At 43.3% G+C, this 114,005-nt stretch overlaps 2 protein-coding genes and 1 long non-coding RNA gene across 4 annotated transcripts; 1 reads left to right on the forward strand and 2 right to left on the reverse strand.

The window, feature by feature from the left end:
• Window positions 1–22,562: 22,562 nt before the first annotated feature.
• On the reverse strand, window positions 22,563–40,162 carry MTX3 (metaxin 3). 2 transcript variants are annotated; one of them, XM_006263709.4, is made up of 9 exons: window positions 40,052–40,162; window positions 39,879–39,948; window positions 37,710–37,786; window positions 36,061–36,153; window positions 33,734–33,916; window positions 33,545–33,621; window positions 26,771–26,928; window positions 25,316–25,404; window positions 22,563–24,437 (listed from the first exon to the last, which is right to left on the reverse strand). In XM_006263709.4, the coding sequence occupies exons 1-9, from the start codon at window positions 40,130–40,132 to the stop codon at window positions 24,324–24,326; spliced, it is 942 nt and encodes a 313-aa protein (XP_006263771.1). In that variant the 5' UTR covers window positions 40,133–40,162; the 3' UTR covers window positions 22,563–24,323. The 2 variants fall into 2 exon arrangements, with proteins under 2 accessions (XP_006263771.1, XP_006263772.1); XM_006263710.4 differs by lacking the exon at window positions 25,316–25,404 and having other exon boundaries at window positions 24,344–24,437.
• Window positions 40,163–47,990: 7,828 nt separating this feature from the next.
• On the forward strand, window positions 47,991–110,724 carry THBS4 (thrombospondin 4). The gene is made up of 22 exons (XM_014594425.3): window positions 47,991–48,113; window positions 57,334–57,537; window positions 66,488–66,735; window positions 68,104–68,209; window positions 74,809–74,891; window positions 75,690–75,741; window positions 77,959–78,131; window positions 81,310–81,447; window positions 85,262–85,339; window positions 89,962–90,114; window positions 91,812–91,916; window positions 92,964–93,071; window positions 94,160–94,319; window positions 95,503–95,621; window positions 96,039–96,091; window positions 97,666–97,859; window positions 101,928–102,106; window positions 103,309–103,357; window positions 103,468–103,664; window positions 104,344–104,516; window positions 106,913–107,052; window positions 110,490–110,724. The coding sequence occupies exons 1-22, from the start codon at window positions 48,029–48,031 to the stop codon at window positions 110,549–110,551; spliced, it is 2,859 nt and encodes a 952-aa protein (XP_014449911.2). The 5' UTR covers window positions 47,991–48,028; the 3' UTR covers window positions 110,552–110,724.
• LOC109281862 (uncharacterized) lies at window positions 66,284–68,932 on the reverse strand. Its single transcript, XR_002088652.2, has 3 exons — window positions 68,845–68,932; window positions 68,029–68,191; window positions 66,284–66,594 (listed from the first exon to the last, which is right to left on the reverse strand). It is a non-coding gene; the product is annotated as an uncharacterized LOC109281862 (long non-coding RNA).
• Window positions 110,725–114,005: the final 3,281 nt, after the last annotated feature.

The following is a 114,005-nucleotide window of genomic DNA, read 5'->3' on the forward strand; positions in this document are numbered from 1 at the left end:
TGGCTTAATACATGTGATGTTGCAGCAATGCTGCAACATTCTAATAATAAGAACATGGAGCAGATGTTTGTATAGGCCACCAAGTGTCTGACCTTTCAATCGGACTAACCATGCAACTCACCCTACTGAATCCCAAGATGGGGTCTGAGAGCCCATAGAACTGGGCCCTGCAATGAATGCTATCCATTATGGTTCCAGTTCAGTAAAGTTAAGCAGGTGTGGAAGTACTTCACTGATTTATGGTCTTGCTGGGCTGTCCCAGGAAAAGTAGGATTTGGAGTCAAAATGACAAAGGTCTTTAGTGGATAGTCTGAGGCCCAGTGGAACAGAGAGGGAATGCTCTGAGTTGTTGGTTGAGGCTTACTAAGATTTTGTCTTTCCACTACTGAGGAGCCAAATTTTCTCTTCTGTTTGTATCAGATATTAAAGAGAGAGAGGCAGGTTAGGAAGATTAAGAAAAGGCAAAGGTGAAAGTTGCTTTTCATATTAAATTAGAGGAATTTTGAAGAACTGAATTAAAACAGGTAACAAAATGTATTCCCAGCCTAGGCAGAGGGTTCTATGTCCTGGTTTTGAAATAATGTATTTTAGCTGACATTTCAAATGCTGACTGCAGATGAGATCTAGAGTAGGGATGTCCAGACGCTGCTGGGTACAAAGAGCTTTTGGTGGAGGAAGTAATAATATCTCTGCGTATATGAGATAATTTCAATTGTATTCTTTTCTTTTTCGTAACACAACCACATAACCTATAAAAACATATATATAAAGAACAGTACAACAAAAACACACTTTGGGAAAAAACACATTTTGGGAAACAAGCTGTGCTGATTTGAATTGTATTTTTGATCTTGTTGTATGCTGTTAGCAGGCTCACCATTAAAGGTGGATCTTGCTGTCTTTACAGGTGGCTGAGTCCCATTAGTGTCATGAGCATGCTGTGTATGTCCAGATGACACACATGGGCTTGAACTGAATGACCAGCTTTAGGACCACTTCTTAAGTTATGGCAATAGCAAATAAGTTATGGCAATAGCCATTCTTATACCAGATAAATCCATTAAAGTTGGCATAGTTTTATGTATTGAATGATGCCCCTTTAATTAAACATTTAAATCAGTTTGGTTCTCAATCTTTTTAGATGTGAGGCACCCCTTGATATATTTGAGCACCCCTCAAGAGACTTGAAGTACCCCTCAGAAAATGCCAGCTCCTGGCTTTCACTCATTTGTTTTTACTTCAGAAAAATAACAGAGTAATTCTTCTGCTGCAAAGAACCCAGAAAGACTGTAACAGATTAGAAAGTTTTTAACACTATGGATTCCTATTTGAAACCTCTGGGTGCATCCCCATGAACAGGAACGTGCGTTTCCCTGGAGACGAACAGCAGAGGCACAATATGTATCACTTCTGCTTATCCTCCGGGAATGCCTGCGCATGCGCACTTTGGCACACGGCACATTGCCCTGTGTGGGGTAGGGGAGGCTGGGGCCAGCACCTGGGCTGGCTTCAGCAGCCTTACCTGTGGTCCTAGGGGCCTCTGGGAGCCACAACTGTGGCAATCCAGAAGCAGAGAGCCTGGCCAGCAGCTGGAGCATGGCTCTGGCTGGCCAGGCTCCAGTTTCAGGTGGCATGCTGACACCACATGCGCCACCCCACTTTTTCTAGGGTGGGGTTTTTAGGATGGGATCTCATGGTGTCAAAACTTCCCTTACTGCACTGCAACTTAGCAGCATGAGGAACACCTGCACATGTAGTGTATGCAGTGTGCAGTGCCGCAGACAGGTCTACAGTGCCACATACCACATGTGCTCGCTCATCTGGACGTGCCTCTGAGTTTATCTTGTGAATCATATTTGAACACCTAACAACACTGTAACACTGTTGGAAGGAACTCAAGGCACCCCAATGTGTCATGGCACCCTGGTTAAGAATCGTTGAAATATTTGAGCAGTTCAAAATATCTTTAAAAAAGGACACTCTTAAATGCAGTGCTCTTTCAGTGAAAGGAAATGCATGAGCCCTTCCTCCAGAGTGTTCATTACCTAGGGGACCAGAGCTGCCCGAGGAGCTCTGTGGGAGGCTTACACTCAGTTTTCATTTTCTTTTGTTCTGCTTTGCAGCCATGCTTGCTGTATACAGGGTGTATCTACGTGAGAGCATAGTTTATTGCGAAGTAGCAAAGTTTACTGGATAGTAAGCTTGTGCATCTACATGTGTACTTACTTACTGCACAGTAAACCTTGCTAATCATGAGTAACTTTGCTACCTGCAAATGGAAGTAGCAAATTTACTTGTGATTACTAATTGCAGTACCGCTCATTTAGACTCCTGACCAGGAGCAAATCTGCTCCCAGGCAGTTGGTTACCAGGAGGCGGGAGATTGCTCTGTGCCCCTGGGAGCTGTGTGCTGCTAGGGAGGGCTCCACCATCAAAGCCTGGATAAGGTCTGTGTCCCCCTGCCCTGGCAGCAGGCAGCTCCAAGCCCTTCTTTCTGAGATTGTGATTGGCAACCTTGGAACCGGCGCTGGGAGATCCTTGTCTCCCAGCACCAGCTCCGTGGTTGTGGAGCCAGCACTGGGAGATGGTTAAGGACTGCAGAACTGGATCTCCCAGGGGATCATTAAGGACCGCAGATAAGGATCTCCCAGCTCCAGCCCAGTGACTGTGGAGCTGGTGCTGGGAGCTTCCTGCTGGTGGGGCTTGGGGAGTCTGTTCCACACACAGCTCTGTGATTGCAGAGCTAAGCAGGGAACAAGCTCTCCAGCCCCCACCCTGCAATTGCAGAGCTGGGGGTCGGAACTTGAGTTTGAAATGATAGCTTTGTCTCTGGCCCACACTTCCAAAAACTAGCTGGGCTCTATCCCCCTGCTTCATGTTTCCTGTAGCTTCTGAGGAGGAGAAACTCTGTTCTAGTTACTTGAGGTCCCTTATTTCTCCAGTTCATCTTTTTCCCTTTTCCTGTGTTCCAGCTGTTGGAATCTCCTTCCTCCTCAAAGCATTGTCTGTCTATTTTCAACAAAGCATATGACGATCAGTTTAGTTATGTGTACTTTATAATCTTGATTCCTTAGACATGATGGTGTAATGCTTGGCTTATTTTACACCTTCAAATAAGCTGTTGAACTGGCTGAATAATGCACCACATGTACCTTTGTGAAATTACAATTACCATTGCTTCAAAATACATCATGTATATTCTGATAGTGTATTTCTTTATTTATAGTATCCTTAAAAATCCAGACAGTCTCTCCATCCCTGCTGTGTATAATTTCAACATCCAATGATATCATTTAAAACCAAATCCCTAGCTTGCCCTTTCATCTGTGCACCATATTGCGCTGATTTTTCATCAAACACTGACAGTACATTCTGGGGAGAGCTTCCACGCAAGGCTCTCCTCAGTTTAGATTTCAGATCCTTGATCCCTGCTACAGATTGCTCCTGCAAACACCTGCCTGACATGAGACTTTAAATATTTTGTGAAGATATTTTTTAAGTATTTATTTTAACTGTGGTTGTATAAGAACACTGCTGATGCCAGGAAATTGGCAGAAAAAAATGGGTGAAGAGCATAAATGCACTGGACTGCATAAATTATGTCATCCCTGAGGAAAACTCAGAGGAAGTTCAGTGCCCAGAACTTCTCCCCTCAGAGCCCAGGGTCATCTTTGTACTAAGTTTGGAAAGGCTTTAACATGGTTGGGAAGCACATAGAAAAATCCTCCTGGTACCTGCACAATCAATCTGCGATTTTTAGTCAGCCCTCCCCCCATATTCATTCACTAACATTGCTCTGAACTAAGTGTAACCTGGGACAACATGCCAAGTCTGGGCATGTAAAGAAGCATGGGAGGTAGGATTGTTAAAGAATTGGTGCTAAAACACCTTATAAACACTGAAATGTGTGGTTGTTGGAGCATAATGCCTTCAGCAGCTTACCCAAAGCTTATTCAGCTTATCCAAATCCATGTCCCTTTTGATGTTCAGTCTACTCTACCACAACTTTCACGATGGTTCACCAGCTCCTTTCTCCCTTTATTTGACCCTCCTTCCTAAGGATTTCCAGTTCCCCACAAACTTCCTTCCCTCAGTAACAGGCTGTTGTTCCTCATGGATAGTCACTTTTTCTGCAAAAGAACTAGGTTGTTATTACATACATGAGGATAGTGCCTTTAGCCTCCTTTCCTACCACAAATCTTGCCCATAAATACAAGCCCTCCCAAGCAAGGTCCCAGTGTCCTAAAAACTGTAGACTGATAAAGATGCTGAGGCAGCAACTACTGTAGCATTTATCCATTTAGTCTACACACAGCCTATGCTGCTCCATACTGCAGCAGCCACCTTCTCAAAGCACTGCTATGATGGTCCACTGAAAAAACCCGTGGTGTTCTGGTAGCGCATTAAGTCACTGTGTGAACTATATATTCTATTACTGTTCCATCATAAGGAAAAGAACTTTAGCATCTGCCCCTTAAAAGAATGTGGTAACGGTGCAGTCCCAGAAATAATCTAAACCTGTCCATCATGAATGAGCTGCTTTTGTTTTCTGCCTTAATGCATTTTGCATGTGCATTACTGGGATCATAATTCAAATTTTAAAGATGTTGTAGCCATTAAAGGCAACTAAAGTGTGATCACCATTGTGGTTTCTGGTTGCACAGTTAGCAAAACATTCTGTATTTTCTGGATCCAGTTCACACCCTGGGGAAACACCAGAAACAGATGGTTTGCTATCTGAATTTTGCAAGCAACTCAAACAGGAATAGGCACCCTGTGTGCTGCAAATGTTTATAGAGGTTAAGCATGATCAAATCTGTCTACAGCATGATGAAGCACCCTAATTTAGTTAGTTTTGAACTCAGGGAAGAAGCCAAAGGCAGCATGGTTTTACAGGCACATCTCAGGTTGTATTACCTTTTCCAGGGAACAACTGTGAAGCTAGATGGGGGTTATGTACACCTTAACACTTCCCAATGCAATGCTCAAGATTATAACCATACAGCTGATATATAGAGATTAAAGAAAGTCCTTCATTCAGAAAAGGTTGATCTTTGCCTCAAACAGAGACCTACATTTTAATATCAGGATATTTAACAATATGAGTAACTGTTTGAACACCAAACTAATCCTTTGGTTTTAGTTACCTCTTAGATGGACAAGACTTCTGAGGTAGCATGTGTAGTTAGGTAAGTTTGCTTGAAATGCATATATCTATATTTTTAACATTAAACTTGGACACAATGGAAGGATTAATGGGGTTTGTATCTGTGCTGCAGTTATTTTGTGGCAGCAAAGGTAAAGAAAGACCTCAGTTTGCTTCTCTTGACCAAGAAAGGAACAATATTGTTCATCAGTTGAAGAGCTCTGCATCTGTCTCTTGAAAGAAACCTTGATGACTACTCTGATCAAAACTGGAATGCAAACTAACAACAATTCTTTGCACTGAAGGTATTTGCCTTCTAGAGAACATGTCAGATGCAATCAAGGGATAGAGAACAGCTGTTTCCATACAACTTGTATCAGTTCAATGTGATCTCTTTTTCTGGTTGCAGGTAAAAACCATAAGGGATGGTACACACTTCATAAGAACATAAGAATTGCCATTTACTGGGTTAGAACTTAGGTTCATTTTGCTCAGTATCCTGTGTCACATAATAGTTTCATAGTTTCATAGTAGGTAGGGTCGGAAGGGACCTAAGCAGATCATCAAGTCCGACCTCCTACCATGGCAGGAAAGAATGCTGGGGTCAAATGACCCCGGCTGGGTGATTGTCTAGCCTCCTTTTGAAGACCCCCAGGGTAGGAGCAAGCACCACTTCCCTTGGAAGTTGGTTCCAGCTCCTAGCCACCCTGACAGTGAAGTACTGCCTCCTGATGTCTAGCCTGAATCTACTCTCAGTCAACTTATGGCCGTTATTCCTTGTTACTCCTGGTAGTGCTTGGGGGAACAGGGACTCTCCCATTGCCTGCTGGTCCCCCTTGGCAAATTTATAGACGACTATCAGATCCCCTCTCAGCCTTCTTCTGTGGAGGCTGAACAGGTTCAGGTCCCTTAGCCTCTCCTCCCTGCTGCCCCCTGACCATGTGAGTGGCCCTCCTCTGGACCCTCTCAATGCTGGTCACATTGCACCTGAAGTGCAGCACCCAGAACTGGATGCAGTACTCCAACTGCGGCCTGACCAATGTCGCATAGAGGGGGAGGATCACCTCCTTGGACCTGCTTGTGATGCATCTGTGGATGCATAACAAGGTGCAGTTAGCCTTACTGACCGCTTCCCCTCATTGGTGGCCCATGTTCATCATGGAATCAATAGTGACTCCAAGATCCTTTTCTGCTTCTGCACTGACGAGAAGGAAGTTCCCCAGCGTGTAGGTATGCTGCTGGTTCTCCCTCCCTAGGTGCAGTACCTTGCACTTGTCAGTATTGAAACCCATTCTGTTCTTGGCTGCCCACCCCTGTAACCTGTCCAGATCTAGTTGTAGCCTGTCCCTCCCTTCTAGTATGCTCATTTCTCCCCACACCTTAGTGTCATCCACGAATTTGAACAAGGTGCTTTTCACCCCCTCATCCAAGTTACTGATGAAGATGTTGAACAGTGCAGGCCCAAGGACTGAGCCCTGGGGAACCTCACTGCCCATGTCCCTCCAGGTCGAAAATGACCCATTAACCACCACTCTCTGGGTGCGGTCCTCCAGCCAATTTGCGACCCATCTGACTGTGTAGGCATCGACACCACAGTCGCCTAATTTTTTAATGAGGATGTGGTGAGAGACAGGATGAGGATAAGGCAGAGAGTGGCTGCTGAAAGGGAAAGGGAATAGGTTACGACGAGTGTTTTTTTTTTCACTCCTCCTATCACTTGCAGCCTCTAGCATTTAAGGTCTAGGACATTCTGATTCAAAAGCTGTACCCCTAATTCCCACACTCAATAGCTGCTGATCCCCCTTGCTCCAAGACTTTGTCCAATCCCTTTTTGAATCCGGCTAAACTGACAGCATCCAAAACATCTGGTGGTAATTAGTTCCACACTTTAACAACATGCTAGGTGCATCTACATGTGCAGTTAGGGTGAAGAAATAAACTCCTGCACAATTTGCACCATGGTTTATTTCTCCTGGGTGCAGCATGTACATATGTGCCCAGGATAGGGTGACCACCTTTTTAAAATGTAAAGGCAGGACATGTGCCCGCTTACCCTTCCCCCTGCCCCCTTCCCCCCCCCCCCCCCAGCTGGAGGCACAGCTGGAGCAGAGCCAAGCGGAGTGGGGACAGATGTGGGCTGCCTGCTGTGGGCCCCAGGTTCCCTGCTCTGCTGCTTTTTCCCCAGGAGCCCAGCACCAGCTATGTGCCCCCTGGCTGCCCAGCAGCAGTGGGGGGCACAACTCCACACATCACTGCCACCCCCACTGCTGCTGGGTGGGCAGGGGGCATGTTGTCATGGTGGAATGGGGCTCCCAGGGAGCTTTAAGCCGCCACCCCACCCACAAATCTGGGGGGGCATGTGCCCTCCATACCACCCCAGGATTTATGTGCACACACTAGCAGGGAGCTGTCCCCCCGTACCCCCTGGATGAGCCACCTGTGACTCCATCCCACTCCACACCCCAGCCCCATGCACTGCTCTGGCTGGACAGCACCCCCAGCCCCATCCCACTGCCTCCCTCACTGTACGGGCCTTGATCCTCCCTCGCATAGACTTACCTGCAGGGAGCTGCTCTCCATGCTGCCCGACTGTATTCCCGGCCACGTGCATGTGTGCGGATGCACACATGCACATGGTGCCCCCTGCATCCTGCTCCTGGCAACCCCAAGCAGCCCCTTGCAGGCTGGAATACTGCCAACCTACAACGGGAAACGCACAATTTCCCTGCACAATGCTGTGAATCTGGGACAAATGCTGTCCTGGAATCATGCAACCTGGGCCTGGGGCTGGGACTTGAGGTTCCCATTCCAGGATTGTCCCACCCAATATGGGACTGCAGCATGCTGAGCTGGGGCAGAGCCACCTTGGCTGATAGAGACCCTGTCGGGGAGGTCAGCCCTAGGCTCCAGGTGGCAGAGGGGCTGGCTGGGGGATAAGGGTGCTATTGTGCAGGGCTAGCCAGCAGGGAACCCCTACACTGTGGCACCCTTGTGCCCCGATCACTGTCTACACATGCATTGCAGTGGCATAAATTACTCCACTATGGGACAGGACTATCCTACAGTGGAGTTAATTAATTCACTGCACTCTAATATGCACGTATGTGTAGACTTTAATGCTGTACTGAAGAGCTAATTAGTCAACTCCACAGTAAAGTGCACATGTAGATGCACCCACTGTGTAAAAAAAAAAAGATTTCTTGTATTTGTTTTAAACTTACTCCCTGCTAGTTTCATTTTGTGACCCCTCTCTTGTATTGAAAGAGACAGTTAATAATAAATCACTATTTACTTTCTCTTTGTAAAATATCTCCCCTCAACCATCTTTTTTCTAACTGAAGAGGCTTAGCCTCTTTAGTCTCTCCTCATATGGAAGGCCCTCCACAGCACTAATCATCCTCGTTGCCCTGCTCTGTGCCTTCTCTAGTTATTTTATATCCTTTTTGAGGTGTGGGGACCAGAACTAGGCACAGTGTTCAAGGTGTGGACATACAACAGATTTATAAAGGGGCACAATGATACTTTCAGTATTTTTTACAGTTCCCTGCTTAATAATCCTTAACATCTTTTTTTACTTTGTTGTGGCTGCTGAGCAATGAGCTGATGTTTTTAGTGAACTGTCCACAATGACTCCCAGACCTCTTTCCTGTATGGTAACTGCTAATGTAGAGCCCATCATAATACTTCCTCACAGATACAATCTCTTCCTGCCACCTTCCTAGTGATATATAACATATGAATGTAGCCCTGCTTTTTCAAAAGCGACTAGTGGTTTAGAGGGTGTAGGTTATAGCTGTGTTGGTCTAAGGACGTAGGCAGACAAGATTCTTTGGGTAAACTCAATATCTTTTATTAGACCATCTAAAGTAGTTTAAAGTGAATTGAGACACCTGGAAGGGTGCGACTTTCAGAAAGGGCCAAGAATCAACCTCAAGATCCTTCTCATGTTTCAAATTAGCCATCCAAAAATGGAATAATCAAAAAATGACTAATTAGTTTGAACAGGTAGTCTATATTGCATAAGTCTATAGGCAAATTACTGATCAGGACAGAGAAAGAGAATTCATATTAAATAAATGCGATGCCTAAGATTATCTGTGTTATGAACCACAGATCTGTGGTATGAACATTGCTATACAAATGAAGAGGCTTGGAGATGACAGGTAGAGCAGAATCTGTGCTGTAGACAGGTTATTCAACGCAACAGTGTTCCAACTCCTGAGAAAGCAGCAGTCTTGTTCAGTATCTGTTTAGAGGCCTTTTGGACAACACCTAGGTGGCACTAGAATGATGTGTGTTAGTGATTCAGCATTAAGACAGTCAGAAGGAGTGGGACAGCATGGAGCTAAATGGCACAGAGGCTAACAAGTAATATTTGCAGCCACAGTGACATCATGGGAAATGCTCCTGCTGCTGCCAGAACCCAGGGGGGACAACACCCCCTACAGCACCATAACCCAGTGCCACTGAATCCCATTGCCCTTGGCCCGTGGCAATGCTGAATTCAGCAGCACCTACCCTTGAGTTGGTATCAATTCCTGACCTTCTCCATCTTGTTGCTCAGACCTCCACCCCCTCCTTCATGAATGCCATATGCCCCCGGAGGCTGGCAGGCAGCGTCACTGTTGGTGGCAGGAGCATGGTGGCAGTAAGCAGGGAGCTCCTTCAGGTGGCCACAGCGCTATCGGTGGTGGTGGGGAAGTGGCGAGCACTGACTGGTGATCAGCGACCACCCGCAGACCCCGCTGACGGTGTTGGCAGCGAGGAAGGGGAGGTGGGGTGGTGAGCAGTGACTGCCCGCAGGTGCCGCTGGCGGTATCAGCAGCACCTTTTCACAGGGGGTGCGCCAAGCTCAGGGGGTGCACATGCACCCACATGTACCCCCTATGTGTTCCCAATGCCCTCCTTCCCCTCCTCCAGTGCTGCTTTGCCCTCACCTCGTCCCTGAGTGTGGCTCCAACTCCTTTTCCTTCCCCACCTGCTGCTCTGACTCCAGTTGCGCCCTCTTTAAGAACAGCCCAGGATTCATGCTCCAGTCACCCACAACTGGCTACATTACTGGCATGTCATGAAGCATTAATCCAAATGAACAATCCCATGGCAACACAGGTTGCCTCCCTGTCTCTGCAGCCTATGAAGGCGTTGATAGAAGAATATAAATGGTTTCTGGGTTCTAAGGTATCCAAGTTGTAGCTGTATAGGTCTAGAGGCAAAAGGAATCAGAACTCATGGTAGAAGTGATATCTTGTATTAGACCAACTAGATTTTTGCAAAAAAAAATTCTTTATTTGCAAGCTTTTGGGCACAAGCACCCTTCTTCAGGCATAGGAGAAAAAATTGTAAAAGTTGGAATCGTCTGTTTACCTCAAGTTGTTTGGAGGGAAGCAGGATGTAGAGTTATATTTCCTTCTGGTTATGATGTTCGAAATGAAATTTCCTTCTGGTTATGTTTTTCTTTAATGAAAGCTTCATAATTTTACAAGGACGAAGCAAGTTTTACCACCTGAGACCCTGCCCCTGCCTTTGTTTAAGGTAATTTGCATTATTACCGAGCCCAGAGATACCTCACTACATAAAAAAATCCTACCTAGAAAAGCATTTCATCTTTCTACCCTTCTGTGAAATATGAAACATCATATTTTTTACCACACCTTCAACTCCGCTATGAAATATGAACTTTCATTTCTACCTAGGAGAACTTTAACAGTCTTTACTCCTATGCCTGAAGAAGGGAGCTTGTGCCCAAAAGCTTGCAAATAAAGACATTTTTTTTGGAAAAACCTAGTTAGTCTAATAAAATATATCATCTCTACCACAAGTTCCGATTCCTTCCAGGTTCTACGGAGCTTATCTTGCTAATTCTGTTAAGTCAGGGGTGGCAAACGCACCCCATGCTGCAGGCCAGATCCATACAATAGGGGCAGATTTAGGTGGCAAACTCTGGAGGCAGCAGAGCCAGTGGCTACAGTGGCAGCAGCAGCAGTGGTGGGGCCAGTGGCTGCAGTGGGAGGACCCATAGTTGCAACAGTGGTGGCAGCAGGGCAAATGATTATAAGAGAAGGAGCCACAGAAAAAATGGCAGTGGGCCACGTGGCTGCAGGATGAGTGAGATTTGCTCACCCCTCTGCCACCAACAACCATGTCCAAGGGGCCCTGTAGCCCCAGATTCCATGGCAGGCTTTGCCCCCTGCTAGCCCTGTCCCCAAGTTCCCTGGTCCTCCAGGGGCCCCACGGGCTAGATGGAATGGCCCTGTGTACCAGATTCAGTCTGCAGACCATACATTTGACCCTGTGTTTAAGCCATTGCTATGGTTTTTGACTAGAGATTTTTCTCTCTTCTCTTGGCAATACAGCCCACACTGACACACTGATATTTTTGAGACCTATTTGATGACTAATGGTTTATTAGCTAGACTACTGTTAGTAATCTGGTATGTTATTGAATTTACAAGGCTCTCTCTATCATTCTTTACCTCTTCTTGCGCATCCTTATATAACTTAACTTCTCCTGAGCCACTGAAAATGTTATAATTTTCTTGCTAGAAACCCCACAAAATGTATCTAAAATAAGGCTTTTGTTTGGCAATGCAGGGGAAGGAAAACAGCATGAGAGAAGCCAGTTTGATTCCAAAATTTAAATGGGGTGAAATCCTTGCTGTTTTGAAGTCAAGGGAAGTTTTGCTATTGACTTCAATAAACGCAAGATTTCACCATACATTTATAATGTACAAAAAGCCTGAGTTAAAAGAACATTAAGCCTTAAAGTAACAGAAAACCAATCTCATGGAATCTGAGCAGTAAATGTAGAACTAGTGTTTAAAACACTCACTCCTGATATTTTAAGAGGCAGCATCTTGCTTCATGGAAAAGTGGAATCATTGATACTACATTTTACGTTCAAGGCTTACTAACAATTCTGAAACTAATTATTGAGACAAAATATGTTTGTGGTTGGAGCTGCCACAACACCCTTCTCCCTGGTGACTTAAAATTTTCCAATTACCTTACAGAAAAGAACACATCTTGGCCTGACTTGCTTAATTCTTTGGGAACCTGTAAAACATCAGCAATTACATATTATCTGCTTTGAGTAAATAATGAATTATGTAGAAAACCTGGAAGGGAGGAAAATAAAATCCATTTATACCCTGACATTACTAAAGCAGTATTCACAGCATAAATAGAATTAAGAGTGAGTTTATTTTTCTTGGAATGACAACTTCACTATTGTTTCCTGCAAAGCTGAAGACTGTGATGGGCAAAAAGAAATATGCTGCCTTAACATGAGGTGCTAAACACTTTAATGACAGAACAATTGAGAAATAAAAAATGGGGCCATGTCTTACTGGCAAAAAGGTAAGCAATAATTTTAATGTTTCTTTCATAAAGAAATAAATGATTCCTTGAATTTGTAATCTGATTTTTTTTGCTTCTTTGGATATTTTTTACTGTTAAACATTCTGCCACAACATCTTAGGTTATTTTTGCCTATGCAGTGCCTCTTTGGATGACTTATCTCAAACTTTTACTCTCCTTTTTTTTAATAACCTGAAGCTTGTTATCAGAATCTCTTTCATTTAATGAGGAAGCATTTAACAAAGTGAATTTGTAAAATGTATGTGCTCCTGGGTACCTTGACTGTATATCTCTGACTTACATGGGTGTGTTATGGGATTCTGCTAAGGGTAGGAACTCCACCTACTTTTGGCTCTGCCTACTCTGGAGATTACTGGTATTTTATGAAGCAAGCCAGGGGAGGCAACCAGGTTGGTCAGAGACCAGTGAGGAGATAGGAGCTCTGTAGAATTGGTGCTGGACGGTTCATAGTAGCAAGCCAGGGGCTGCATGGTGGCTGGTTGAAAGCTCCAGAGCAGTAGATCGGGGTAGCAAAGAAGAGAGGACCAGTGTAGAAAAGGTGAGGGGTTGTAAAATTAGGCACTGCAGAGTGGAGAACCTAAAATGCTGACCAGGACTGGTAGCAAAGCAATGAATGCTGAGGAACAGGAAAACCTAGCAGAGTGAAGCAGAGGACTGAAGAAGCAGATCTCTGCACATTGGCAGTGTTGCAAACCCAGAAGAGAGATCCTTGTGTTGGGAAGAAAGATATGAAGTTAGACCATGCAGTTGAGTGCCAGGCTGTAGCAAAGAGTGGCCTGATGTGGGTAAACTAGCCTGAGTCCTGGGCAAAAGCCTGGTACACATGGATGGGCTCAGGTCACTCATATCTTCTCCTGATCCTTAGCATCAGGAAGAGGCTGCCTATTCATGAGGTGATCTTTAGACGTATTTCAAGTAGAGACCAACTTCCTGCTCAGAGCCTGGTGAGATAGTCTAGTTGTAGAGCAGGGTTTATAAGAATAATAAAAGATTGTGTAGAATACATTATGGGAAACAGTGGGGATTATGTTGCTTCATGTTTATGGTCTACAAGATTTATGAGACACCACACTGAGTGAGTATGCTGTATGATCCTTGGGGGAATGACTGAAGGAACATTGCATTCCCTTCTGTGACCGCTTAAGAGTTTAGTATTAAATAGACACTGGACAACACACATCAACAGCATTGGGAGCAGCAGGCAGAATCCAAGACTCCCTCCTTCACAAAGGAGTGTCCTAGCTACTGAACTGTACTGTCAAGCTCCCACTTGCTTGCCTTCTTTCTGGTGGCATGATCCTCATATTCATTTCCACATAAAAGGTCAGCTTCAAAGAATGGAGTAGGGAGTGGTAGGAACACATTTGTCAGAAGTGGGAAATATGGGTAGAAACCCCCACGGGGTGAAGTGGGCTGTCCTATGCAAGTGCTCTATGTTCAGGCTCCTTGGCAAAATGTGGGCTTCTCCTCCTCTTTGCCTTGCTGTGATTCATGGTTTCATATAAGTGGGGACCTGAAGTCCTGAGATAAGTAACTAAGTGTGAAAGGGACACAGACTCCCGTACAGCTTATTGGCTGTGAGATCTCCATCACCACAACTGGCAGGGTCATGAATTCTAACCTAAGATTTCTGACTCTCCATTTAACAGGGAATTTTAAGCACGTTCCTTGGCGTTGTGGGTCCCCTGATCAAAGCCAGATGCCTAACTTTTAGGAATACAGTGCTCAGGCTCACTGCTCCCAAGTCCCTTTTTGGATCAGGCTCTACACATTTCTCTGATTCAGAGCTTTGGTGAGTTACAGTTTTCTCCTTCCATTCTTGTCTTGTTGCAGAGTGGTGCAACAGTGGTAATACAGTTTCTGTGCATACCAGAGAAGCAGCTGCAGTTCTCTGGGGGGTGAACTGGTTCCTCTGGATAGTTTATGGAGCACTTTAGTATTCTGTAAACTCACAGGCATCTTGTGAACCACACTTTCAAAAAGTATGGGTGCCCATGAGCCTGGCAGGCATAGAATTTAGCTCAGGGGTGGGCAAAATGCGGCCCGTGGGCTGGATCCGGCCTGCAGGGCCCCTAAAAAATTTAGAAAATTAATATTTAGCTGCCCCTAACTGCCTGTCATGCAGCCCTCAATGGTTTGCCAAAACTCAGTAAGCGGCCCTACGCCCAAAATAATTGCCCACCCCTGATTTAGCTCTGGAAAAAAATTTAATCCTATTCATGCTTTTCTAATTGTTTGACTAAATACAAGGAGGCACAAACACTTGGATTGTTTTGTCTGTTACAATTTACAGCTGTGTTAATTAGTAGGTATGAAAACACAATGAGAATAGAGTCAAAACCTAACTTCAAGCCATATACATAGTAGAAGTACAGATCTTTGACTTGGGTGCAAATGAAAAAAAAAAAAAAAGATTTTATTTTTAAATCATGTCCTAAGTTATTTTTACAGTTACTGAGGTTGTCTTTGTTTTTCATAAACTCTCTTTGCTATGGCCTGACAGGATAGAACTCAATGGAAGCAGTGTAAGTTTAGTTAATGTTTCAATAAAAATGTTTAAATCACCAATCCCACTTTTTTACGTTTTGGATGAAGAACAGCACGTGGGTAGAGAAATGGAGAAGCGCTTTCCTGCCGTTGCAGTGTGAGGACAGAAGAATGTAGACCATGCCCTTCATGCACCTTTAGCTGCAATTCTTTTCCTTAATTCTTGAAATGTTATATTCGAGGGACTATAGTGGTCCTGAAAGGAAATATAATGGCTAGACACTATGAGGGTCTAAAACCCTCAGAACAGATAGACTCCTATTGCCTTTGCTGTGAGCTTCCTGGTATGGTCTTGCTACTTGGCTCAGTCCATGCTTCAGGTACATCTAAGTACTTAAAAAGCATTTCAGACCCTACTCTAACTTAGTCCTTAGTTTCTTACTTATGATATCATTTGACAGTCAGGCACTTCAGACACTGCTAAATAAATGGTGATGGTGACAGTGGTAATGACAGTGGCTATGGTGTGGATAAAAGTCACTAAAATATAGAGTGACGGTACCTGGCAGGTACCTCACAGAACCTGAGAACACATTTCAGTCATCCATGAATGAGGTAGATCCTGATAAAGGTTGAAAAGGAAAAGAATCCTGAAGTCATAGTGGACTCCAAGATGAACATGAGTCGTCAATGTGATGAAATTATCAACAAGGCTAATCACACTTTATCATGCATTAGCAGATGCATGATGAACAGGTCCAGGTAGGTGATGCTTCCCCTCCATGCGGCATTGGTCAGGCTGCAGTTGGGGTACTGCATCCAGGTTTGGGCGCCACACTTCAAAAGGGATGTGGAGAATCTTGAGAGGGTTCTGAGGAGGGCCACTCATATGGTCAGAGGCCTGCAGGCAAAGCCCTGCAAGGAGAGACTGAGGGACCTAGATCTCTTCACCCTTCGCAAGAGAAGGCTGAGAGATGATCTTGTGGCTGCTTATAAATTCATCAGGGGAGGGCAGCAGGAAATAGGAGATGCTCTATTTACTAGGGCACACCCTGGAGTAACTAGGAATAACAGCCACAAATTGACAGAGAGCAGCTTTAGGTTGGACATTAGAAAGAACTTCTTCCCAGTAAGGGTTGCCAGAATCTGGAATGGGCTTCCAAGGGAGGTGGTGTTCTCCCCTACCCTGGGGCTCTTCAAGAGGAGACTGGACAAGCACCTAGCTGGGGTTGTCTGACCCCAACACTCTCTCCTGCCCAGGGCAGGGGTCGGACTTGATGACCCGAGGTCCTTTCTGACTCTAACATCTATGAATCTATAATCTTTTATTGACAAGTCAAGTCATCGTGTCTAGCAGAGCACAATTATGTAGCAAAAACAAACAGAACTGGAAGCTTCAGCAAAAAAACATGGAATAAGATTAGCTTATATACATCATCAGTACAGTTAGAAGATGCATCTTTAAAATAAATCCCTCTGTACCTATTTTTTCCAGAATGTATCCACTATGTCTGCATCTACATGAGACGCTGACTGTGCAATAGCCCATGATTACTGCTCAGAAGTGTCACATGACAGAAAATATGATGCAATGCTACTGTGCAGTAGCGTCGGGCTACTGTGCAGTCAGCATCATGAAAAAGCCATTTGGTGACACTACTACACAGTAACTCTGGTTACTGCACAGTCATTTTGTACTTGTTTATACAAGTACTAAACGATTGCACAGTAACAGTTGCACAGTCTGCATCTCAGGTAGATGTTGCTTGTGTACACCAAATTACCTAAATCTTTGCAGGAAGTATCTCAAACCAGACCCGAGAGATTCTGGTAAGTCTGCAAGTGAGAAACATGTTGTTATTAAGGTAGAAAAGACACAAAAATGTCTGATTAAAATCTCAGACAACAGTTGCATGTGACGTTGTCAGACAGACTAAAACAGTACGGAAGAATATGCAATTATCCACAAGATTCTGTAGCTAATTACCTAATGGAAATAGCATAATTTATATCTCCCGTTTAACATTTTAGAAGCTCTACACCCACTCCTCAGGCTTCAGTGAGTGCAGCTCACTTTATTTTATCCAAATGCTCTTTGGAAGAAGAGTGTTCTGTTTTTTGAGTTGTTAACACACCAGTCCCCTTGTGGCTAGATACTAATTTAATAATACTTTAACAGATGATGACATGCAATGAAATAATGCATTTGGTAAGGTCAACCCTTGATGAGGTCTGGCAAGACAAAAAACTGATGTAGTCCTGGCATTTATTATTTTTTTCTTCAAGTGTACATTGCAACGTGCAGTTCAGCTATGCTTTTAAAGCAATGCACTTCTTTAATGAAGAAAGTACATCTCAACATCAACTTTCACTTATGTCACATTATACCAGACACAAGCTGCCAATAGGATTCCAGAAATTTTGGATGTCAAGAAAATAAACGAGAATGTTGATGGCAGAAAATACAGCTTGATACAGGCTGGAGTTAGGAAGTTCAACAAAATCTATGCTACTGCTGTGGAGGAGGTAAAGAGATCTTCGTTAAACTCTGCCAGAGAAAACACCAAACTCACACTCTGCAGAGGTTTTCCAGATTGTAAATCACTTTGTAAACTCAGTCTTTGCATTAGCTCAACGCTAGAAGCTGGCTTCTCTTATTTCATGAAGTCCACCTACACATTAGCCTCATGAGTCACCCACAGTACAACATCCTCCTTCCAAGAACTTGGCCCATTCTCACAAGAGGTGATCATAGAAGCACTGGCAGCAACTGAGACAATACACAGGACTAACTCTTAACCTTGCTAAAACACCTGAGAGTCCTACTCAGGACTGTCAAACCTGCTTTAAGAAGTCTGTCACCCACCCTAAAACATAAAAAACTGAAAGTTTCAGCCTCTTCAAAAACTGCCATCCGGTATTCCCCTATCTTTTCTTAAGCATTTATTTTGTTTGTTAAAGATTCTCTACCACCTAAGTCACCAGTATCCTGGACTCCTCTTCCTTCCTGTTCATTGGGTGTGTCTACACATGTATTTACTGCAGCCTAGATTTATTGTGCATTAATCTACTCCACAGCAGGCACATCTACACATGAGGGCCTGCCCCATCCCTGAAGGTCTTTCTAAGCCCTGTGCCTCCATCACCCAATTGGGGCACGTGGCTGGTACCTGCCCCCACTGTGAGAATTCCCGGCCAGGCCTGGGCTGCGAAGGGAAGTCTGCATGTGCAGCCCGGAGCTGGCTGGAGACTGAAAACAGAAAAGCTTCAGAGAATTTCCCACCTTTTTAATAGTTTTCACTACCAAGGGATTGTGCTCTCAAACTATAGCCATTATCAAAAATGTCCTCAATGGCTTTGATAATTCCTCCCACAGTCCCTGTTTCTGAGCAATGGAATTCAATACCAGAAGAGTTTGTAATGGTTCATCTTCCTTCACCACGTTGAGCTATAAAGGCAAAACTGCCGAGATGCCTATTAGTTTGTACCTATTTCATCCATTCTAGGCAAGCAAGTCTCCTCCATTCTGGCAGGTAGGAGTAAAAGCTTTTAATTAACTCTTTGAAAACATCAAGACAATCAATCAATAGACATCCTATAAAAAAAACCTATAAAGCTTCTCATTAGCATCTGAATCTTGAATGCCATATATTTTTAACTAAGTTATTTATAAGCTGGAAGGGACAAGGTACCTTCAGCTCTGGAAAGTTCGAAGGAGCTCCACTCGATATGTAAAAATAGGGTAGGAGAAACCAAACACCTTTATTCAGAAATGCATGTCTGAACAAGAGACTTCAAAAGCAGGAAAGTAATGACCACTCTATATAAAAACATTAACAAGATAATAACAAAATGGTAGGTCAGTAGAGATTGGCAATGAATGGGATAGTTGATAGGGGCCACTTACAACACAGGAAAGAAAAATTATCTAGGCTCTAAGTAGAAAAAGTTAGTCCATAATTTAACTGAATATAACTAGCACTTTTATGATGTTACTCCATAATCAAGTCAGCTATAAGAGCTCACTAAAACAAGTGAGGTGTAATAAACAAACAGGACATTAACAAATTCAGTCAGGAAAACCAACTCAGAAGGGCACATGGTGAAACTAGACTGTCATCACTCTAGATTTGCTCTGGGTAAATCATTATTTTGCTGCGGCTCAACTTTCATTTATGGAGATGGAGATAATGATTACACTGGTCTCACACAGGTATTGTAGTGACCAGGTGATGTTTACATACACAGCTTGGGAAATGTCGAGCATTGTGCGTTACAGGGGTCATGGAGAGATGTACTGGCAGACTACTCAGCCACCCATGTCAAAGCGATTTGACAAATTCAAACTGAATGCTTCTAAGCCCCAGGCAATATATGCAGCATGAGCCATAAGCCACCAGGCCACACAGCTGATCCTTCCCTCCCCAGCACTGTACCACGCACCCATGTGAGCATCCCCATTTCCACTGCTGCACTTGGCACTGCCGCACCATACTCACCCGCAGCTCCCCAAGCTGATTACTGCACTGCCCCACCTGCTGGGGTGAAGGCAGGAAGTGGAAGCCAGAGCCCAGAGGCCACAACTGAGTTCCTTGCAAGCCACAAACAGCCCCTGGGCCACCAGTTGGACAGTCTTGGCTTAAACACAGCCTGTTTCTACTTAATGAGCATTCTTCATCTATGAGGCACCTGACTTCTCTGTAATCTTGGGCAATTTTGCCTTTTCTGAGACAATGAATATCCTCAGTAGCAATAGAGAAGAATTCCCAGATCCATACACACAACTGCAGGCTTATAAAATACTCAATATTGAGAACTAGAATTTTTTTTTAAAATGTGTCCATGGTTTTAATGGGAGAAAATGAGAAAAGAACACAAATAAAAAAGGGATCAGTTATGTTACAGAGAAATCTCATTGCAAACATTGTTTTTCCTGAGCTGTGTTTGAAGGCAATACTGTAGAGTGGCCAATGACACAAACAGCTGAAAAAAGGGCAAATTCCTGGTTTTGATGAGCCCAGAAGATGTGAAGCAGAAAAAAGTTGTGTGTCACCCACCACTATATTAGTCATTTAGTAACTCAACACTAAATGTTAGTATGGCTGGAATCAGGCTCTCTCAAAGACCAAACCTGTTCTATGCAGATTCCAGCCTTTGTGCTTAAAAATGTGATCCTCCACTGAAATCAGCACCTCTCAGTGCATCAAAGTGATGAGAAAATCCAGCATTTTACATGAGTTGTTTAACATCTTACAGGATTAGGCATTTATGCTGTAATTCAGGAAGATACTTAGCCACAGGCCTAACTTTAAGTACACAGTTAAAGTGCTTTGCAAATTGGGACCTAAATCAGTAAATTTTCAATGTCTATAACTAGGATATTGAGTGTTCAGTGCACTTGACCAGTGGTTCTCAACCTCCTTTGTACCAGGACCCATTTGTAACCATTGATGGCCAGTCCTGACCCAGTACCCCCTGCCCCCATCCCCAGCCCTCCAGTGTGTGGGGTAGAGGGAGCCCAAGCAGCCCCTTGCAGGCTGGAATTCTGCCAGCTGGCAAAAGAAAAGCCATAGTTTTCAATGTTTTTCTCCTTTAAAGGAGAATCCATTTTTAAAGTTTGTTCACAATCCTTTCTTGTGACCCACTTTTGGGTCGTGACCCACAGGCTGAGAAACCTTGCACTTAACAACTGTTACAAGAACTTAAAACAGCAAGTATTTGAACTACAGCAACAAGCTCTTCAGTGTTTACTAGAAGAACTTTTGAGTCTGCATTATGCATAAAAAATTGTACTATGCACGATTCCCACTGCAATGTCAAAAATAAAAATGAGTGAGGTACATAATGTAATAAGCCTGAAAGCTATTTTAATCAGAAATCAAATATACACTGATTTCCTCAATGCACTTCTAAGCCATTTTGGTGTAAAGCAAAACAATAATTAAAATGTACTATATCTCACTAAGTAGTTAATTCTTTGTGTCTCATTTTATTTCTTAAGGATTATACGAGTCCCTACAACTGGAACACAGAAAATGTACAAAATAGCTTTTAATGTTCTTAATTAAAAACTTGACGTCAATACAGAACTGTCTGCAGCTTAACAGGTCAGTCCACTGTTTTTCTCAGGCAGAATTTTTTCCCAATTCCTGAAAGCCACAAGTGGTTCCTCAAATTCTGCCCACCTTCAAAAGCAGTCATGTAAGCAGACAAGTAAAACAGTTATACCACTAAAAATGATTCTGGGAGAGGGAGCAATACAGATGTTCAGTCTATAACTATGCCCTCTGCTGTTCCTCACACCTTCTACAGGTAGCGGTGATCCCAGTCTGAGGAAAAGCATATGCTGCACCAGGGTTCCTGTTCCTGGGGACTAAGGCAATAGGGTAAAGCCTCCTGCCCACTTCCCACACCAGCGCTCCAGAGTAAAATGCAGGTAGAGTGCTTGCAGCTCCACTCCCTCCACTTGGCTCCCAGACACCAGAGGGAGCAGCAAGGCAAAGCTGGACTGTAAAGCGAGAAACAGGCAGGGAGCAGCTGGTCCGTTCCTCCCCTCCTCTACCAGAGGCAGGAATAGCTGCCTCCTCCAGACTGGTGTTGACCCTGGTCAGGGGTGATACGTAGGGGGTGCATATGCACCCCCTGCATGTGGCAGTGCACACCCTACAAAAAGGCAGCCAGTCTGCAATCCCTGCTGGTGCTGCCAATGCTGCCAGCGGCAGCTGTGGGTGGTTGCCGACCCTTGGTCAGCGCTCACCACCCCATCCCACCCCCCACCGAAGCTCCCCTGCTTACCGCTGCCGGGCTTCCACTGCTCCTGCTGCCGCCGTGCCCCCCACAGCTGCTGGGGGCATGAGTCATTCATGACCCTGGTTTCTGGAAGACACGGGAGTCATTCCCTGTGGTTCCAATTCTCCTGGTCCCCATAGGAAAGTGTGCAGATGTTCAGTCTCCTGTGCATGATTTCTGTCTGATTGTGGTCAGGTTGTTATCCTCGCAGAATAGCCATTTTTGCTCCAGGAGATAAAGCTGGAATGTCTGTACAGTTCTGGTTTCTACCAAGACAGCAGCAATCCTCCCAGGAGAAACTGAATATCTGTACATGACCCAAGTCTATTTTTAATATGTGTATTACATTGCTTAAGCTTTTGTTTGTGTAGTAGATTTTATAATTACATAGCCAGCAACTGACAGGAAAGGTCATTGATTAAAAACCTTTTAAATATTAAAATAATCACCACTGCTAAATGAAGGTTTAATAGGGTCCATTACCAATCTGGCCAAAGGTGTTCCAGAGTGTATACTTAATTGAAGTGGAGCTTGGACAACTTTATATATAAAAAGATTGTGGTAGAAAAGCTTATCTAAACAGACATCGAGATTTAAAATCAAAATATAATATAAAGGTGCTGAGCACATCCACCCATCTTGATCCTGTTTATACTGCTAACTGACTATACCACTGAGCAGAAATCTTTTACAGATCATATGTAAGCCCTTCCATAGGATACATTGGCTCAAAAACAAAAAATTTTCAGATCTGTATACGAAATGCTACTAAAAACTCCAAAGCCTTTAATTTCAAAGCAAGCATATAGCTTATCTTTTACAAAGAGAAATTTTCAAGGGCAAACATGCATATACACAGGGACAGTTAACAAAATCATTACATGTTTAACAGACAAGAACTTTGGAGAAGTCATGCAACATTATAAATCCTTTGTCAAGATACAGACAATAAAAGAGAGTCTGAAGCCAAATTTTTTACATCTGTAAGATTGTCAGTTTACTCCACTAAGTTATGAAATGTTTTCCAAATATTAAAACATTCTAGAAGTAGCATGAAACGTAGTTTATATCGCAGTGTCCATTGAAAACCCCCAGTTTTATTTATAAATATACGTTAAAGTTAAGATTATTACATTCTTTTAATCAATTCATAGACTAAAATTACAGTATATACACAATCTACATTCTTGTCTGTATAGTTTACCTACACATACAGAACATAGCAAGTAGTTAGAAGGCAAACTGTTGAAAGACTGCTTTCTTTTGATTTGGCAAATATGAAGTTGGAGTAGTAACCCTACATGCATATCCATCTGAATCCTATTTGTAAGGTTAGCACTTGACAAAAAGCAGCTGCCACTTTGACTGAGCACCTTTAAAATTCCTGATGACATCATTCATGAAGTATCTGCCAATATATCAAGATCTTAGAATCAAGTCTTTAGCAATAAAACTTGCCTGGGTCTTCAGAACAGGCAAAGCTGCTGCTAAGGGGAAATGTAATACCTGCATCTTCCTTTACCAAATAAATAAAGACTATATTCAGAATTATATTACAGTTTAAACTCTGACCTTTGGACTTTACTAAATACGGAATAGGACTAGACAAGCTTTTGTTTTGCACAAATAAACAGTGCTTCTAATAGCAAGATACCAATGACTGGGCTAGAAACAGATATAGCATAAAGTGGATTTGCCTGTGTGGATTTGCCTGTGCATACTTTTTTTTAACACAATAAGCACCACAATGCATTTCAGTCCAGCCCAGCAACATATCTGTTCATCTGCTCTTTTCTTTTTAAAAGACATTACCATTCTCTCCACTGTGTTTTGTAGCATGAAATATTCTCCTATGAGAAAGTTCAGATTTCAGTACCATGTCTGAGGTGAGGTGCTACAATCTTCAGGTAATCTTTTAACGGCCCCTATCACACACTTAAATATTTGTATCAAAGTGCAATGTGATTGCTTTAGAACCCACATACTCTTACAATATACAAGACATAGCTCTGCTTGTGAAAGCATGTTAAATATGAACATCCCTCACTCTTATTGCCTTTAATGCAGAGGAACTGAAATGTTTTCATACTCTTCCAAACTTTTCCCCAAGTTGTATAATAGATCCTTATATAGTCTGCAGAAAAATGCTGAAAGCACTGTAGAGTGACCTGACTGAGCAGTAACATAATCACAGCAAAACCAGAAAGCATAAAAATAAACTTGTAAATTGTATGTTCAGCATCATGAAATCTTAGCTTTTTTGGTCAACAAATGTGGTAACCTAAAAAGCAGAAATTAAGGCAATTTCATACAGTACATGGTTTAAGATATCATTCTAACCTCAACTTAAAGTATTGTCAAACTGGACTATTTCTTATAGCAATGCCAAGAGTATGGGTCAGTCTGTTCTGGTTTTAAACCCTACTTGCACCTCTTTCACTCCCTCAGACTATATAAAATATATAATATATATATTTTGACATTTGGATAACTTGAAGGCAAATGCATATTCATAGGCAATTAACTAGCAGGGTGACAAACGGGTCAACAAACTGCTTTCCTCCCCGGCTGCACTAAGCTTGAGTGTTGTCAGCTTCCGAGGGGGATGTTGAGGACTCTTACGAAGGTTATCATCCATCTGCAGGAAACAAAATGGAAGGTAAACCTGGCATATAGGAAAACACAGTTACCTGACAAGAGCATGTTTGTAGGGATCCAACTAAGGTGAGTGGTCCCGCCATGCTATTTTTGGTCTCTATCCTGGCCAGAAAAGGTTACTGGGTTCCTTTTTCATCCCTATATGCCTGCTTCTGGTGGAGGCAGGAGAAGGCCACATGGCAGATCAGAGGTCGAAGCATTATGCACGCAGATTTTATGATATGGCCATCCATAGACTACAACTAGTTGCACAAGGCTCTCAACAGCCATCAAACAGGAATGATTTCATCTGTAATACAAGTTGATTGGAACTGCAGATGTAGAAGTAAAACACTGCCCCCATCATTACCAATTCCTTGTCCAGGATGACTGCAGTTCCTAGGGATAAGGTTAAGCAAGTTTTTCCATAAAAAGACAGCTGATAAGATAAACCTTTGAAAGATGATACATTTTAAGACCAGAACTTGTTTTATGGGGGAACAATGCGCCTAGGAGATACAACCTGATCCCACACTGAGTCCTTCAACTCCTGCTGCAAAACAATACATATTCCTCCTACTCCTATATTGTGTGAGCTTTCAGTAAATGTAAAGACAGCATTTTCTTTACAAAATAGTCCTGCTTTGAATACAGCAAAACATTTATTCCATAAAGAACAAAAATGCATTACTGACTTCTTTCAAAGGATAACATGATGTTCCTCTATCTCTGTGTAAATTAACTACTTAGCAAAGAAACACTAGGAGCTTGCATTGTAAATTACTTATAGTAATTTATAGTAATTACTTAATATGCAAGAATACTGTGTGCACAAAGTCACAAGAATTACAGGAAAATGAAGAGTGAAGCAAAAATAACCTTTTCAATCAAGTTGGATTCCTTATTTACAAGCTGTGTGAGTTTCTGTAGATTTGCATCTACTGTATCCTGTCCAGCTGGAGAAAAGCCTGAAGAGTGAAGGTAGAGAGGTAAAAAATGAAAAGATATATTTTAGAAGAGCTTTAAAGTTTCTTGAAGAGATTTTTTTGGACAGAAAAGTCATGTACTTTTTCACCTCACCTCACTAAATAGAGTTAGAAATAAATCTTGTATCACAGAGGTTAAGGTAAACTGCTTCCAAACAGTAACCCCATGTTTTAAAAAAAACCTCACATACTCTCCTCTCATCACAGTGGCCACATCTCCCAAGTAAAAATCTCATCTTTACAAGCCATTTTGTTTGCATGGAAATTTAATAACAAAATTATAGTTGTAGGCAAGATCCAACTACCAAATATGTATTTTTCAAAGGTAACACTAATCCTCCTTCTCCTTTCCATCACCCACTCATTTTAGTAAGTTATTAGCAGTTCTATATAAAATTTCTAGAATAAGCAGAATTATTTCAGTGTAGTCTGGCAGATACAGGGTTATTAATATCAGTATCTCCTTTTCTATTCCCAAATGTATTCTATGCCTTCTATCTTTCTACAGCCTTACAAGGAAAGGAAGCAGAAGCACCATACACTCTCCACTACCAGGTAACAAAATGAAGAGAGGTACTATCATCGTAGCTTTTGGTGTCTATGTCAGTAGATCTGGTTCCTAACAGGCAATAGTGGTGTAAATGATACCTCTTATTCGGTCATCCACAGGTACTAAACGTGGGATGAGAGGATCTAGAAGCAGAAGTCTCTAGTGCTCTAGTTAGAGGACTAGGTCTACTGGGTGGGAAATAGTATTGGATTCAAACTTCTTACATGGCCTTTAAAGAGGGAATGAAGACCCATACTACAGTCTTAATATGGCTTACATATGTAAGATGTTTTCTGCAAAAGAAACAGAACTGTGATTGAGAAGGAAAAAAATTTTAAGACCTTTACTCAGTAGAGGTCCTTTATGGAGGAGACTCCCACTGAAACCAAGACCTGTTCAGTTCAAGGCCTAGAATTTTTCCCTATAACTCAAGTTCTTGTCTTAACTCAAAGGAAAGTTCTATTTAGGCTGAAAGAACAAAGGGAATCATGTTCAAATCTCATATACCAAATCAATAACATGTATATTATTTGGGAACAGAAACAGGACTGAGGAAAGATTCTAAAAGTGTTAAGCAGGCAGTGTTGTCACTGAATGGTCACTTTAACCTGTCATAAAATTTGGGAACAACTGTTTCCCCTCTCCAACTTCCTCTTAAAAAGCCACAGACCAAGGCTTTGAAGTCTTGTAACCGGAGAACCTTGTTCTGATTTAGCATCCAGGGGAAAACTTGGCATTCATCTGTCTAATATACTACTGATGCCAAAAAAGGGGATAGGAAACAGACATGGCACTTACCTGTGACACTTAGTCTAAAGTAGCCACTCAGGATATCATCACAGAAGCGACACAAGTTGTGAAGTTGTTTCAGGTGCTCCTGTAATTGGACTTTGGGGAAATGCACTTTATAAAGAGGTGCAAGGAAACCAAACACAAAGGCATCCAAGGTTGTAGGTCTAGAAGGAATGTGAAGAAGAAAAAAAAAAAAAGATTACGGTTATTCCACAAGCCACTTTCCACCCACACCAAGAAAAATAAAAACACATTTTGGCAGGTCTTCTGAGGTCACATTAATATGGCACAAGATGATGATTAGCTTCACTGCCTCCGGGACAGTGACACAACTAAAACCTAAAATGGTAATTTCAGAATTTAAAATCTGGCCAAACTTCTATGCATGGTGTGTAATCAAGATGCTTTACAAACTACTACTCATACTACTTTAAGAACAAACTGGTGTCCTATGCAGGGGAAGACAATGGTCACAGGTTATGAGGCACAGCATATCAAATACTATAATCTATAAATGGAAGGAGGCAGCAAATTATATACAAGAGACACTGCGCCTCAGCATGCATTTAGAAGACCCAGGGTCCCTACAGCTGCCCTTTCCTTTAGTCCAATTCCAAAATCCCTAGAGCTACTATGAAAAGAGCTCCTAGGTTAGCAACTAACTGTAGAGTCTACTTGCAGAGCAGACTTCCCATGGGTGTGATGCATATAGGGCCTTCATTCCCAAGTGCAAAAGGCCTTGGGATTTGGCTAAAATTGGAAGTTTGGCCTATACAGAAATGCTTCTGCTACAGTTGTAGTGGAATGATCTTGCTCAAGAAAAAATCATTACCAGCAAATGATATTTAAATAAATGGGGAAAACAGTGAAGGTTTCAGTGAAGTGGGGCTCACCAAAATGTGGTGGGACCCAACACATGACTGGGCAGTGAACATCAAGGGCTATAGGCTGTACAGGAGAGATAGGAAAGGGAGGAAAGGTGAGGGTGTGGCACTATGTCAAGGAGCAATACACATCCTCAATGAGTAGCACTGGGTCAGAGAACAGGCAGACCTAAGTGCTCTGGGTTAGAATACAAGGTCAGGGAGAAAGGGACTTAATAGTGAGGGTCTACTACAGACCACCCAACCAAGGAAAAGAGCTAGACCAGGAATTCTTAAGTCAGCTCATGGAGGCAGTCAGGTCAAAGGATGTGGTCATCATGGACAACCTAAACTTTCCAGACATCTGCTGGGAGGAGCAGTCAGCCAGGTCTGACCGCTCACGTAGGTTCCTAGCTGAGATACAGGACCTCCATCTAACCCAGGAGGTGCAGAGCCCCACCAGGGGAGATGCCTTGTTAGATCTGGTCTTGGCCACGGGCGATGACCTGGTGGGGTGACTGAGGGTGCTCGACCACCTGGGCGACAGCGATCACTGCCTGCTGGAATTCACCATCCAGCACAAGGTGGTGAAGGCCTGCAGCAAGGCAGCAGCCCTGGACTTCAGGAGGGCAGATTTCAATGAGGTAAGGAGATTAGTGAGGGAGGCATTGAGGTCCCGGGCGGGGGGGGTGGAATTGGGTGTCCAAGAATAGTGGTCGTTCCTTAAGGAGACAATCCTCCAAGCCCAAAGGGAGGTAATCCCTACACAGATCAAAGGGGGAAAGAGGGCGCAAAGGCCCCCATGGCTCACCAAAAGCATCTGGAAACGTCTCCAAGCTAAAAAGAAGGTGTACACCCATTGGAAGGGAGGGGCCAGAGAAGACTATCCTCTGTTGCTCAGGACTGTAGGGGGGTGGTCAGGAAGGCCAAGACAGAGATGGAACTGGGACTAGCTACCCAGATTAAGGACAACAAGAAGTCCTTTTCTAAATACATAGGAGGCAAAAAGATGGTACCAGGTAATGTGGGGCTTCTGCAGGACATGCTAGGAAATCTGGTCATCGCACCAGACAGCAAAGCTAACCTATTTAACAATTTCTTTGCCTCCATTTTTCTGAGTAGGGACCTGGTCATCCCCTACTGGGACCCCTGTAAGCCCTGTGGGAGGCACACCCAGGCCTTGGGTCAGTGAGGACCTAGTCAGGGAACTTCTGGAGGGACTGGACGTATTTAAAATCAGCAGGTCCTGGTGATCTCCACCCCAGAGTGCTGAGGGAATTAGCAGAGGTTATTGCAAGACCTCTGGCACGGCTTTACAAACACTCATGGTGCTCTGGCGAGGTGCTGGAGGACTGGAAAAGGGCCAATGTGATTCCCATTTTCAAAAAAGGGAGGAAGGAGGACCCAGAAAACTATAAGCCTGTTAGTCTTACCTCAGTCCTGGGGAAGCTTTTTGAGAAAATTATCCTGGCACATGTCCACAAGGGGCCAGCAGGGGAGACTATGCTTAGGGGCAACCAACATGGGTTCATAAGAGGCAGGTCCTTTCAGACCAACCTGCTTGCCTTCTATGACCAGGTCACCAAATCCCTGGATGCAGGTAGTGCAGTGTATATAGTCTTTCTGGACTTCAGGAAGGATTTCGACACTGTCTCTCACCCCATTCTCATTAAAAAACTATGAGACACGACCGCCACTGCTGGCCCGCTGAGCAAATCTTGCAAAGCCAGCGGATCATGGCACTCAAGGGAGCCCGCCCCAGCCCCAGCCCTGGTAAAATCTGTGGGCAAGGAAGGAGCCCCCCAGGGGGCGCTTGCCTGCCTGTACACAAATGCCAGGAGCTTGGGGAATAAGCAGGAGGAACTCATCCTCCTGCTCAGTGCAAACAATTACGATGTCATAGGGATCACGGAGACCTGGTGGGACTCCACCCATGACTGGACCACGGGGATAGATGGCTATACCCTGTACAGGAGGGATCGTGTAGACAAAAGGGGCGGTGGTGTAGCTCTCTATGTTAAGGAAAGCTACGCGTCCCTGCAAACCGATATTGGCCACCAGGGTGGACGGCTGGAGACCCTCTGGGTTAAAATCCGTGGGGAACGCGGCACAGGGGACACAATGGTGGGAGTCTATTACAGACCTCCCACCCAAAGTCCTGAGCTAGACCAGGAGTTTGCCCAGGAACTGGCTGAGGCAGCTTGCTCCAGGACCATGGTTGTCATGGGTGACTTCAATTACCCAGACATCTCGTGGGAGGATCGCTCAGCAAAATCTGAGCGGTCGCAGAGCTTCCTCTCGTGCGTGGATGACCTCTACCTGACTCAAGAAGTCTATGGGCCAACGAGAGGCAAAGCGCTGCTCGACCTGGTGCTGGCTACTGGGGAGGACCTAGTCGGCGACCTCGTGATCGATGGGAAGCTGGGTGACAGCGACCACGAGCTGATCACCTTCACCATCTGCCGAAAAGCTGGCAAGTCGGTCAGCAACACGCAAGTCCTTGACTTCAGGAAAGCCGACTTTGACAAGCTCAGGAGGCTTGTCAGTGAGGCCCTAAGGGACTGTGACCGCAGGGAGAGGGGAGTTCAAGAAGAGTGGTTGCTCCTCAAGGGAGCGATCCTCAATGCACAAACTAAGTCTATTCCATCTCGGAGGAAAGGCAGCAAGAGGGCACAGCAGCCCCCCTGGCTCTCCAGGGACCTAGCAGACCTCCTGAGGCTAAAAAGAAAGGCCTACAAAGGATGGAGGATGGGAGTCACCTCCAAGGAGGATTATTCTGCACTGGTCCGGTCCTGTAGGGAGCAGACCAGGAAAGCCAAGGCTGCAACTGAACTCCAGCTAGCTTTGAGCATCAAGGACAATAAAAAGTCCTTTTTCAGATATGTGGGGAGCCGGAGGAAAAGCAGGGGCAACGTTGGACCCCTGCTGAACCAGATGGGGCAACTGACAACTGACGCCCAGGAAAAAGCCAACCTATTAAATGGGTACTTTGCGTCGGTCTTTCATCAGCCCCATGGGACGCCCGTGCCTGCTACAGGGCCGGGAAGTCCGGGTGAGGGTGATCCCCTGCCCTCCATTAATGCTGACTTTGTGAAGGAACATCTTGAGAAGCTGGATACCTTCAAGTCAGCCGGCCCTGACAATCTTCACCCCAGGGTACTCAAGGAGCTGGCGAGCATCATAGCCCAGCCTCTAGCGCGGATCTTTGAAAACTCTTGGCGCTCTGGTGTAGTGCCCGAAGACTGGAAGAAGGCCAACGTGGTGCCTATCTTCAAGAAAGGGGGAAAGTGGATCCGGCTAACTATAGGCCCATCAGCCTGACTTCTATCCCGGGGAAGATCTTAGAAAAGTTTATTAAGGAGGCCATCCTTAATGGACTGGCCGACGCCAACATCTTAAGGGGTAGCCAGCACGGGTTTGTTGCGGGTAGGTCTTGCTTGACCAATCTCATTTCCTTCTACGACCAGGTGACCTATCACCTGGACAAGGGAGATGAGATTGATGTCATATATCTTGACTTCAAAAAAGCCTTCGATCTGGTGTCCCATGATCGTCTCTTGGAGAAACTGGCCAATTGTTGCCTTGGGTCCCCCACGATCCACTGGCTGGAAAATTGGCTCCGGGGTCGGACCCAGAGGGTAGTAATTGATGGAAGTCACTCATCGTGGTGTCCTGTGACCAGTGGGGTCCCCCAGGGCTCTGTCCTTGGACCCATACTGTTCAACATCTTCATTAACGATGTGGACACTGGAGTCAGAAGCGGACTGGCCAAGTTCGCCGATGACACCAAACTTTGGGGCAAAGCATCCACGCCAGAAGACAGGCGGGTGATCCAGGCTGACCTGGACAGGCTCAGCAAGTGGGCGGATGAAAATCTGATAGTGTTCAATGCCGATAAATGCAAGGTTCTCCACCTTGGGAAGAAAAACCCGCAGCATCCTTATAGGCTCGGCAGTGCTATGTTGGTTAGCACTATGGAAGAAAGAGACTTGGGGGTCATCATTGACCACAAGATGAACATGAGCCTGCAATGCGATGCTGCGGCTAGTAAAGCGACCAAAACACTGGCTTGCATCCATAGATGCTTCTCAAGCAAATCCCGGGACGTCATTCTCCCCCTGTACTCGGCCTTAGTGAGGCCGCAGCTGGAGTACTGCGTCCAGTTTTGGGCTCCACAATTCAAAAAGGATGTGGAGAAGCTTGAGAGAGTCCAGAGAAGAGCCACGCGCATGATCGGGGTCAGGGAAGCAGACCCTACGATGACAGGCTGAGAGCCCTGGGGCTCTTTAGCCTGGAAAAGCGCAGGCTCAGGGGTGATCTGATGGCCACCTACAAGTTTATCAGGGGTGACCACCAGTATCTGGGGGAACGTTTGTTCACCAGAGCGCCCCAAGGGATGACGAGGACAAATGGTCACAAACTACTACAAGATCGTTTCAGGCTGGACATAAGGAAGAATTTCTTTACTGTCCGAGCCCCCAAGGTCTGGAACAGCCTGCCGCCGGAGGTTGTTCAAGCGCCTTCATTGAACACCTTCAAGATGAAACTGGATGCTTATCTTGCTGGGATCCTATGACCCCAGCTGACGTCCTGCCCTTTGAGCGGGGGGCTGGACTCGATGATCTTCTGAGGTCCCTTCCAGCCCTAATGTCTATGAAATCTATGTCTATGAGACGGTGGTGTCAATGCCTACACAGTCAGATGGGTCACTAACTGGCTAGAGGGCCGCACCCAGAGCATGGTGGTGGACAGGTCTTATTCGACCTGGAGGGATATGGGCAGTGGGGTTCCTCAGGACTCAGTCCTCGGGCCCGCACTGTTCAACATCTTCATCAGTGATTTGGACAAAGTGGAAAAAATGCACCCTGTTCAAATTTGCAGATGACACTAAGACGTTGGGTGAAGTGGGCATGCTAGAAAGAAGGAATAGGTTGCAATCAGATCTGAACAGGCTACAGGGGTGGGTGGATGAGAACAGGATGGGTTTCAACACTGACAAGTGCAGGGTACCGCACCTGGGAGGAAGAACCAGCAGCATACCTACACATTGGGGAACTCCCTTCTCATCAGTGCAGAGGCAGAGAAGGATCTTGGAGTCATTATTGAGGCCAATATGAACATGGGCCGACAGTGTGGGGATGTGGTCAGGAAGGCCAACCATACCTTGTCATGCATCCACAGATGCATCTCAAGCAGGTCCAAAGAGGTGATCCTCCCCCTCTATGCGACACTGGTTAGGCCACAGTTGGAGTACTGCGTCCAGTTCTAGGCACCGCACTTCAGGGGGGATGTGGACAACATGGAGAGGGTCCAGAGGAGGGCCACTCGCAAAATCAGGGGACAGGAGGGCAGGCCCTACAAGGAGAGGCTAAGGGACCTGAACCTGTTCAGCCTCCACAAGAGAAGGTTGAGGGGGGGATCTAGTGGCCATTTACAAATTAGTCAGGGGGGACCAGCAGGCATTGGTAGAGTCTCTGTTCCCCAGAGCACTCCCAGGACTGACAAGAAATAATGGTGACAAGCTAGCAGAGGGTAGATTCAGGCTAGATATCAGGATGCACTACTTCACTATCAGGACAGCTAGGATCTGGAACCAACTTCCAAGAGAAGTGATGCTGGCTCCTACTCTGGGGGTCTTTAAAAGGAGGCTGGATGAATACCTAGCTGGGGACATTTGACCCCAGTGCTCTTTCCTGCCACGGCAGGGGGTTGGACTTGATCTGCTCAGGTCCCTTCTGACCCTACCTACTATGAAGTGGGTTATTTTCTCTGGTTCCTTTGATGCCTAAGTAGCATGTTAGTTCATAATGCATGCATTTTTCCTTGGACCTTTTCTCCAAAAATGAAGTTAAATGCTCCAACTGCAGAACAGCACATAACATTCTTGCAAGAGTTTAACCATAAGGTGTGCACTCACGTGTTTCCAAAGAAAAACTGAGACGTTCCCAATCTATTTGATAGGAGATTTAGACACTCCTTGGCATCTCTGTATATCTAATTAAATAAATAAATAAATTCAAGGGTAATAAAAGCATGTCAGCATCAGTTCCAAATCTCCTTGCTACTACTAATTTGCAAGCTGTGTTACTCACAAAGCAGAGCATACCTGTGCTTCTACGTCATTGAGACGGTACAGGGGAGGCTCACCCCTCATCAGCAGGATTCTGTTAAGTGCTTTCCTAGACATCTTTCCAGGTAGATACAAACGCAGGGGGAATGGAATCCTTGAAGCGTACCAGGGCTTGGTTACACTGCAGTAGTTTTCCGCCTCAACCCAGAATGTGTGCAACTGCATAGACAGTGTTAAAAGGAGTTTAAATGAGAACATTAAGTTTATGTTAATCTATAGGCTCTGCATATGGTCTCTGACACAAATGGCAATATTCATATTACAGCAAAAAGGATTCCTTAAGTTATAATCCCAAGCCTAAAACATTAAGATATGATATATAAAAAGAAAGCCTTTAATAAACCCAAGACTGATCCTGTAGATCCACACTTTTTATGGTAAAGTATCAGTCACATGGAAAGCGTATACAGCACACATTCTTTTAAGGAACTTAAATGATATCTATTTTTTCTTCATCACCATAAAGTGATAACTTTAAGATAGTATATTAGGGCTACCTACAGTGGGATAGAGATAACAGGGTAGCTGAAGGCAAAGCAGTTAAGTTAGAATCACTGACCAGTGGCTGGAATTGGTTTAGTATGTCTTTATTATAGTAGGTGAATTTTTTGTACAAACAGAAGCAAGTCATTCAACCCAGATATGGAGGTAGATATCCAGTTTTGGAATGTAGTATTTTTTTCTGTATTTTCAGTATGTGAGTGAAGGTTGTACCCTACGCTAGATATTGATGAGATACAGCTATACAGCAATAGCCTCTGTAATACAGACATCAAGGCTGCCTGCAGATTTTAAAAAACAAAACCAAACAAAAAACGGTGCTTTACTTTAAACTTGTGGTGCTCCTGTGCTAAGCCCAGTGCATGCCCAAAAGAGACAGTGCCTTAGATGGACTCAGCTCGCCCAACATTTGTCTAGATAAGGTAATTAAGTGAAGCTTTTATCTAAGAGCTGATCGATTCAACTTAAATCAAAGCACTAAAAAGTTTTACTGAAGTGGGTGATCTATATGGATGCTGCACAGCCAGGTTGAACTAACATGCTGCTGCTTCTAGTAAACAGTGTGGGGCTTTTTTGTTTTTTGGTTTGTTTATTGTTGGTTTTTTTGGGGGGTGGGGGTTAACATCTGCAAGCAGCCAAATAGAGTTAGATTTAATGTTCTTGAGAATATTAATTGTGAAGTTCTAGACACTTACATGTTTAGTAAATAAGGTATGCTCATGTTTAAATATAACTGATATGTATTTAGAGTCTAAAGTGTATTTTGAAGTAGTTGTTTCTGAACAACTAGATTAGATGTACCTTTCAAAAAAATCTAAACATTGAGAAAGAACAACTTGCTACGGATGGCTACTTTGCCATCTGGAAAAATATTTTACTACAACTATAATTTGTTACGTGGACAGCAAATGCTCTTTAACAGAGCATATGGCAATAACAGTACCTGAATTAAGCGCTCATGCTAGGATGTATAGCTTCCCTCAAATGTAAAAAAATTCTGCTAAAGGTCTTACAACCTCTACCAATGCCTCTTTACATAGCATACTTTTGGCAAAGGTTATCAACTGTGAGTTCTCTGTAGAAATTAAAAAACCTGTTATACAAAATTCCAAAATTGTGTACCTTACAACACAAAAACAGTCAGATACACCAAATGTACCAGGAATATTGAGTGAAACAGGTTTGAAATTCTAGGATAAACAGTTTTCATGGCATAGTTTATCAAAAAAAGTGCTTTAAAGAAAAAACAGGCATTGTTTAAGTTTAAAGAGTCTCTCAGAAATGTCTTGCTTTCCTAAAAGAAATTTTGGAATTAGTTTTGCCAAGATCAGGCCTACAAATTACCGCCACTCCAAAACTCTTTCCCCTCTGTGGTGGAAAATCTGTCTCTGTGCTACCTGCTCCCTTCCCCGTATACCATATGCCACACAGAAAGGCTGTCCCGGCCACTGGTAGCACGCGTGTCACAGGCTGTCCAGCCCATCCTATAACATTCAGTTTAGAGAAATGGCTACGCACCTAATATCTTCTCTATTATAAATATCCAGTAACTTATACCCTTATATTTAAAGTTTAAAATAACGTTATCCTCCTCTCCCCCAACTAAAGACACATTTTCTGCTAATGATTTCACAACCAGATATTTAAAAAAAAAAAAAAATTAAAAATCAGACATTAGCCAAATTTTTCAAAATTACTTAGCAAGTGTTGATGGCCAGGCCTCCTTGCAATATCACAAACTTGGCACCCCTTACTCTTCATTTTTGCAAAGTCTTGACCACTACACAAGGGGCGATGCTTACTATAGCAGGAAGCAGTTTTTCTTCAAGTAATGCAATGTATGCCAGTGTGTCAGCTCCTTGTTTTGCAGATAGTTCATAATCAGCATTGTATTTCTGTCAATTAAAACAAACATGAGAATACAGACCACATAAATCCAGGATCACGTGCAACTTTTCGAATAGAAAAGATTCACTATGATTCAGAACTGCTGCAAAGTTAAACAGGTAAAATAAGCAGGTATTTTAACAAAATAATTTTAAACCCTGAAGTGGAAGAACAGAAAAATGTAAACCATCTTCTTTCAACTCTCCATCCTGACTTATATCCCCACTACAACTCTTTTACCCAGTACACATTTTAGGCATCTCTCCAAGAAACAGATACTGTCCCTGAGCCCAAGATACTTTCTAATCAGCATCCGAATGACATAAATGCAATATGTTTTACTTAGGTCCCACTAGCTATTACACATCTCCTGCCAGGTACATGCCTTTGCTTCCTGTAATGTCATACACACAGGTTGTTTTTAAAATTGTTTTCAAAGTTAACATTTTAGAAGTGTAAAAGTTATACATGCACTTAAATTCTAAGCTCCGTGATGCCAAAAATCCAATTCCATTTAAGTGAATCGGCATTTAGATTTACAACCAAGGGAAAAAAAAGAAGAAATGCATGTGTGTGGATACTATAGTATACCACTCCTGGTTTCTCCAGCAAACACAGGAATCTTCTCAAAAAACATAAGGCTGAGCTATATGGATGATTTATGCACATAGAAATTTGCTGCTTTTACAAAAGTAACTTGCAAGCAAGTTACAATTGCAATTTTTTATTCTTTAAAATTTTTGAGAGGTGGGACATGCAATTTTTGTATTCTTTAGTGCATATAGACTTTAAACATATTAGAAATACTAGCTCTGATCTGCCCCAATTTTGGTGGAAAGTCACCTTAATATTTCAGAGCATAAGGGCTAATAATATCTCGCATAAGGATAGATAAAAGGACACGGTGTTATTCTCCAACAGGGTTCTTTGCTATTGAAACTAAATATATGTTTAAAATGTTGGGTTGTGTTTAGCACAGTGCTTAAAAATCCTTTACCATGCTCAATGGTAGCTCAGGAAGACTAGAGAGGTATATCACCATAGTATGAATTACAAAAAGTGGTCACAGGTACATACATGTTTAACAATAGAACAAAAAACTCTATAATATTTTCTAAAGCTTTGGCGGTTTCAAAGTAAAATCCTTTTTTTTTTGGAATAATCTAGTTATTAAAAGCTATCTAAATGTGATTAATAAAAACAGTAGCATTAGGAAAATGCTAGTCATTGAAATGCTTAATAGACAATTAAAACTAATTTGGTTGGCTTCCTCTATGAAGCTTTTTGTTAGTTTTATTTTTAAACCTTAAATAGGACTAACCTGAAACCCAAGTCCATTCTGCAACCATCATCCACATCTGAGTCACTTCTGAGCAGTTATTAAGAACTACTGCATGCACATAAGGATTTCAGAATTAAAGTTCCATGTTTTCAAAAAAACACATATAGGAATATTGACAGCTAAATTTAGGGACACCTGTAAATGCATTACAACATAGAGGGAAAATATCTCAGTTGAATTGAATTAAGCACAATGCATCTTTTTAGTATCTTAGAGACCTACCTGTTTTCTCAAGTAGTTTAATATTTTTGCAGGCTGAGCAATAACAGCATCTTCCGATATCAACACTGGTACATCTCCTAAAAGTGCGATTTACACAGTCAGAATTCACACACAAGAATTTTAATCTAATTGGAAATGGATTCTTTACAGGCCCAATCCTGCCAACTTTTACGCGAGTGCTCAACATTCAGGTAAGAACTAGTAAAATGGTGTGTATGCTTGTGTGCTTGCAGCAAAAGAAGCCCATCACAATTAGACTGAAATTAGTGGTATCTGTTGGTTGTTTGGCACTTTTGAAAAAAAAATCAGGCTGCTATCTGCATGCTTAATGCTAGATACCTATTTGAAAAACCTCAGCTTCTAGACCACCAACTTGTGCAACTTTGCTAACCTGATCTACCTCTTTCCTGCCATGTTCTGCCTTAAAGTAAAGCCAAAATCTCACTTCACTCAGGCTCCACAAAAAGATGCAAGGGTCTGACTATATAGATCAAAGTGCAAGATCAAGGTCAAAGACTAAACTGTGAAAAGAACCATCCTATACTGTAAATGTATATAGTACCTAGCACAATGAGGCCTAGCCTTAGTTGGTTGCTCAGTACTACTGCAATACAAATTAACAGCAACCCTGATCATTAAGTAGTACCAGCTGATTTTTTTTTTCAGTGTTTAAAAGAAGCTATAGAACTTACAGTAAATAGACCAAGATTGTTCCTGATGTACAAGGTTAAGCCAGAGATACACCAGGGATGAATTTGGCCCTAGGAATTTGAGGGAGCCTAGTTTTACAGAGATATAAGGAATGCATAAACTGATGGTATGGTAGCTGCAAGTGGTGAAGTTGTTTAACATGCAGTGATTCCATTTCAGAGAATATGCAGAGAGAATAACTTACTGACTGATAAAGCAGAAAAGTATTTAATAGGAGGGTTCAAAATACAAAACTTCTCCCTGAACATGTCTACATATGCATTAATGTGCTTTAGTTAATATGCATTAATTCCAGTATCGCCACTGTGAGGTACTAGGAAAATTCACATCAGCCTGGCTTAATGTACATTAACTAAAGTGCATGCTTTCTAAGTGATGCTTAATGCACATTAAATAAAAGCACTTTTTAGGCAATGCTTAAACGTGCATTAAAATAGGCTAATGCGCATTAAAGTGCACTTGTAGACGTGCCCCCCGTGATCTTATCTCAAACTTGCCTGTTCATTGCATTTTCTGGCACATCCCTCTTCTCATCTATCCTCATGTAAATTCATCACGGTTTTGCCCATTCACACTAATACAACTTATATCCCTTGATACTTTCACACAGAATTCTAAGCTCCAACCATAACTGTGTTCAATTTAAAGGAACAGTATCGATCTCATGTCTGCTTGAGAGTTCTCTAACTAGCACTTTTACCAAATGCCTCTAATCTTTTTGTGCTGGTGACTTTCAGACACCTTATTGCTGCCTGCCTGCAAGAACCATGTGCAAGCTAACTGAGCTGTAAAACAAAGCGCAGTCAGTTTCAGTGTGCTGATGACCATCAGTTCTGTCATCCTTCCCCAGCGATTCTTCAGGACATTTTGTTCATGTCATCTGGACAGCAAGTTACTTTCAAGACTCTCGGTTTCAAACTGGAAACTCATGTACATACAAGCCTAACACAGGATTTAGATAAGGGATTGAATGGGATGGTTTGGACAGGGCTGACGCTGCCACAGGCAGGAGGTTGGACTAGATGTGGGGCTGGAGGGGACTTTGAGAGGTCACTTCTCTACCCTTCTAACTTTGCAAGCGTGCAGCATCCCACTGACATTTACTGAATTGCTGACAGTTGAACCCCCGTGCAAAGGTGTGCTCAAAGAACCACCGTCCAGCAAAGTAACCAGGGGTGGGGATTCGTTGAGGAGCGGCTACTCCCTGGGGTCTGTGCACCTGTTGGGCACAACAGTAAGCGAGAGCTAGGCTGGGGCAGGCCATCTGTGAACAAGACAGGGCTAAACTGCCCTGGTTTATCTTACGGGGGGCGGGGTGTTAAAGCAGGCAGATGGGCAGTTACCAGGCCCAGTTTCTCCAACTCCCTGCCCTCTGCTACCTCGCTGCATTGTGCCCCCGTGTCCGTGGTCTAAGGGCGGGCGGCGCGTGCGGAAAGACCCCATCCCCCGCGGCGGTACCTTGCGGCGCGCTCCAGGAGTGGTCCACCGCGCTCACCCTCAGCGGCGCCCCCGAGAACCTGGCGTAGGCCTGCAAGGGAACCAGCCGCGGGGTCACCTCCCCTTCGTTCCCCCTCCCCTGCCCTCCCCTCCGCGCGTGGACCCGGGGGGCTGAGCCCCCGCCCCGCCGTCACCATGACGATCAAGGACTCGGTGTGCACGGACGGCAACCCCCAGCCTCCTCCCCAGCAGCTCAGCTCCATGGGCGCTGCCATTGCGCTGCCGCCACCTTCGCCCCCGGAAGTGCTCGCTGCGGCGCCACGCCCCTTCCGGCCTCCCCGGCTGCGGCGGCCACGTGCCGCCCTGCCGCCTCGCTGTACTCGGGCATCTCTCGTGCTGTTAGGCTGCAGCTCCTTGTCTGTCTGCCTGCCTGTCTGTCTGCCTCTCCCGGCCTCCGCCGCGGGCTGGGGAAGGGTGCGCAGCGTGAGCGCCCGCGGGTGCGGGTGCTCCCGGCTGGATGCCTGCTCCGCCCAGGGGCAGGGGCAGCGGGATCTCTGCTTAGGCAGCGCTGTGGGAGTGGGCTGGCTGCTGGCTCGCCAGCACGGCTCTCGCGCCCTCCATAGCACTATGGGCCTGTCTCCTTGGGGGTGGCCTTGCTGTCCCGTTCATCCACCTGTCCTTTCTTCTGCCGTTTTGCTCCTCAGGTTCCTGCTCCTCTCTCTCGCGCGTGCTCTTGCACAGGCATTGTGGCTGTAGCTAAAACGGGCCACTCAGGTTGGGGTGACAGTGACTCGGGGGACTGCTGACGGGTGTGGAAGTGATTGAGAGTGAAGTGCCGGATGCACTGTCGAGATGCTGAGGGAGACTAGATGTCATTCTTTGAATCCGAATACCTAATGTATGTTTAACTGTAATGATTGTAGGGTTAATTAAACTGTCTTTGGGCAATTCTTGCCTAGTTTGTTGTGTTTTTTAAATTTAATATATAAACTAGCAGACTTGTGTATCTGCTGATACAGTTGTATTTGACTTTACTTTGATCTTTACACAGACTAAAATAGCACTGGCCCCATCGCATGCCAGCAAATCTTCTAGCTTTGTTTTGTTTTACAGGATGATGCACTACACCATCAGCGCTCCCCTTTTTAAAATCCTAGATCCACCTGTAATCCCCACCCGCCCTCTCCCAGTACCCCATCCTGAAGAGCCAACATATCCATTATTGTTAAAGGAGTGACTTGGAACAAAGATGTGTTTAATTCATTGCAGGGCAGAAGACAAAATGGGTTGTAGAACAGGTTTTTGCCAGGATGCAGAGATATTTTGTGTCTCTACCTTTTACTGTGGCCTCTTTCACTCAGTCTCTTTACCTTTTAAGTCTGTCAACCAGTATATTGTGTATTGTTCTTTGTGTAGAATTTCAGTGAAGGAATTATTTGAAGTTCAGTGCACAGAAATCATATAAGTGATCATAAGAAGTTCATAAAAGTTCTCCTGGGTAGAAATGAAAGTTCATAAATATGAACTTTTATTTCTGTCCAAGAGAACTTTTAGAATCTTTTCTCTGATGCCTGATGAAGGGTGTTTGTGCCCGAAAGCTTGCCATTAAAGACATTTTTTTGCAAAAATCTTGTTGGTCTAATAAAAGATAGTACCTCTGTCCACAAGCCCTGATTGCTTTTTACTCTAGACCAATACAGCTACAACCTGGATATCTGTAAGAAGTTCTGCACATCTTTCCTCAGATAAAGTACATGATTTGAAAATAAAGGCTCTATCACATTTAGAACCTTGGTAGGTAATTGTTTCATTTATTTGCATGTAAATGAAACAAAAGCATGATTTAAAGTACTACACACTATATCAGTAATCCATTTATGTTTTAAGACAATACTGTATTTTTTGCTAATGAAGGACATTTGCTATAACATCTATTTAAAACAGGTCAACATAGTATTGAAATGTAAATGCTTTTTATTATTGTTTAAAAAAAAAAATGTTGGGAGCAGGATAAAATGATAGGTTCCACCAAAGATTGGTAATCTTTGTCCCTTGGAACGGATTCAACCCACAGAGCCACTGGATCCAGCCTATAGATGTGGGGCTTCAGCAGCAGGGGGAAGCAGCAGTGGTGGAATGGTTCTAATAGCTGCCTTCCTCTGACCCAAGCTGGGTCATTCTAGCCTGTGGTCTGAAGAGGTTGCTGAGCTCATCTGTCTTACACTATTTGGTCAAATATGTGGAAAGGAGGGAGAAGTGAACAAATGAGAAATCAAGTCTGGCATTGCTCCTGGATTAGAGAGGTTAGGTGTAAACATACTGGGAGAGGAGAGTGCATATGTAAAGAATTGTGAAAAATATTAGCAGCTTTGTATAAATTTATATTTAATGTATTGGAGAAAATGGGAGTCAACAGAGGAAAACAAATCAGAGGTGATGTATACGGTCTGAATGAATAGTAAGGTGGGTCTTTGCAGAATCAGTCTGCGTAGGTGAGGAGATAGCAGAGTGTCAGCAGAGGAGGTTGCAGTAAAGATGGGAAGTGATGGGCACAAGCTGGAAGATAATTTTTCTGTGGGAATAGGAAAAGCAGAGGGTTCTGCAAATTATTGGGAAAATGGTAAGTTGAGGTATAGATGTGTAAAGTTAATTGGTAGAATAGACATTATCACTGGTCCTAAATGGCAAAAGAAGATGGTGGTGTTACTGGTAACAAAGAAAAGAAAAAGAAGGGTGAGTTTGGGGGGAAAAAAAAACAGTTTGGTTTATACTAAAGGTAAATTAAGGATGAGATACCATTGAAGAGAATCAACAGTCTCAGTGTTGGACAGAAGGGAGGCAGGTCAGGAGTTGCGAGTAATCGATGTAAGAATGGCAGTTTAAACCATGTGAGTAGCTAAGATAATTTTAGACATTTTATAGCCGGAGTGCAGAGAGTAATGAAGGAAGATGGAGCTTGTAGGACTCCACCTTGGTGTGGGGAGAAGGATCTACTAAATGAGAGACCAAAGGAGCCATCAGCAAGGTAGGAGGTGAAACAATTGAAGATGGGAGTAGTGGAAGCCAAGGGAGGGCATGATCTTAAGATTTAGTTTTGAAAGCAGCTGAAAAGTCAGGAAGGCTTAGCAAAAAGTAGAGGTTCAGTCAAAGCCATAAGGGTGTATGGTACCTTCTGGGTCATTGGGTCCAACCTCCTGCATAAATGCAGGAATTTGTCAAAGGAATTTGACTTGGATTATCTTGATATGCTTCTCGGCCTCTTGAAGGCTCAGATCAACTTATTCAGCCACTGTGTTTCTGGTACTAGTCTGAAGACAGACATAAAATAGGTAGGGGCTATGGGGAATAAGCAACCTAATTTTCTGAGAAAATTGTGTTGTTTCCAGGCTGTACATGTCAGCATTCATGAACAGCTTGCACAAAGTATTTAGCATAAGGACCAATACAAATTTTAGGATCACTGAGCATCTTCAATATAAAATTACCACTTTAAACCAAAAATAAACATACTTCTCTAGGTTTACTCCAGAACTCTATGATAAGTTTTGAGAGATGATTTAGCAGCTGTTCTTGTATTCACTAACTGCTTTGTCTTTGTAGATTAAAAAAAGCTTGAAAAGTATATAGTGGCATGCTTTTTTAATTGTAAAATGCTGTTTGGGCTAAATAGAAATGTTTTGGGGAAATTTCCAACACAACTTATGTAAACACTTCATTTTGCGTTTATAATTTTAACTAAAATTAGTTACATTTTGAAATGAAATACGTTGACTTCAGAACTACAAATTTTGATACATTTGTGAAGAGAGATATCTAAAATTAAACTTTGAGACTTTTTTTATGCTAGATTTTTTTTTAAATTGCATTCCAATCTGTGACAAAAGGACATTCTGAAATGTCTTTGATTTCCATGGAATGGAAATTCGATTTTTTTATTTAAAAATTAAAACGAGTAATGATTTTTAGTTAGAATTAGATTGAAGTAATACACTTCAGTAATACTTAAGAGAACTGAAATACTTACTTGAACTGAAATATTACACCTTCAAATTTAAAAACGTTGAACTGAAGTTCAGTTTTCAACATTTTAAAATTTGCAAGTGTAATATTTTCATCTTTACCCAGAAAGGAAAAATGTCACATCATCCTTCCAACAAAAGACCTGTGTTGACACAACAACCAATGTTCTTGGTTTTTAAATTCTGTACAAATATGACAATAGGGCTGAAACTTAATTCTAAGGTCTGTTACTTTCAGATCTGCATGATTTTTGTTGGGGTTCTGCAAATAAAGTGAGAGCAGAATGTCATAGTTGAACCCTGCCCTACAGATCTGAGAGCAGAATTTTGTCCAAAATTATCAGGAATATGGGAAAGCCAAAGGAAATAGTTATCCCATATGTCTTGCAGAGCACTGTATAATTAACCACATTAATGAAGATAGCAAACTATTCCACACTAAGGGCTAAATTATTGTATTTACTTGAATCCAAGGTGAGGTTTTTTCTCCAATCAACGTGGGAGAAAAAAAGTCTCATCTTGCATTCAAGTACCCAGCCTGCCCCCACCTGTCTCTGGCCAGATGGCTTGTTTGGTGGGGGAGAGGAGGGTGTGTGGCCAGGGGGAAACCAGGGGCAGGCACAGGCACAGGGGGGAAAGGAGTAGGGGGCATATGGTGGTGGGGAAGGCAGCAAGAGGAAAGGCACAGGCACGGAGGAGGGGGTCTGGCTTCTCACCTCCTGCTGCTGCTTTCCCTGCTGCAGCATGGGGGGGGCGGAGGGGTGAATACCCTCCAATCATTAGATTCTATTAATGGAAAATTATAACTAATTTATACATTTCTCTTGTATAGAATCTAATTATGGGGGGGCATCTTAAATTTGAAGTAGTCTTGGATTTGAGTAAATGCAGTATGTTTCTACTTGCACAGGTGTGCTAGGAAAGAAGGGTTAAAGAATCCACCTTCCTCAATCATCCACACAGGGACCAGCTACAGTTTAGCTTCATGTCTATCTGTAGCTCTTAACATGATGCGTATCACCATAGTGTCCCTGGACTGGAGTGTGGTAGGGTCAAAGGCAACTGTAGTCTTAACTTCAGGGGCCCCATAGGGGCTGGTTCCGTGCATGTCTGTAAGTGAAGGCTAAAATGGCAGCACTGAAGGGCCGCATCTGTTAAACAGGTATAGTAAGGGTCACCCTTTACATTGCCCTATGGCCAAATTCATCCCTGTGTTCAAGTCAGTGCAGGAATCAGGGGCACCATTCCAGGTGGTATTCAAGATCTTTTTCCAGCTGGATGCTTGTGTGAAACTCCTATTAGTGCTAGTGGAAGCTAAACAAGGACATCAAGAAGGCATATATGTCTTGGTTTAAAAAGTAGGGTTTGCATCTGAATTTTTATGCAGGCAAAGCTTTGAAGCCTGTATTTTTGTTTCTATAAGTTCCCGGGATAGACCTATAATATAAGCAAACAGCTGTGCTTTAGAGCTGTATTTCACTCTCTTAGTTTTGCAAGTATGTTGAGTTCTGAAAATAACGACCCGTGGAACCTTTCACAAAAAAACAGTGTGTCTTTTGTTGCATGTTAAGAAAGCTGAATTAATCAGTTGGGGTTTTTCCACCCATTAACATGGAATTTGAACAAGATATTGACTTTTCTTTAAAGCAAAACCAACAGTTTTGACAATTTCTCTATATTCTGTATGTTTAGTATTTTGTTGGCTTACATACATTAGGAAAGACAAATATTTTAACAGTTGAGTTGAGATTCACACACACCCTGTATTAATGATTGCTCTTATGTGCCTGTGCGAAACTGCTCTATAAAATGAGTTATTGGATTTATGGAAGCTTTTAAAAAAATATGCCACTAACATTTCATAATTTCTACTCATGTTACGCCCCAGTCAGTTCAAGTGGAGCTGAAACTTCAGCGATATACAATAATAAAAAGACAGTAACCAATTTGCAATAGAAAACAAAAGCTCACAGGCCAGATAACCCCATCCAGATAGCAGATCAACAGTACTTTGTGAAAATCCTTTTAAGAAGTGCATGAGTCTAAAATCCTGTTTAGTCTTTAATGTATTTTAATAATAGTTCTGAATAGAAATGAAGCCTGAAAAACAACAATGACCTTTATGTGCACCATCTCAGTACAACTGAGCAGGGATTTAAATTCCTTTTTTTAAATGTATGTTGTGAACTTGCTCTGCACCCTGACATTTAATTATCTAGTGCTTTGTAGTTGCTAGGACCGGATTCAGTTTCAGGTCAGCATGTGCAATTCTTATTGCACGCATATAACATGAGAGCAGACTATGACGCTTAGAAATCCACTGCTATGTGCTACCTGGGAAGCAGGATTTGTGAGGAATAGTAAGATCATTTATTGGACCAACTTCATGATTGAAAGGTGCAAGCTTTGGGGCACCAAATGCCTTTCCACAAGTCTGCTCTCCTGCTCCCTTCTCTTTGCTGTCTGCAACACTAGTAAAAGACTACATGAAATACAGCTTGTTGCAATAAAGCCTCTTCTTAGTGCACATATCAAGGACCCAAAGCAAAACTGGAGCCCATCATGAAAAGATCATTTAAAAATGCTTTTGGCAAGAAAGGAACTTTTCATGAGCTGGCTCTTCCTGATCTGACAAACGGGAAATGGCTGCTGAAGGAGGCCAAAGAAGCTCTGTGGCAAGTAGGTTTGTTAGTTTAGATCAGGGAAATGATGCTATCTCTTGATTCCCTTTTGCGTTTCCTGTCACTTTTGGATACTTGCCTGGCTTTGGTGGTGTGTGCTTCTTATTCCCTCTGCTACACATTCAAAAATTACAGCTGGACAGAAACCAGCTATAGGCACCTGCTACAAGTAGGGTTGCCAGCTGGGTTTGAATCTAGTCCGGGAGATTTAGAGAATGCCAACGTGCCCGTAACGCACAATGCAAATGTGCCCATATACTTGTGTATGTCAGTTAAGGTGTGTAGACTTAACATCAGAAAGGCAAATGCACATTACTATTACATTTAAAAAACCCACTGCACCACAGTATAAAACAAATTCAACATTTAGTATTTATTTTAATGAATGCCCTATCATTTGTCTCCCAGGTGACTCTCAGCACTCTCCTGGAGATTTGTATCCAATTCCTGGAGATGCCAGGGTGATCCTGGAGGGTTGGCAACCCTAGCTACATGTTACATATGTCATGCAATTAACTGGTGACTTGTGCTATACAGACTGACCGCACATGCAAAGAAATTACACCACAATAATGACCATCCAGCTCTAAAAAGTGCCAGCCAGCTCTGAAGTTAGGGTTTGAATGTGTAACAACTGGAGAGCTGGCTCCTACCCACCTTTCATTTGAAGGTGTAGCAGGGTCTGTAGAAGTGTTGCACTAGTTTTAGAGCTGAGTGGTCATTTTTACTGGGTGGTGATTTCTTTGCGCGTGCAGCGGCTCTGCATTTATGGCATGGCTGCAGGCACCCCCATGGACAGGTGCAGGGGAGCAGGAGGGGACATAGGATCTCTGCCCCCAGCTCCTGGGCAAGTGCCTCAGCTCGGGAGCTGGAGCGAAGTATCCACTGCCGTTAGTGGATGCTTTTGAGTAAAGTGACGGTGGCTAGACTTAGTGGTGTCTATGTGAGTTGAATGTGAAGATGCTGTAACAACTGGGCCGCTCAAGAGAGGCTAGATGTTGCTCTTCCTCATAGCCGGATCACAGCAAAGCTTAGGCAAGGGCTGCGTGTTCAACAGGGAGCGCTTCAGTGTATGTGCAGGACCCTATGAACAGGCTCCATGCAACTTCGCAGTCTTCATGAATTTAAGTGCTTGACTTGGGGCTCCTGTCATGGAGGTTTTTAAGCTTTTTTTTGTTTTTGCCGAAGTCTCAGGTTAGGTGCTGGATGTGTGTGTCTAGATCTGGCCCTAAGTGCCTGGATTCCCCTTCAGGGAGCTAGTGATTTAAGAGTCAGACACTAAATAGTGTCCAACCTGGAAGCACGCATGTTCCCCGGGCTGCCCGCCTCAGCCTCCAGCGCAGAGTCCTGCTCCGCCCCCGGTCCCAGCCGCGGCGCGCGCCAGGTGGCCCGAGCCGCCCCGCCCCGCCCCGCCCCGCACAGCCGCCCGGCCGGCCCGGGGCGCGGAGCCGCAGTGCGCGCAGCTGGAGCCATGAGCCCGCGCGGAGCCGCCTGCCTGCTCCTGCAGCTGCTGCTCCAGCTGTGGCCCGGGCGGGGCGCGCAGCCGGGCCCCCAAGGTAAGCGCCGGGCGGCGGGGGGGCGCTCCGCCCCGAGCATAGCCAGCGAGCGGTGCCTTCCCCGGCTTCATTCACTGTCCGGGGCCGCCCCCCTCCGCCCCGGGTCTGACGGGGCTCTCCCCGCTTCACGCCCCAGCCCAGTAGGCTGGCGTGAGGACAGAAGATGAGCCCGAGGGCCTCCTTTCTTGTGCCCCGAGAGGAATGAAAAGGTGCCAGGTCCAAACGCAGACGAGGTTCTTTGTGTAAATCTGGGGTCTTTTCTGAGAAACCACGCTTTAGGTTCGCAAAGCCTCAAGGCAAAGCTGAGCTCAGTCTGTTAGAGCTGGTTGCCACTTGCACCGTAGATGGGGGACGACAAGCAGCTTTACGCAGGTGACTGCTTCGAGGGGTCCAGAAACTGGTCCCTCGTCTTCCTCGTACCAGGTTCGGAATGGCAAACTGTCACTGTTCCCCACCGCCTGTCCCTGCCCCACTGTTCCTGTCACTGCTGCTGGGAAACCGGGCTGGTTTAATTCCCTGTAACCTTCACACCTGTTGAATGTTGAGCATCTCCATTCCAACAGAATAACTGCAAGGAGCGCTCTCACTTAGTGGAGTTTCTCCTGGAAACCTAGGAAAGGGGCTGTTTTTAAATGGGGTGCAGGTGTCCTTTTTATGGCATTCCAGTGCTTCTGCTTTTGAGGCCAAAAGGTTGCTTTCTTTGGAAGTTAAGGTTTGAAGCTTTCAGAACAACGCTGGGCATTCAGCCACCCTTCCAGAATCGCCTGCACTCTCTAAAAAGCTCATCATATCACCTTGGCTTCTTTTTTATTCAGTGCATTTTTTTCAGTATTACTCAGGATGACATGCACTAGAGACAAAGAATATGGTGGTCGTATTCCATAGGCTTAAATAGTGTTTTGTATTATAAGTAGATGTTCGATGTCCGAGCGAGGAGATTTTGCCGCTTGTTGTATTTCCTACGTATACAGCTTTATATTAAAATCTGCCTCTCCACCTTAGATTGAACTTCATGAGCCTTTTAGGATGATTTAGTATTAATGTATACAATGTTTTCTTACTGGATCTTACGTTAGAGTTACAAAAACAGATTTCAGGTCCTACACCAAGACCTGTGTTTGTATTGGATTTTGATACTGAATGTTACCACAAAGGAAAAAGCCCTGAGAGTTCTTTTGGACAGCCCCAACAATTTTATTCTTGGCTTGGAGTCCAAGAAGAAAGTCAAACCAAATGGTCGAGCGTCTGAAGTTTGAATTATAAAGTAACATTGAAAAATATTATCATGTAATTCTGTAAAACATTGGTGTGTCCTTGTCTGGGGTACTGTTTGGTTCTGGTCACTACATCTCACAAGAGAAGAAATAAGAGAAGTTCAAGGGTGGATTATAAAAATTGTTGAAGGTGTGGAGAGATTTCCATATGAAGAATGATTGAAAAACAGGACTTGTTCAGTGTAGACAGGAGACAGTAGAAATACAGAAGGTATACCAAATGAAGACAAAATAGAAATTTCTTTATACGCACAAAATTCTAATATTATAAAGCCTAAGTCTGTCTGCCTGTAACGCTTTATTCATACTCTGATTGGCTGACAAAAACAGCCAATCGGAGTGTTCCACGCATGGGGGAGCACTGCCATAATGGGCAATTGGCTAGTATCCCTGATAAGTATTTTCAAATTTTTCAATAAATGTTTTAATTGTCTGATTAAGTAGAATAACTTCTTGGTTGGGATGAGATTCTTCAGTAATAACTACCAATTCCATTCTTGATATAAAGAGAAGCTAAGATTTACTTTCTCATCTTATAGAAGCAAGAGGATAGTCCATGAATCTAAAAAGTAACACATTTTAAAATGAATACCCAAAGTGCATTATAACATAATGCATATATGTCCAATAGAACCAATGTATTGTGCAAGATATTATTAGATCTTAGAATTTACTAGGACTCTGAAAAAGATTAGATGCTTAAATGGATGACGAGCACATCAAAAGTTACGTGAGGTACAGCACAAAATAACCAGCCGGATATAAACCTTCATGCTTCAGGGAGGAAGTTATCCTGTGACTGATGAGAGCTAGGCAGAAACTTCTATAGTCAGGGTATTTTGTAATTGTCCACTGCAGATTTTTGTGAACGGTCCTTTGAAGTATATGGAATTCGTCACTCAGAATTAGTTTGATCTGCAAAGCCAATTCCTTTTCCTTCTTTATTCACAGCACAACAGGTGTTTGAAAATGTGCAACTTACGTTAATTTGCTCCTGCAGCTTTTACTTCAAAGCATCATGGTGTACTCCCATTGCTCACAGGTCGGATGTTTTTTCTAGCAAACTTTGCTTTTCTTGTGTCCTCCCTGCTCCATCTACTCTAACAGTTTCCCTCAAGTGCTTCATTTTTCCAAATGTCCTTCTCTAAGAACTTCACATCCTGTTTTGTCACTCCAAAATGCAAAGCCAGTCTTGACATTTTTGGGCAGGCTTCCAAAATAATGTTTTGCCCCTCTCTAGATGTAACCATCCCTTCTCCAGCATTATCACACTACTCTGTACAGGTCTATCCTAAATCATTAAAAAGGGCACACTGCAAACTTTCTTAAACTCCATTTGAAAGAAAAAGGAAAAAAAACATATACATGTCTGGGGGTACTTGAGGTCCCTGTGTCCTGCTGAATTGAGACCAGCTGCTGGTTCCTTCCAGTTCCAGCAATCTGTTTGTTTTAAAATATGCCTTTGCAAGGAAGAGGGCTAAAAGATTGCTTTTCTAAAAATGAAAGCTGCAATGCTTTTACATTTCTTCTCATTTTAACTAATGCAGTGGTTCTCAACTTTTTTAGACTTAAGGCATCCCTGATTAAACTCAAGTCACCCCTTGGAAAATGCAAGCTGTTAGCTTGCACTCATTGTTTGACTATGGAAAAATAACAGAGGGGTCCTTTTGTTGCAAAGAATTCAGAAAGACCAGAAGGAGATTTGAATGTTTTCAACACTAGGGATTCCTATTTGAAATGTCTGGATTTATCTTGTGAGTTGTGTAGGTGTTAACATATCTAACAGCACCCTGTATCGCCCTTAAAAGGATCTCTAACACCCTGGTTCAGAATCACTGCTCTAATCAGACTATTAGTTTAATGAAGTCCCCAAACTGGAATCTGCTTATATACATCTGCTAAATAAGTAGAAAGACATACAGGAATATAGAAGTTGGTCCTAGCAAGCAGCTGTAGTTAGCAAATGTATGGCTCATACCAGGGATGGATTTGGTCACAGCGATGCATCCTCACTGATGGAGATGCATCAAAAATGGATTTGCATTGTACACCAAAGTGTTATATAAAAGAAAATGCAACAGTATTTTGTGATAGTTATTACATGCAAAAGTTTGCTCTATAAAGTAGCAATTTTCATTTCTGTCTGATTCCTTCAAATGTAGGGCAAAATGGAACCACAACTAATCTGACCCCTGCACTGAGGCAGGATCAAGTATGCCTCAATTTGGACTGTGTTTGCTTTCATTAGAGCAAATGTAAAAAAGTGCCTCCCATATTTTTTATTATGACTTTTTTTAGTGGCAGCTGTAGTTGTTCTTGGTTGTAGTTAATAGATCTAAACTGGTGGAGACAAGTCCTCTGGCCCATGTTCCATAGGCACAGAAATCTGGCAGTGGGGAACAGTGACAGTATTAATTGTTGCAGGTCTGGGAAGCCTGCAGCAATTAATGCTTGAACTGCCCCTGCTGCTAAACTTTTGGACCTGTGGGGAGCCCCAGGGTTGGCTGACGTGGCCCCACATGACCGGATCTGTCTTAAAGTGTGGCTCTGGACACCGAAGTGTGGTCCTGGATGATCCTACCTCAGGCCAGGGTTTAGACTAGATGACCTCTAGAGGTCCCTTTCAGCCCTAATTCTTTATGATTGTATGGCCAGGCTATTCTTTATGATTCTATAGCCTGCAATACTTGATCAGGTATGTGGCCATGGACCTGGTGAATGGGGCCAGTCCATAATTGGACCCATGGCACGCAGAGTTGGTTTGCAGGGTCAATCTGCCATATCTGTATGCCATATCTGCCCCTTGGACCAGTGACATCCTGCTCATCCAACAGGCATGTGGGAAAGTTTGAGCACTGCTGATCTAAACTGAAGTAATAGAATTTGGCCAGATGGACCTTGGATAGTGTCAGGGGGCCTTTACGAGGCTAGACAAACATCGGCCTGCCCACCTGTCTAGGGCAGCCTGCTGTGTCTCTCCTGCCATGACTTGTTGCATTAAGCTAGATGTTGAATGTGGGAGACTGCCCAGTAAGTGCCTCGATGCCTCGGGTGTTATACATGGCTCTGACCTTCCCTATACCATATCCCAAGTCTCGCAGATGGTATCCCATGTTGGTAACAGCTCCTGCCCATGGCTGAGCCAAATTCTGCCCCTTGCTGAGCATTCTGCCCTAATCCTGTGCCCTTCCCAAGGCCTCAAACACACTGCCCGCTTCTGGGCCTCATTTATACAGCCTCTCACTAGGCCACTCTCAACCTGCCCTACTCTGCACAGCCCTTCAGGTCCCCCTTGGGCCTTACTCTACATGGCCCTTCAGGCTTTCCTATGCACACTCTGGAGGGCCGCGTGTGAGCCGGCCAGGCTGCCCTCACACAGACCCTACTCTACCTGGCCACCGGCCTTATGCCTCTAACAGGACTGAACTCATCTACTAGCCCCTGTCTGGGCCAAACCCTTATGTTCAAAATCTTGTGGGGATTGGCCCGTGTGCAGCCCTTCAGGTCACCCCTGTATATCTACTCTGCACACCCTCGGTGCAGCCCTTCAGGCCACCTGTGCAGACCCTACTCTGTAGACCTTGCGCACAGCCCTTCAGGCTGCCACTATGCACCCTACTCTGTGTGGCCTCTGTTCATATTTCTGCCCCCTCGCTGGGGCCTCTGGGGTCTTGCACCCTATGGGGCTCAGATATCCAAAGATGTGCCTAGCCCTCGAAGTTACCCACCAGGTTGTGGGGACTGGGGCTATAAGGCACCCCATACTTGCCTTTCACTAGGGAGGCAACTGGTGTGGCATTTCCTGGGAACTACCCAGCCATGGGCAGACCCATCACAGATAGTCATCGGTTCTGTGCCCAGTTAGGTTCTGTTCCTTCTTTCCTAGCATATTACTTGCATTTTCTGATGTCAATAAATGTTTGAGAGGCAGATGGAATGTGTGCCTGGGCCCTTAAAAACTAGAATATTAGTCCAAGTTTCAATACATTTATAAGAAAATGTGGAGGAAACTTCCTCCTTTCCTAATTCTGCTGGGAATGGGATTTGCATTCAAATGGAATAAAGAAGAGAGACACTCCTCTAAAATGACTATCGTTTTGAGACTCACATGGGTCTTCAGTGTACCATGGACTGCCAGGGCATCCTTATTGCATGGGATTCTGGAAGAAGTTGTGTTGTTATCCCTGAATATAGCAAAAGATTTGTCCAACAGAATAGTTCAGGTTTGTTAACCAGAGACAAAATCACTTTGAAAAACCAAGCTGATCATCCAAGTTTATTTTGCTGAGGAAATCCCAGGAGTGTTATGGCAGACAATACCAAATGGAAGAAGCCCACCACTTCCTGATGTACAGAATGCAAGTTTTGTGGGATTAAGGAAGAGCATGCCACACAGTTGTTACCTCTCTCTTGCTTACCCCTATCTCCAACCCTAGGTTCCACCAATGTTTATTTTTGTGTTAGTGGGGTAAAGACTATAGCCCTCAGTTCAGGGTCTCAAAATCTGGCCCACAAAATCCTATCATGCAGCCCACAATGTTGCTCATGGGTCTTGGAGTGGACCCACACATGACATACAGTGCATGATGGATTAGTCCTGTATGCTGCATGTAGTGCACAGGGCAGGAGCAGGTGTGTGCCTTGTGGCATGTGCAGGACACTTGTGGCATGTGTGGGACACATCATGCATGCAGAGCACAGGGCTGGTCCAGGTCATGTGCTGCATGTGGTGCCTGAACCAGACTAATACCACATACAGGATCTGGCATGCAGAGCTGGTCTTTGGCCCCAGTCCAGCCCATGGACTCATCCCATGCCGTTCTTTTAGTTCCTGCAGCCTGATGAGTTTCACATCCCCTGCCTTATGTGGTAGAGCTCCAGGAAGGGCATATTGAATATATGGTACTGTGGCTAAATGTACAGAATTGCGAAAGGATTACCTAAGTTGGTTTCCTAAATAAATGCATCATTTTTTATGAAAAGCAGATAGGAAAGATGCAATTTAACATTTTAATTTTATTTGGTTTATTGTAGGGCTGTCAATTAATTGCAGTTAACGTGTGCAATTAATGCGTTAATTGGTTCTTGCGTACATTTTTTTTTAATCACAGTTAATTGCACACTTGGTTTTGAAACCCGTGCCTGGGCTCTGGGCCACCCAGCAGGGCAATGGTGGCAGCACAGAGGACCACAGGGCAGCCTGGGCGTGAGCTCTAGACGGCTGCAACAGGATGGGGTGTACACACAGACAGACGCACAAGAGCAGCTGCAGCCTGCACACTACGTGTAGAGCAGTTCCATGCCAGTAAGTCTGTGGAGAGGGAGGAGAGGGAAGGGGCATGGAGGAGCAGATCAAAACCCCACAGTGAAGGATGGAGTTGGGCAGGGGCAGGGCTGGGGTGAATGGGGCCCTAGGGCCGGGGCAAGTCATGATATGGAGCTGCAAGAGGCTCACCTAGGGGTGTGGGGGGAACAGCTTCCCACCACTGTATACACCCCTGGGGGAGGCATGGCAGGGCACTTGCCCCCTAGTTTGTGCATGGGGCTGAGGCAGGATGCCTGTTGCACATTGCACCCTTCTGCCTTTACCCAGGGACCTGCATGCTGGCTGCGCCGCACCATACATCCCCCTACCCACCCAGCAGCGGGAAGCAAAACATAGTGTACCCTGGCTCCTGGGGCAAAGACAGCAGGGTGCAGAGCCCCAGTCTGCAGAAGGCAGCCTGCCTCTGCTCTGCGCATGCCCCCTATGCACATGTCCCCTGTGCCTTCCCTGGGGGTGCGTTCAGCAGGAGGGAGCCACGCTGACCTGCGCCCCTGCATGAGCCTCCCATGGCTCCATCTCATGACTTTCCCCAGCCCCAGGGCTCCATTCACCCCTGTCCCAGTCCCTCAGTGTGGGAGGCCTTGATCTGACCCCCCAGTGCCCATTCCCTCCCCACCTGCCCCTCCCCTTCCACAGACTTACCTTCTGGGCTTTGTCTGTGGCTAAGGACAGACATAACAACTGGTTTAAACATGTAATAGAACAGATATTCAATGCACATAAACCAGTTTGAAAATGGTGGAAACTGGTTTGAAATGAACCTGGTTGAGTGTAATATATCAGACTTAACTGATTTGGGTCAAACCAGTTTATGCAATGTCTGTCCCAGATCTCTTCTTGGTTTAAGTTAAACCAGAGTCCCTCAGCATCCCAGATGCTTTGCAGCCCTGGGTGGGGCTCTCTGTTCCACAGCAGAGCTGGCCCTGGCCCTCTGCTCCCTGGCTGGAGCTGTGGCAGAGACTGCAAGTACTGCAGCATCTGCCTGGCTTCCCCCTGCTCTCCCCCACCCCCCACCAATTCCATGCTCAAGCAGGGATTCCTCTCTCCCAGAGGGGTCTGTAAGGCAGACAGGACAAAGGCCAATGGGACAATGTCCACTTAAGGCTTTTTGGAGCTAAAAGAAGAGCTTGAACTAATGAGAGAGGCTTTTGTTTTCTTGATGGGCTGATAAACACTATAAACTCCCTGCCATGTAAGTAAATGTTGTGTAACTTCCTGCTGGCTCCATCACTGGTCAGGAGTAGTGGGGGTGAGGGGGGAGGAACCCTTCCCTAATCAGAGCATCCCCCCACGCCCTCCTCAGCTCAGCAGTGTGGGAGGGAAGGGAGGGCTGATCTAGTATCCCCCGGCTTCTAGCCTGAGCCACTGTAGGCATGTGCCTGAATTTTCTCAGTCCAGAGGGGATGTCTATATGGTTACAAACTAGTTCAGGCTAGCCAGGTTAAACTAACCTGCAAAGACAGAATCAATTCACGCTCAGGCTTTTTGAATGCCTGTCCCTAGTCCTCGTGTGTGTCTGCGTCTGTTTGCCCCTCACTCCCAAGCCACAGTCCCACCCCCCACTCCTGACCCACAGTACCCCGCATGTGAGGACCCCCCTGCTCCTCAGGCTCCAAACCCCCCACACACACCCACAGCCCCCCATACCTTCACAAATTCTCCCACACACATGCCCCACACTCAGCCCCCAACCATACTAAGCTTTTCTCTGCATAATTTTGAGTTTTGAATTTTTAGCTGTGCAATTTAAAATCACAATTAATTGCAACTATTTTTTTAATTGTGCAACTAATCACAATCAAAATGTTTTAATAATTTGACATCCCTAGTTTATTGATGAGATTTCCAAGAGTTTGAGTGCCATAGTTTGTTTGGTTTATCAAGAGCCTTTCTTTTTCCATATATTTTTGATTTCTTAAAGAACACTAAATATTAACCAGTAAAGGAAAAGAACAATATTGTATTAACAGAAAAGCATGCCTTTGTTTGGATGCTTCAAGTTGTCTGAGCATTTGAAGATTTTAAAATGTTGAAAAAAGGACAGTCTGATATTTTTGCATTTATAAAGGAAAGTGGGAGACAGTTTGACATATTTAGAAGTGTATAACAGGAGAAAAGGCCTGAGCATTTTTAAGAGTTAAGAACATTCAAGCAGATTTCATTGTGCTACCCCTCTCAAGTTTCTTTTAGTCTGTTGTGCCTTGCTTTGATATTAGTACCCTAAAGAGAATGTGAATCCTATTTACACAACACGTTGCCATCATGCAGATGCCATCATCTTCTACTCTTCTGGAAAGCCAGGCAAGCTGTTTTTATTCATCTCCTCCGCACTTCAGTGGATACCAAAATTTATTCTTGAAGTGATGCTCTGAAATTTGAAGTTACATGCAAATTTTGACTTGAATCTTGAATTTGATTGGAACATGAGGTGCCTGCATTTACAAGAACAGGAGTGGGTGGAAAATGTGGGAAAGCTTTCTATTAAAGAAATTCACATGACAACATCCTTCCCCATTACGTGTCTGGAGAAATTTTAGATTACATACTCCTTGGGTCATTATTATACTATAATTTCACCTACAGTATACTTACTGACTTCCCCAATCCTTTTATTTTACAGTTTTTGATCTTCTTTCATATCCCAATCAGAGACTTGTAAGAAACTTTCTACAACAAGCACTTGCTGATCCTACGTTGAATGAAGTGTACCTGCTCTCAACATTCAAATTGCAACCAAAGAGTACAGCCACCATATTTGGCCTATACTCTTCACTTGAGAATAGCAAGTATTTTGAATTTACAGTGATAGGACGGTTGAATAGAGGTAAGTTATTTTTGGGGAGTGGGGAACGCTTATTTTCTTAAGCTATAGTTACTGACATGTCAGGTGTTGGCATTCTGTTTAGTGTTATTTATATCTATCTGTGTGGTGTTCCTACCATTAGTTATCATTTGCTCGTTGGACTTCTCAGGAAGATAAGTGTTGGCAACATCCTCTATCTCCCTCGTAAGCTTTCTTGCACAGTACTGATACTTCTCTGCTACAAGAAGCAGGAGGTACTGCTTTTGTTTGCCAGCCAACCAGTAGGGCAGAATGACTCCCAAAGAAATAAGTTGTTTTCCTTTCTTTTTTTCCCCTTGAGACAATCACTATTTCTTTTTACTAAGGACTTTGGCACCTGCACATGCTGTCTTATGCATAAAAAAGAAGGGCACTTGCTCCATTGATTCAGAAGGTTAGATTTAACTGTGAAAGATAAACATTTCTGTCACGTCACAGAATGCCTTGGGTGATAGAAAGATGTTTGTTCTTCTTTATTGGAATCAGTTAATTAAGGATCAGAGTTATAGACTTGAACAAAATTAGATCTCAAACATGATTATCCCTCCCTGCTTTCAAGGCTAAACTTAATGTGGGAATCTGGGATATTGCCCTAGAATTATAAAGTATTGGAACCTGGCAGTCACCTAGAGGTAGATCATCAGCTAGAGTAAACTATCACAACTCCATTATTCTAGCTCACTGAAAGATCTGTAATTTACACCAGATCAGGATCTGACCACAAACCCCACATACAATCAGCTCATTTTAGCAGCTGCTCAATTTATTGAGAGATTTCTATCTAGATGTAGGGAAACTCTTATCTTGTAAACCCCGCCCCCCACCATCTATTTAATTAGAAAATTTGGAGTACTTGGTTTAACTAGAAAATTTGGTCTGAGCCTGAGCTCTGGCAAAATTTTCCTGAAGTCAGAGAATAAGAATTATAAGATAAGGCACTCTGTACGTGTCTGTGTGCACACAGACACATGAATGTACATGTATACTTGATTTGATTTGCAAGGTTATTTTGCATGGCTATGTATCTTACTATAAATTAAGGAACAGACTTCGTGAACTTTATGGCTAAGCACAGAGAGTCAAAAAGCCTGGGACTGAATCAATTCAATCTTCACAGGTTGATCTATGATGAGTAGATTGAACCGATAAGCAAGTCAACAGACATTCACTTTTAATTCTGGAAGTGCAGCCACATGCCTGCAGTGGCCCAGGCCTGAAGCCGAAGGGGTGCTAGAGCACGCCTCCCTGCTCGGCTGGAGCAGACAGGTTGGGCCAAAGCTAGGCTGCCAACCCTGTGAGGAAGGTGCAAAGCATCCTGGGATGCTGGGTTCTGTGAGAAAAATTGATTTAACCTAAATCGGTTATTGAACTTCTATCCCAGATGCCCTACAGATTCAAGTTAAATGTGGAGGGATGCAGTATCAGACTTATCTTAAACTGGTTTTGACCATTTTGAAAACAGTTTATGTGTACTAAACTTCTGTTGTGTTACAGATTTGAACCAGTTTCTGATCACCAGTTTTTGTCCCTAGCCTATAGGTCGTGTTTATATAGGTTTTTTTCCTTGAATTTCTCAGGATGTTTCTATTATATTCAAGACACATGGAGAATGCATTACTTCTCACAACTGCAAATGTTTGGGGCTGAGGCACACTGACAGATAACATAAAGAAACTCGCTTTGCCTCTGTTCATACTCATTTTATTCCTTCCACAGACAACCTCAGGCTACAGGGCTGTTAATTTAATACCATTGTATATTCATTTAGGTTTTAAAAGACTTGTTAGGAAGAAACAACTCTTCCTAAATAAGGCTGTCCATTGGAATCTGTTTGACCCCACATTATTTTTATGTGGTTTTCTTTTGTGGCAGCCAACCCTTTTCTTTACTCAGTGTTGGCTGCTGTTACACAGTATGCCAGTCACTTCTGGACTTCCTGTCTGACAGCCAACCCTCCTGTGGATTGGCAGCCAATACGTCATTGCTCGATACCAGGCCATGGCCCTGGGGGTTGGGAACCTCTGATCTAGTCCAACCACCTGCCTGAGGCAGGATCATCCCAATCCAAACCATCCCATACAACCATAATCTAAGATCTACATAAAACTACCATCAACCCTGGCACAACGTAGACTTAATACCCTAACCTGCCACAGTAAGCGGGGGAACCATGGCAGCCAATGTCCTGCTTCTATAAAATGTTGTCAATATACACTCAAGAGGTCCTGGGCAGAGAGCCACACCACTTGCTACAGAAGGAGGCAAAAACTCCCATAGTCCATACCAATTCAACCATGGGGTAAATTCCTTCCTGAGACCAAATATGGTGATCAGTCTGACCCTGAGTGGAGGGGCAAGACCCTTTAATCAGGGACCTCCAGCTTTGCTCCTAGCAGAAGCATTGGCATATCCCATCTTAGTTGCACACCTTAGTTAGCTGATGGTGTGGAATATGGAATTATATGTAATATTCCAGACCAGTGATTTTTTTTCAAACTTTTTTGTAACAGGACCCATTTGTAAACATCAGTGGCCAGTCCCGAGCCAGTGCCCACACTTCTGACGCACTGGCTCCTGCCCCCAGGCCTCAGTGCCCCAGTGTGTGGAGCATGGAGGCCCCAAGCAGTCCCTTGCAGGCTGGAACTCTGACAGCCTGCAAAGGAAAAGCCACAGTTTCCCACGTGTCTCTCTTTCTTTAAGGAAGAATCCATTTTTAAAGTTTCTTGATTCATTTATTGTTTGTTCACAACCCTTTCATATAACCTGTGGGTTGCAAGAATGAGAAACAGTTCTGGACATTGTCTTATTAGTCCACAGATTAGATTTTTACCTGCATTATGGAACTATTTGGTAAATATGGTGACCTAAATAAGTGATGAAAGCTAGACATGTGGAATTTTGAATCTGCACATATGTAGATAATACTTCAAGTTATATACCCAAGTGCTGATCTATGTAACCAAAACCAGGACCTATTTATTACTGTGCCATGTCTGAAAACTGGATTCTGGATGTTTTGCACATATTCTGGTTTTGTCTTTGTAAATTGTACTGTACAGGCACTCCTCACTTAGCGACCGAGTTCTGTTCCTGCGACTAGGTCGTTAAGCGAATTGGTCGATAAGCGAGGAGCCGCCCCTTGATACTGCGTGCCTTGGCTTGAGACGCTGCGCTGCCGTTTCCACAATACGTTTCGTACAATACCGACTGCTCGGAGAGCTAGTCGTAAGTCCGCACGGTCGTTAAACAGGTAGGTCGTTAAGTGAGGAGTACCTGTATATATGTGCACATCTACAATATCTAGCTGTGATTTTTTTTTCCAAACCCCCTCCCCCCCCATTTGCTAAGTCTGTGTTGAGGTCATGTTAGTACTAGAAAGGTTCGCTAATTTAACTAAATCAATCTAGGTGGACTGGTGAGATAACTGGTTTAATCCTTCTTGATATTGATTTAATGTAAATCACTCTAAGTGATCCAAGATAAATTAATAAACGTAAATGCTAAACTATTTTAAGTATACCTACATTTTCAATTGAGTGAAACTGATGTTCTGTCCAGAGACAGAAATAGTTCTGTGGATTTCTTCTGCTCTGTATCCAATGAGGACACTTAGAAGGTGGGATGAAGTATACCCTCAGCAAGTTTGCAGATGACACCAAGCTGGGGGAAGTAGTAGATACAGGTTTCCCCCAATTTATGCGTTAGATGTGTTCCCAGGGAATGGAGCATAAATCAAATTCGCATAAAGCGAACCCGGTTTACAATGAAACAGATAGGGATGCGTTCCCACGGTGGTGAGGGAGGGAGGGAGGGAGTGAGGCTGGGGCTAGGGAGAGCAGTACGGTACAACCCAGTGGCTGCAAGCAGGCTGCGTTTTGCTGCTCCCGGGGCTGCAGCAGGACCAGCACCAGGCTTCTTGCGGTGCTCAGGGTGGGTGGCAGCCCCACTCACCCCACTTCTCCCCATTCACCCCACTGTTCTGCTTCTACCCATTCACCGCAGCCCCTGCTGCCGTGGCCCTGGGAGCGGCTGACGCCAGCTGCCTGTAGCTGCTGGGCTGCACCGTGCCCTGAACCACCTGGTGCAGTGCAGCCCAGCAGCTGCAAACAGGCGGCATCCGCCACTTCCAGGGCTGCAGCAGGGGCAGGCAGCAGCCTGCAATGAGACGAGAGCAGTCTGGGGCCAGCAGCGGCACCAGGCTCTTCCCACCGCTTGGCAGTGGTGCTGGGAGGGCAGGTTGCGGGGGGGCTACAGCGAATTTTGGGGTGGCATCAGCCCCCCTCCCATCGCTGCAGCCCACCCCGAGTGCCAGGAAGAGCCTGGTGCTGCTGCCGGCCCCAGCCTGCTCTCATCCCACTGCAGGCTGCTGCCCACCCCTGATGCAGCCCTGGGAGTGGCGGATGCCGCCTACTTACAGCTGCTGGGCTATACCACACTGGGGGGTTTGGGAAACAGTGCCCTGGGGGAAGCAGAGCCCCGGGGGGTCAGGGGCATGGTGCGGCCCAGCAACTGCAAGCCGCTGGCATTGGTTGCTCCCAGAGTAGCCGCAGCAGGGGCTGCGGTGAGTGGAGCCCTGGCCCCACGGCCCTTTCCCTTCCCCTGATCCCTACCCTCTGCTCACAGCCCTTTCCTCTCCTCTCACAGATTTACCTGCTTGGGGGAGGGGGGGAGCGCACCTATGCCAATTACATAACAGTGAATTTACCTCACATATAATGAATTTCAGGTATGAAAAGGGTCATCGCATAAGAGCAAATTCGCATAAATCGAACCCACATAAATTGAGGGAAATCTGTATTTCTTTCTGACCAAGCCGTTGCTGTGTGGGTCGCTCTCTGAATACACTGCCCAGATCCAAGGATTCTGATTTAATATTTTCATGGTGTAACACAATATGCACAGAACTGAAAGCCCGCAATGTACTGCAATTAGCCAACCTTCTGTGTTTGTCAGCCATCCTTTTATCAAGTTCCTGGTGACCTCAGGCATTTCTGAGAAAATCTCGCATCTGGCTGTTTTTTTACATAGACCAGTGGTGCTTTACTTTTTGGCCCCATGGGCCAGATGTATGACATGAGGCTGGTTTGTAAACCAGATCAAGCCTTGGGTACAAGGATTGGGCTCTGTGCTGCCTCACCAGGATCAGACCTGCCCTGCCTCCATCTGTCCCTGCATGGCCTTCCCCCATTCCTGCACACCTGGATTGGCCTCCGCATGCCCCTATTGGTCCCACACTGCCTCTGCCTGGTGCAGTGTGCTAGGATCGGACCTTACTGCCTCAGCCTGGCCCAGCTCACTGGATCAGGCCCCATGCCACTTCTGCCTGTCTTGCTTAGTTCACCTGATCTAGCATGCATGACCACATTATCTGCCCCGTGGGTCTCTCTAAGGGTCCAGAAATTTGGCAGCAGGGGAGCAGCAATTGCTGCCACAGCTTCCCCTGTCACCCAAATTTTCAGTCTCATGGGGAGCCCCACAAGCAGGATGACATGGCTCTGCAGGCTGGATATGGCTTGTTGGCCAGGGGTTGAGCACCCTTGACACAGACAATTATTAAAATAAGTGAGACACTGATGACAGCTGCTGAGCTTTCCACAGATGATAAATAACATATGGATAGTTAGTGGCCCATATTCAGCCCTCATATGCACCAGTATAAATCAAGAGTAACTTAATCAGCCTCTGTGGAATTCCTGTGGATTTACACTGGGGGAACTGTGAGCAAAATCTGCCTCTCTGTGTTATGGAAATGAAAATAAATGGTTACAAGAAATTATGTCCATATGGTGTCAGTGGAAACTTCTAAGGTTAAGAAATGCTTGGGAAGCTCACATCAGGAAAGGAGTGAAATGAAGAATCTCAGATAATATAAAGAAGAGTGGAGAACCCAAATAACAAGAGAAATGGCAACTAGGAGGCTCAAGATTACTGTCTGCAGGGATCTAAAGAATGTAAGAACCTATCTACTGTTTATTTATTAGTATAAAATATATACATTGTTCCAGTTTGCTGTATGTGTAGGAAGTAGGGCTATGCAAAGTTTTGGTAGCTGATTCGACTCGGAGGAGATTTGGCCCGATTCGGCGGCCAAATCTCCAAATCCAAATCGAATCAGGAGACCCATTAAAAGATCTGAATCGATTGTCCCAGCCCCAATCCCTCCCTTGCTGTGGGGAAGTTGATCTGCCCCCCACTTCCCTCCCCACTTTGCCTACCACAACAGACTTACCAGCTGGAGGCAGCTGTGTCCAGTGTATGGCCAAATCTCCTAATCAAATTGAGACTGATTCGAATCACCGAATTGAATCACTGTCCCTCCAAATTGGCCAAATCTGAATCGGAAGCAAATACTTGCTGCTTCACAGAGGCCTAGTAGGAAGTATTTTAGCAGCTCCATCCTCATGTGACCTCAAGCTCTTCTGTTTTATCCAGACCAACCTACTGGGTAATTTACAACTATCTAATAAAAGCAATAAGATGTTGTGGGGTGCTGATTTCCAAGGAGAAAAGAAGTTCATAAGTGTTGCACATATATATAAGTAGCCCTGATATGAGAAGAGATTTGAGGTGAATGTTACCTTCTTAAGAGTTTGGGAAACCTTTGGTTGCATATATCTGGATTTCTCAATCAAAAGGCACATCTACACATGCATATTAATGTGCAGCAATAAATTCTGGTGCACATTGTGCCAGAATTTATTGCTCCTAGGCACTGCATTTACATGTGCACCTAGGATACCAGGTCAAAGCAGCCCTGGCTGACAGGGGATCTGGGGTCAGCCTGCCAGCCTGGGCCTGCTCTGACCCAGCTCAGCGTGCTGTGGCAGGACTGGCTGGAGCACAAGGGTGCCCCAGTGCAGGGCTAGCTTCCTGGCAATCCCTACACTGAAACATCCTTGTGTCCCAGCCAGGGAAGTTAGTGTTTAAACGTGCATTGCTGCAAATCAAAAAACTCCACAGCAGGATAGTACTAACCTGCTGCAGAGTTTATTAGTTTTCTGTGGCCTAATAGAGCCACACGTGTAGAAGATGAGGCATTTACCGCTGGAGCTAATTGGGCAACTCCACAGTAAATGTCTTCTGTAGATGCACCCAAAGTAACTGATATTATGAATACTGTGAGCCACCCAGGTAGTCATGGCCCCAGAGGGGCATTGCTGGCATGTTGGGTTGGGTGTATCACTACCGTTTGACCCCTTTACTCTATCTGCAGAGGGTCAGCTGAGGATCCACCAATCCAGACACTGTCCTTCCCGGGTAGCTGGCCTGAGACTTGCTCCTGGAATTACGGGCTTTCTCCCAGTCCCTAGGCTTCCTGCCCAGAGTCTATAACTTAACTTAAATCAATAGTAATGATTTAAGAAAAGAGGCTGCACTTACCTTGTGCTTGCTGTCTGTGGTCCCCGCTGTCCATGCTCTGCATCGTGGGTCCTTTGCTTCCAGCAGGCCAGACCTGGGCATGGGCTGGCGGCAGTGTTCCCACTGGGGCGAGGGAAAGCCTGCCCAGGAATCATGCCACCTGCATGTCCCTCCTGGTGGCAGCCTGCTCCCCACACCAGAGAATGGATCGTGCAGCTGTTCCTGGCTGCTTTCAACAACCTGCATCTGCTGGAGTGAGCCCTTCCACCCTGCTGGGGCAGCCAGGCTTCCAAATGCCTGCAGCTGGGGGCTCTTCCTCAGCCCGGGCTGTTTGTTCCAGTTGTGCCCACTGCAGGGCTTCCAGCCAGCCTGTGCAGCTGTGGTCCAGCTGCATCTGTCTCCAGTATGAGTGGAAGGGGAAGCTGTCCTGAGCCAGAGGTGGCTTGGATGCACACAATGGTGGGGCTAGGCCCTGTTACAGATACCACCAGAAAAAAGTCCAGGTTTCCAAACTTATGCTGAATATCGTCAGATACCCTTCCTCATGTCTTAGTGAATAGTCCGACTAAGGCCAGTGGGATCTTTGAACTATTTTTAAAATCTGAAAGAAACTATAAGCTCTGTGAATATGCTCTCCCAGTTGGTATCATGGACCTTATAAGGACCTTATCATACCCCTTATAAGAGATTCTGTGAGGGGGAGTGTTAGCAGGTAATAGTTGAAGGTAATTACTGGCCAGTAGGTAAGGTTTCATGATACTCTGCAAATTCAGTTTCCATAGAAGATTTTATATATAACATGACCCATTTTTAGGATAATTTTCAATAATATTTTTTAAATTTAATAGTGAGTGCATTTGTGTGAGGTGCAGTATATTATGGGAGCCATATATGTAGGTCAGATGGATTGGGCATCTGACTTCATTATGAGAGAGCCGTAAAAGAAAAGAGAATGTAGCCCTCTCTTCAGGTTGTCTTCTGATAAATCTGTACATTTTCTGTTTATTGTAGTGAAGCAAAGGGGAACATTGCTGAATTCTGTTCCTTTTAATGGCGCATTTGAGTACACAATTGCTGGTAGTCTATGTAACAAGCTATATTCATTATCAAAATTTTCACTCTAGCTATGAATTTGTGACAGAATAACTTTAGGAATGTCAGGCATAAATCTGCCAGACGGCTAACAGCAGATTGACAGTTAAACACTGCTCCACTGTCACTGTGTTTTATCGCAATACCCCGTGTTACAGTGACATGTGCTCCATCATTTGAATCACTTAAAACTGGCCTGGACAAAGCACAGCATATTCTGTAGGCAGCAATGCATCGCCAGCCAGGAAATGATCAAGAATTCTTGTCAATCTCGCCCTGTGATTCTATGTCAAATTTATTTTCTCTACATATTTGCATATACAACCATTTGCCCAAGTAGACATAATGAAACATACCAGAGCAGTGACAAGTATCCATACTGATCTTCCATTCAGCAGCCACTCAGGAGATCAAGCAATAGCTCCGATTATGCTTTGCCTTTTGTTACTATCGGGTAGTCATTCTCTGTATTTTGTACTAGCTGCCCTCCGTTATTTGAGGAGTGATGGAAGGTTAAACTCTGTGATCTTCAGCAATATCCAGCTGGCTGACGGGAAGCGCCATGCAGTCCTCTTGAGGCTGAGCGGCCTGCACAGGGGATCAAGCAAAGTAGAAATGTATGTGGACTGCATGCAGGTGGATGTCATTCAGGATCTACCAAAAGCATTTTCAGGTCTATCCCAGAGTCCAGAATTTGTGGAATTACGTACTCTACAGAGAAAGGCACAGGTGAGTGCAAAAAGTTAAAGAGCAGACAGAGCAATTAAAATATGCAGACATGTGACTGAAAGGGGCCTTTTGGTCATCAAGTCTAGTCCCCTATTATTGCAGCAACTACAGTAGGCAAGAAGGTGCACTAACAGTGAGAAAAATAATCTGAAGAATGAATGAATAACAGGATGGTTTCTCTCTGTTCAGGGTGAGGGGCAGGCCTCCCTGTCCCAAACTCCAATTTGGGTGGCAAAACTTTGGGTGTGTTCATACTCAAGATCTCCTGTGGTAGCAGGTTTTCTGCTCTGCTGGCAGTAACTCCACCTCTGCTGAGTGCAATAAGGCTGCTGTTCTACAATCTGATCAGCAGCTGGTACCCCCCACCCCACTTCTTCCCTCATCAAGGTGTACTTTAGCTGTGGCAACACAGCTGCTGTGGTGGAGCTTCATAGAGCTCCCAAAAGTGTGTGGGCAAGCTTGCATTCTGGTAACTACTGTCTGTCACCAGAACTTCTGGGAGTAGAGGCAGCTTAGTGTAAATAGGGCCTTGGTCTAGGTGTTACTTGGAAATCAGATTATTCATAAAATGTTACTGCAAAGGTAAGCTCTGCATTAGCTTCCTGCAGATTTCCAGAAGAAACAATGCTTGGACTGTCTGTATGTTGAGTGTATGTTCATATGAGGGTACGTAGATGAGGATTTTGTGTGACAACTGGAATGAGGGAATATGAAGCATCTCACTGGTGCTGGGGTGATGGGATGTGAGTACAGTACAACCTAATCTGTAACCAATCATGGGGCTGATGCATGTTGCTGAGGGTTCCAAATCAACCATCCCAGGGAAGCAATATCCTCTATATACATACATAGCATGAGCTGCTTCTGTCATTGCAAAATATTTATAACAGCATGCAACATTACTTGCCCAATGAGTGATTTCTCCTCATTACAAACATGAAAATGAGCTTTTTTTTCCCTAGGAAAGCTGCTAAGGCACCTATCTTTTTTTTAGTGAATCAGAACCTGTTTTTGAGCACAAAAAAAAAAAAAGGCTTTCCAGTGAAGCCTCCAGAAAAATAGTAATTTTTTATATTGTTTATATAAAAATATCTGGAAGTGCTTGAATTAAAATGGTTAAAAAATACCTGTGTGGGCAAACCTTCTGGATTTTACACAGTTCAAATGGCATTCTCTGTTCCCCATACAGTTTTGTGAAATGGATGTGCACTTTGGAGATACAGCAGCATGACTGTGAAGCCAACTCACATCTCAGTGAATTAGAGCTATTCACCCAGCAATTAAGTCACTCACCCCATTTTGAGATTGCACATTTGATTCTTTGTTGTGGCATAGATAAGATACTCTTCATTTCTTTTGTTGTTCCAGGACATTTTGGACGAGCTCAAGCTGGTTGTGAGGGGCTCCCTTTCCCAAGTAGGAAGTCTTCAAGACTGCTTTCTTCAGCAGATTGAGCCTGCGGTTCAGTACACAGGTAAGCATAGTCCAGAGCTGATTCTTTCCTCTTTAAGCTATTATCCCAGGGAACCAATTATTATAGCTGCTAACATTGAAAGAAACTATTCAAATGAGTGAGGGCAACCACAGAGAATTACAGCCAAGATGGTATCATAAAAATATTTAGGAAAGATCACAAGTGGGGGAAAATAACTGCAGTTCACTGGCAGAGTTGAGAGAGAGTCCATGCTGGCTGAGAACAGGCTTTCCTTGTTTGAAGCGGTGCTCTTCAGCTGAGGTCCTTGTTCAGCTGAGGAACAGGAAACCTGCTTCAAACAGGTTTGTTTTTTTTTTTCCTACCTGTGGTATGGGTCGTAGATACAGTGTAAAAATCAGGGGAAACAGAATGAATAAGGCAGGGGTGTACCACAAGTGGCATGGATGGCCTCTGTGTAGCACACAATAGACTGGGGAGAGGGCAGGCAGCACAATGGCTGATAGGGGATGGGGGAGGGAGCAGAAAACAGTAGCAGATCAGGCAGAAAGCACAGGGCATGAAATAGCAAAGCAGCAGATCAAAGAGGGAGCACAGAAAGCAGAGCAGTTGATCAGGCAGGGAAAAGGGATTGAAGTGGCACTCAGGGGAGAGTGTGGGGCTAATATGTGGCATACCTGCAAAGAAAGTTTGTCCCCAGTGGAATAAAGGCAGCTGTGATTCTGTCTTAGGCTGCAACAGGTGGAGGAGTAGACAGGGGAAAATAAACTGGTTCAGTGCTGTGATAGGTTCCTTAGCTGCTTGGGGGCGGGCATAGTAGAACATGCAGCTGAGGTAACATTCCTTGACAAATGTAAAATCAAAAAGGTGATTTTTAAGATCTAAGATATTTTTGTATGAAAATATAGGATCTATTACAAACCCTTTTTTGCCTTTCTCCTCCAGGCAAAACCACAGCCTTAATCATTTTAATTGCAATACTGTATTATGTTTTGCTTTTAGCTTTATAAATAAATCTTCTGTGACAAGTTTTTACATTCCAGATATTTTTTTCCAAGATGTACAGATGTTGAGAGGTTTATGACAAAAGGTCTGCCTTGCTTTCCACTAAATTGGCACACATCTGCATGTACTTCAACACAGTGATTGGGTACTGACTCAAAGATCAATGAGCAGAATTTCCAAACTGCATCCTCAGGTTGTTCCCTTCTGTAAATCTCTCTCTTGGCCTCTTAAAGATGAAGGACTTCCCTGTTTCTTTTGGCAGTTAGATGTCATCTTTTATAGGGTTTGGCTGTCCTCTGTTTTCAAGCAGGTATATGCTTTCAAATGGACTTAATGCCATTTTGAATGCAAACACGTATGTTAATGTAATAAAAGTCAGCATGGTTAAAATCGGAAGAAGGAGACGCAAATGATCCAACAGCAATATTAACTCAGCTGCCTTGCACATCAGGTACATTTTGTGGTGTACCCTTTACTATAGTAATATATCAAGTAACAAGACTTTACATTTAGCCAGAAAAAACAGGAATGGAAATGATCGGCTGTTGAAGGATATAATACTCTGATGACTCTTAGAGAGGAGAAGTGGATGTGTGTGTATTCTTGTATTAGTTGGGAGGTACATGGGAGTGATGGAGAGCTTATTAAGTATTGTACATGGCTTTGACAGACTGCTCTGGGAATCAGAGGTGTAGCAGGGCAGCAGTTCTACAAAGGGCAGAGCCAGCTGCTGTGTCACCGTTGGCAGCAGTACAGCCAGGTGGTGCAGCTGTGGTGGCAGATGTTTTTGTGCCCCATCCCTGCCTCATTTACCCCCTCCTCAGTGATGTTTCTACTGGGAGTCATTACTCACAGCTGTGGCAGCAGAACCCCTTTGATATACCCTTTAGGTGGGCAGGAGGTTTGAACAATGCTCCTGTGATCCTGGGCAGTGAATATGGTGATCCTTGACAGAGGCTGAGGAGGTACATCCAGGCCCTGTCATGGTAGTCAAGAAGATTCAGTGCTAAACTGACCTTTTTTAGGAGACGGAATTAGGTTGCAGCATTTAATTACAGACCCACTAGCCTCATTGACCAGGGGTAGTGGGGCTGCTGGGCAACAAAGAACAGCAAGAATCGGTTACCATTACCATCATCCATCTTTAACCATAATAGAGGTTTTTTGTGTGAATACATAGCACCTTTCTGAAAGGCATGGTAAGACTTTGGTGGTCCAGATATCCTCAGATGGGCATTCAGCTTGAGATGCCTGAGCAATAGATCCCTATTAATGTGGGGTGCTGTCAATGCTAATTTATTGTGCTGAGAAGCAGGGTACATTAGCTTGGGCAAAATGCTATGCTGATGCAACTAATACTGATGCAACTAGACTGCTTTTTGGTACCTGAACTAGTCCTTGTATCCCTGCATGGCACTGTGTAGAAATGCCACAGAGACAGATTGTCTCCTGCTTCATCCAAAATCATCTTGGAATATACGAACTTACTTAGAATGTGAGTTCTGGAGATGATAGGGATGGGATTGTTAAATGGAGCTCATTATCCCTCTTCGAGTCATCAACAATGACTATTCTGAGTGACTCTGGTTTCCACGTGGTTGATAATTTTTCAAGTTTAGCTCCAGATTTCATAGCTTCCATGACAACTATTGTCATGACAACCAAGTGGTTATTGACTCAAAATGTTTAGCTGGACAGGCTGAATCAGATCCAGATGTTAATCTTTTCCCAACATGGTGGGAGAGGGAGTGAGCAAAGGGTTGGCTAGTAGATCAATGCAACTGTGTACCACCTGCTTACATCTGCCTTGCCCCAGCTCCTTCCTAGAACAAGGTTCCACAGAATGCTATTTTGCAGCAGTGGCTGAAAGACCCCATAAACAACCTCCTTGATGCCTGTTTCCTGCACTGGGACTTCAGACTTCCTGCTGCACTTAGGGTCTACTTAGGGATTTGGCTTTAAATGTAGATGAAAAATTATATTGAAAAGCACCATTTTTCTTGCAAATTCGGATACTAAACGCTTCAAAACTGTGTACAATTCATGACACTAAAATTTAGTGGTCCACCTTAATGTTTAATGATATATAAAAACAAAATGTTCCAAACTGATCTGTTTTTGATTTAAAGGTTGGCTGACAAAGAATCATGTGAAACCTTTAGAATTTTACCTTTATGGCAGAGTGCAATCAATAATAACTAAACCAATTCTTTGTCTATGTCTGGCCTGACATCCTGCATACCAAGTTCCAGTCTTAACTATTTTTGAAATGGCACAAGATATTGTCTCCCAAAACAATAAAAGTTGTGGCTAGAACAAAAGCTTAATGATTGTTGCAGTTCCCGGTTACTTCAGCTTGTTTATTATTTCAGTGAGAAAAATCTGAAATGAAGAGGAGACAGTCAATATCTGAGAAAATGGTCAAGGCCTCCAGCATATTTGGGAACAATATAGAAATGCTTTGAAGCACAAAACAATTTAGTAAACACCAGTAAACAAATTCTTAATGGGAGTATTCTCTACTAGAACAGAACCTGCAAGAAGCCATGTAGCATAACTGCTAAATATTCTGCCTTCCTAGAATGCAAAACATGCGAGTCCTGCTTTGACAACTAAATTTAAAGTTGCAGTAGCAGAATGCTTTAGATGAGTTGTCTCTTGAGTAAGTCAACTCAAGTGTGAATTATAAACAGTCAAAGATAGATCAGTGCTGTGCTATAGGAGACTTTTATGGCCCCCTCTACACGTGCAAGTAAAAGGCATGACTGGATCTATTGGGTGAGCCACACGTTTTCACTTCCTGCCATGCCATGCGTGCGTGGCAGGATGTGCGATGGTGGGATTGGGTATTAGATCCAGTCGCACCTTGTTGCCCATGTAGGGGGCTCCTTTACTAAGGAGGCTCCCAGATGCAGGGACCATGTGCAGCTGGGATCAAAAATCCCTGCACCTGACAGCTGCAGGGCACCGATGTGGCGTCCCAGTCACAGGTGCCTGAAACACCCCAGGGCTGGGAGATTGCAGCAGCTGTGATCTTTCAGCCACTGCCTGGAGTGCCCCAGCACTAGGGGTGTACAAAACAGGCTCTATTCAGTTCGGATTCAGCCTGAATTGGGGACAGTGATTTGATTCGTTGATTCAGATCACTGTCCCAGATTCGATTCGGCTGAATCCAAATCTGAAGATTCAATGCTGATTCGGAGAATCAGTGATTTGGCCATAGACACAGCTTTAAATGTTTTTTCTACATACCTCAAGGTACCAGGCGCAGCACGTGAATGGTATGATGCAAGGGCAGATTGAGCATCTCACAGAAGTGCGGGGGAAACCCCCGGCACGCTCTCTGGTGGACCTGGAAGTGGACTGGAAGTGCTTCTGGTCCACTTCCAGGTCTGCTGCCGAACGTGATGGGGACTTCCTTCCCCCCCCCCCCCCCCCCCCCCCCGGCTACCTAGAGGCATGTAGAAAAAACATTTAAAACTGTGTCTATGTCTGAATCGCCACATCTCTCCAAATGTATCTGATTCGGAGGGTTCCAGTTCGATTTGGAGAAATTAAAGGGTCCTCTCATTCAATTCGGATTTGGAGATTTGGCCACTGAATTGGGCCGAATCTCCGCCAAACCGAAGCTTCGCACAGCCCTACCCTGCACCCCTGCCACTGAGAGACCTCATTGGTTGCAGTCTCCTAGCTTTGGGAGTTCATTGTGCTCCTCAGCACCTAGGGGACTGCAGCAGCTGTGGTCTCCCAGGTTCAAACTGCCTACATAATGCAAATAAAAGCTGGCTAGAAACCAGCTATAAGGGTATTACACATTTTCGAGCAATAATTTTATAGGTGGTTAGACCATTTTAAGGTGCGATAGGTAATTTGCATATGCAGCCAGTTGAAATGTATTTTGCAATTAACAAGGCAGTTGTGCAATAGATATAATGTATAGAGGGGGCCATATGTTTCACTTACTGGTTCAAACGTGAATCAGCTGGGTAGGGACAGTTGTTGATACTATTTTAGGTCTTTAAGGTTTAAAGTAATCATATGTCCTGGTGCTAGGAGAGTTCTGTTTTTGTTGGGGTTTTTTGCACAGGATAGCCTGTCTCCTATACATTTCTTTAAAGACACCTGAAGGGTTTCCATTTTCATTTAATTAATGTTTTTTTCACAATGTTTTGCTATGCTGAGTAGAACATGCTTTTTCTTTACTGGGAACAAACAGTTCCATGGAAATAGTCCATAGATAGATGAATAGAGTTTGGAAGGAAAGGTCAAGTAAGTGTAGATGCTATCAAAGCTGTTCTTTCACTACAAGTGAATGTTACTAACGCATGACCAGAACATCAGGATAAACTCATTCAAGATACTAAGTGACCGGAAAAAGTCCTCTGAGACATGTGCTTGTGTTGCTGTTGAGGTAGAAACTTTTTCTTATGTATGACTATGTTGTGACTATAAAAAACATGCCTCAATGTGTCCCTTTTTTATTTTGAAAACACAATCACCTTAACAAAAGTTGGTGGTTTCAGTCTCATTACAGCCAGTAAAATAGTTAGTATTAATTGGCATATACTTAGACTTGGCAAAGATCCCAGAATAAGTATAGAAGTCTAGTACTTTTGAAGAGCACCATGTTCACGCAGATGCTTTACTAAACTTTTAAAAAAGATGTTATGCTTCCATTAAGCATTCCCTTAAGCTAAATGTAACCAGATGCAGTTCATTAAGGATAAATACAGAGTGCTTCATCTGGGGAGAAGTAACCTGCGACATGAGTATAGGTTAGGAAGAGACGTCTTGGCCAGCACAATGGCTGAAAGGGACCTTGGGGTTATAGTCAATCACAGAATGAATGTGAGCTACCAGTGCAACACCAGTCAACAGAGCTAATAGCACACTGGGGTGCATTAGCTGATGTGTCACAAACAAGGCTAAGGAAGTGATACTTCCTCTCTATTCAGTGTTGGTGAGACCCCAGCTGGTGGAGTACTGTGTCCAGTTCTGGGCGCTGCAGTTCAAAAAAGATGTAGAAAATCTTGAAAGAGTCCAGAGAAGGCCACAAGAATGATCAGGGGCCTGGAGGACAGACCTTATGAGGAAAGACTAAGGGTTCTGGGACTGTTCAGCCTGGGGAAGAGAAAACTGAGGGGGGGGGGACCTGGTGGCAGTCTATAAGCATGTAAGGGGTGAATATTGGTAGCTGGGACGAAAAACTGTTCACTAGGGTGCCCCAGGGGAGGACAAGGAGCAATAGCCATAAACTGTTAGAGGATGGTTTCAGGTTGGATGTAAGGAAGAACTATTTTATGGTAAAGATAATCAGAATCTGGAATAGACTTCCTAAGGAGGTGGGACAATCCCCAACCTTGGAAATCTTCAAGAGGAGACTGGACAGACACCTTGTTGGGATCATTTGATGTCAGCAGTATTCCTGCCCAGAGCAGGGGGTTGGACTCAATGATCTTTCAAGGTCCCTTCCAGCCCTTAATTTCTGTGATCTCTATTATGTGATTTCATATGACTGACACCATGAGTTATCTACTTTCACTCTTTTTTAGGCTGACTTTCTGGATTTCTGCAATTGTACTGGAAAATGAACAAATGCTACTTTGTGTTTTTCTTTTTAATTTCTGTCTCTACAGGTGATTTCAATAGGCAGTTAATGAGTCAAATGATGCAAATGAACCAAATACTGGGAGATGTGAAAGACCTTCTCAGACAGCAGGTATAGTAGGAAGCTATCAGTACAAAACCCTGAAATCCAAATCATAATTGATTATAAGGAGGCCTTTTACTTTCTGTATACTGAGGAGGAAGTTATTGGAGGTGGGAGAGGAGAAGACCCAGTTATGCAGATCTGGTGGCCAGAAACTCCTGCATATAAGGTGTAGAGGAACTATAGCCAACAGTCTATCCCAGAGGCTAGATAAATTTGTTCTCATGGTCATAAAGGGAACCAAATTCATCCCACAATTTTGTTAGGTCTCAATGGAGTGACACCAGGGACAAATTTGATTCTGGGTGCATCATTACTAGTGTTTTGCCATTTCACAGAAGAAACTTTATTAAATGTAGGCTTGGTTTCTACAGTTCTTTTGCCCCTGGCCAGTAAAACTGCTAAGCATCTGATTAAATCAACCTTTGTTCAGCAAAGTCCTCAAACACAAGCTGAACTTTAGACGCATGTTTAAGTCCCATCAAAGGCAATGTGACCTAAACTCATGCCTACAGTTGAGCTTGTGTGTAAGCATTTTGTTAATCATGGCTACAATACTTACTACCATGTGTAGCCTTGTGGACACCAGTATAGATCAGTCATCCATAGAGAGGCCTAGAAATGTTTGTGAACCTAGTGCTTGGATTTTTTAGTGTTTATGGCATAAAACAATGTCATTGAAAGATCCCTTCTGTATGTGTGATGGTTTTATTGACATCAGGATAAAATAGCATGGTACTGTTGGCAGGCAGGGGCAAATTAGAGCTATCCAGATCTAAATCAGTACTCATTCTCTATATCCTAAAGGTGAAGGAAACAACTTTTCTGAGAAATACCATAGCTGAATGCCAAGCATGTGGTAAGTAACTTGGTATATCTGTTTTTCCTGTATGATTAAAAGAAGACTGGAGAAGATGTACAAGTGTTTTAAAACAATACCCATTCGATTGCCAAGCTCTAGCTGAGAATACCAAAATTTTTAAATTAATGGGGGCTGTAGCATGTTCATTGACTACGCAGGTGGCAATATAACTCATGGAGAGAAGCAGACTTAAACAGTTGGGTTGGAAGCCATTTAACATTTTACGGGTTAAAGCCAATACTTCTTATTCTGCTTTGCAAATCACTGAGCACTGATGCCATGTGTTCCCTGGGAGATGCACAACTTAATAAACACATTAAGAACCCTAATGGAAGAATAAGCAGGCAGCCACATTCTGAGACAGCTGGCATATCCAGGCTAATTTGAGCTGTTCCCATGTGTCCTGCATTGCAGTTCTTTAAGCCTGAGATGACAAAGGCTGTGGTAACAGAAGCTAGGTCTGTGTCTAGAATAAATGGACAGTTCTGCCAGATAGTGAAGTTAATAAAAACCTTTGTAAATGCTACTATAATAGAGTCATCCATCATGCTAGCAATCCCTTTAAAATGGGTGGGCAAAATGCGGCCCAGGGGCCAGATGCAGCCCGCCAAACCATTCTATCTGACCCGTGGGGCTCCTAAAAAATTTAGAAAATTAATATTTATCTGCCCCAGCTGCCTATCATGTGGCCCTCGATGGCTTGCCAAAACTCAGTAAGCTGCCCTCTGCCCAAAATAATTGCCTGCCCCTGCTTTAAAACCTATCTGTATTAATCAGGGGTGGAGATCCATTTCCATGTATTGGTACAAACTTTGTCACCTGCCAAAATCTGGAAGAATTTGTTTTTCTCATTTGGCCAGTCACTGTGCATGAAACAATGTACTGGATGCCCAATTATATATCCAATATGCTGATATTTGTTGTCTTTTTCCTCCCCTTTCTCTGCTCCTGGAAGATACTCTTCACTCTGAGGTAAAACAATAGCACAATGTTCATGAGACAAAGGAAGCAACTTTGTTGGTTTAGCCAAAGGAATGTGGTGCCTTGTCAATCATGTCATTAACTTTTAATGCATCAGGGATGTTTTCCTTATTTATTTGTTTGGGCATTCTAACCTGTGCTATCCCTTTCTGCTCATTAGCACAAGAAGCTATAAATCTACTGTGGGACTAATGGAACCTTAGGAACCTAAAATGAGATTTCACTGGAATTAAAGCATCTAAAAAAATACAGAAAACCCCTGTTCCAGCAACTGCAGAACTCATTCAGTACCTAAATGTATTCAATTCCTATTTTTTTGATCCTGAAGTTTCCTAGCTTGTCTGAATTTCGGCAATATGCGTTGCGAGCAACTCTGCACTTCAGAAATGAAGCAGAGCAGTGTCTGAACTCAATCAGAGTCTGAACCCAAGTCCCAGTAGGGGCCTGATCCAGCAGCATGCCTAACACATACCAACAGTGTTCAGTCCAACACAAAGCATAGCTGCCACAGTCCCTTTCATTGAAAAACAAGTGTGACAATGGAGGTATGAGTGCCCCCGTATATCCTAGCAGAGTGGTGAGAGTACTACACCACAGTGCAGACTGCAGTGCTTCAGACCCACAACTTAATGCTTCCCAGGTATGGGGGCACCTCCCATACATTCTGGGATGTCTAGTGTGTATTCCTAATGCAAGTCTGAAGTTCAGATAACATCTTGGGCCCAGTGCTTCCTGCTGACTTGCTCCACATTTCTTTCCACCTAGTACAAAGGTTTTAATGAATGACCATAATTCTTCCTACTGTCTAGACAGGGATCATGGATGCCTAACTCTTTTTCTTTGGATCACCAAACAGTTGCCAAACTTTTAGGTGTTTCAGTACCTAAGTTGGAATCCAAGGTGCCTTTCCAGGTATAACCAAACTCAGCTTGAAGCCTGCTGTACATTCAAGTGCAGCCTGTGACATATGAAGTACATCCATTCCCTCTGCTATAATGGAGCTCAGCAGGTTCTCAATCAATTCCTAAACAAAAATATCCTAAGCCTCATAATTGAGTAAATTGCTGTTGCAATAACAGCACCAGGTCAGCCACTGTGAGAAATGTTTATTAGGTAGAAAAACAGTCACCCTACTGAGCAGTGTATTGGGCAGCTCTTTAGAACACTTTCCAAGTTAAACACGTGATGGATATTTCCTTTAATCACTAAAGCTGCTGTTCTTTCTACTTAAAGGTTTAGGACCTATGGACTTTCCAACTTCACCCCCTCGTCCTCTCAAACCCAGATGTGAAGCCACCTCCTGTTTCAGAGGAGTCAGGTGCACAGAAACAGCAGATGGATTTCAGTGTGGTCCGTGCCCTGAAGGGTTCACAGGAAATGGAGTTACGTGCTCAGATACTGATGAGGTAAAATATTGACCTGTGAAAAGAAAATCAACCTGTAAAAAGAAAACTCATTTATTGCAGTAATGGGTCACTGACTTGTGCTTATTTCAGCACTTGCTAGCTGGCTGTATGGTGAATATTAATGCATTCCAGGCCTGTTATCCACTATGTTACATCAAAGTTACATGGCCATGACACTGTTAACTTGAGTGAATGTGTATTTTCATTTTACTCCTCTCAGATAATGTCATCTATAAGAGGAAAAAAGATGCGAGTTTAACAGCTTTAGAGATTAAAGTCCACTGTTCAGCCACAAAATGGCCCAGATTTTCAATTTAACCTTTTGCTGAGAAGAAAACCTAAAAAGTTCATTTGAAAAATGTATTTTGTGGGATCTATATTAGAGGTTCAAGTCTTGCTCACCATTGAAGACTTGAGAATTAGCAGTTTTATGACATTTAGTAAACCAAAGAAGTACAACTAGATTACTTGAAAGAAGTAGTAACACATTTAACATACACAACAAAATTCCATACCTTTTCTTGGTCCTGAAATTTCCATTGTTTCATCCTGATTACCGTAGAAAGACATCATAGTATAATGGACTAGAGAAGCAAATTGTTTGTATTTTGTTTAATCCCTAACTATACAGTTTGGTGGGAGGGAAGCTTTCTATGGTAAGGATTTAACATAGCCACATCCACCCTTTTAATTGTGTGCAGAAAAAGCTCCTAGCTATAGCAAATGAGTGCTTCTCAAGTAATTACAAATAGGAATAGCAATCTTCCTCCTTTCTCAGAAAAAATAACAATATTTTGATGAGTTTACAGGCATTAATGCTGTTGCATGTATATATTTTGTGTGCCAGAGAGAGGCTTTGAAGTATCTATTTCTGTGTGTTATTGAAAATCTTACACAGTAAGATCTAAGTTAAAAAAATAACTTTTGCAGTTACCTGATTTGTGGGTGGAGACAGGCACGAACACATGACCTGATGTAAATTGTGCCTATGGTAAAGTTGGGTGCTAACGTAGAGGCAAAACTTAGACTGACTGACCCATAGATGTATATACACAATAGCTGCTTGAGCTTTTCCACATTACCTGGCTACTCTGACTCAGCCCAAGCCAGGATGGACCTTATGAATTTGAAAGGGCATTTCAGTCTCCAGAGCCTCGTTTGAGGAGTTAAGCAAAAATGTACTACCATTACTAACACTGGAGCAGCTCCAATGATAGCTCTGATGGGAGAACAAATGCAGATTGGTTACTGTTTCTCTTAACACTTCATATTTGCTCTGGGCAGGTTGAGACTCCACAATGTTAAAACACTGATATCATACAAGCCTTGTCTACACTAGCGCTCCTACCATTGCAGCCCTGAATTAACAATAGAAACAATGAGAGTTCTTGCCAAAAAAGCTATAATACAGATGAAATCCATGTCCATTCAGTTCTTGGCTTTTATGCTAATTCTGCCAATGAATTAACCACTTAATGTGGTGCTTGTTGTTTACAAAGATGCATGTCTGCTAGTTGTTGGACCTGTGTACTGCATGTCTCGCGTAGGCTGCCATTTGGTAACTCCCTTCAGAGAAAAGCTTTGAAAGAATCTCAAGGCACATCAGGGCATGACACCCTGGTTGAGAATAATTGCCCTAAGTTATCCAGTGACCTGCTAAAGAAAGTGTAAGAGTTTTCTGAGAGTAGTTTAGGGTTCCTTTCCTTTTCATAGGATAACATAATTTCCCTTCTATTTCTGTACTTCATGGAACCTAGTATTTAAAGGAGTTCATATGCAGTCACAGTTAAAGATCCTAAAATCTCTCTTCCAAGTGGGAACCATCCTTAACACTTTGTGAACCCTTGACACTGTTAACATCTTTCTACCAAGGGCCCCTCATCCCTTACCGCTAAAGAACTGTTGCTTATTTGGACATCTGTATCGCAACCATAAACTACAAATTGAATACACATCCATTTTGAGCTGGATGTGGCCATTATATTGATAAAAGTTTCTTGAGTGCCCTCTGCTGGCTAATTTAACTAAAAATCTGAAAATTGAGAGCTACCTGGGCTTTATGGACAAGATACCCGTCTTAAGTTTTAATTAATATTGCACTAATCAGGAATGTGCATTTATTATAGCTTTTATTTTTATTAGAGCCAAAGCAAAATTTGCTTCTACTCCTTTTAGATAATTTTCATGGTTGGTAGTTTGTCATGGTAATATTCAAATATTATGTTTACGTGTTAAAGGACAAAAAACACAGGGGACATATAGTTCATTATACATGTTTATTTTATATACCAACACAGAGTTAATGGTGGAGGAATTAATAATGGAAAGAGAAGAAATCTTTTAAAAATGTGTTGATTTTCTATTTGTTTTTTTCATCATGTTTTCGGGAGGAAAAAAAATCAACCTTTTCAGTATTTATATACAAATTTGGAAATTAATGGTGCTAGTTTTAGAGAATTAACAAAACCAGGCAGGATTGTAACATGATATGAACCATCGTTACCGATTCATTTCCAGATGTCATTCATATTTTTCCCTACCTCCAATTCAATACAAACAAGAGCAAAACACTGCTGTTTAAATATGTACAGTATTAGATACTGGTAGGGAATCATGCCCTAGTGATATCACAGTTTCTGTCACTGTGGCTTTCCACTACTTATCTTAGTCCTGACAACTCCAGTGGTACATTAATGGATTTCTGTGGGAGATGAATCCATATAACTGAAGGAGCAATTGAGCTCATAACTTAAGGGTACCTCAAGATTATAGTAGTTTAAGACAGTTCAAAGTTATTTAAATGCTACTTAACAATAATGGGCCAGACCCTATTCTGCCTTTTTGATGTATAAGGATACTTAGATGCTTAAGTGGGATCCTATTCCACCCTGCCCAAGTGTCTGAAAACCATTAATGCAAAAGAAGATCCTCCCTTTCTCACAGCTTTCTATGACTTCTTTTTAAGACTAATATGAAAGCATGTTATGAAAATGGATGCATCCTTATGTTTTTCAGAGACTTGAGTAGGGTGGAATAGGATCCCGCTTAAGCATTTAAGTGCTGTTAGATGGTTGATAGGTGGAATGGGATCTGGCCCCCAACTTATTTTGAAATTTGAGCAGTAACCAAATGCTAGTGAGTCCCTGACATGCATTAAATGTTTGGTTTGTCTTTCTAGTGCCGCTATAACCCATGTTTTCCTGGGGTTCAGTGTGTGAACAGTGTCCCTGGTTTCAGATGTGAGCCTTGCCCCCCTGGATATACAGGGCAGACAGTCCAGGGGGTAGGAATCAACTATGCCAAGAACAATAAGCAGGTGGGTGTTTACATTGCTCTATTGTTGCACTTAAAAACCGAATTTCTAACCTAGTGCTTTATGAATTGACACAACACGTGGTTAATGAGTATCAGAAAGGCTTGCTTTAATAACTACCAACAAGTTACAAAACTAAATGACAGAAAAGACTCTTTCCCAATATAAAATAAGCTATTAGTCATTAGTATTATCTTAGCTGCACCAAGATCTTTACCCAGGGCAGACAGGAAGCAGTTCTTGTACAGCCTCAAAGCGTGGGTCCTTCACCTGTTGGCTGGGTGGCAGGATGGCTTCTAGTCTGGACTGCACACAACTTGCTGATATATCTGTTTATAGTTTTTATACTGTTTCTTCAAAGTGTTTTTCTTGATGGTTGGCCAGTTCATGGCCAAACAAAACAGGGAGGAAACGGTTGATCATCATATCATAACTGTTAATTGCCTGGCTCCTGTTCTTGATTGTCTAGGTGTAAAGACTGTGTGTTTCTGCAGCTTCTGCAATTATAGGTCAATCACAGATGATGGGCCTTGAGTGTCAGACAGGATACTTAGAGGTGTCACCAAACTTGTTTTGGGGTATCTGTTTATCAGTGGGGTACATTTGCAGTATCTCATAACTTTTTAGACATGCACAGAATGGTTCAGACATTTTTAACACTTTAGAGTGATATTGGATACCTATTTTGAGAAATATGAGGATGTCAGACACAGAACATCCTCCCTATATTCAGAGCTTCTTTTATAGATTGCTTTTGAGGTGGATATTTAGTCTTTTGTTTTCTTTAGCTGCGAGGTCAGTTGAAATGCATATGCAGTTTCCTTGTCTTCACTGGCCCAGCCTTTCTTTAAAGGGCTTTCTTAGGTACACATATGTGATGTGTGGTCAGGACTCTGCCAACAATTTTAACCACTTTTATTATTTTATGGCATGGGTCTGGTATTGGGTACCACAAGCACTCCACTGTCTCAATGCCTAATGGCTTGCAAGCCATTAGCAGAGTTTGATTTTTCTTGTGGCAGTCTTGTCACCACAACCCAGTCTTGCCCCAGCCACTGTCCTGCATTTTTATGCAAGAGATGCTGTCCAAGCTTTCACAGTTTTCATATGCAGCACTATTTGTATAACGTCATTTATGTTTCAGTCAATACAATTACAAATGCCTTTGGCAGTCAAGCAGAGGTTGAAGTGTTATTGAATAAGTGACTAAATAATTTTTGCCTGACTTTCATATTAGGGTAAGGGGCAGGGTAGGTTCAGAGAAAACCAAAAACAGCCTTAGCTTATCATAAGAGTCATGTACATTTTTCATAGAAAATGCCAACTTTTCCAGCCGATAGATTTGAATAGGAAATTATTCCCTTCCTTTAGGTTTTTATGCTGATTCATAAAGTTCATAGAAATAATAGAAAATGCCAGCTTTATTATACACTTATGAACCATTCTATGGAAATCTCCAATAAAATCTATGTTCTTTCTTCAGAATTATCAGGTGGGCCAATAGCATATAGCAAGGTTAGCACTTTGTGAAATTTTAGTCATTACCAGGTTTGAGGCCTGAATTTCACTGTTGTGATTGATAGATCATTCATGGGCTCCCCTACCTAGAAGTCTATCCCTGACTGCTTGGGCCAAATCTACCAAATGTACGGCTACTTGGCACTCAGAAGAAATTAATTCAAGGTTTTTAGCACAATTTCTCCAGAATCCTTGTGGTACTAACCTCATTAATTATATACATCACTTTACTTTAGGGGTCAGAAAGAAACCTCAAAACTAACAGGTCATATCATTGGAAAAACATAGCACAATAGAACCCAGATACTTCTCAGGTTAAGTTCCTTACTCCCCTGCAAAGATGAGAGTTTATGAAGTATCCAGGAGTACACAGCACCACAGTAAACAGCTGTGTTGGGTTGCTGCAATGCTCCAGCTGTTTGCCATGGCTTTTTTTCACAGGATACTGTTTCTTGATTCAGCTGTGTGGGACTGCTGATAAACCCCAGCTGATTGGAGAAGAAGTGCCCTTTGTAGTAAAAGCAGCAGAGCAGCTCATTTATCATTTGGTAAACTTTCTGCAAATTTGGCAGATTGCAAGCTACTTGGATACAAATGACCTGGGCTTTACTGTAATTCATTTTTTCACCCAGTACTTTTTAATGTGTTTTGTTGCCTTATAAATATGTACACAGTTACCATATTTACCTGATTCCAAGAAGACCTTGAATTTAAGATGGCGCCATACAATTAGATTCTATAAATAAAAAAATATACATTTCTTATCATTTCCCATGTAAATAATCTAGTTATTGGAGGGGGCAGGCAGCCTGATCCCAGACCCTTTCCCTCTTTCACCTTGCCACCATGCCACTTCCTCCCTGCCCCAGTGCCTGCCTCCGCCCTCTTAACTTTGTTCTCCAGAAGTGCTTTCCCCAGTGCCTGTCCCCCCCACACACATATACATTGCCCCCCCTGGCCTGCCCTCAGCCACTTACCCCACCCTGCCACTTGCACCCCCCACCACTACATGTTGTGATCCCTGGTAGCTCTGGGCCAGGTCCCTCATTGCTCCCTCACTCAGCAGCGAGCCAAGGAGCAATGCAGGATCCAGTGTTGGGGTGTGGTAGGGGAATCAATCCAGAACCAGAGAGCAGGAAGATGCAGCACTGATTCCCTCATTGCTGTATTGTGGGTCTCCAGCTGCTTTCTGGCTCTCTGCTGAGCTAGGGAGAGGCAGAGAAATCAGCCCAAAGCCAGAGAGCCGCCTGAGACTCAGCACACAGTCAGAGAGCAGCAAGGGAATCAGTGCTGGGTCTCTGACTGTTCTCTGGCTCCAGGCTGATTCTCCCACTGCTCTCTGGTTCAGCAGGGAGTCAGAGAGCAGTGAGGGAATCGGCCATGAACCAGAGAGCAGCACAGGACCCAGCACTGCATTGCTAAAATGCTTCATTTTCTTTGTGATGAATGAGGACAAAACTTTATCTTGGAACTGAGTAAATGCAGTATTAAGGGTGGATTAATCTAGGCCAGTTATTTTCAATCTGTGGTCCTTGGAGTCATGGGAGGCCCACAAAGTATGTCTAAGGGGTCCATGAAAGTTGACTATGATCCATCAGAAGAATGTGAATACCCACACTTACAGTTCAAAGAGGTCCGTATCTTCATTCAAATTTTTTTAGGGGTCCACAAATGAAAAAAGTTTAAAAACCACTGATTTAGGCTATGGGTAGCACAGCCTTTAATTATTTTATAGGGGAAGGTTAAAAACAAAAATAATTTTGGCAGGCAAATAATTCTCAGACTAGCCATTGGCCTGTGGGTAGGGCAATCTCCTGAAAAGAGGGAGATGTGTGTTTGCTTATTGAACAAAAGATGAGCAGTACCACATTCTTCTCTAGCTGTGTTTTGTGTTGCACTGCTTGTATAGTCCCAACTTCAGACAGTTGTTAGGATTGTTAACTTCACCTAAGGAACCAGAGACTTAGCGGAGATTAGGGTCTTCCCAGACTGATTTGGATTGCAATAGGCAGGAGTGAATTACCTGTGTGGCCAGTCTGGATTGCATCTGAGACATGCAGCAGCATATTTACTATGGGAGATTTTAAGGCCAAAATGGAAGCAGATAATGAATCTAGGCACCTAACCAGTTTTGCAGTCACTATCAGGGGTCAATTTGAACTTAAGACTTAGCTAAATTCTACCCAAGTCCTGTTCAGGTACTTCAGAAATCGTTAGGCTCTAACCCTAAGTGACTTTCCTTCACACAGATTTCAGATTCACTGTCTTTTCATTACACCTTTTTTTGCTTTTTTGTTAGGTCTGCTCGGATATTGATGAGTGTAATAACGGTGGAAATGAACTGTGTGTTCCCAATTCCCACTGTATAAACACCTTGGTAAGCTACCTTCTATTTGCCATTTTCAAACATTGATCATTTAACAGTTACATTATACTAAGACTTGGATCTAGAGTTCTGATGTGAGAGGTATCTATCATATCTGTTTAGACTGAATAAATAAATGAAAGGATCCCATTCTCTGCCTCTTAAGAATGTAACCGGTCAGTATTCAATTTGTAGTCAACTTGTCCACATAAACTGTATTGCTACCCCTTCACTCCAGCAATGGCAGCAGGTCCCCTTTTCATTCCCTGTAGGTTCTAGGAATTGTGTGCATTTGAAAGAGAGGCATCCCCTGAGAGAATATATCTTCACTTCCCCCACCCAGGAGCAGCTACAGCAAGCTGTACTCTTTTGGTAGGAGCAACAGATCCACTTCTCAAAGATATTTATAGTGCCAATCACCTTAATATGGTAGCACACTGAGAGAGAGTCATCCTCTAAATGCCATGCTTGGGATCATGGGCAACTGGTGCCGCCAGCAGCCAGTCAGCAACCAGGGTCGGCGTGATCGGGGATTGCTTCTCCTGGAGCCCCCATTTCCTGGCTGGTGCTTTCAAGGGGAGCACCAGTGCTCTTTCCTTCTCCCCTTATGCGTTGCCACTACTTGGGATAACTTCCACTTTTCCCTGAATCACCAAGGTATTTTTCTCTACGTACCATAAATCGGAGACCCAAGGGGACCCTTCTTTCCAATTGCCACTTCTGTTAAGTCGCACCCTGATCTTCAGCAGATATTGAGGGCTTCCTTGAACCCATACAGAAGGTGGCAAATTTCCTTAGAGGAGAAACAGTAACACTCCCTACCTGACATGGTGCACCCACTTATGAGGCAGTCATAGACCCAGCCAGGATGATATGGCCATCCCACTGCCAAGGGGCAGACAAAAATACAGAGTCCACAGCAAATGAAAATGCTAGGCTGAATAGGAACAAAGAAAATAGAAAATTGGAATAATTTGGTAAGAGGTTCCTTCTCCTCCATCAGTTTCCATTTCAGGATTGCCAGCTACCAGGCTTTCCGAGACCATTCTGATTTCCAAGTTTATTAGAGGATGGCAGACCTGAAGGAGTCCTTTCCCCTTCATAAGAGAGGATTTAATATCTGATCATGGAGGGACACCTAGTGGCAAAGATAATCCTTCAAGTGGCCCTGTACATAGCCAGGTTCATAACTTCAGTGATTGTGATGTTTAGATCTTCCTGGTTAAAGGGTTCCAGTTTCCCAGGAGGTTGGAGCTTCCTTCCAGCTCAAATGGTGGAAGACTAGCCATTTGTGAGTCTGGAACTAAGACTCTGCACACCTGAAAAGAGGCTACAGCTGGACTTCATTGGGGGGGTGTTATCCCTCCCTTAGAAGTGCCAGTTCAAGCACCCTAAACTTCCACCCCAAGCAGGGTTCTTGTGCTATGGAGATGCCAACTCTGTGCTGCTTTCCCTTCCTTCCGAAACTGCATGGCTTGCTTTTAGCCAGCATGGATCATCTCAGACCAGTGGATCCTGGATGTGGCAGTGTTCAAATCCATCTAGTTCAAATCACTGCCTTCTTGCAACATCCCTTCCCCATCCCTTTTTAGGGGTCCTTCTCCTGAGAGTCTGCTGTGGGAAGAGTTCCATTCCCTTGGAAGCAGGGGCCATAAAACAAATTCCCCACAGCTAAGGGGAAAGGATTCTATAGCACTTACTTCCCGTTTCTGAAGAGGTAGAGAGTTTAGTATGGTCTCTAAACTTTCTTAGGTCCAAGATTGTTCATTCATTAGCTTATGGTCAAGATAGTTACCCTGGCAGCCATTATTCCCTCCCTATATCAGGAGGGGACTGGTTCATATCTCATGACTTTCAGTATAGTTCCTTCCTTGTTGCCATAAATCACTTGCACAGGAAGTGTTTCTGATTCATGGTAGGCTGGGACAACTGCCTATGCACAGCCCCAAGGGGTTTCACCAAAGTATTGGTAGTATCAGTGTGCTTAGAGACTTAAGGGATTCCAGTTTAACCCTACTTCCGTGACTGGTTACTAAGAAACACTTAGGGCAGTTGGGTCTCAGAAAACCTCTAGAGAATGATGACCCGTTTCTATCCCTGGGATTCCTTGTCAACTACCAAAAGTCTAATCTAGCTCCTGCTCAGATAGTAAAGTTCATCAGTGTTTACCTGGGCTATGTCAGCAAGGGCTTACCTCCCAAAGGACAGTTTTCAGGCACTTATAGATCTTATCTTGTTAGTCAAAAAGTGCCCATATATGAGGGTAAGAATTTTCTCATTGCTGCTTGGGCACATGGCCTCCTGCACACTTGTGATGCTGCATATCAGATTTCACCTTGGGTACTTCAGATTGGGCTCTGTGAATCTGATTTAAGGACAAAATGAGACTACATATCAACATGCTGGAGCTCAGAACAGTGGAAGAGTCTGCCTGGTCATCTTCCTCTATACTTGAAGGTGTCATGACTATTTCAACTAATAACACCCAGTATTATACATGGGCAGGGTGGTGCCTGATCTCCCTGCTTATGCAATTGCATTATGGCATGGGCACATAAGCTAAAAAAAATAATCTGTCTGTGGAGCACCTGGCTAAGCTTCAGAATGCTACAGCAGATCTAAGCAGAGTCATCTCCTTATTTCATGAAGGGAGATCAAGAACTTGGTACGTAAGCACATGTTTGTGAAATGGGAACTCCAGTCACAGACAACTGAGATTGAGCGGCAAATACTCTACTTTATTTCCCAGTGGACCTCAGCCAGGTTCTCTTTCAGATGCATGCATAATAAAATGGTTGAGGAGTCTGCAATATGCATTTCCTCTCACTCTTCTTTATCCCATAAGTCTTCCACAGGCTGAGACAGGCCTGGGTTCTAATGATACCAACAGCCTTCCCATGGCTGAGGCAGTTTTGGATCTTCTTTTCCTGATGATGGAAGATTTTATGATGCTCCCTTTAGTCCAAGACCTACTATCATGGAGAGGAAGGAGGATTTTCCACTTGGATTTCCTCTCCGTTTTCCAGCCTGGATGGTGGATGGCACATTCAGATATAGCAGGATTCGGGCCAGAGATGTGCTTGTCCACAGAAAGGATTTTTCCAGGCCTACCTCCTTTGCAGAATAGGCTAGGTCTTTGTTCTGGTGCTGGGCAAGAAACACTGCCCTGGCCAAGTCTATCATACCTGAGGAGCTTGATTAGATGCTGGATCTAAAACACCAAGGACCCTTTCTTCATCTCAGTTAAGGTCTACCTGGCAGCTATGTCAGCCTTCCATCCTCCAGTCAATGATCTGCAAGGCCTTTCTCACCAACATCCTTCATATTTCTTAAAGATTTGTCCTCTGTGGGAGCTGAACCTAGTACTGACATTTGCTCATGAGATCATCCTTTGAGCTTTTTAATATGTTCCCTCCTACATCTTTTTACTAGTGATTACATGAGCAAACAGGATGAGTGAGAGCCAAGTCTTCATGACTGACCCTTCTTGTTGCTCACTTCCTCTCAACAAGATGTCCCTGAAGCCTCATCAAAAAATCCCAGCCAAACCAGAAGAAAAGCTTGTCAGTTTTCCAGTATTTTCCTCAAAGTTCAGTTCCTCCTGAGCAAAACTTCATTATATTCACTGGACACTAAAAGAACTTTGGCCTATTACATGCATAGGACCAAGCTACACTCGAAAGTCTCCACAGCTCTATCTCAATAGCCAACAGATTTTAATGACACAGTGATAGCCTAGGGACTGTAGATCCTGGGCCACATGATACTGCTAAGGTGGAGCAACTGTCCATGTTATAGGCATTTTCCACTGGTGCTTGGCTGTCCAGCCCTATCTTATGTACCCATAGGCAACATCAGGACAGCCACCTGCAAACTCCATTCATATCTTCACATTACACCATTACAGAAGCCTCAAGAGCTTGGGACTCCCATGGGATTAGCATGGGAGTCCCATGCCCAAGGGGATACTGTCTACTGAGGGGAACTCTGAGACCTGCCAAAGCTGTACAGATATCATTATTTCAGTGTACATGGGACTTATTTTGATTTAACTCAAGTCAAATCCTAGACCACATTTGCACCAAGAAGCTGCCTGAGTTTAACAGGGTATAAACAATGTTTAAGAAAAACCAAAGCCAACCTTTGTGTAGATGCTCTTATATCAGTTAAAATTAACATTGAGATAACCAAAAACAACCCTAGTTTGAACTGAAATAAGAGGGTCCACATAAGAGTGACTGATATTGACTGATTAAGTTAGCTGGTGTAACCTGTAAATCTAGTCAAGATCTCAGCAAAGCACAAATGGTCATAGTAATACCCTCTTCCACTGGCTGGTGGCTCATTTTTAGTGGGATAAGCATGTTTGCCAGGCAAGCAGAGAAATTTTCACTGCTGGCACTCTCCCTTTCCTTTGGAAAACAGAAGGCTGGTCTCCAAAGCAGTCAGTTTACCAGTTGTTCATGAAGAAAACTGTAACAAAAAGAACTAGTGAAGTCTCAATGAATGTGAAACAGCCTGCACACTGTAAACCAATACTGTGAGATGAAATGCAGACACACTTACTGTCAGATAAATTAGTTCATTTCCATATAGTTCTGTTAACTCTGGTAAATTATTGTTTGTCTTTACAGGGGTCTTATCGCTGTGGACCATGCAAAACTGGGTATATGGGAGACCAGATCAAGGGATGCAATGCTGAGAAAAGCTGCAGAAATCAAGCACTGAACCCATGTAGTATCTATGCGCAGTGTATTGAGGAGAGGCAAGGAGATGTTTCATGTGTTGTAAGTTAATGATACAAAGTATTTTAGTATTCTGCCTAGAAACTCCCCAAAGGAGTCCTGGAAAGAGAGGGAACGACTTGTTTTACTTCTTGTATATAGAAGTGTTTTGGTCAGTGAACTATGACATGCATCTGACCTGGTTACAATCATAGTTGAATTGTGTCCGTAACACAGACATGGTGTTTTTCCATATTACACCTACAGATAACCATACCTGGGTGTTTACATTTACCATGTTAACTAACAACCTTTTTGATGTTGTGCTTCAGGGAAAATATAGCTACTACCCTGTGCTGTCTCAGCAGAAAAGAGCTCTGAGTAGTCATACATACAGAGCTGCAGCAGTATTCTCTGGGATGTTCTACTGTACAGAGTTACAAAAAGGGTTTTTTGATTACATAAATGTGTACATAACACATAATGAAAGAGATAGTTAGCCATGTTAGTTTGAAGATAACAAGATAATGGCATTCTTGTATTTACCTGGTAGTCCAGACTGTATTCTTTGTGGAGCAGCTAAGAATACACTTCATGTGTAGATCCTCCTATCATTTTAGTTCTGGAGTTTGCAGCTTTCAAAAGCAATGTTGAGATTTATTGGTGTGGGATAACGTAGCAAACGTTTTCACTGCTGGACTGAAACCAAAGGTGTTCCATCAGCCACCCTAGCCTCTGAACCTTGCTCAACTTGCTGCCTTGGAAGCAAAAGATTGTTTCCATGTCTGGAGTTTGCAATTTTCTCCTTGCCTCTGTAGCTGAATAAAGGTATGGACACACATAACATTTAGGATGTAACGGCTTACTGCCCTTCTGAAATGTTCCCATTTTGAAATGGCTCCAACAGTATCTTTGTCCATATCCTAAATCTGCTTATGCTGATACTTCACTTGCTAGACCTGCTGAAAGCAGTCATCTCATGCTAAGGGTATTAGATTACAGAAAACAACTGGGATACTTGAAATCCTTGTCTGTAATGGCAAGATTTCCATGTATTTGTGCTAAAGGGAGTCAGGATAGGATTGAGATCTGCATGCAGTTTTACATGTATTTACCCAAACCATTTCAGCATTCATATCCTCTTATTAGGTAATAGTATGAAATTATATTAATTAGATACTTACCTAAATATTTGTGGGCAGACATGCTCCATTTGCTAATGCAATCTTAGTAGCTACATGTAAAATTTTTCCAAAGAAATTGCAGATTCTAGGAACATCCATTTTGCATGTCTGCCCTATTTTTCCAGTGAAATACATAATATCTTGTTATCCTCAAGGAGGCTCTTAACCTCTGCTTCATGTTGACTCCTGTTTACAGTGTCCAAAATGTCCACTAATGTTGGATGTCCAATTTGAGATACTGAGGACCACAGCATTCACAGCCCCTAAGGAAGTCATTGTAGTTTTGGGGTACTCAGCATTTTTTTTAAGATCAGGCCCCATGTGTTTCAAGCCAGAAACCCAGGATTGAGTCATCAGTTGTTAGTGGATTTCATACTTCGGAATTAATTTTTTTTTTATCTGTATTAATAGGTATCAATAAGTTCTTGAAAATATTGCTATTAATGTCGGTGCTTTCTGTATATTGCTCCTTTCTAAAATGAACGTGGGATTTCCCACCTTAAGCACTGTTGTAAGTGTTTGCAAAACAGAATTTTTGTTCCTTCTGAAATTCTATAATCATGTTTTCATTTGTAGTGTGGTATTGGTTGGGCTGGTGATGGTTATATCTGTGGAAAGGATGTAGATATTGATGGCTATCCTAATGAAGACCTCACATGCTCTGCTGACACCTGCAGAAAGGTAGGATACTCATCCTTGATCAGCAGGGATCCAGGTTTTCCGTTTCCCACGGAAAAACAGAAAAAAACACGTATTTCCCCTTTTTATCAGAGAAAACACAGATTTCTCCTTTTAGCAGAGAAACCCACGGATTCCCTGCTTTTGTAAAGAGCTCTGCAGGCTGGTTGAGCTCCAGCCTGCAAAAGCTGTTTGCAAACGGAGCAGGAAAGCCCCAGTCCTGCCCAGAGTGGGAAGGGCGGGGCCTGAGGCTCTGTCAGCCACAGCTCTGGGCTCAGCTCAGCTTCGCTCTTCCCTCCTGGAGCCTGATGTAAGTGGGGCTTGCAGGGGGCTGGGGACCCCTCTGGCAGGGCTGGGGGGTTGCGTGTCATGGCTGGGGGCACTGGCAGGGCTGGAGAAGCCAAGAGCCAGCTCCGCCTCAACCCGAGCAGGCAGAGCAGTGGGGGAACCGGCTCCATGCTGCTTCTGCTGCAGCTGCCTGCTGTTAGGGGCAGGGAGCTGCAGACTTGGGTCCCTGGCCCTATAGCCCTGGCAGCTGGGGGCCCCCTCCAGCAGGACTTGGGGGGCAGGGACTGTGGGTGGAGGCAAGAGGCATGAGTAGGGCAGGGGGGCTGTTGTGGGGGTGAGTGTGAGGCACCAGCAGGGCTGGGGGGCTTTAGGAGGCAGTGAGGGGCACCAGCAGGGCTAGGGAGGGCTTCAGGGGGCTTTTAATTTTAATAACAGATTTTGGGGGTTTAATCAGAGAATGGGGGGGGGGGGTTGTTTGTTTGGTTTTTTGTGTCAGAGAATTTGTGATTTTTAGAAAAAACCAGGATCCCTGTTGATCAGCTAGGGCAGTGATAAAAGAGGCAGGTAGAGAGATTAAGGAAAACATTACAAATTGTCAGCAACTTCCTGCTTTTTTGCAAGCTGCCTAATGTTTCTTGTATTTAAAAAAGTATTTCATTTGAAAAACTTTTAGTTAATAAAGAAAGAGAACGAACATTCACCGGAAGATTCAAGTATCCCATGGGATGCTGGTCATATTTGAGGGTTTTATTTTTTGCATAGGACAACTGCAGATTTGTTCCAAACTCTGGACAAGAAGATGCAGATGGTGATGGAATAGGAGATGCCTGCGATGATGATGCTGATGGAGATGGAATACCTAATGAACAGGTGCAGTATATAGCTATGGAACTAGTTTGGGTGATGGTCTACTTTGTTAGATGCCATGAATGGACTTCATAGCATTGTATGAGTCCATTGACAGCATTTAATGCAGTAGGCTGTCACCTACAAAAGCTCATGCCTCTCTGAACAGGTTAGTTGCTAAGTTGCCACCCTTCAATTTAGCAACTTCAAGCCCTACCTCCTGCTTGAACAAGTAGGAGATTGAGACCATATTTTTATATGGAAGTCTTAGATTCTGGAATATTGATTCAGTGACAAACATATTCATCAACAATATTTGTTGTTAAAAATATTCATTGACAGCCACTGAAATGTTGAGAGAAAAGATGACTAATAATGTTGATCAAATGAAAAAATATTGCTAATGAATTTAGACAGCATCTGACAAAGTAGGTTGTTGCCTGCAAAAGCTCATGTTAGAATCAGTTAGTCTGTGGATGTCTTTACATGTGCTCTGAGGTGGGAGACGGGCATTTTTATTAGAGCGGTTCTCAGGTGGTGAAGAAGTGGGACTCCTCGTCTCTCCATTTAAGACTATATGCTCCTCACCTTCCATTGGCCTTGCAATACTGGTACTAAATTGGAAGGTACATTAAATCTGGACATGAGTTTTCTGTATCAAAAAGTCAAATTACTTCTTATTTTGGTCTGTTTGAGAATATGCCAGTAGGGGGCATTTGTCTTCTACCTAGTGGATTGAAGCAGCAAACTTGTTTATGCACCCTAATTTACAGTCTCTCAAATTGTATTAAATAAGAATGTCTGCATTTCTAGGCAGCCCATTTCAGTGGACCTGTGTGAAATTAGAAACAATATCCTAAGTGAGAAGAAAACCCCTTGGGCAACTGATCTTTTTGCCACGCTAATAACTCAAAATTGGCAAATAATTGGTGAGATTTATTCCAGGTGTAATGGATGCACAGACTGTCATACTCCTCATAGTAACATATTTCCTCCTGCAAAAAAAAAAAATAAAATTCAAGCCTCTATCTCATGGAAGTGAAAGAGCTAGGATTACTTGACTTCAGTAAGAATCTAACAGAGTGGAACACTGGTGTCTGTCTCTCTTTTAGGATAACTGTGTTTTAATCCCTAACGTTAACCAGAAGAATAGTGATCAAGATATCTTTGGAGATGCTTGTGATAACTGTCGTACAGTGCCGAATAATGACCAGAAGGACACAGATGGTGACGGGAAAGGAGATGCCTGTGATGACGACATGGATGGAGATGGTTGATAAATGTTCACTTATAGCTTCTATGCTAGCCGCAACACTCACCTAATATGCACTACACATTGAAAAGGATATTTGCCACCATCCTTTAGGCATCTCTAAAACTAAAATATCGCTATTATATTTAGTTTAAACAGTGATGGGAGTCACCCACAGTTGCTATGTGAAACCAAGTAATTTTGATGGCTTGCTTTCTTGCAGTTGGCATGACTGCTGAAAATGACAGAAAGGTTGTGGCAGGAACTCCAGTAACTAATCTGTGAGACTGTTGAATTGTGATAAGTATGAATCCCAAGAGCAGCAGCTCGCTGGACTTGAAATATAGCAAGTCTTAAGATGTTGTCTCTTAGTCAGCACATCTCCTCTTGAGAGTGTGAGAAAGGAAATGCATGTGGAAATGGAATAAGTTTTCTATACAGACCTTTTGTGTATGTATATCTTTGTGTGTGTGTGTGTGGACATACATTCATATGTATGTCCACACACACAGACATACAAACATATAGATGGGCTGAGGATGTATACAAACATAGTACTTAGTTTGTAGTTTGTATACAAACATACACTATAGATAATATAGTATACATAATATGTTACAAATGTATACATATTTTTAGCATCCGGTCACAGCTGTGAGTACTGTATAGCAGTTAAGCTGCACAGTAATTCACATGAAAATTAAGAGTATTGAACATGAAATGGATTTCAACACTAACAGCAGAACCCACAGGACCAACCACATCCCAATATATCAACTTGCCTCTTGCCCACATATTCAGGAGGCTTATATTTTGTCACAGTTTATTCTCATTGTTGTGTGGGTTTCAGGAGGGAAAACATCTCAGGTCCTTTTAAATATACTGGTAATAATGGGCAAAAAGTGTCAGTTGGTGTAAACTGTAATGTGAGGGAATTAGATACAATGGGGTGTACGTGATTAAATGGAACACACAGCAATGCCCTTAGTTTAATGCTTCTAACCTTTCTTAAATGATGTGTAGAGAAAAACAAGAAAGATGTGCAGTTAGGGTTTATGAGGCAGTCCTGCACCATGTCCCAAGTGACCAACCACAGACACTGAGTGTAGCTGAACAGTAATGCTGTAATATATCCATTTTGAAAAAAACTGTAATATTTAGAAAACTTAAGGAGTCACTTTGACTGACATCAGGTGTTTTCAGGTATTAAGAACCTTTTGGACAACTGTCAGAGGATCCCCAACCAGGACCAAAAGGACAAGGATAATGATGGTGTTGGTGATGCTTGTGATAGCTGCCCTCATATCAGCAACCCCAACCAGGTCAGTGGGGGGAAGAAAATCTGTAGGATACTCGGCCCTGCTATTAGTGTGACAAGTGACTGTGGAGAACTAAACAACTGTGAAAGAATGTGGAGACAGAATGTTAGGTATTCCTGCTTTGCTAAGAGCTGTTTAGAAAAACTGGGGAAATGTTGAATTGGGACAATGGCATTGGACGCAGAAGTAATTAGGTGCATTTCCATGAAGCGTGCATCATGTCTGCACCAATGAATGATTAGTATTGCTGTAATATGGTGTTCACAACTGGCCAAGTCCAACCCCACAAAAACCAATGCCAGAACTCCATTGGGAAGTCCCAGTTCAGTCCCATTAATCATTCATTACCACCAGTATAGCATCATTTTAACATATTCTTTCCTCATTTAATACTATAACTTCCCCTTTTTCTGTTTGCAGTCAGACATTGACAATGATCTGGTTGGAGATTCTTGTGATACCAATCAAGACAGGTATTGTGCATCCTATTTCTAATTAATATCAATTGGCAAGCAGATTAATTTAGCTCTGGTGTAAGGTAGTCTATTGCCACTAACTTCAGAGCAGCACTTCTACAAACCCAAGCTGAATTTAGCTCCACTGTTTTCAGTGCTTCATGTCTGCTATGTTCACACTTCATATTTTCAATACATCAGATTCTCTTCTGAAATAACATCTGGCCTGCTGGGGGTGAAGGGGAGCTCCAGAGCCACTCCTGCCCTGTTCCAGCTGGGCTGCTTGGGGAGCCAGGATCAGCTTGGCACTGCAGCAGCAGTGACAGTAGACGAGTTGCCCCTCTCTGCCCCACGAGTGTTCCCCACCAGCCAGGGAGCAGGCTTAGAGAGGGGTAACCTGCCCACCACAGCTACTGCTCAGCTGTCTCCAGTTGAGCCCAGCTTCTTCTGCAGCCCAGCTGAAGTGGGGTAGGAACAGCTCTGGAGCTCCCCCCATCCCTGGGACAGCCAAGGACAGTGGTAGGTGGGGGAAGGGAGAACGAGAGGGGGAGCAAGGGGAGATTTTTCCTGATTTAGGGTCTACTGCTCCCTTGGTCTGCCCGTAGAAATAGAAATTACACCCTTCTCAGAACTTGTTAAAACTACACAAATCAAAACAAAGGAACAGTTTTTATAGTGAAGTGTTCTGTGTTTTTTCTCAGTGGATTACTTCACTCTGACAGAAATAATTTCACAGTAAAAGGCAAAAATGTACCCTAAACAAATCCCCTTCATTTTACAAGAATCTGGTGGGTATTAAGAACCTGGGCTAGTGGCAACTCCATTTGTGCTGGGGAAATTTGTTTCTTTACTTCTGAGAGCAAGCCACAGTACAAGCTATGCTCATTTTTTTTACTCTGTTGTGAGTGATTCCCAGAAAAACAGATTTGCAGCGCTATATTTTACTTTTCTTTTTCTGGCAGTGTGACAATTAGCCCCCTGCCCTGTAAAAGCATAATACTTAAAGCACCTCACATCTGCTTTATACAACAGCAGACACAGGTGTGGTGCTGGCATGGATTACAGAAGATGGTTCCAGTTCTAGTGCAAAACACGAAGTCTTCAGATCAAATCTGACTGAACCAGTGCAGCTTATTGCGATTTCCCTAATCCAGTCACAAGATTCTGCTGCCTCAGGCCTCCTGCCAAGACATTTCCCCAAAACCTTTTTCACATCAGTGCTGAACAACATATAAGTCTGCCAGCTGCACTGATATAATGGCTGTGAGGTGTGTTGTCTGGAGATGGCATGGTTTTGTCAAAAGCAGTATTGCTGCACAGATGTACTAACACTTAGCAAGGAGAAACGAGGCAAAAAACAGCCTTCTCTCCTTGCAAAGTAGATCTTTACTATAAACAGCTTAAATAAACAGATTTCACTGTCCAGGATACTTTCTCCCAAAGCCCCAGTGATAAACTACTACTTTTTTTCTTGTGGGGCCACCAGGTCCAATCAGATGGGCACAAGAAGTACTCTGCATTAAAAAATAGTGTTGGTGCTGTTCTTAAGTCTGGAGGTAGGAACTCATATAGGTTGTGGGTGTTTTTTATAGTGATGGAGATGGACACCAGGACAGCACAGACAACTGCCCCACGGTCATTAACAGCTCTCAGCTGGACACAGATAAGGATGGGCTAGGTGATGAATGTGATGATGACGATGATAATGATGGAATTCCAGACCTCATTCCCCCAGGCCCTGATAACTGTAGGCTTGTTCCCAACCCAGGACAGGAAGATGAAAACAGTAAGTAAGTCTATTCTATCCCCTTGTGCAGCACTGTATCTACAACACCCCAGATGGGATCATGGGCTCACCAAGTAATCAAATTCACATAGTTTCGCAGCTCATACACAAAGCTTAACAGTACATTTCCCATGTACTGAGGAGAGCCCTGTTGACCACTTCATCACCAACTCTGGGCTGATGCATGTTAAGAATCTGAGCCAGTGACTCTTGCCCATGCTATTGGCTAGATTCTGTGCTGCAGCTCTCAGGAGCCACAGCTGGGGAGAAGCGTTAAGGCATTTCTTTGCCTCAAGATTCTAGGCTGTGCCTTACCTTACAGAAGCCTTAATTTGCTGTCTACAACCTCCTTCACAGCTGCCTGACACACCCCAACATAGGTTTCCATAAGGCTACCTCATCCCTATTTATGGCAATAGAGTGATGTTGTACTCAGCCTTGGTGAGGCCGCAGCTGGAGTACTGCGTCCAGTTTTGGGCTTCACAATTCAAAAAGAATGTGGAGAAACTTGAGAGAGTGCAGAGGAGAGCCACACGCATGATCAGAGGTCAGGAAAACAGACCTTATGATGAGAGGCTGAGAGCTATGGGACTCTTCAGCCTGGAAAAGCACAGGCTCAGAGGTGATCTGGTAGCCATCTATAAGTTCATCAGGGTGCTCACCAGGATCTGGGGGAACGTCTGTTCACCGGAGCGCCCCAAGGGATTGTGACAGCTAAAAATTGTATCTGTATAGTGAAGGTGCTTGCTGAACTTTCTGTGAGGATTAAACCAGGTGTTTCTTGTTTGTATATGTATGGAGCTGCATGTTGCCATTAAAATAAAAGATTAGTGAGGCCTTGTATGTAGTGAGGCATTGTAAAATGAGTAAGGCCTTAAAAGTAGTAAAGCCTTATATGTAGTGGCGCGGTTAAAATTAACCTTATCAGAAAAACGGAAAGACTTATACTGCTATTAGTCATAAAGAAAGTTCGTAGTATAAAAATATGAGTAGCTGTGAGTTCACAGCATAGCTCAGAAGTTATAAATTAGCTAGCACATCCAGAAATTATCAAAAGAAAGATGCAGCATTATAAGAGAAGCTACTAATTTAAAAATTAGCTGGTAACCTAAATTCAGTAAGCCCATAAATCTCAAAGAACCCAAGAACTCAATACCAGAGTCCTTTCCGGTACCCCTCGAACAGCATAGATCAAAGATGCCTGACTTCGCTAAACTTTATAAAAGAAGAACTTGTCATACATCAGGCATCAAAAAAAACTGCCAATAAGTTGCCGACATGAATTGTTATCATCTGTCATTGTTGTCTTGCTTTACTATGCATAGTTGTGTGTTTATTAAGTCAATAAACCTTTCTTACCTTTTTACCCCCGACCACTCTCTCAATCCCAAACCCTCCCACTAGCAGCTAAAACAGGGATGACAAGATTGAATGGTCACAAATTCCTCCATGACTGTTTCAGGCTGGACATAAGAAAGAACTTCTTTACTGTCCGAGCCCCCAAGGTTTGGAATAGACAGCCGCCAGAGGTGGTTCAAGCACCTACTTTGAATGCCTTCAAGAGAAATTTGGATGTTTATCTTGCTGGGATCCTATGATCCCTGCTGACTTCCTGCCCCTGGGGCGGGGGGCTGGACTCTGATCTTCCGAGGTCTCTTCCAGCCCTGATGTCTATGAAATCTATGAAATGGCTTTATCTGGAGCCAGAATCTGGTCTTGCCTGTCATTTCATAAAGAATGACATTTGACAAGTTTATTCCAATACGAAATAAAGCTTGTACTAAGGTTCCTGTGACTCAAAGCAGAGCAGTAACAAATGGGATAGAATATCTTGGTTGATCTCATTGCTTTAAAACTCACTGGACATGTCTACATGGGCATTGATGCACTTTTTCTAATGCACATTAAATATAGTGCCTCTGGGTGCCTAAACACAAGTGTAGTCAGCTCTGATGCACTGGAATTCATGCAGCGCGTCGGAGGAGATTCAGTTGTTGGCTACAAAGGACCAGCTCACGGGATCATAATAAATTCTAATTTATTGGACGGGATGTGAAGTTACCAATAAAATCATAAATGCAAACTTTGAGTTATGGGTGGTACTGGTCAACTTAGCACATACACACACATGCACTCACTCATTCAAACCCATGTAGTATAGTGTATAGTAGCTGCTGTCGTTATTGTGAGAGCACTGGTGTCAGTATATCTACTTATCCGAAGCCCTAGAGTCTGCTGTTGATGGTCAGCTTCCTTCAAGGTGATGTCTTCTACAGAAGGGGGTTGCCTGCTTGTCCTTTTGTCACTTTACAGTTACAGTTTCAATGTGGTTTTAACAGTGGTCCAGGGTGTAACTTCATTCTACAGGGAGTACATTCCTTAAGGGTTTAAAAGTATAAAATATAAAATACAAAATGCCATGGTAAAGACAAGACAGATGAAATATAAAAATGCACTGTGAGAAATATATAAAAATGCAATGTGAGGTAGTGAGGATCAAAGGCTACTGGGGACAGTAAGTGAGTTAGGTTAGGACAGGATATATTTACAGTCTTTGCAGTGGATATTTTAGTTCTTTTGTTTTCTTTAGTGATGCAGCTTAATTGATTTGTAGATGTAGTTGCTAGGTTTCTCCTACAGAAAGCCACTTCAGCTTTCTGGCTTGTTCTGAGCCTTGCCACACCCATGAAATGTGTGCTAGGTCTCTGCCAATACTTAGAAGGAAAAGAAATGCACAAAATGGGCGGGGTGCAGGCAAGAAGGGGCTTCTCTTATATCCATGTCCAGAAGGGAAATGTACAAAGGAGGCTTTCTGCTACACAATTAATTGTGTTTGCTGGAGCATGGTAATTGCCATGCTCCTGTGCCTTGTGCATTAGCATCTCCATGCTTAAAATGGAGGCAGGAGTGCTTGAACTAAAGCTTGTCAAATGAGTTTTAGTTGAAGTGCTCCCGCTACCATTTTAAGTTCAGGGAGCTGATACACAAGACATGGCGGTGCTTTAATTAGAGCAGCTCTCGGAGCCTCTAATTAAAGCACTGCCCCCCCACCCTCGGAGCAAGTGTAAAAGTGCCCTCCAATGTGAGGTACTAAATTAATGCATGTTAGGCTGTGCTAATGTACAGTAGTGCATTTGCATGCTTTTTTAGTAACACTTAATGCATAGTAAATTATTTTACTGCGCCTTAGAATAATGTAACTTTTTTTTTAGACAACACTTTACCACTCAGTAAAATAGTCTACTGTGTATTAACGCTCACATGTAGACGTGCCCACTAACTTGTAAAATAGGCCATAAAATGTTTCAGTTTTTCAGTAGCTCAGAGAATGGTGCAAAACAATCTTGAAAATAAACTGAGACAGTGAAACATCTCTGATTCACATTTGTGCTCAACGGACACTTTTTGTTACTGAATCTTGCAAACAAGCAGGTTAACAAACAATTTACAAAGCAAAAATAAAGCATCTTTGGATATATTTAGTGGGACATAGTTATTCCACTAATTAATGTTATTGGGAATTTTATAGTGAGCCAGAAAACAATCATGTACCATTTTAAATCTTAGGCATTTGATAACTTTGCTGTGAAATCTGGCCTTGGAAGTGGTGGCAGAGTTTGTTGTTGTGCAGTTCTGTGGTATTAACTTTAGGCCTTGCGAGTTCTGCCTTATCTTTTGGCTGTGCCGCATAAGCAGTCAGGTACTAATATATGTATCAATCTTTATTGAAAACACCTGTTCCACCTGGAAAGTTTGCTGTAAATTAGAAGTACATTTTATTGGTTGCTATTTTGCGGGCACCAGCTCCTGGATTTTAAAGGATCATTAGATATCCAGTCTGACCTCTGGTAAAACACAGGTTATTTCAACATTATCCCTGTATACAATCTTATAATTTGCAGTTTACTAGAGCACTTCTTCCAGAGCAGCTTCCAGTCTTGATTTGAGGACACCAAAAGATGGAAACTGTATAATTTGCCTTCGTCATATGTTTAATCCAGTGATAATGTCTAATGTGGTGGTTGCTGAATTGTAAATTGTCCTCTTTTGTTTCTCTGATTCATCCAGCTGATGGTGTTGGTGATATCTGCGAGTCTGATTTTGATCAGGACACAGTAATTGATCAGATTGATGTTTGCCCAGAGAATGCAGAGATCACCCTCACAGATTTCAGGGCTTATCAGACGGTGGTGCTGGATCCTGAAGGTGATGCTCAGATCGATCCTAACTGGGTGGTTCTAAACCAGGTAAAAGCACATTCAAAACGGCTTAACTGGTGGAAACAAATCACTAGAAAACAAAAGCCTCTCTTTCTTTTAGAACAACTACATCTGATACATTTGGTTCCATCAGTCACTACTAGTCATATTCTTAGCTTGGACTACAATAAACTGTGCATTATTTATCTCAAGGCTTTCCTGCCAGGCCTGTTGCTCTGCTTAATTTTATCTCGCTATTAGCTTAACTCAGCATGTTAATTGCTTTCTTCAAATTTTGCACATGCCAGTTGCAACATCTGTAACAAAAGGTCACTTTTTGATCATTCAGGAACAGACTTCAGCTGTCAGCTTTAGCCATACTTCTGCAGCTAAGCTGAAGCTCCATCACTTCAGATGGCCAAGGCAGGCATCCACTGGGCATTAAATTTCCCCCAGTCCCTCTTTATTAAGCCCAATGAATTTCATAGACATTAGGGCTGGAAGGGACCTCGGAAGATCATCGAGTCCAGCCCCAATTTAAACTGTTGTGTATCAGGGGCAGAGAATGGGGGAGACAGGGGCTAAATCCAATTTAGCTTTATTTACCAAAGTAGCACTTGGGTAGTTGCATAACTGCAATTTTAGGCCCTTGAACAGAGTTCAAGGTAAAACAAGGGAGGAGGAGGGCTGCGTAAGTGCCACTTGGGCATGCGATGGTGAAACAGGACAGGATTCCAAGCTGTCACTAATGCCTAAGGCCTGTCTAGTGGTAGGGAATGGGATAGAATGGATGTGCCCAAGTGGTCCTGTAGGTGAATCCTGCTCCATGGTGCAGAGAAGGTAAAAGCCCCACCAACTTCTAGGCAAGCATGTTTTCTGTATCACTTCATAGCACCATTTCATTTTCCAGCTGAGGCCAATTTTTGGGGCTTCAGAAAATAAATCAGAATCCAACTACCAGTTGTGCATTGTGGAAAGAAAAGGTCTTTTGTGCCCTAGTGAGGCCACCAGCTGAAGCCCTGAAGCATGAGATTTGATGACAATGGTTTTCTTCATGCAGAGCTGCAAGTATTAGGAGCCTGTTGAGGACAATGCAGGCTCCTCCTGGCCTGCCTCTGGCCTATGAAAGAAGGAAATGAACAGGGGGATTCTTAATTTCCAAAGCAAAAGGGGTCCACCAGAGCTACCCAGCAGGCAGAGCCCCTGCACACATGGGCCATTCACTAACTGACTGAATTCTTCCTCCCCAGGGTATGGAAATTGTGCAGACCATGAACAGTGATCCTGGCTTGGCAGTTGGTGTGTATCCATTTTCTGCAGTCCCATTTTGAGATGAAACCCTTTGGCAAATGTTTAAGTTTTCTGCCAACTCTTGGTTTTAACTTTTCATGTATATACACTGATCCTAGGCTACACTGCTTTCAATGGTGTTGACTTTGAAGGCACCTTCCATGTCAACACGGTGACAGATGATGATTATGCTGGTTTTATCTTCGGTTATCAAGACAGTTCCAGCTTTTATGTAGTCATGTGGAAGCAGACAGAGCAGACTTACTGGCAAGCAGCCCCGTTCAGAGCTGTTGCGGAACCTGGCATTCAGCTTAAGGTACTAGTCTAAGCGCACCATCATTATATCTTTGGATTTGCCATTTCCTTTGGGACAACTAAATGAAGCATATGATGAGTCAGTTTTTAATAGACCAATGCTATTTTCTGCCCTTGCTGGGGACTAACTTGCTAGGGCTTCTTCCTAGAGAAAGAGTAGTTTAATGTGAAAATGTTGCCTTAAATATGTGTATCACTCTAATGAATATTTGAGGAACCCAGGGGTAACTTGGATTGACAAAAACTTGAGTGCTCATTATGAAAGACTGAAGCAGCTTTAAATAATAGGAATTGAAATGCGACTTAAGGAAAAGAGGGAACACAGGCAGATTTAATTCAAACTAGCTACTTGAATATTTCAAAGATAGGCCGTGTATGTGTCAGAAGCAGAGCTCTCCCAACAGTAGTCTGTTAAGACCCAGGTGAGCACATAGTTTTGGCTTCTCCTTGTTCCCACCGGCTAAATGGGGAAGCAGCTTGAATAAACTGGCAGGTGTCCAAGTAAGCAGTTGCTTTAATTTGCACGGGGATGTTATGAGCTCAGTACTAGGAGGGCAGTATCCACATGATAAGCATTCTAAGATGTGCTGCACACTATGAACATGTTTCAAATTCTTCATCTACAGCTTAAAATGGAAATGCCTCTCTGTTCACTTTCTGTAAACACTCTGTTGGTTTAGGCTGTGAAATCAAAGACTGGCCCAGGAGAACACCTCAGGAACTCACTCTGGCATACAGGAGACACCAATGACCAAGTCAGACTGCTGTGGAAAGACCCCAGAAATGTAGGGTGGAAAGATAAAGTCTCCTATCGCTGGTTCTTGCAGCATAGACCTCAGATGGGATATATCAGGTACAAATGAAAGCTAGCTATGATGAATTTGGTTTACAATCTTACATATCCCGTTTTCTAGCACTTACTTTAGATGGTGATAGAGCCTGTGAATGTGTAATACCTTGGGCATTGTTTAAAGTTTGTGGAGATAAAAAGCTGTGAAGTTTTAGATTTACAAAATTCTGTATGCAATCTTATGTTAAGAGGAGAAAAAGAAAACCCTCTCTATAGCCTAGCAATTTAGAAATATTTTCAAATGTCCTTTGACCTCTGTATCTGCTAAATTACATCACAGCTGTCTTACATTTTTAAGATAACTTTAAAAGATCCCTTTTCAAAATACAACTGAAAACACATCTACAACTACATTCAAATCTTAATGTTCCAAACCAGTTGGGATATTATATGAATATTTCTTAATCATGACCCTTTGAAATATGTCCTTAAACTGTAGTAAGTTATCTATACCCTGAACAACTAGTAACAACTCATCAACCAAAGTTGGCTACATGAAAAGCAACAGGCTGGTAAAACAGAACAATATCAGTAATTAGTTTGACATGATAGAGAACATATTGCATAGCATGTTATCATAGGAATGCCACTTCTCCTTTTGAAGGTTGCAGATTGCCAGGGACAAAACTGGAGGGACTCAGGACAGTGGATTCACACTCTGTATACCAAGCTATGAAGTGGAGAATCCATTACTGCAGTCACTTATAAGTATTAACAAGCAGAAGAGAAGGTGTCCCTGTTCTAAAAGTATGATTCACTCAGCCAAGATCCTTTGCAAATTGCTCTCTACTATTAACCTCTTCCAACCCTAATTTTCTTTGTAGTAGGTCTGAATTTACAAGTATAAGCTGAGGTAATGAGATTTGAGCAAACATCCCAGGAGAGAAAAACAGGCCATTCAACATTTTTAAACATTTAAAAAAGTGAAGATAAAAAGTGTAACTGATTTTCAAGAGAAATTGCCATCCTTCATTAAGTATTTGGTCCTGCACTATTCAAACACTGGGAGTTTTACCTTTAGCTTCAATGGCAACAAGATCTGAAAGCATAGTTAAAAAAATTGTCGAGCTGCACTGTGCATCAGAGCATGCCCATATTTACACTGTTTTTCAAGTAGCCTAAATTAGACAAAGCAATAACTACAGAGCTTTTGCAGCCTTACAGAGAGAGTAAAATACAGTCTTTGTCCCATCAGTATAAGAGCTAGTAGTGGGATGTTACAGAGTAGCTTAATTTAGACTAAAGTTGGCTCTCCCCTGCCATGCTGAACACAGGGCAACCATACCTGTGAGGGGGTGGTCAGGGTTTCTCTTCCAAGGTTATGCCGATATGATGCCACAGACCAAACTACTTGCCATAAGGTTGAAGCAAGATGGGCATTAAAACACACTGTATGTGGGACAGAGGTAGTCTGTGATTAAGTGTTTCTGTTAGTAATCTATAAAAAGAGAGCTAGACAAAACCAATTCTTCAGAGCCTGTTATACAGAAGTTCTGCAGACCACAATGTGAGAACACTTAGTTGTGGTCTGTGGGAGAACTGAATGGCCAGTGGGTGCTGGTACTCCTCCTTCAGTTAAAAGGAAAACACCAGATGAGAGGCAGATAAAGAGTAAAAACAGAAACCACAATTACCACTTTGCAAAATGCACAAGTATTTATAGTAGCACAAAGTACAGCTAAAATACATAAATATTTGCCTATTATTACTTTTCTCAAATAAACTAGTACAGTTGACCCAAGGATACCCATGAATTAGTGGGTGTATTGGGAGTATTCATGAGAGTCTCTCTCTCCTAAGATTTTTCAGGGAAAAAGAGGGCAGCAAGTGCTCTGTGAAGTTCCTCTGTGGTTGTAGGGGACAGGACTGGGAGCAATGGCCTCAATCTGCAGCAGAGGAAATTTACATTGGAGATTAAGAGGAACTTTCTGACTATGCGGGTGGTCAGGCATTGGGACAAGCTACCTAGAAATTGTGGAATCTCCATCCCTGGAAGCTTTCAAAAGCAGGTTAGACAGACACTTGACTGGGATGGTTTAGTCAGGGATGATCCTGCCTTGATCAGGAGACTGGACTAGATAACCTCATGAGGTCCCTTCCAGCCCTACTTTCCTATGTAAATCTCTCATCCTGAATGCATATTTCATATGTTCTCAATGTACTAAATATAGACAGATTTTATTTTCATGAGTAGAAATACAGATAAATATGAATATATTAATCCTTGTATTTGAAGAACATAATTTAGAATGTGAAGTCATTTCAGTACATTTTATTTAAAAACTATGTGAAGCTCTGGTGGAATGGGGATGCTGGGTATAGGTTGTAGCCGTGTTGGTTTAGAGACGTGGGCAGAAAAGTTCTTTGGGTAAATCTGATATGTATGTTTGATTTTGAAGGGCAAGGTTTTATGAAGGTTCTGAACTAGTAGCAGATTCTGGCGTAACGATTGACACCACTATGCGTGGAGGGAGACTCGGCGTTTTCTGCTTCTCTCAGGAAAACATCATTTGGTCCAACCTGAAGTATCGCTGCAATGGTAACATTCCTCTTAGCTTGTGATCATCACCTGACCTGCTGTTCTAAAGGATCAGCAGTTTAGACCATTTTAGTATCTGCCTTTCATCTTTTCTTTTTACCAGCAATGAACCCTATCTGTGAAATGCCTTGCTTGACATCATCTAGTTTAGTATGAGTCTAATCTGGGCAAGGGTTGAATTAGCAACTCAGCTAATCCTCATATGAACATCCACAATCTCCCAGCACTGCCATGTCATTGCAAAACATGTCTGCTAAACAGAGTAGTTGCATTTAGGTTGGGATTCAAAAATTTTACTAAGGCTAAAAGCAGAAAATCATTTTATCATAGAATCCTACACACATACAAGCTCATTGTCCCACTTTAAGTATCTGAATTAAGGTTTTTGCCCCAGGACAATCGAGGCTGATTTAATTGCCATTCAAGCTGCATATGTAAGCAGCTGTCCCCGCTGTTTAGATGGGAGTCAAAACCCAGAAAAATCAGCCTGGATTAAACCACTTGTCTGTTTTTTAGCCTGAGGCTAGGTACAGACATTCAAAAATTCCTAAGGCGGAATAGTCCTAATTATGTGATTTTCTGTAGGCAGTGTAGTTTGTGTTGGTAGCAAACAAAACGCACATTCACCCTTTGGTGGAGGGATGGGGGGGGCACAAATCTTAGACTGGGTTCCACTATTTTTAAACCAGTCTGTGTGCTGAGCACACGTTCTCTTATGGGTATAGACCGGTGCTGTGTGCTGAACTTCTGTTCTGTTACAGGTATAGACTTGTTTCCAATCACTTATGCTGGCAAAAGTGTAATTTCTGTACCTGCCTTCAATGTCCAAAGGAACAAAACAAAGCAATCTGTGCAACAAGAGGAGTTGTCCTCAGCATATTACATGCCTGGCATGCACCATGTGCACCTATCAATCCAAAGCATGTAATTTTAGCCAATCCCAGGCTGCTACTGATTGGGTCAGTTTCTCATCCTGTTCTGTAGACCACCTGCTGTTCCTGTGAATTTCTTCCTCTTGAGGCCTTGCACAACAGCACATTCTAATTTCCAGACTGAAATGAAATGTTTCAGCCCTCTAATTCTGGAAGGCCTCCTCATATCTAAGCCCAGGCTGCAATGAGCCAGAGAGGTTTTTCGTTTGTTGTTTGTTTTTTTTTAAAGAAAACTTCTGAATGGATTTTAAGACAATGATTCTAGAGTATGGACCTTGTAATAGCAGCAATCAAAATAGAGTCCTAAACTGCTCTCATCACCTTGTCTTCACTTCTCATGTACAGAGGTGGGCTTTCCTTTGATACAAGAAAGGCATTCTTTCCTCTGTCATTTATGTTATGATGAATAAGCTGCTCACAGGACAGGAGGCAAGGCAGTTCCTGTTGTGTTAGTAGATCAGCCATATCCAGATGGGTCAGGAGATTTTTCCCTTCTCCCAGGATCTATTTCTGTATAATCAAGGCACCCACAATCCAGCTTTGTGTCTTTTGAGGTCTTTTTGGGTATTAAAGCAAGCCCTATTAGCAAATACAGCTCTGACTCAATCAGTAATTTGCACTTTATAGAACCAAAAAATCTAAGTCTACATCACCAGCACAGCACTAGCACCAAGGAGACATTTTAACCATTTAATAAGCATGTTCTGCTTTGACAGTGTAAAGCAGGGCCAAGTTTTGGTTCTGTGGTTCTGCAGCTTCAGTAACTGCAAATAAATTGCTGTTCCCAAAAATATTGGAACTCAAGGAAACAGTCATTGCTCAAACAAAATACAGCAGGAGCGGGGGGGAGAGGGAGGTTGAGATGGTAACTGGCATTTCCACGAAGTAGCAGGAGTGCTTACCTGTAAATAGAAATTGTATTTTTCCCAAAGCATTAATCCCTCACAATTTAGGACTTTTTTTTAAAGAAAGCTAATTTTAAAGCTGCTTTGCAAGAACCTCAGTTAAATCACTGACTTTTCCATAGCTAAAAGCAACATGTTCTAAAGCAGCATGTTCATTTATGTTCCCTTCACAGAGCTGAGTAAGCAGCGGTACTGCTAGTTCTCACAGCTTTAAAGCAAGTGTCATGTTTGAAGTTTCTTTTATAAAGCCCCAAGTATTGTAGTCATGAGTGGCTCAGCTTTCATTAGAAAAGCAGATTCTACCTCTCATCACTGCAGAAAAATTTTTTGAAAAACATGTCTGCAAAGGTACAGAAAAATACAGTTCAGCAATAAAAAAAAAAAGGACCTATCATTTATTTTTAATTCCCTGATTTTTTTCTTAAATGCTTGGGGCTGGGTGAGTCTGGAATTCATGTCAGCTTTAGGTCAAGAAGCTCCACTTCTGACATGCTCACGAATCTGTTTCCATCCACTTTTCTAAATGTGCCTGAGAGGCTTCAGCACCTGCATGTGTACTCTGAGTCTTTGAATGCCATGTTGTGAGAGTTGGCACAAGGGTGTGAAGAGAAATGGTAACACGAACCTGGTCAGTTTTCAGCAAAATAATCTGCAATCAATCTGGTGAGGCTGACCTGCCCTCAGTTTCTTTGCAAATGTGGCAGTATTTCTACCAGATGTTAGCATTGCTTTTCTAATGCTTTTCCCATCCCCCTGTTGCTGTGTGTAAAGCTCACACAAACAGAGGAAGCTGACTGACCATGGAGTGAAACTCTGAAGCTGAATAGGCAAAGTTCTGTCAAAGGCACAAAGCAAAATGGGAGGGAGGATGGGTACTGGACAATATTTTCCCCATTTCTATTGATCATGAAGTGGTGTTTGTAAGGGCTAAAGGTATGAAGTTTTCAGATAGAATTGTGATGTTTAAGTTGATGTTTTAAGAGCAGGCTTTTGACTATAGCCTCTTCTGTTGCTGGTAACTCTCATTGGCTGATCAACCCTGTGTACAGATGGCATTTAAAAGTAGAATCTGGGTATATTCCAGCACTACTTCATGGCATTCTAAAGAGTGCTGACCACGCAAGACAAAAACCGTCTTAGATGCAGCTACAGTTGAATTTGAATGCAAATCTTTTTTCCTCCTGATTTACACTGAGCCCTTGTGTGGTCATTTGCAGCAAGTAGTAGAATACTCAAACTCAGTTAGCATAAGTACCTTAAGCTTCTGAGTTATATATTCAGCTTTAATATTCACACTTTGTCCTGCAGTAGGTTGTGCACTAAAGCTCCACTGTTTGTTGTAATGCTGTACAGTGGAACTGGATTCCAAGACAAGTATTGCCAGTTCCTAAATTATGTACTGGCCAAAAATGATTCACAGAAAAGATTCAGTAAACTAGAAATACATTTTAGAATTATCACAAGCAATCTGTAAACTGAAGAGACGGCAGACGTTTCTATCCAAAAACTTAATTCCAAACTATTGGCCCAACTCTATTTTTATATTCTCATCAGTTGCATTGGAAAGAAACTAAATCTTTTGTGTAATTTCTGGTTTCAGACACCATCCCAGAGGACTTTGAAGAATTTCAAGCTCAGCAGTTTGGAGTTGGAGATATTTAACAAAGAAAGCAAACTAAAATTGCTATGGAAAACAGCAAAGCAATATATTTTAAATCCTTATATGATTTTGTAAGAATACACTGCAGCTTGTTTTGGTTGATGTAACTATGTCAGACTTTTTTTTTTTTTTTTTTTTTACATAAAAAAGTGAAAATAAAATGGAGATAAAATAGGCTGTAGGTTCAGTTCCTTTAGAAAAATGTTTTTACATTCTGCCTCCTGGAATTTAATATAAAAAATACTTGTTTATAATCTTTAGCTCAGCTGCAGTGGAAGCACACAGTTAGAATATTCTGCCACCATGGATTAGATATTGAAAGCACAGGGAGATGCAAAGACAGACATGTTGCCTGTCTGTCGTGTGTTTGGAATACGCTACTTTATGCTTATGACATTCCTTTATGTTGCACAAAGTTATCAGTGGTGTCACTGCTGAGATTTAGACATGAAAGCTAACTGTGATGTCAGTTAATTCCTATGTCTGTCAGCACAGGTTGTTTCCTAGGTGTATATTTTCTACTGCCTTTTCCACTCTACTTTAATCTCTCTCAAGAGCTTGGCATCCTACCAGTTCTCCTCTTAGCCTATTCTACTACCTAATAGAGCACACTGTTAGGTTTATTCTTGATGTTTGCCAATTTTCTTTTTAATTTGTTTTATGGAAATGCATTAAATTAATTCTGGTCACAGTTGGGCATTGCCCTAGGCCTTGACCCTCCAAGTTTCCTGGCAAGCTGCTTTAAGTCCAAACAGGCTCAGTTCTTGGTTGCGTGCTCCATCTGTGGAAGCCATTTGCAGTTAAAAATCCACTGACATTTTGCTTCATTCAGAATGCTGCTGCACTAACTCTTTACAGAAATGTCCATAAACCATAACCACTACTGTCTTCCCCAACCCTTCCCCATAACAAGGTCTAGCAGCCTCAGATTATGAAGCAACCAATGCCTTGGCATGCTTTGGCAACATTGTCATTGAACCAGACTTCTGGCAAGTAGCAATCTTCCGCCACCTTCCTTGCACCTCTGATTGCTTACAATTAACATTTTATCACACAATGAACTAGGCTCAAGGAGCATGATATACTTTTAGGGCAGAAAGGAGTGGACACAGCTGCCAGATCAATGTTACTTTGACAGCATTTTAAATTCCTTTTATAACCTTTACTACTGGAATGAAGAAAAAACAGTGTCAACTTTGTGTGCACCCACTGGCACAAAGTATTCTCAGGAACCCTTAGCAACCAACCCTGACAGGCACGTCCAGATAAACACAGGTGTGTGGTATGTGGCACCGCAGACCTGAGGCAAGATCCTGGGGTCAAAAAAACCCACACCAAACAAAAGCAGGGAGGCGCAAATGGCAGCAGCGTGCATTGCCCAAAACGAGCCATTCTGGCTGCCAGCCCGGCTTCCTGCCATGGCTGCAGCTCCTGGAGGCCCCAGGACCCCAGGTGAGGCTGCTGGAGCCAGCACAGTTGCTGGCCCCAGCCTCCCCTACCCCACCTGGGGTAACCTGCCACACGCCAGAGTGCACATGGGATGGGTGTTCCCTGGGGGAAGTAGCAGTGGCACAAGCTGCGGTTGCTACCTGCTCCTGGGGAAACAAACATTCCTGCTAGTCTGGAGACACCCGACCGGTGTAGGAAAAGTCCATTACGAGTTCAGAGAGAATAACCTTAACTCACCAGAAAGAATCCTGCAACAGGGAGACAACAGAGTTCAGCGGTGCCAAGTACACTGTAAATCAGAGAATCATAGACGATGGGTGTTGGAAGGGATCTCAGGAGGCCATCTAGTCCACCGTCCTGCTCAAAGCAGGACCACCCCCAACTCAATCATCCCAGCCAAGGCTTTGTCTAGCTGGGTCTTAAAAACCTCCAAGGATGCAGCTTCCACCAATCTGAGTAGCCTGTTCCAGTGCTTCATGATGCTCCTCTTCAGAGCCAGTCTCGGGGGGGGGGTATGCTTCTTCCCCCTCCCCCCCCATGTGAGCAGCCCATGCTCACAGCAGTGCCCCCCCCCCCCCCACAGCTGATCCCCTCCCCAGGCAGGATGGTGCTCCCCCCTGCCTCCCTTCCAGCTACTACTCCGTAGGAGCTGGGCCAGGCAGTGCAGGTGATGTAGTAGTGCCTGCCCACCATGCCACTCCACCTCCCCACCAGACTGAGCCCCTGCCAAGTTGCAGGGGGAACACAAGTTCACCAGAGCACCATTTTCTGTAAGGCTGATTCTGCTGCTAGTGAGAAAGTTTTTCCCAATATCTAACCTAAACTTCCCTTGTTGCAATTTGAGTTCATTGCTCCTTGTCTTTTTACCTCCCACCACAGAACAAGCCAGCTCCATCCTCTTTGGAACCACCCTTCAGGTATGTGAAGGCTGCTATTGAATTCCCCCCTAAGCCTTGTCTTTTCCAGACTAAATAAGCCCAGTTACCTCAGCCTCTCCTCAGAAGTCATGTGCCCCTGAACCATTTTTATTGCCCTCCTCTGGGCTCTCTCCAATAAGTCCACATCCTTTCAGGGGCGGGGCACAAAACTGGACACAGTTCTCCAGATGTGGACTCACCAGTGCTGAATAGAGGGAAATAATTCACTTCCCTGGATCTGCTGGCAACGCTCTTACTAATGCAACCCAATATGCCATTAGCCTTCTCTGCAACAAGGGTATATTATTGGCTCATATTCAGCTTATTGTTCACTGTCATTTTCTGCAGAGCTGCCATCTTCAGAAAGGCTATATTCCATTCTCCAGGCATTTTGGAAGCAGATTAGAAGAGTTTCTGTTGGGGATTTAAGTGTATTTTATTAGTGTGCTTGCTAATCAGTATGTAGTTAAACCAGTCAAGTCTTGCTTTAGCATTCTGCAGCGTACAGCCACGGGTCATTTTTTGAACTGGGCAACCAGCAGCAGCTGGCACATTGGGCAAATAGAAAATATTTTGCACTCAGTTAAAGCTTCTTGCCAACTCTTCCCACTTCCAGCACTGTGAACAAAACCCAAACTGTTTGCCAACATTATAGCCACCTTGGAACAGACCAGCTCCCAGCAAGGATTAGTACAGCTTTTACCCCCTACTCTTCGCCTCCCCCTTCACCAGAGCCCAGGTCAGACAGAAGGTGGTTTCAGTATGACTGAGGTAAGGCTTAGTTGCACAGCTAAGATAGGTGTACAGGTTCATCTTGCTATGACCACACCTCTTTGAATCCCAGTTGGGCAGACAGAGCCTACCACGTCAGCCCAAAAACAGATTTGCTTGTACCCTGTCCAAGACTGCACAGCTCTTCCTGAATGAATGTGCAGCCTAGTCCAGACATGTTTAGGACCCTGTTCCCTCTGGAAGAAGTACAAGGATTCAAGCCATACTCACATACATACCAAGCTGCCAGTATATATGGAGAGCCCTACTCCCAGCACTGCCAACAGCTGGAAGCAGAAATTCACCAGAAAATACCTCT

This window comes from Alligator mississippiensis, chromosome 3, assembly GCF_030867095.1.
Source record: "Alligator mississippiensis isolate rAllMis1 chromosome 3, rAllMis1, whole genome shotgun sequence".
NCBI lineage: Eukaryota > Metazoa > Chordata > Crocodylia > Alligatoridae > Alligator > Alligator mississippiensis.

Bases quoted from the DNA above. Each gene is read 5' to 3' on its own strand.
- THBS4 (XM_014594425.3), top strand. From the start codon at position 48,029: ATGAGCCCGCGCGGAGCCGCCTGCCTGCTCCTGCAGCTGCTGCTCCAG. The intron at 48,114-57,333 runs GTAAGCGCCGGG...TTTATTTTACAG, and splicing joins CGCGCAGCCGGGCCCCCAAG to TTTTTGATCTTCTTTCATAT. The intron at 102,107-103,308 runs GTAAAAGCACAT...CTTCCTCCCCAG, and splicing joins ACTGGGTGGTTCTAAACCAG to GGTATGGAAATTGTGCAGAC.
- MTX3 (XM_006263709.4), bottom strand. From the start codon at position 40,132: ATGGCAGCGCCCATGGAGCTGAGCTGCTGGGGAGGAGGCTGGGGGTTG. The intron at 33,917-36,060 runs GTAAGCATCGCC...CTGTCTATGCAG, and splicing joins AAAAACTGCTTCCTGCTATA to TTGCACACATTCTGGGTTGA. The intron at 26,929-33,544 runs GTGAGTGCACAC...CATTCCTTCTAG, and splicing joins CAGTTTTTCTTTGGAAACAC to ACCTACAACCTTGGATGCCT.